At 41.8% G+C, this 115,849-nt stretch overlaps 3 protein-coding genes and 1 long non-coding RNA gene across 12 annotated transcripts in view; all 4 read left to right on the top strand.

Moving 5' to 3' along the window:
• The first annotated feature begins 2,171 nt into the window (after positions 1–2,171).
• On the top strand, positions 2,172–71,436 carry LOC115143209 (RNA-binding motif, single-stranded-interacting protein 1-like). 8 transcript variants are annotated; one of them, XM_029683845.2, is made up of 14 exons: positions 2,172–2,388; positions 23,387–23,565; positions 36,269–36,327; positions 40,465–40,562; positions 52,937–53,094; positions 54,098–54,177; positions 54,822–54,937; positions 55,230–55,279; positions 55,361–55,448; positions 56,160–56,210; positions 57,477–57,542; positions 57,836–57,913; positions 58,103–58,181; positions 68,576–71,436. In XM_029683845.2, the coding sequence occupies exons 1-13, from the start codon at positions 2,317–2,319 to the stop codon at positions 58,172–58,174; spliced, it is 1,167 nt and encodes a 388-aa protein (XP_029539705.1). In that variant the 5' UTR covers positions 2,172–2,316; the 3' UTR covers positions 58,175–58,181; positions 68,576–71,436. The 8 variants fall into 8 exon arrangements, with proteins under 8 accessions (XP_029539705.1, XP_029539789.1, XP_029539265.1 ...); XM_029683405.2 differs by having other exon boundaries at positions 2,174–2,388; positions 57,432–57,542; XM_029683493.2 differs by having other exon boundaries at positions 2,177–2,388; positions 40,465–40,556; positions 57,432–57,542.
• Positions 71,437–78,085: 6,649 nt separating this feature from the next.
• On the top strand, positions 78,086–83,891 carry LOC115143133 (CD302 antigen-like). The gene is made up of 6 exons (XM_029683282.2): positions 78,086–78,485; positions 80,672–80,797; positions 80,963–81,073; positions 81,648–81,830; positions 82,146–82,163; positions 82,320–83,891. The coding sequence occupies exons 1-6, from the start codon at positions 78,395–78,397 to the stop codon at positions 82,508–82,510; spliced, it is 720 nt and encodes a 239-aa protein (XP_029539142.1). The 5' UTR covers positions 78,086–78,394; the 3' UTR covers positions 82,511–83,891.
• A 740-nt stretch (positions 83,892–84,631) lies between these two features.
• LOC115143084 (uncharacterized) lies at positions 84,632–92,458 on the top strand. 2 transcript variants are annotated; one of them, XR_003865596.2, is made up of 3 exons: positions 84,632–88,596; positions 88,755–88,847; positions 89,980–92,458. It is a non-coding gene; the product is annotated as an uncharacterized LOC115143084 (long non-coding RNA). The 2 variants fall into 2 exon arrangements; XR_003865597.2 differs by having other exon boundaries at positions 89,977–92,458.
• A 404-nt stretch (positions 92,459–92,862) lies between these two features.
• The window catches only part of LOC115142258 (bromodomain adjacent to zinc finger domain protein 2B), an 88,876-nt gene continuing 65,889 nt past the window's right edge, over positions 92,863–115,849 (top strand). Inside the window, 2 exon segments of the mRNA XM_029682016.2 lie at positions 92,863–93,069; positions 107,708–107,751. The gene's annotated coding sequence lies outside the window, so the exon portion shown is untranslated.

The following is a 115,849-nucleotide window of genomic DNA, read 5'->3' as shown; positions in this document are numbered from 1 at the left end:
TTCTTAGTGTGTACTACCCAATAAGAAATGCACAATGTGTGGCTGTGTATGTGTCCTTACTATTTGAACAATTTGTTGATAACAAATTCATGCGATAGTACTTCAATAGGACTTTCATCATTCAAAGAACATCCCTGGAGCCAAATCTGGCGACCATTGTAGGCCTATTTCCTGTTGTGACCTTTCACAGAAATGTGTTTCATTGACAAAACCCCGACATAATATGCTCCCTTCCCTTGCAGTTTCCATGACTAATATGTGAGGATATGATGGTGATTTAAAGAAAAGCTATCGAAGTAGAATCTTGGTACTTGTTCTTGGCTTGGCAGATATTTGTTGGTATACAACTGTGATAGATTGGTTTGATTAAATGTGCACAATGTGATCTGTGCATTGTGATGATATCAGGCTTAGTTTTAAGTTAATGACTTTAAATTACCTTGTTTTGATGCCATGAAGGATAGTGTACTGTGTAGTGTACCATCACTCATTGAACCAATATGCCCCTCATTTTGAGTCTTTTTTAATGATTTTATGGGGGTGCAATTTTAGCCTATAGGCTATAGATTGCGTGACCCATCGGAGTATCAGAGATGAGGGGCGGCATCGGGCACACATCGATATATAGTCTAATAAGCAAATAATTATAAAACACTGAGAAATATTGAAATTGCATCAATAACAATTACATGACCCTCCCCTGGACTTGACTTTAAAAATATAATACAATGGGATCTATTCCTGGATGCTGATTGGTTAAAACCGCATTCCAGCCGGCTATTATAAACTGTTTACCAACTTAAATAGAGCAGTAAAAATAACCGTTTTGTCATACCCGAGGTATAAGGTCTGAAATACCCCAGCTGTCAGCCAATCAGTATTCAGGGCTTGAACCATACAGTTTAAAATCCTAAAATTAAATCTATGACGTTGAAATGCCTATTTACTCTGTTCTATATCACTCTGGCATCATTTGTATGGATATATACAAAGAAATGTCAACAGAAAACTGGTAAAACAAAATTAAATGCGGACAGTTTGCAGTCTTTCCAGCTTCAGTTTGAAGTGATTGTGTTAGTTGTGTTGTTGGCTAACTCCTCTGAACAACAGTGTCGTGATGAGCACATGTTCTATGCTGTGAAATGCGAAATAGCGCATCATTAGCTCATTGTTAAAATCAAAACAAATGTCATTGATCACATACACACACGGTTAACAGATGTTATTGCGAGTGTAGCAAAATGCTTATGGGTGTATCCAAATAAATGTCACTAGAAAACAGCTCAAACATACGCAAATGCAGCTACTTTGCTGTTATTCTGGCTGCACGTTTGACGTGACTGTACATTTGCAGCAGTTGGCTGGCTAGCAACCAGGGGATAAGGACGTTGCCAGCCAGTATGGCCATGGTACATTTAGTAGGAACAACTGGGTCGCATACATAGATACAGAACAAGAAGACTTAATGACTGGGTAGTGTCTCTGGCAACCTAAACGACAGAACAAACGACCAGTCGGCTTGGGTAGCAACGTTAGATGTCTGCCGGGACTATATCTTGTGGAAGAATAAAATAGTATGAATAAATTAATCTAAATATATATTTGCATTAAAATTTGTCAATCATTATTTGAATATGTTGGTAACTCGTTGTATAAAAGTGATAATGCCCTCGAAGCTGGTGTTTGGAGGATATATTGGCACGGTTTGCCGGCCCGAGGAACACCGGTGCCAATATATCCCCAAAACACCGGCTTCTCTGGCATTATCACTTAACTAAACCCTCCCCTTGACTGAAATTGAAAAAGCATTTCAATTTCCTCAAAGTAACCATTCTGTAAATGTCGATCCTTCACTTATTGATGTCACATGGCAATGTTTGGATTGCTGTTGAAAAGGTGAGTACTTGTCCAACATCGGAGACTGATGTCTGGAGAGTAACTATAGGCCTATGGAATTCCAATTCATCATTGACTGAAACTTCGTTATTGTATCTTCAACTACAAATTGTATTATCTAAATGCATAAAACGGTTGTCTTTAAACTATTCTGAATGAGGTTTCATGCATAGCCAACTGGTCAGCATTAGCTCTAGTCAGAATGTACACACACCAGAGAAAGCCCATTGCCCGAATCAGGTCCAACTCCCACGCAGAAACGCAGTTCATTTGCACTGAGGCTGGCTGACATTGGGACATTCCACTGTTTCGCTGTTTGGTTCCAGGGTGAGGTCTCCCGCCCCAACGAGAGAATTGACTTTGGAAAAACGGAATAGGCGGAAATACTGAAGTAACCGACTGGTTCATATTTCTATATTCATGGGAAAAGCGTGGCAACAACAGATGTACCCCCAGTACTCGTATTACTACCCCCAATACCTGCAAGCGAAGGTAAAGTAAAACAGTGTTCTATGTACTTGAAAAGTAGCTACATTGTAAAATGATCAATGCGCGGTTAGATTCGACAATTGATAAGAAAATGTTCTTCATCATCTGCCCCGATTATTGTACTCTAGTTTGTCTGTAAGATTTCTTGTTCGTTAGGGTTATGTTTATGTAATTTGAAACGCATATTCAGGAAAATATGTTGAGATGACTATGACTTGAAGCACAAATGAATGCTGTAGGCTATTTAGTGCATCTCAACACCTGTCAAACTCTTCTGACATACATATTTGTTGTTACTATTTATTACTATTGACTTGGATCATTTAGATTCACATTGGCCAGATTGTGGCTCTCCAGGGTTAGCTAATAGAAAGGACATTCAATTTATAGGATTACTGTTATTACCAAATCCCTTCAACACTGCCATGTATAATTAAAGGTGCAGTGCAGTCAACAACGTGAATTTCTTGTGTTTTATCTATATTTCCACACTATGAGGTTGGAATAATACTGTGAAACTGTGAAAATTGTGATAATGCCCTTTTAGTTTAAGAGACCGTTTTTGTTAGATGGTTTTGGTGACATCACCAGGCAGTAAATTAGTTAATAGACCAATAAGAAAGCGAGTTCCAAACCTCACTGCCAATAACATCTAGTTTTCAGTATTCCCCTCCCCACTCCAAGACAGTCCTAGCAAAATCCTTGCTTAAGAAATGGGTCTTTGCTAAGAAGCTATTTTTGGTTTCTTTTTGACCATTTTAATTGAAAACAATCACAGTAAGGTACTTAATTGTTACCCAGAAATGATTGGATATTGAGATTTTAAAAAATGGCTGCATTGGACCTTTAAGTATTAGATCAAGATACACCCAATTTATTCAACTATTATGAATTGTTTATGTAGTATTTGATATTCTATTTTGTATTTATTCATGGTCATAAGAGCGCAAGTCAGGTTTCATAGAATTCTTCATAGCATCATTAATACATTTTGTGTTGAAAGTCAGAGGGCATATGGGGTCAACTGACAGTCCTCAGTTGACTTACAGGCATCTCGTATGATCATCAAGAGGCTCCTACAGAATACTTTGCATCACTTAGTCTCCATACATGTTTAATCAGCTTGGCTGCCTATTAAATGACAAGGTCCCAGAGCTCCAGCCCTGTAGGCTACTTAGTATGCAACTGTAAAATGAGGATATGTTTTCAAACAGGGATAGACATCTGAGTGTGTCGATCCAATGAAAAGGACATTAAACAGGATTTTAGAATTACATTGTGTTAGCAACACAGCCTATTATAGCTGTGTTATGAATGCATGGGCTGTTTATTTACCACTTGGATATAATTTGAAGTAAAAATAAGTGATACTAGCAAGAGCAGGTTACGGGTTTCTCTTTTATTTGAAGATATCATCTGAAGAGAAAGTATTAGCTTATTTGCCAAAGTTAGTCAACATATCACCTGCATTCACAGCTGCTGGTCATTTAGTCATAAAATGCTTCCTTAACTCATCTTCCTACTGATGTGCAATATTCCTCAGTGTTTGTTCCTTCTAATCCCATTCTTCCATTGATTAAAGACTCATTCTTTGAATTTGATTCAAGAATAGGGCCATTCATTTGATTTCCGCATGGAAAGGGATGTGGCCCCATTCACTTTGTTTTATGACACACCAGATATGTGTGGGGTGGCCTTAATACAGAAATGGCTTGTCCACTTCAAACAGGGCCCTGCTTTGTGGATAACTGACATGGTGGTTTACATTATCACTGTCCTGCTGTGTCCTGCTGGCCTCTTTGCTGGGATCCAAATGAAATGACTCTGTTATTGTCTTATTGCGGGGGCCTGGCACAGATTTCTCTCCATGGCTGTAAACACGCCGTCTATTTAGGTGTGTATCTGATGTTTGAAGCATTTAACACTTAGTGACATTCTATGGTCTTTTTTTGTGATATTAATTTTGTATAGAAGAGCTGTAATCACATTCAGTCAGTGCATAAATATTGCATTATTCATTGTTCGGGTTCTTGTTTACTGTCAATTTGTTATGAGATACTGTCACAGGAATGAAAAGCATTGACAAAGCACAGAAAATTGGAGCATGTTTTTGATGCAACTTTCTGTCTCGGCAGGAGACCAGCTACCGTACTGTGATTGAGGAATTCAAGTGGTGCAGAACAGGCTGCTTTTAAGTTAATAACCGAGTACTTGAACACTGGTGTCAGTGCAAGTGACATCTATCTATGTGAGTGATCCAGTATTGGATTGAACAGCTAGACTAGGGGGTCACAGATTTGCAGTTGAAACAACCGATGGTCCTGACTGCTGAAAAAGTGTTTACATTGACGTAAATAAGCTTTTACAAGTTTAATCCTCACAGCTCCCAGTCCTGAAATAAATAAAAATCAATCTTATTTGTTGTCAACACAAGCCTTTAATCAAGGAAAAGTGAACACATTAACTGCCATCGGACATTACATACAGAGACTGTGAACAATGGCATTATGCTGAGCCTGAAAAAGCCCTATAGAATGTTTACAATAAAGTTTGGAGAGTTGCCTGGCAGCGGAATGTATACAATTGAACAGCACAGAGGTGCTGCTCTTTATGTTGGCGCAGGGCTGAAAGAGCACCCATTGTGCTCCTATGATTCTCATTCTTGGCGACTTTTGACATGAGCAAAATGATGGCCTACCCAGTGCACAGTAAAACCCACCCTGCTGTTGAGTCTCTCTCTGCCAAGAGGCTCTCATACAAAGAGAGAATACATTGACAAGTCCCATCAGGGTTAGAAAGGTTTCAATGGTGACACGTGGGCAATAAAGGTAATCATGTCTTATTCATTGATTCTCGTGTAAATAATGTAAATGAGTATGCAACTAAATAAAGCAACAACGGTTATAATATCAATCGTAATGTAGCAGGAATATTGCAATCTATGTTGTTGATTTTTACTTTTTAAAGACAATTATTATGGAGGCAGAGCGTAGTCGGGGTTGAACAATCTTACATTTTCACTTCTCATCAAGGCCCTTATTATCTTTTTTCATGAGAACATGTCTTATTTATGAGGAAAACCAATAAACATCTCGTATCAGGCTATTTCATCGATAAATAATTCATGAAAGGGGAAATTGATTATGAAAAACGGGGAATAGGAAAGATTATTGAAAATGAGTGCATGTCAATCATGTATTTTCTAGCAATACAGATATGAATAATTTCTGCTTATAATCAACTGAATATCAGATAATGAATGTGGGTTAGTCAATGTTCACTATTTGCTTTCAAAGTAAAACAATAAATAACAAAGGTCTATTTTGTGGCCACGATAGTATGAAAGGAAAATATATATTTTTTCCCATTTGGAATAAATTGCATGCTCTACATTAAGTCATTAAGTCAAGTTTTGGGCACTAGATGAAACGTCCTTAGAATTCTTACAAACATTCTTCAAATATGAATGTCTCTTTAACCATTAACGCATAGAAAAAACGTGACAAGTGAGTTTGCAATGTTCTATTACAACCCCTCTCAACTGACCAACAATTAAGCCAAAGCTCTCTGATTGAGCAATGTGCTGTTGACAGCAAAACATCAGTGTTTGATATTCTATCCCCCTGTGCTGGAAGTCAAACATAGATCACTTGCCACATGATCACATCCCTTTGGTGCTGACATCACATGACCAGTGAGTGCTGGAGACAGATGGGCAGAGTGCTGTCTGTCATGGGGATCTACAGTGCAGCATGTTAACTCTGTCCTGTCCAAGCACCTCTCTGTTTATTGTTGAAAAACTGTCTGCAAAGCAGACTTCTGGCAAAACTAAGACTGATTTACATTTTTATTATGAGGAATTTGTGTAGTTTTAGTGCTGTTTTTCTAAAGTAAAAGTTTGTGTTACAAGACGAACATTATCATGAGTGTAGCATCCACTCTAAAAAGCTTTTATTGAATTGTCTCTGCAATTTGATACACCTGATGGCCTGCAGAGTCTCCTTTAAGACTAATCGAATGTAATACTTTGATCATGTTTTGTGTGAGATTTCCTAACTGACTTATCATATTATTATTTTAATTTTATGAATTTGTAAGTATGGAAAGGCTTTCCATTCATCTACTCTCAATCTTGGATAATGAGAACTTTAGGTTGAGCTTTCCTACCCCACCCCCATGCCTTTATCGTTTGTCTTCCTGTGTGTGACACACACACACACACACACACACACACACGTTTGTCTTTGTGGTTTACTTGTTTCCACCCTAACGCTCTGGGAGTCGTCGAAAATGATTCTGTCGCTGCCTCAGTGGGGCTTTGGCCCCCAAACTCACCCCTTCCATCCAGGCAGGAAGGTAAATATACAGAGCTGTTTGTAAAGACTTCCTGGTACTGCTGGGACTCTCTTTCCTCCACTTGAATTTCAGGGTTCCGTGGTATTGCTGGATCTCATTCTGAGCGAGCTAACGGAGAGGAAGGAAATGGATGGGAGAGAGATGTGAGCCTTTCAGAGGAAGTATTGTTGTGTTAAACCTTATAGCTGCTCTTAGGCTCGAGAAAAACGGAGGGCAGTCTTACGGTTCTATGTGCTGTGAGTGCCTGATTCCTTTTAACTGACGAAGTAGCTGATTTCCTTACCATCAAAGGGTGTTGCAGGCTAATGTATACCGTTCCCATAAATGTGCATGTACACTGTAATGGTGTGTATAGTTGTCATCTATTAGTCAAGCTGCTAGATTCTGTGTAAGAGCCCTGGTGTCTGTAGGGTTTGATCTGGCATAGAGCCAGAACGAAATTGAAAGGTATGCACTGCGTGGGAGGGGCCTGCTTCCTGATCATTTGTTTGTTCTGCCGATTCAGCAGAGACAGCTGTATCATGTCAAAACAGCATGCTTAAAAGAACTGATTTGTGGCCGTGTGAGATCGGATCTCACCGCAGGCTTTTCTGTGATTGTAGGTTCACTCATAGGTGAGATGTTTGTCATACCTCATGAAAACAGAAAGACGTGCTTTGAGTCCGTAGAGCAGCAGCTCAAATCTTTAGTTTTATTTCATTGTCAGTATCAATTCCTAAAGAAAATAATAAATTAAGTTTCAGGTAAATAAATGCATTCACAAGAAATAACAATTACAGTTGGCTATATGTTTTATGTAATAACTTTGAAAGCTGTAGACCAGTGGAGGCTCCTCAGAGGAGGAAGGGGAGGACCATCCTCCTCAGTGAATTTCATAAAAATAAAAAGTTAAACATTTCAACAGTTTTCCTTTTTAGATAAACTATACAAAATATATTCAGCTCACCAAATAATGTATTGAAACACACTGCTTTGCAATTAAGGTCTACAGTAGCCTCAACAGCGCTCTGTAGCGTAGCACCATGGTGTAGCCAGAGGACAGCTAGCTTCCGTCCTCTTCTGGGTACATTGACTTCAATACAAAACCGAGGAGGGTCATGGTTCTCACCCCCTTCCGTAGACTTACACAGTAATTATGACAACTTCTGAAAGACATCATCCAACCTATCAGAGCTCTTGCAGCATGAACTAACATGTTGTCCACCCAATCAAAGGATCAGAGGATGAATCTACTACTGAAAGCATAAGCTACAGTTAGCTAGCACTGCAGTGCATGAAATGTGGAGAATAGTAGACTCAAAGATAGAGAAAGACAATAGTCTTGAACAAATTAATTTCTTCAAAAATAAAGGAGAAGCAAGCACTTTCACTTACTTAGCTAGGTAGCAAATGCAGCTAGCTAGTTTAGCCTTCTCAAACACCTGGCTCAAACAGAGGGATGTTAGCTAGCTGGATATCCAACACTGGAACTCTTCCAAGTCAAAGTAAGCTTTTGGTTATACAAATTTATTGCCACAGGGGCCCACCGGTGTAACTGCTAACCCGTGTACTACACTGTACTGCATGATTGTAGCGGGTTTACTAACACGTTAGTTATATTAGCTATGTTGACTATGATGTTACTTTAGCTAATATGGTGAGCTAGCTGCGGTTATGATACACTATACAGTATATACAAAACAGTGTGGACACCACTTCAAATTTTTGAATTCGGCTATTTAAGCCACACCCGTTGCTGACAGGTGTATAAAATCAAGCACAAAGTCATACAATCTCCATAGAGAAACATTGGCAGTAGAATGGCCTTACTGAAGAGCTCAGTGACTTTCAACATGGCACCTTCATAGGAGTCCACCTTTCCAACAAGTCAGTTCGTTGAATTTCTTCCCTGCTAGAGCTTCCCCGGTCAACAGCAAGTGCTGTTATTGTAAAGTGGAAAAGTCTAGGTTGCAACACTCACTACCGAGTTCCAAACTGCCTGTTGAAGCAACATCAGCACAAGAACTGTTTGTCGGGAGCTTCATGAAATGGGTTTCCATGGCCGAGCAGCCGCACACAAGCCTAAGCGCAATGCCAAGCGTCGGGTGGAGTGGTGTCGGGTGGACTCAGGAGCACTGGAAACGCGTTCTCTGGAGTGATGAATCACGCTTCACCATCTGGCAGTCTGATGAATGAATCTGGGTTTGATGGATGCCAGGTGAATGCTACAGTTGAAGTCGGAAGTTTGCATACACCTTGGCAAAATACATTTAAACTCTGTTTTTCACAATTCCTGACATTTAATCTTAGTAAAAATTCCCTGTCTTGGGCCAGTTAGTATCACCACTTTATTTTAAGAATGTGAAATGTCAGAATGATAGTAGAGAGAATTATTTATTTCAGCTTTTATTTCTTTCATCACATTCCGAGTGGGTCAGAAGTTTACATACACTCACTTAGTATTTGGTAGCATTGCCTTTAAATTGTTTAACTTGGGTCAAACATTTTGGGTAGCCTTCCACAAGCTTCCCACAATAAGTTGGGTGAATTTTGGCCCATTCCTCCTGACAGAGCTGGTGTTACCTAGTCAGGTTTGTAGGCCTCCTTGCTTGCACACACTTTTTCAGTTCTGCCCACATGTTGTCTATTTAAATTGAGGTCAGGGCTTTGTGATGGCCACTCCAATACCTTGACTTTGTTGTCCTTAAGCCATTTTGACACAACTTTGGAAGTATGGTTGGGGTCATTGTCCATTTGGAAGACCCATTTGCAACCAAGCTTTAACTTCCTGACTGATGTCTTGAGATGTTGCTTCAATATATCCACATAATTTTCCTCCTCATGATGCCATCAATTTTGTAAAGTGCATCAGTCCCTCCTGCAGCAAAGCACCCCCACATGATGCTGCCACCCCAGTGCTTCACGGTTGGGATGGTTAACTTCGGCTTGCAAGGCTCTCCCCTTTTCCTCCAAACATAACAATGGTCATTATGGCCAAACAGTTCTATTTTTGTTTCATCAGACCAGAGGACATTTCTACAAAAAGTAGGATCTTTGTCCCCATGTGCAGTTGTAAACCGTAGTCTGGCTTTTTTATGGTGGTTTTGGAGCAGTGGCTTCTTCCTTGCTGAGCGGTCTTGCAGGTTATGTCGATATAGGACTCATTTTACTGTGGATATAGATACTTTTGTGCCTGTTTCCTCCAGCATCTTCACAAGGTCCTTTGCTGTTGTTCTGGGATTGATTTGCACTTTTCACACCAAAGTACGTTCATCTCTAGGAGACAGAACGTGTCTCCTTCCTGAGCGGGATGACAGCTGCGTGGTCCCATGGTGTTTATACTTGCGTACTATTGTTTGTACAGATGAACGTGGTACTTTCAGGCATTTGGAAATTGCTCCCAAGGATGAACCAGACTTGTGGAGGTCTACAAATTTTTTTCTGAGGTCTTGGCTGATTTCTTTTGATTTTCCCATGATGTCAAGCAAAGAGGCACTGAGTTTGAAGGTAGGCCTTGAAATACACCCACAGGTACACCTCAATTTGACTCAAACGATATCAATTAGCCTATCAGAAGCTTCTAAAGCCATGACATCATTTTCTGGAATCTTCCAAGCTGTTTAAAGGTACAGTCAACTCCGTGTATGTAAACTTCTGACCCACTGGAATTGTGATACAATGAATTATAAGCTAAATAATCTGTCTGTAAACAATTGTTGGAAAGATTACTTGTGTCATGCACAAGTAGATGCCGTAACCAACTTGCCAAAACTATAGTTTGTTAACAAGAAATTTGTGGAGTGGTTGAAAAACAAGTTTTAATGAATCCAACCTAAGTGTATGTAAACTTCCGACTTCAACTGTACCTGACTCAATGCATAGTGCCAACTGTAAAGTTTGGCGGAGGATAAAAAATGGTCTGGGTCTGTTTTTCATGGTTCGAGCTAGGCCCCTTAGTTTCAGTGAAGGGAAATCTTAACTCTAAAGCATACAATGACATTCTAGATTATTCTGTGCTTCCAACTTTGTGGCAACAGTTTGGGGAAGGCCCTTTCCTGTTTCAGCATGACAATGCCCCGGGGCACAAAGTGAGGTCTATACAGAAATGGTTTGTCGAGTTCGGTGTGGAAGAACTTGACTGGCCTGCACAGAGCCCTGACCTCAATCCCATCGAACACCTTTGGGATGAATTTCAACCTCATATATAGAGAACATTTTAGTATCATGTAGTAGCCTAAACCTGTCAATGTTAAACTTGGTGAATGGATTATGAATGACAGTCATCCAATATGCTGTAATAGAAATAAGGCATTGCTCATAAAAGAAATGTGTCCTCAATAATCTTAAAACGTCAGCGACCGCTACTGCAGTAGACATACAGTACCAGTCAAAAGTTTGGACACACCTACTCATGCCAGGGTTTTTATAGATTTTTTACTCTTTTCTACATTGTAGAATCATAGTGAAGACATCACAACTATGAAATAACACATATGGAATCATGTAGTAACCAAAAAAGTGTTAAACAAATCCAAATATATTTTATATTTGAGATTCTTCAAAGTAGCCACCTTTTGCCTTGATGACAGCTTTGCACACTCGTGGCATTCTATCAACCAGCTTCATGAGGTAGTCACCTGTAATGCATTTCAATTAACAGGTGTGCCTTGTTAAAATTTAATTTGTGGAATTTCCTTCCTTCTTAATGTGTTTGAGCCAATCAGTTGTGTTGTGACAAAGATAGCCATATTTGATAAAAGACCAAGTCCATATTATGGCAAGAACAGCTCAAATAAGCAAAGAGAAACGACAGTCCATCATTACTTTAAGACATGAAGGTCAGTCAATCTGGAAAATTTCAAGGACTTTTAAAGTTTCTTCAAGCGCAGTTGCAAAAACCATGAAGCGCTATGATGAAACTGGCTCTCATGAGGACCGCCACAGGAATGGAAGACCCAGAGTTACCTCTGCTGCAGAGGAAAATAAATACTTCACAGAGTTCAAGTAACAGACACATATCAACATCAATTGTTCAGGCCTTCATTGTCGAATTGCTGCAAAGAAACCACTACTAAAAGACACCAATAAGAAGAACAGGCTTACCGGTGGAAATCTGTCGTTTAATCTGATGAGTCCAAATTTCAGATTTTTGGTTCCAACCGCCTTGTCTTTATGAGACGCAGAGTAGGTGAACAGATTAACTCGGCATGTGTGGTTCACACTGTGAAGCATGGAGGAGGAGGTGTGATGGTGTGGGGATACTTTGCTGGTGACATTGTCTGTGATTTATTTAGAATTCAAGGCACACTTAAACAGCATGGCTACCACAGCATTCTGCAGCGATACACCATCCCATCTGGTTTGCGCTTAGTGGGACTATCATTTGTCTTTCAACAGGACAATGACCCAACACACCTCAAGGATGTGTAAGAGCAATTTGACTAAGATGACTTGTCCCCCAATATCACCCGAACTCAACCAAATTGAGATGGTTTGGGATGAGTTGGACCGCAGAGTGAAGGAAAAGCAGCCAACAAGTGCTCAGCATATGTGGGAACTCCTTCAAGACTGTTGGAAAAGCATTCCTCATGAAGCTTGTAAAGAGAATGCCAAGAGTCTACAAAGCTGTCATCAAGGCAAAGGGTGATTTGTTTAACACCTTTTTGTTTACTACATGATTCCATATGTGTTATTTCATAGTTTTGATGTCTTCACTATTATCCTACAATGTAGAAAATAGTGTGTCCAAACTTTTGACAGGTTTACATAGGTACTTTTGACTCCTATATAAAGGGATAGTTCCACTGACTATCACGCTCCCCACCCTGGTCCCCTTTCACTCAGTGACCTCCACAGAGTGCTGATTCAGGTCTTTCTGTTCCCTTTAACTGTGACCTATTTGCATCTAATGGTGGCTGAAATGGCCTCCCAATAAGCTCTATATATATATGACTATATCTGTAGTGTCTTTTAGGAAAACATTTTAGGAAACCATTTGACAACCTCAAAAATGCAACTAGGAAAAAAAAGGAAGGAAAGATTCATTGGAGCTTTTAGTAAATCACCTCTATTGTTCAGGTTTAAAGTGAGCCCATGCTGAAACCAAAAGGAAACATTTTTACTGGGATTGGCTTTTCGTTTTTTTGGCTGATTTGGTTTTAGACCAATTCTGACATTGCTCTGTTTGCAGTGGTCAAAAGACCAGATGTTGCATAATCTTATTAGCAGTTGGTTCAAAGCCCCTGACAGAAAATGCATGATGAGGGTGAGCTCTGACACTGTGCCTAGTGGGTAAATAACTACCACTCTACCCCCCCCCCCCCCCCCCCATGGAATTACATTGAGAGTTGCTGATGCTATGATGACCAATATATTTACTTAAAGACAGGAAATACAGCTTGGAGAAGGAGAGTGAAATCTGTAAAGGAGGACAACACGCTAGGTGAAAAGAAAGAGCATGGCAGAACAAGAAATAGGTCAAAAATGTAACCACAAAGGCAACGACCACTGAAGGTCAGCAGGAATTCACATTCTGACTTCACCACCACTGTTGGTTTTCCAATCAGAGACTGAGACTGGCAGGTGAATGGGTTTCGATTTATAGCCTAGTGCTGCCTCTGAGTGTATGTTTTGCTATATTAAAAACCTGGGTCACCCTTTCACTTACAATTTCGGATCTCTGCTGAAGAGTGGCTCGATCCTTACTGTTGCGTTCAGTCTCTTTGCACATTTACTCCACATCCGTTGCATCCCTAGACTGTGTAACGATTACTGGATTAGAACTGTGAAAATTGAAAACATTTTCAATTGGTTATATATATTTTCAATTTCATTTTCCCAGGTGTATTTTTATCTGTTTGCTCTTTTTGTCTACTTTCATCAATCTGATTAATATTTATTTTGAGGCCATGTATTATTATTGTGTTATAAATGTCCTATGGATTTAACCCTCAATTGCCTTTTTGTTTCAGTGTTGTTTATCTACATATCAATTCAATAATTTTAGTTTAATGTACTATGGTGTGGCCTTCAAATTAAAATTGTAATAACATATGGGTCCTGCATCGGTCAAAATATCGTCCTGCTCCTTTAACTATCTAATGGCCGCACTGTGTGGTCCTTGCTATCAGGCATCCTTGGGACGTCCATACCCCATTGAAGTTGAAAATTGTTAGGGTTAAGGTTAGGTAATGGTTAAGGTTAGGATAAGGATACGGATACGGTTAATTTAAGGTTAGAGTTTAGGGTAGGGACGTCCCAATGAACTCCGATAGCTAACCCTGTGGAATGTTTGGTATGCATTCCAGACTAGACGAAGAGTAGCGAAAGGGGAAAAAAACATTGTAACATTGTCTCTTGTATAGACCTATTATTCAATTATACCAGCTAATGGTACTTACACCTTCCATAGGCTGTATTGAAGTAGATTATATTCTTGAAAATTGCAGAAAAATATATGATATAGTGTTGTTTTCATGTTATCCAGTGAAGTCATCATCCCTATACCGTATAGAGGAATGGTTTCTTCCACCAGGCAGGGTCTGTTCTGCGGGGTTTCCACTAGTTACCACAGCCACAAAGTATGGCTCTATCGTAAAGACAAGAAAACATGAAATAAAAAATGCGCTATTTGGTTTTAAGCATAAGCATTTTAGGCATGAGGTTAGCAGTGTGGTTAAGGTGTGGATTGAGGTTAGGTTTAAAATCACATTTTAAAAAGAGAAATTTTAGAAATAGGCGGGGTTTCAGACTTTGTGGCTGTGGTAACTAATGAGGAGCGTTATGCTCAATGCAAATCAATGAACTCCAGAAACTGGGTTGGGAAATCGAAGTTCGGACTAATTCGCGCATACGTTGACATCGCTATATTTTATGGTAGTATATGATACTATATGTCAAATACAGTATACCATATAGGCCTACAGTAGCCTATAGTATACAGTAGCCTATAGTAAGCCTAGTAGTCTTTGCTTTAGTATAGCAAAGAGACTATTTTTTTTTACAAACACATCTATGTAGCTAGTCAAATTTACAACTTCACCTAAACAGCCATTTGATACAAATAGTTTTAAATAAATTAGTAAAACAATCGATCTTGGGTCTTTGGAAACCGATAATGATTTTTGCGAATTCTTGCAACCCATTGAGGACTCCGTATCGTAAGCAGGTAAATAGCCTATTTGATTATACAAAATGTATGTAATAGGCATTCATCCTCATCATCAAGCTGACTCATTGAAGTCGGCAAACATGTATTTTTTGATCAGCCTATCTGGACAAATAGCCTATTCTCAGAGATAATTGAGGAACAGAAAGTTTAGTTTGAATTAGACAGAATTACACTAGGCATTTTAAAACATATTTCTACTCGTATGGTATTAGTGGGTTACTCTGAAACTGCTGTATCCTCGTGGTATTCTTTCAGTAAACTAGTAGGCTATTGCTGCTGTTTTTATGTCAATAATTTTGTTAGAATATCCATAGTTGGTCCTGATGTCGGTGTATTTAGCCCTTTAACAGTGCATTCAATCTAGCTACTCATCAACCTTTTCTTTGACCTGGATTTTAATCAACAATTAATTTAGTTTATGGTTTATATGTATAGTTTATGTTATCAAATTCATTTAATTTGATATGTTAGAGAAGTGAAGGCATTCTCAAGAGACTTTCTGAAATCTTTGGAGATTCAAGAGCTTGTCCTCACCACTGTGTGTTCCAATGTAGAACTAGTTCAGTAGAAGTGCCTTACCAATGTTGATATTCTGCCACTTTATATTTATATTTTAGCCATTTAGCAAACGCTCTTATCGAGAGCGACATACAGGAGCAATTAGGGTCAAGTGCCTTGCTCAAGGGCACACCGGCAGATGTTTCACTTAGTTCGCTCGGGATTTGAACCGGCAACCTTTCGGTTACTGGCCCAACACTCTGAACCGCTAGGCTGTAAGGATTCTATATAAACCACCCTATATCCCATATTTATTTAAACGATAACAATGTAATAAACCACCCAGATGACATTGAGGTCATGGAGAAATGTATTGGGTATGACCTTGTGATAATTGAATGAGAGCTTTGAACATATGATGTGCCTCAGTAGGTTGCTGTTGCACATGTAAAAGTGTATGCAAAGCGGCGGAATGTAATTCAATCATGCGTCCAATTCTCCCAATTTAGATATGGATGAACATTTTTGACATGAAACTGTTGATGGTGTTGAAGACTTATTCATATTCAGGATTATTCAAGTCTGCTGTCATAATAAGAGGCTAGTTTTAGCTGAGGGCTTGGATAGTTCTGTGAGGGCGAGGCCTGTGTTACTGGAAGCCTAGTGTATTTCCAGCTCGGATATGACGGGCTCTGCTGGTCTGGAGCATGCTGATAAGACACTGGGCTCTCCCCATCACACTCCCTCAGACTCCTGGTGCTCAATAGGCAGGCGGATGTATGAAAACAAACTGGCTTTCAGTCCTGCGGAAAAGGGAGTTTCTCTCCTTGGGTGTGTGGATTTAGCCGGAACTGAGAAACCAAGGGCACTGCTGGCATTCTCCTCAAAGATTGTCTTTGTTCACAAATAGCTTGAGCTGGTGGCACACTTCCTAGTTGGGAGCCTGATGATGATATCAGATGATTATTTCATGAGCTCCAGTATAACAGACAGTAAATGTTCTGTCTCTCTCTCTTCAATATTACAACAGAATGAAAGTCATGTATAGGAAGTTAAAACAGACCCTTGAAGACATTATATTGCTATAAATGACATACATGATAAATACGTGTTAGAAATGTTCATAAAGCACAAATATCCAACAACATCATCATTGACTATTATGAGAAATATCAATATGGCTCTCAACCTATACCCAACTGCTCTCAATGCTAAGGCTTTTCAGTACCACACGCCCTCTCTAGCAGATGCATCTGTTATGGGTTCAAAAGGTGACTGTGATTGAGGGACCTTCACAGTTGACAGAAAACACATGAAAGAGTTGACTGTTTTGTAAAGCGAAGTGACCTGTCTGGACATGACACTCTTTGACAGATAGCCTGGAGATTACATGTGATCCTTCCTCTTGCATGCTACCTGAACACATGGTATTTTTGGGACATGTTTAAAAAAAAAAAAAAAATCTGAGAATGATTCTCAATCAGGTTCTACTGTTAGTGTCATGTCTTTTAGGCTGACTGTCTGTTGAGTTATGATGCCAACTCAATAGGAGATTGGTCAATGTCACCTTCGTGTCCAGACTTTCAATGTAATCTTTTTTTTAACGCATTAGTATTGTAACATTGTCGTCCACAAAATGAGACGTGTTGCTGAATGATTAATCACATGGATGCATGGGTAGTGAAATGCTGTGAACGGAAGAATGTGATGTGAAATGAAAATTGCTGTTCCCTATAGATCCCAACATGAGATTTATGCCTGAAACCCAAACATCCAGAGAGTGCAGGATAAACATGGAATACATACTGGAGTGTTGGGTTTCACCATGAGAGAGCCATATTTCCAACTTATACAGGCCCAGTCAAATGTTTGGACACACCTAGTCATGCCAGGGTTTTTCTTTATTTTTTACTATTTTCTACATTGTAGAATAATAGTGAAGACATCACAACTATAAAATAACACGTATGGGATCATGTAGTAACCAAAAAAGTGTTCAACAAATCCAAATATATTTTATATTTGAGATTCTTCAAAGTAGCCACCCTTTGCCTTGACAGCTTTGCACACTCTTGGCATTCTCTCAACCAGCTTCACGAGGAAGTCACCTGGAATGTATTGCAATTAACAGGTGTGCCTTGTTAAAAGTTCATTTGTGGTATTTCTTTCCTTCTTAATGTGTTTGAGCCAATCAGTTGTGTTGTGACAATGTAGGGGTGGTATGCAGACGATAGCCCTATGTGGTAAAAGCCCAAGTCCATATTATGGCAAGAACAGCTCAATTAAGCAAAGAGAAACAACAGTCCATCATTACTTTAAGACATGAAGGTCAGTCAATCCGGAAAATTGTGCAGTCGCAGCAACCATCAAGCGCTATGATGAAACTTGCTCTCATGAGGACAGCCACAAGAATGGAAGACCCAGAGTTACCTTTGCTGCAGAGGATAAGTTCATTAGAGTTACCAGCCTCAGAAATTGCAGCCCAAATAAATGCTTCACAGAGTTCAAGTAACAGACACATCTCAACATCAACTGTTCAGAGGAGACTGCGTGAATCAGGCTTCATGGTAAATTGCTGCAAAGAAACCACTACTATAGGAAACCAATAAGAAGAAGTGACTTGCTTGGGCCAAGAAACACGAGCAATGGACATTAGACCGGTGGAAATCTGTCCTTTGGTCTGATGAGTCCAAATTTGAGATTTTTTGTTCCAACCACCGTGTCTTTGTGAAACGCAGAGTAGATGAACTGATGATCTCCGCATGTGTGGTTCCCACCCTGAAGCATGGAGGAGGAGGTGTGATGGGTTGGGGGTCCATTGCTGGTGACACTGTCAGTCATTTATTTAGAATTCAAGGCACACTTAACCAGCATGGCTACCACAGCATTCTGCAGCAATACGCCATCCCATCTGGTTTGTGCTTAGTGGGACTATCATTTGTTTTTCAAAAGGACAATGACTCAACACACCTCCAGGCTGTGTAAGGGCTATTTGACCAAGAAGGAGAGTGATGGAATGCTGCATCAGATGACCTGGCCTCCACAATCACCCAAGCTCAACCTAATTGAGATGGTTTGGGATGAGTTGGACCGCAGAGTAAAGGAAAAGCAGCCAACAACTGAATATGTGGGAACTCCTTCAATACTGTTGGAAAAGCATTCCAGGTGAAGCTTGTTGAGAGAACGCCAAGAGTGTGCAAAGCTGTCATCAAGGCAAAGGGTGGCTACTTTGAAGAATCTCAAATATATTTTGATTTGTTTAACACTGTTTTGGTTACTACATGATTCCATATGTGTTATTTCATAGTTGAATGTCTTCACTATTATTCTACAATGTAGAAAATAGTAAAAATCAAGAAAACCCTTGAATGAGTTGGTGTGTCCAAACTTTTGACTGGTATTGTACGTCTTATATATTTCCCTAGTAATTGCAAATATGCATTTTAACTCAGCAAAAAAAGAAACGTTCTCTCGCTGTCAACTGTGTTTATTTTCAGCAAACTTATCGTGTAAATATTTGTATGAAACTAACAAGATTCAACAACTGAGACATAAACTGAACAAGTTCCCCAGACATGTGACTAACAGAAATTGAATAATGTGTCCCTGAACAAAGGGGGGTCAAGATCAAAAGTAACAGTCAGTATCTGGTGTTGCCACCAGCTGCATTAAGTACTGCAGTGCATCTCCTCCTCATGGACTGCACCAGATTTGCCAGTTCTTGCTGTGAGATGTTTTACAACAGGCCTACAAGCCCTCAGTCCAGCCTCTCTCAGCCTATTCCAGACAGTCTGAGAACTGATGGAGGGATTGTGCGTTCCTGGTGTAACTCGGGCAGTTGTTGTTGCCATCCTGTACCTGTCCCGCAGGTGTGATGTTCGGATGTACCGATCCTGTACAGGTGTTGTTACACATGGTCTGCCACTGCGAGGACGATCAGCTGTCCATCCTGTCTCCCAGTAGCTCTGTCTTAGGCCTCACAGTACGGACATTGCAATTTATTGCCCTGGCCACATCTGCAGGTCTCATTCCTCCTTATAGCATGGCTAAGGCATGTTCACGCAGATGAGCAGGGACCCTGGGCATCTTTCTTTTGGTGTTTTTCAGAGTCAGTAGAAAGGCCTCTTTAGTGTCCTAAGTTTTCATAACTGTGACCTTATTTGCCTACCTTCAGTAAGCTGTTAGTGTCTTAGCAACCGTTCCACAGGTGCATGTTCATTGAACAAGCATGGACAACAGTGTTTAAACCCTTTACAATGTAGACCTGTGAAGTTACTGGATTTTTACAAATGATCTTTGAAAGAAAGGGTCCTGAAAAAGGGCAGTTTCTTTTTTTGCTGAGTTTATACATATATACTGAACAAAAATATAAACGCAACATGCAACAATTTCAACTATTTCAAGGATTTTACTGAAAATCTGTCATTTTAAATATATGAATTAGACCGTAATCTATGGATTTCACCTGACTGGACAGGGACGCAGCCAGCGGTTGGCCTGGGGGTGCATAGGCCCACCCACTTAGGAGCCAGGTACCCCCACTGGGGAGCCAGGCCCAGCTTATAAGAATTCATTTTTCCCCACAAAAAGGCTTTATTACAGACAGAAATACTCCTCAGTTCCATCAGCTGTCCGGATGGCTGGTCTCAGACAATCCCGCAGGTGAAGAAGCCGGATGTGGAGGTCCTGGTTTGGCGTGGTTACTCTTGCACTATGTTCACATTGACATCAGCAAAACGCTCACCCACACAACGCCATACACGTGACCTGCGGTTGTGAGGCCGGTTGGACGTACTGCCAAATTCTCTAAAACGTTGTCGGAGGTGGCTTATGGTAGAGAAATTAACATTAAATTATCTGGCAACATCTCTGGTGGACAATCATTCCTGCATTTAGCATGCCAATTGCATGCTCACTCAAAACTTGAGATATCTGTAGCATTGTGTTGTGTGACAAAAATGCACATTTTAGAGTGGCCTTTTATTGCCCCACAGCACAAGGTGCACCTGTGTAATGATCATGCAGTTTAATCAGATTCTTGATATGTCACACCTGTCAGGTGGATGGATTCTCTTGGCAAAGAAGAAACGCTCACAAACAGGGATGTTAACAAATTTGTGCACAACATTTTAGAGAAATAAGCTTTTTGTGCGTATGGAACATTTCTGGGATCATGAAACATGGGACCAACACTTTACATATTGTGTTTATATTATGTTTGTTTTTTACAGTGACAAAGGCCAGGGTTATTTGGGCAGATTGGGATAAGAAAGTTGCATTTATTTTAGTTGCATTCTTTGTCTCGATGTTGGAAACAGTGTCTAGCCCGTCTGTCAGATATGATGTTAGATAACATGAGAATGGTTCAGTAAGATACAATCTATCTTTCCTCAAAACCCCTAGCCAACATAGTATGACCTCAAGCATGCACTGCATGGTGATTAATGTCTTAATCTGTCCTCCCACCATATAGAGGGAAAACACAGGGGAAATCTCAAGGGATCCTTCAAACGCCAACAGTCCCGTTAGAGTGAATTTCTTGAGGACAGTCCTCAGAGATAACTGCAGAGTCATTGCAGAAGCCTTTGTGAAAAGGTCATTTCATTTGAGGAGTTACGTTCACAGCATACATACAAATTCCCTGGCAAAGAGCTGTTTGTGACAGGAAGGAAAATAATGAATGAATCCAACAGCAGGTCAAGTTGGTTTCCGTAGTAAAGGCATGTGGACCGGAGAAGAAGAAGATCTCTTGCTTGGGACGAGTCCAGGTTGACGATTGCTCAATTCTGTCACCACGTATTGCTTGGGATTCCATCAGCTTCCTCTCTTGTGATTCCTCGGAGGGGGAGGGGTGATAAACAGTGTCAGACTCACAGAACAGTCTTAGAAAGAGGGCAAGCTTTTCAGATCCAAACATCTGTGGCCCTATAAACAGGAAGCATGCTATACTGGCTTATTGCTCAATCACACGAGGGCTCTCCTCTGAGATGTGGAGGTACTCTTGATACGGCCCATATGATTTACAGATGTTCATTGAATGAGATCAGGGGTGTCAATTGGGTAGGGCAGTCACCATATCCTAGCGCAACACCACCAATTTAAAGTAGACTACTAAAATCATTCCAATCCTGATTAAATGTCAAATGAAGTTTAGCGGTAGTAGTCAGCTGACTTTAGGACCATGCGGACACCTAGGAAGGCTGTTTGTATGGTTGACTAGCTTTATGGAGAGTAGAGATCTGTATTTTTATTTAACTAGGCAAGTCAGTTAAGAACAAATTCTTATTTATAATGACCACCAAACCCAGACGACGCTGGGCCAATTGTTCGCCACCCAATGGGACTCCCAATCACTGCCGGATATGATTTAGTCTGGATTCAAACCAGGGACTGTAGTGACACCTCTTGCACAGAGATGCAGTGCCTTAGACCACTGCACTACTCGGGAGCCTGTATAATAATGACGAGGTGATCATGTCTTCGCCCTAACAATGGGAGTCGTTGTCCCAAAGGCAGGAAGACAGGCGACAAGTTTAGGTCCAAAATAAGCCCATAGAAACACATTGGGCTTATTTTCGACAGATTTTGTCTAGTTAAACCTCTCGCTTTGCCTCTTCCTTTCTGTGGAGAGTGCATTGACCCAGCTGCAGGGAACAGCAAGTCTTTTTCTCAACAGATTGCAGAGGTAAAGATAGCTGTAGTGGATGGCTTTGGCTAGGAAACTGCTGTTCGACTTGACATGGCAGCTAATTATTGTATGGCATGTGTTTGTAGAATGTAAATTCCCTTATTGCCTGATGTGAATGGCTGGAGTCAATGCTGTTCTCCAAATTGAGTTTTTTTTAGTTGTGTAGAAATGCAGTAAATGACCTTACCCATACCCTTGGTTTAGCTGGAATGAAGCCCCTGAATGAGACCAAATATATCTGAAATTCAATGCTTGAAGAACTGGTCGACACATTTTCCATGCACATTACAGAACTCATCTCTTTCCAATCGATTGAAAAGGGTATATCTTTTTTTCTATTCTGCAAGTTGCAGAAATCAGGTGGCATATCATTGTTCCAAACACGCTGATCCTCAGTGTTCAAAAGAACTGGTCCTTGAGGTTGAGTTACATTCTCCACCATGCCTCTCTAACTGGAACCTAATGCAATTAAGCCTGTGTGTAAGTGTAGGGGTGGCAGTGTGATGGTAAAGAAGGCTATGTTGGAAATGTAGTCGTTGGCGTGTCCAGTCGGGAAGTCAGCCAGTCACCAGGGGATTGGCGGGAAGGGCTCTCTAATTCACGCACAACCTTCCACTGTCACGTCAGTATCAGAGCAGACCTGCACGCCCCTCGGTACCCAGTTTGTGCTGACTTCCCGACTTCTGATGGAGATTGCTCAGCAGATATGTATCACTGCTCTGTTCAATATTAATCCTCACACGGGGCACCCATTCGATAGTGCTAAATTATGAAGTAGCAGGACAGTTCATTTGTAGCATGCACCAATGTAGAAGATTTAGCTGGGCCACAACGGTATGCTTGTAGTGAAGACCGATGGCTTTCTGGGCCAGCGCACTAAAATACTGTTATGGTTACAGCGGGAGTCAGATCAAGAATCTCTCTGAGTAACTCACGGAGGAGACAAGATTCGTAGACAAAGCTGCGCTAAGGGTTGGAGTAAAATCCAAGCACGTTTTTCTGAACCCACTAATGAAATGCAAACGTGTATCGTTTCATGATTACTCACTGGCATTCAGTAGCTCTGCTAGACGTCAATCAATATTGAACACGTATTTATTTGCGCACATTATAATGTCCACGTGACCGCGCGTCCATGTGGCAAGACAATGTAGTCCGTTTCATTCCGAGTAGTCTCTTTCTCTGTGTCTGTCTCTCTCTCTCTCGTTCTCCCTTTTGTTTAGCAGGGAACAAGCAGTATGTTTGCACTTCGCACCGACATGTCGTTTTGTCTTGGACTGACACCATTCTGTGTGTTTCCCCTTCGGCAGCCACCTGCAGCCCTTTCCTCACACCCCATGGCTCCACCCATCCCCAGCACCAACAGCAGCACCAACAACAGCAGTAGCTCCAGCACTGCAGGCTGGGAGCAGCTCAGTAAAACCAACCTGTACATCCGAGGCCTTCCCCCAGCCACGACCGACCACGATCTGGTCAAGCTCTGCCAGCCGTGAGTACACTTCCTTCCTCTTATGATTAGAACTATTGATTGTTTTTTGACTTGTCGGCTGTGGTCACCACCGCCATGACTGTGGTAGTTCAAAGCAACAGTTACTTATTTGACTTGAGATAGTAATAAGAACAGCCTGTTCAATGTAATTCCGAAGGCTTCATAATATGTTATTGTTTTGTCGGATCTCTGCCAGCCTCATTTATTTGAACTAATTTGTACTCAGAAACGTATATTGAGAATCTCCTGTAAAGGCATCCATATCGGGATATGTTTGGTGACGTCACATTACTAGATGACGAATATGACCTCAGTTACCAGTGGACCATCTCACTGTGCATTCAGTAGATACCAAAAAGGTTAGATGACGCACTGGTAATAAAGCTTATTTTCACTGCCTTGTTTTAATGTAGAACCATGGCTAACTGGGACAGGTCAGATCACTTGACCACAGAGAGAGATGGAGAGAGGGAGAGCTGTGAGTTAGGGGGAAGGGACAGGGATATTTGAGAGGATGATGGCCAACACTGCAGGGGGAGAGCTGACAGGGGCATTACATCTGAATTTAAAATGAAAAATTATATTGGAAGACTACAAGGGCAAACCCAGAGAGCTTTAGCAGCTGATAGCATCTGAAGCGATACAGTGGGTTGTTCATATAGTTAATGCAGGGGATAAAGGGGCAATCTCGGCCCGCTCTCGTCCACAACCACATTGTTATTGTGTACCTCACGTCTGTGGAAAAAGACCACCGAGGTGACTTTGAAATCTAATTTTCTTTTCCCAGACCCCCCCCGCTTTCCCCTCCCCCACCTCCACAATACGATGTTGACTTTGCGGCACATTCAACCCCTCGATCTCCTGAACGGCTGGCATAGATCCTCTATCCCGTGTTTAGGAAGAGAGATACAGAGCGATAGCTGCGATTTAGCTACCTCCAACACCATCTCTTTGTTAACTTTTCATGAAAACAAAAAAATAGACTAAATGGGGAAGAAGAGGGAATTGATTGAATGAATAAAGCAAACAGGTATTGTATGTTAGAGTCCTGCGCGGGTCTGTTTTTTTGGAGCCGCACCCACCCCGTGCCGGCCACATCAATTCCAAGCCCCACCCAACATCAAGACAGATTTTTCTCTGCAACACTACCCACCACATAGTTGTTCTGGAAGCCAATCCGTGACCTGACAAATAACATCTATTTATTGAACTGTTTTTATGACTCCAGAGTAGGCCCGACTAAGGCTATTAAGCTATACCCCTTCTCTGCATTCATTCATTTGTCTGCATATCTATTCAACATTTGGATGAAGGGAAACTATGGCATTCATTAATATCCTCTTATTTTCACAATGCAAAGCGGCACATTGACAATTCACATCGCTTTGAAGAAGAGCCTTCCACTTAGCCTTCTTGCATAATGAAAGTCTATAACCGACTTAACAAAACAAGACCTTTAATGTTCAATATTGTTTAGATAATCAAATAGTTTAATTGAAACAATTCCCAGAATCAAATAGGCTATAGGCTTCAGAAATAGCATGCATTTATTTAGTAGGCTATATTTAGTAGGCCTGCTCAAACTTTTACCAACTATATATGGCCTGCGTATGGTCTAAATGAACTAAAGCCTGAATTAACATAATAATTAACTGATAATTAACTGAATTACCTTAAACAAATGCACGCTTGCACTTTCTGCAGGCTCTGTATCCATCAACCGGGTTGTTGACTCCAAAATACTTCCAAATCTGGGATTTCACTCGCGCAGCACCTGTTTCACGATGGTGTGTTCCACCACTATAACTTTACTTTTTATTTCCACAGTTAATCTATGTTAGCCATTTTTGCATGAACTAGGCTAACCAGGGAAAGTAATGTAGTCACGCGTGGGGGGGGGGATATTAGCTCTGCACATAAACAAATTAGGAATGTTTCAGCACCATGCAAATAATGGACAGTTCACTGTTCCACTGTGTGCATGGCTGGCTGGAATCCTAGGCCTATAGCCTGGCCTATAGCCTGGCCTATAGCCTGGCCTATTATGTCTGTTTTTATGTTTTATCTTGATTTAAAACGTTTCCGACCTGCAAAATATAATTGTTCTGAACCGCGAGCCAACCCTCTGGTTGAAATAATGTTTTCATTCCACCCGCCAGCTGTTTGTTTTTTTCGTGTCACCCGCAGGGAATCGTGGGTATTCGACCCGATGCAGGTCTTTATTGTGTGCACAGTGAAAGGCAGTTAGATTCATACTGATAACATCATGTACATAAAATAAGTCAACAGCCGCTGGCTGTTGCCATTTAAGATTTGGGATTAGAGCTCAGCTTAGAGATTCAGAGTCAAGGGTTCGCGCTCTTTTACCTTCAGTTGTGTTTAGCTTAATCCTTCCCCTGACTGAAATGTTCTCAGCATATCAACTCACTCTAATCAACATTATATCAACGCTGCTTTTCATTGAATAGCAGACTAAATACTGGCAACAGTTCAGCCACGCTCTCCCAAAATCAATTCTTAAGAAAGTCACATGAAGAACGCTGTGTTCAACAACCAGTCAGCAACCCAACACTTGAAATGGGAACGCATGTTAACGTTGAGATTGCTGAGGCCAATCTGTTTGGCATTACCATGAATGGACACAAACAGAAGTTGGCTAACGCACAGACTGGACCACCAGGCTACTAAGTCAGTAGGTCAGGGGTAATGCAAGCTAGATAGTTGTTGGACAATCTAAAGAGGTTGGAATGGGTCCTTGTGTTTTTCTGACGATTCCCATCTTCCTCTCATAATTGTGTCTCTGACCTGAGCTGATCCACCACACAATCCCAAAATATACCGAAATGAAATCCCAATTAAACCTCTGTTTAAAATGCTGAGGCAACGTTTGAGGACTCAAGAAGGACAGGGGGTATAATCAGTTCTTGTAGGTAGCAAGACGAGGCTGTTCCTTCAGGCTGTTCTTTCAGGCCATAACTCAATCTTGCTATTTTCAGAGCAGACAGAAAAGTATCCCTTAGCGGTGTCCCCAGGAATCAATAAGCATGCAGTAACCAGAGACTTTTTAACCAACGTAAATGGATAAAAAGGCAGGAGATGAAAGGCAGGTGGAATGGGAGTGCATTGTTCTCCTAGCTGCTGCTGCCTCTCTCTCAGAGACGGCTTTCTACCTGATTCAAGCAGCTCTCTCTGTCTGACAGCACCAAGCAGCACTGTGATAGATGGTTAGTGAAAGCTAATGGAACGGGGGGAGTCTAATGGCTAAGGTTAAAAAACACATTTTCCTGGAAGCTGTGTTTTACAGTGCCTTCGGAAAGTATTCATACCACTTTACTTATTCCACATTTTGTTGTGTTACAGACTGAATTCAAAATGGATTAAATATATTATTTTTCTCACCCATCTACACACAATACACTAGAGGTCGACCGATTAATCGGAATTGCCAATTAATTAGGGCCGATTTCAAGTTTTCATAACAACCGGTAATCGGCATGTTTGGACACCGATTATGGCCGATTACATTGCACTCCACGAGGAGACTGCGTGGCAGGCTGACTACCTGTTATGCAAGTGCAGCAAGGAGCCAAGGTAAGTTGCTAGCTAGCATTAAACTTATCTTATTAAAAACAATCAATCTTAACATAATCACTAGTTAACTACACATGGTTGATGATATTACTAGTTTATCTAGCTTGTCCTGCGTTGCATGTAATCGATGCGGTGCCTGTTAATGTAGCATTGAATCACAGCCTACTTCGCCAAAAGGGTGATTTGGATTGTGGAACATTTGCCCATTATTCTTTTCAAAATACTTTAAGCTCTGTCAAATTGGTTATTGATCATTGCTAGACAACCATTTTCAGGGCTTGCTATATACAGTATTTTCAAGTAGATTTAAGTCAAAATTGTAACTAGTCCACTCAGGAATTGGAAAACCTCCCTGGTCTTTGTGGTTGAAATGTACTGCTCGACTGAGGGACCTTACAGATAATTTGTATGTGTGGGGTACAGAGATGAGGCAGTCATTCAAAAATCATGTTAAACACTATTATTGCGCACAGAGTGAGTCCGTGCAACTTATTATGTGACTTATTAAGCACATTTCTACCCCTGAACTTATTTAGGCTTGCCATAACAAAGGGGTTGAATACTTATTGACTCAAGACATTTCAGCTTTTCATTTGTTAACATTTTGAAAAAAACATCATTCCACTTTGACACTATGGCTTATTGTATGTAGGCCAGTGACAAAAGAAATCTAAATTGAATCCATTTTAAATTCAGGCTGTAACACAACAACATTTTGGAAAAACCCAGCGATGTGAATACTTTCTGAGCTCACTGTAACGCAGGCACGCACACACATATACACACGCACGCGCACACATACACGCAGCTTCAGCAGTTATCTTACCCTTAACGACTGTGCTGGTTTCATATACTTTCGATGCTAATCCATTGTTTTTTTTTGTGGAGAGTTAAACTGTGTCCTCTCAGTCACCCCACGGTGGGCCAGACCATTTTTAAACCTCTTTCTTTCAAGCTTTCAATTTTTGTGTCCCTTCATCGTGAGCTGCTCTAGGGTGAGGGGGTTTGCCGTTGACGCTGTGGTGATTCCTGTAATTGATTAGTTTGGAGTCAATTAGTGGAAACCCTTCATCCTCGGGGCTCTTTACCCAGTAGAACACAGGGTAAGGTCACTCCGGCCCGCAGAGACTAACAAAGCACTAGTGCTGAGCGATTAAAGCTTTTTGAGGTCAGTTCGGTTTCGGTTAGATTATTATAAAAGAATCACGTTTTTTTATTTCAATATATATATATTTTTTACATGAAGTGCACCTATGCATAATGTGGGTTGAATACTCTTAACACGGAATAAAACAATTAATACAATGATGGCAGTGACTGCCCATCACTTTAATAAAATATTTCAGTTGTTGTGTATATTACATTGGTTTTAATTGCTGACTTTATTATTTAATTCCAAGTCATCATTTAATCTCTGTAGAGCTGACTGATAAAATCACTGTTTTAGTAGTTCTTCAAAGTAAATAAGGCATACTTTTATGACGGCTGAATACCAACTATAAATTACTTAGATCCTGTATTTTCAGTGGTGTAAAGTACTTAAGTAAAAATACTTTAAAGTACTACTTAAGTAGTTTTTTGGGCTATCTGTACTTTACTATTTATATTTTTGACTACTTTTACTTTACTACATTGCTAAAGAAAATGATGTACTTTTTACTCCATACATTTTTCCTGGCACCCAAAAGTACTCGTTACATTTTGACAGGAAATGGTACATTTCACACACTTATCAAGAGAACATCCATGGTCATCCCTACTACCTCTGATCTGGCAGACTCACTAAACACAAATGCTTTATTTGTAAATTATGTCTGAGTGTTAGTTAGTGTGCCCCTGGCTATCCTCCAAAATACATTTAAAAAGTAAAGTTGTGCCATCTGGTTTGCTTAATACAGTATAAGGATTTAAAAAAAATGGTTTATACTTTTACTTTAACTTTTGATACTTAAGTACATTTGAGCTATTCCATTTACTTTTGATATTTAAGTATATTTTAAACCAAATACTTTTAGACTTTTACTCAAGTAGTATTTTACTAGGTGACTTTCACTTTTACTTGAGTCATTTTCTATTAAGGTATCTTTACTTTTACTCAAGTATGACAATTGAGTACTTTTTCCATCACTGTGTATTTTCAGGTAGAGATACCTTGCGAAGCAACTGCTCTCTATCCCTCTCGATTTCACATTCTTCTCTCTTTTCTCTCTCGGTGTCTGTCCCACACTAACCTCATGTAGCATATGTAAAAAAGAAACACAGACCGGCGAGTAGGCACGCAATGGATTATGGTCATTGTAGTTAATTACCACGTTTTCTGTGTTAAACTATGTAGAATATTGGCCTGTTGGAAACTACAACTCCCTATTATATTGCACAGTTCAGGCTTGATGTGATTAATCTATAGAAAAACCGTGCAATGTGCAAAAAAAATTCAAATAATTGAACCAACATTCTGTCAGTTAGTTGTTTAAAAATGTAAAAATAACCGCCATTGCGGTTAATTGCTCAGTCAGGCTCTGCAATTGGATAAAAAAATAATGGACTTATTTGCTTATTATTAAGCCACTGCTGATCAGCGATTATTATGTCGAAGGCACTACAGCAGTGTTTTCCATTAGCACCGGCTGTTGGCTAATCAGCCAGTTACAAACTGATTTTCAGCAGGTTAAATTTCATTTATAAGTTTCAATTCGTTAGACCATCGAGCCCTATCCCGCTAGAATGAACGATATGCATCTTCTAGCGAGCTATTGATAGCACTTCCTCCCAGCTGCCCACTGCACTGAGGCTAGGGAAACACTGTCACCACTGATAAATTAACTATAATTGGCTGGTCATGCTTTCCACCTGGCTACCCCCACCCCGATCAACAGCCCTGCACCCCCCACAGCAACTCGCCCAAGCCTCCCCCATTTCTCCTTCATCCAAATCCATATAGCTGATGTTCTGAAAGAGCTGCAAAATCTGGACCCCTACAAATCAGCCGGGCTAGACAATCTGGACCCTCTCTTTCTAAAATTATCTGCCGAAATTGTTGCAACCCCTATTACTAGCCTGTTTAACCTCTTTTTTATATCGGCTAAGATTCCCAAAGATTGGAAAGCTGCCACGGTCATCCCCCTCTTCAATGGGGAGACACTCTAGACCCAAACTGCTACAGACCTATATCTATCCTACCCTGCCTTTCTAAGGTCTTCGAAAGCCAAGTTAACAAGCAGATTACCGACCATTTCGAATCCCACCGTACCTTCTCCGCTATGCAATCTGGTTTCAGAGCTGGTCATGGGTGCACCTCAGCCACGCTCAAGGTCCTAAACGATATCATAACCGCCATCGATAAGAGACATTACTGTGCAGCCATATTTATCGACCTGGCCAAGGCTTTTGACTCTGTCAATCACCACATTCTTATCGGCAGACTCGACAGCCTTGGTTTCTCAAATGATTGCCTCGCCTGATTCACCAGCTACTTCTCTGATAGAGTTCAGTGTGTCAAATGGGAGGGCCTGTTGTCCGGACCTCTGGCAGTCTCTATGGGGGTGCCACAGGGTTCAATTCTCAGGCCGACTCTTCCTTCTTTGGACACTGTGTTAACTAACCTCCAGACAAGCTTCAATGCCATACAACTCTCTTTCCGTGGCCTCCAACTGCTCTTAAATGCAAGTAAAACTAACTAAATGCATGCTCTTCAACCGATCGCTGCCCGCACTTGCCCGCCTGTCCAGCATCACTACTCTGGACAACTACAAATACCTAGGTGTCTGGTTCGACTGTGAACTCTCCTTCCAGACTCACATTAAGCATCTCCAATCCAAAATAATATCTAGAATCGGCTTCCTATTTCGCAACAGAGCCTCCTTCACTCATGCTGCCAAACATACCCTCGTAAAACTGACCATCCTACCAATCCTCGACTTCGGCGACGTCATTTACAAAATAGCCTCCAACATTCTACTAAACAAATTGGATGCAGACTATCACAGTGCCATCCGTTTTGTCACCAAAGACCCATATACTACCCACCACTGCGACCTGTACGCTCTCGTTGGCTGGCCCTCGCTTCATACTCGTCGCCAAACCCACTGGCTCCAGGTCATCTACATGTCTCTGCTAGGTAAAGCCCTGCCTTATCTCAGCTCACTGGTCACCATAGAAGCACCCACCCGTAGCATGCGCTCCAGCAGGTATATCTCACTGGTCACCCCCAAAGCCAATTCTTCCTTTGGCTGCCTTTCCTTCCAGTTCTCTGCTGCCAATGACTGGAATGAACTGCAAAAATCACTGAAGCTGGAGACTCATATCTCCCTCACTAGCTTTAAGCACCAGCTGTCAGAGCAGCTCACAGATCCCTGCACCTGTACATAGCCCATCTGTAAATAGCCCATCTAACTACCTCATCCCCATAACTGTATTTATTTATTTATCTTGCTCCTTTGCACCCCAGTAGCTTTACTTGCACATTCATCTTCTGCACATCTACCATTCACACCAGTTTAATTGCTATATTGTAATTACTTTGCCACCATGGCCTATTTTTTGCCTTACCTACCTTATCCTACCTCATTTGCACACACTGTATATAGACTTTTTCTACTTTATCATTGACTGTATGTTTGTTTATTCCATGTGTAACTAACTCTGTGTTGTTGTATGTGTCGAACTGCTTTGCTTTATCTTGGCCAGGTCGCAGTTGTAAATGAGAACTTGTTCTCAACTAGGTTACTTGGTTAAATAAAAGGTGAAAATAAAAAATAGGTGTCACGGCCGTTGAAAGAAGAGGACCAAGGCGCAGCGTGGTTAGCGTACATTCTCTTTTTATTAGAAAAGACGCTGAACAAAACAATAAACACTACCGAACAAAACAATAAACACTACCGAACAAACCGTGAAGCTAAAGGCTATGTGCCATAAACAAAGTCAACTTCCCACAAGGACAGGTGGGGAAAAAGGGCTACCTAAGTGTGGTTCTCAATCAGAGACAACGATAGACAGCTGTCCCTGATTGAGAACCCTACCCGGCCAAACATAGAAATACAAATAATAGAACATAGAATACCCACCCCAAATCACACCCTGACCAAACCAAATAGAGACATAAAAAGGATCTCTAAGGTCAGGGCGTGACAATAGGACAGGCACCTGTCAGTCACAAAGCGAGCAATGACGATAATGCAGCAGAGAGGAAGAGGCGAAGTGAGAGGTTTCACTCTCACCAAAATCTGTCCAAAATAAGCCCAATGCCTTTGGGACAACGACATCTTGTCATTCTATACAGATCTCTGGTTGCAGCCAAACGTATTTACACGGAGGAGGAATAGAGCATGATGCTTGTGAATTTGCACGTCCCATGTAATGTACTGTATGTGGTAGCGACGAGTCGAAATCCACAACTAAGCCAAATTATTGTTTTCTGACACGTTCATTTATTTTATTTTGTGTGTTTCACATAGCCAGCCATGCGGAGTTGTGGCGCATAGTAGACAATTTACTGCGCATTGATTGACAACTGAACAGCAAGTTTTGACTAGTTTATAAAGGGTGTTGAACTGACTGAATAAAGTTTATCTATATCTCTTTGCCATTCATAAATCATGCAACGTGGTTAGGCTATACACTGAGTGTCCAAAATATTAGGAACACCTGCTCTTTCGATGATGGACTGACCAGGTGAATCCAGGTGAAAGCGATGATCCCTTATTGATGTCACTTGTCAAATCCTCTTCAGTCAGTGTGTCACGTTCTGACCTTAGTTCCTTTGTTTTGTCTTTGTTGTAGTATGGTCAGGGCGTGAGTTGGGGTGGGCAGTCTATATTTGTTTTTCTATGTTGTATTTTGCGTTTGGCCTGGTATGGTTCTCAATCAGAGGCAGATGTTGCTCTCTAATTTTGTGATGAAACAAACGTGTGGTTGATTTTATTCTGCCACTGTGTCTTCTTATTGTCCAAAGGTGCGGACAGACGCCCACCCAGACCCTCCCCTATAGGTTCAGGTTTTGCGGCCGGAGTCCGCACCTTTGGACAATAAGAAGACACAGTGGCAGAATAAATTCAACCACATGTTTGTTTCATCACAAAATTGGAGAGCAACATCTGTCTGGTGAAGTCCACAAAACATATTTCATGTAACAACCTACAGCATGGTCAAGCAAGTTAACGTTTCCGACATTTTCAGACTACTAAACAGCTATTGAGTTAGAGTTACGGCAAGTCGTAAAGAAAACAGGAGCTGCCTCCACTACTCCAGCACCATTTTAACTTCAACATTTCAACATCTAATCACCTCTGCTTTAGTCTAGGACAGTGACAACTAAAAGATACCAAAAACTATTCAGTCCAATCAACGTAAGCTAAATATGATTTGTGTGTGTGTGTGTGTGTGTGTGTGTGTGTGTGTGTGTGTGTGTGTGTGTGTGCGTGTGTGCGTGTACTCGTTCGTACAAGTAGAAAAACATGTTGATTCACCCTTCTTGTAGAGAAATGCCAATGCCATCCTCCTCTCTTTCTTGTTGACAAAACGGTCTATCACTCTGTCATACAGTACACACTTTGTACTGTATGACACTTTTTTATCCTAGGCTACCTGGCTAAAATGCCTACTCGCTAGCGTAACTTCCTTTCATGGGCAACGTTAGCTAGTTAACATTAGCCTTCTACATCTTGCTACATATTGGACTTCCATCCTCTCAGGCCAGGGGCACAACAATGTATAAATGAATGGTTAGATCAGAAACGCCCTTATAATCATTGGCCAGTACGGAGAATTAATAAAAATCACAAGTCCAAATCTCATCTCCTTCCATGGCTAATTTAGTAAACGGACAATTTTCGCTTTCTAGCTAGCCACCGGAGGACAACAACACAACGAGATGCAACAATTAAAGTTGTTTCTGTCAATGATGTACAGTATGCTCTTGATGCGATTTGATAGGAGTGACGCCAAATCCAAACTGCCTTCCCTTGACAGGTTTTTTTTTGAGCCCCAGGACCATTCACAGTTGATCTCACTCAGTTTAGCTCTGATTGGATATTATTTTATATATTTTTATCAAGGGAGGCCAAATGCTCGCTGGCTTCCTTTGCATTCAATGCTACGGGCGGCAACAATGTCATACTCTTTTGGACTAGACAGCAGAGGGGTGTTGTTTCACTCGCTCGAATGCTTTCTCCGGTGAGATACATTCAGCCTCTTGCAAATTGAAGGAACATTCTGAAACACAGAGAGACAAAATAAATGTTGGTAAATGTCACACCTTGTATAGTCCATGCCTTGACTAATTGAAGCTGTTCTGAGGGCAAAAGGGGGTGTAACGCAATAGTAGGAAGGTGTTCTTAATGTTTTGTACACTCAATGTATGTCCAGTGTATGTCCAAAGGATTTCCTACGTTTCCTTTCCTAGGATGTCGGGGCTTGCCAAACAGTGATGCTAAAGTGAGCTACTCTCATCTTGTCAGTCAGTGTTATCTACTGAATTGCATCGGTGAGAGAGCTGTTTACTTGGCTCCATAATTTACGTATGCTACTGGTATGCCTAAGCTTTTTGGCTATTATCTGCAAATAAATTACTAAAAGCTGTCAAGACAAAGGGTGGCTACTTTGAAGAATCTCAAATATAAATATATTTTGATTTGTCTAACACTTTTTTGGTTACTACATGATTCCATATGTGTCATTTCATAGTTTTGATGTTTTCACTATTATTCTACAATGTAGAAAATAGTAAAACATTAAGAAAAACCCTTGAATGAGTAGGTGTGTCCATACTTTTGACTGATGCTGTATATTGCAGTAAAACTGTAAATAATCTCAAGAAAAGACAGGTTAAATGTTAAAAGGCTGAATGTCATTTTAAAGTTCTGAGCATATGTACTAGGCTTAGACCTAGACGATATCCAAAACAACCCGACAAATACATTTAATTAATACCTTTTCAGTCATTTAAATAGTAAAGTCATGTCTTGCTACACAATACCACAACAAGTATTAAATCATTTCGCGGTGTATTTCATATGGAATAAAAGGCAATAGAATGTACCAGAGGCCACCAAAATTGAGCTAATTTCTCAGCAGTGTGCACCTGGCTGCCTACCTTTTCTATTTGGCTGGCTACTCTATGTACTTGTGGAAAACACTGCTATAGGTGACCTTTACCTTTGTGGCAAACTTAAAACCATGCCACACAACCAGATCTGTCACAATCTGTTCTATCTACGACTTGGGGTCGAGATGGAGGACTCATTTTCATAAAGCCACCACCTGCCCACCTCCCAGCTCAGGTCAAAGCTCACACTTCCTCCTCCATCTAGAGAGCCAATCCCCTCATCAATCATTTGTCTGCCACGCTGATTACTACCAGGGAGGTTCATTTACGACGGTCTGATGTCTGTGTGTTCCTATTTGTTGCATTCATCATTGTACAGAGAGAAAGTCGTCATATGTAATTGTTGTGTTCTTTGCATTGATTTTCTATTCATTCTGAATAGAGTGCACTGGCTTAGAGCTGAAAAGAAATGCAGTGAAGCCGGGGTTTAGGGGTCACCGCAAAGTTCATCTGTCAGAGCTGGCAGCAGCAGCAGTAACACAGTGCACCAAATAACTGTAAAAGCACAGGATGTAGCTGTGGAATGCCACTCGGTCCGCTCTGTCCCTACGTTGTCAAGAGGTCGTAAATCCACAGTGTGTTATGCACATTTTATATTTTTATATTTATATATATATATATATTTTTTAATATTTTTATTTATTTTTATTTTAGTTTTTCCACTGAAGACTTACACAAAATGTTTTTAGATGTTGTGTATGTTTATATGTTCTGTATGTTCTGTATGTCATTTTCACTTGTTTTGAAATCCCTTTGGATAGAGGATAGTTAATCCTGCATAATATCGTTGCATGGTAAAGAATCAAGGCAACCTTTGCTCGAGCGCCGAGATTCTTAAATCCACACGGAAAAGACGTCCTGTTTCTCGTGCTTTTTTTTTTGTGATGTCATAAATTCTTGTGCAAGCCAGGCCTCACTCTTTGTGGGTTTTTTTTATTTTATGAGAGGCTGTCTGTCTGGTACGGTAACACAGCACAACTAACAATAGCGTTCTTTCTCTTCCTCTCGTAGGTATGGCAAAATTGTGTCAACAAAGGCCATCCTGGATAAGACGACAAACAAATGTAAAGGTGTGTATGGCTTCAACAAGTCGTGACGTAGTGGAGACATTCTGTAAAAAGATCTAGACCCCCCCACCCCACCCCACACACACACACACACACACAAATATGCACACAAATCAAGAAGTCATGCTCATGCAACAACCGTCAGGCTTAAAGCAAATAAAAACTCATCACATGCATCATTGAGAGGATACTGGATGTATGTATCACAATGACTCATTGTAATCCAGAATAGCAGTGCAAAGGCTTTGGAGCTTCCAGTCTGTGATATGATGACACATAGGACTTTTACCATAATCCTCCCAATGCTATTATACTAAAGACAATGGCCATGCTAAGGAATGGATGAAGAGCCTTGCTTAAGGCCCTCTTTGACTCGTGCAGTGGGTTTGGCGGCCCAGTACTGTCAGAGTGCACTGGCCCGGCCTCGTTGAAGTCATTCAGTCATTCAACAGCTATGTGGCTCATGGGGGGCTGGGCTAGTCAGGAAACAGACAGGCAAAAGGCTGCCACCACTTTGTGTTATTTTAGTCCTGGCCCTTTACTGATGGTCTGTCTGTTACCATGCGTTGTGCTAGCGGCGGATCCCCACACGAAGTGACAGCTCGTGCCCCTCCCTCTGGAGCGTGACACAAAGTCTTGGCTCCGGCTGCAGCCCTTGGCCCAACACCCTGTCCTGACTACCGAGGAGCACACTGACACGCAGCCCAGCCCAGCCAGCACGCACCACAGATGGGCCCAGAAGAAAAGAGCTTGGTCACTGTCCTGCTGGGGATTACGATACGCTAACTAATCACAGGTGGCGGCTGAGAAACATCCTGTCGTCTTCCATTCCGATGTTTACGTCAACTCGCAGCTTGCTCGAAGATACCTATTCAAAAAAACTCCCAAAATTACAACTTGAAAGGAAAATAAACATTTGCCATCTATCTGAATGTCCTTAATAAAAACAAATATCTGAATGTTCAGATTCATGATGTACTTTGGGCTGTTTATCTTCAAGATCAAACTAGGATCTGTAATTAGATTCCACAGTGAGCAGCGGAGAGGTTGCTGTTGGCCTGCGAGGTTGTTTGATGGTTAAATATAGCAACACGGAGTAGGGAGTAGGGAGGAACTGGACTGCAGGTCTGACTCTAGACTGGCCTGGCCTGCATGTAGCCCCAGGGGTCAATGAGCTGACCCGAGCCCTGGGCGTCATCATTGCAATCTGCAGCCTCAGCACTGTTCTCTGCTCCCCCGTGCCTACTACACTGTCTCACCACCAGTCATTGACTGACCACCGTTATGGGCCACAGATACAGTAGGTGGGGGTCAACCACACGACAGAACATGATGGCCTCTGGCCTGGCCTCGCTGTGGTGGGTGTCAAACACAGCCTGCCACTTACTGCCGTAGATGGCAAGTTAGACCTGAGATTTAGTCTCCCTCCCAAATGGCACCCGATTCCCTATATTCTCATAGTGCTCTGGTACAAAGTAGTGCACTATGTAGGGAATACGGTGCCATTTGGGAGGCAGACTAAGTCAAGATTTCACCATACCCATTATTGTTTTACTGTTAAAGACTTCCTCCAGCTATTTCAGAACTCTTACAGTTGAAAAGCGATATCCCAAATATAAACACAGTAAAGTACACACACTAAAGTTTTTTATATATTTTTTAAACTTCTGAGCAAAACATGTCTTTTGTTTTTTCACGACTGCAAACTTCAAGGAGTAGGAGTTCTTATGGGAATCCATCGTGATGTCATCGGCCTCCCCCTTTGCTTGAGGAACAATAGAGGAGCAGTAGAGAACAGAAGGGGAAAGGCCCACCCCATACATGTACCATGTCATGACTTACCTGGACCACCTATTGAGATGTTCCTTTTGTTAAGTAAATCAGGTGTTACATGGTGTGAAAAGAAGAATGGGGTGGCACTGTAGGGATATTCCCTGGTACTTTTGTATACTTTTTAGCCAGTGGTTCTGAAAGTAGGGCTGACAAACCAAACGTGGTCCCCAAATATGTCGTAGTAAGTCACATATGTGCAGATACAGTGGGGAGAACAAGTATTTGATACACTGCCGATTTTGCAGGTTTTCCTACTTACAAAGCATGTAGTGGTCTGTAATTTTTATCATAGGTACACTTCAACTGTGGGAGATGGAATCTAAAACAAAAATCCAGAAAATCACATTGTATGATTTTTAAGTAATTAATTTGCATTTTATTGCATGACATAAGCATTTGATCACCTACCAAACAATAAGAATTCCGGCTCTCACAGACCTGTTAGTTTTTCTTTAAGAAGCCCTCCTGTTCTCCACTCATTACCTGTATTAACTGCACCGGTTTGAACTCGTTACCTGTATAAAAGACACCTGTCACACACTCAATTAAACAGACTCCAACGTCTCCACAATGGCCAAGACCAGACAGCTGTGTAAGGACATCAGGGATAAAATTGTAGACCTGCACAAGGCTGGGATGGGCTACAAGACAATAGGCAAGCAGCTTGGTGAGAAGGCAACAACTGTTGGCGCAATTATTAGAAAATGGAAGAAGTTCAAGATGATGGTCAATCACCCTCGGTCTGGGGCTCCATGCAAGATCTCACCTCGTGGGGCATCAATGATCATGAGGAAGGTGAGGGATCAGCCCAGAACTACACGTCAGGACCTGGTCAATGACCTAAAGAGAGCTGGGACCACAGTCTCAAAGAAAACCATTAGTAACACACTACGCCGTCATGGATTAAAATCCTGCAGCGCACGCAAGGTCCCCCTGCTCAAGCCAGCGCATGTCCAAGCCCGTCTGATGTTTGCCAATGACCATCTGGATGATCCAGAGGAGGAATGGGAGAAGGTCATGTGGTCTGATGAGACAAAAATAGAACTTTTTGGTCTAAACTCCACTTGCCGTGTTTGGAGGAAGAAGAAGGATGAGTACAACCCCAAGAACATCATCCTAACCGTGAAGCATGGAGGTGGAAACATCATTCTTTGGGGATGCTTTTCTGCAAAGGGGACAGGACGACTGCACCGTATTGAGGGGAGGATGGATGGGGCCATGTATCGTGAGATCTTGGCCAACAACCTCCTTCTCTCAGTAAGAGCATTGAAGATGGGTCGTGGCTGGGTCTTCCAGCATGACAACGACCCGAAACACACAGCCAGGGCAACTAAGGAGTGGCTCCGTAAGAAGCATGTCAAGGTACTGGAGTGGCCTAGCCAGTCTCCAGACCTGAACCCAATAGAAAATCTTTGGAGGGAGCTGAAAGTCCATATTGCCCAGCGACAGCCCCGAAACCTGAAGGATCTTGAGAAGGTCTGTATGGAGGAGTGGGCCACAAACCCGGCTGCAGTGTGTGCAAACCTGGTCAAGAACTACAGGAAATGTATGATCTCAGTAATTGCAAACAAAGGTTTCTGTGCCAAATATTAAGTTCTGCTTTTCTGATGTATCAAATACTTATGTCATGCAATAAAATGCAAATGAATTACTTAAAAATCATACAATGTGATTTTCGGGATTTTTGTTTTAGATTCCGTCTCTCACAGTTGAAGTGTACCTACGATAAAAATTACAGACCTCTACATGCTTTGTAAGTAGGAAAACCTGCAAAATCGGCAGTGTATCAAATACTTGTTCTCCCCACTGTATGTACACCACGTCATTGCTCTCCCTCTCTCTGCTGAGTCCAGAGAGTCGTTGGGCCCGCCCTGCAACCTCATTGGATAACGCTGGGCATGCCTCTTGTTAGCTGTCACTCAAATGGCAAGGGCTTGAACCTCACTGGCTAGAACTCGAATTGCTAGGGGGCTGACCCACGTGGTCCAAGCTTGCAGTACTCTAAATGGTTCACATAGCTTCCAGAAAACAGTCGCTTTCAAACTAGGGATTTCGTAGCTAATTGAGGTAAGACAGTAATTCTGCTCATAGATTATGCATGTATGAACTACACATAGAAACATCCAGCCCAAAGAAGTTTATTAAATACTTATTGAGTCGCCAAAGTACCGGAGCACGTTTTTAACAGTGTTAACAACAGAAAATACCTATGATATAGCTGAATGATGAATTAGGATAGTTGTGCATGGTGGTCTTTCCAGGTAGACTGTGTAACAGTCTTGACTGGTGTGGTGTTCTGTCCCTCAGGTTACGGCTTTGTGGACTTTGACAGCCCTGCTGCAGCTCAGAAAGCCGTCACTGCCCTGAAGACCAGTGGGGTCCAAGCCCAGATGGCTAAGGTGAGGGTATGCTTCCAGTCTATTTGTATTCTCACACACAAACACCTGACAATACAGCCTTCAATGGATTTAGGTTGTCCATTTATAGGCAGCAACAACCTGACCCACCCAGCATTACGTAGAGGGATAGGAATCTCCATGCCAGGGGTGCATGTGTACCACTCGAGTTGGTTTGCAGCCCCCCCTTGACTCTGTGGACACTGTGAAGTAACATTAGCCCATAGGCTGTGTGTGTGTGTGTGTGTGTGTGTGTGTGTGTGTGTGTGTGTGTGTGTGTGTGTGTGTGTGTACATATGCGTGTGTTTGTTTGTACATATGCGTGTGTTTGTTTGTGCATGCGCGCGTGTGTGTGCTCTTACGTTCGCGTGTACTTGCATATACACTATACAGTGTATTCAGAACCCCTTCACCTTTTACACATTTTGTTTTGTTACAACCTTATTCTAAAATGAATTACATGTCATTTTTTTCTCATCAATCTACACACAATACCCCATAATGATGAAGCAAAAACTGTTTTTATATATTTCTGCACACAGAAATAAAACAACGGAAATATGACATTCACATACGTATTCAAACCATTTACTCTGTACTTTGTTGAAGCACCTTTGGTGGCGATTACAACCTTGAGTCTTCTTGGGTATGACGCTACAAGCTTGGCACACCAGTATTTGGGGAGTTTTTCCCATTCTTATCTGCAGATCCTCTCAAGCTCTGTCAGGTTGGATGGGGAGCGTCGCTGCACAGCTATTTTCAGGTCTCTCGGGTTCAAGTCCAGGCTCCAGCTGGGCCACTCAAGGACATTCCAAGACTTGTCCCGAAGCCACTCCTGCGTTGTGTTGGCTGTGTTCTTAGGGTCGTTGTCCTGTTGGAAGGTGAAACTTCACCCCAGTCTGAGGCCCTGAGCAATCTGGAACAAGTTTTCATCAAGGATCTCTCTGTACTTTGCTCCATTCATTTTTCCCTTGATCCTGACTAGTCTCCCAGTCCCTGCCAATGAAAAACATCCCCACAGCATGATGCTGCCACCACCATTCTTCACCGTAGAGATGGTGCCAGCTTTCCTCCAGATGTTTTCTCAGACCAGAGAATCTTGTTTCTCCTGGTCTGAGAGTCCTTTAGGTGCCTTTTGGCAAACTCCAGCAGGCTATCATGTGCCTTTTACTGAGGAGTGGCTTCCGTCTGGCCACTCAACCATAAAGGCCGGATTGGTGGAGTGCTGCAGAGATGGTTGACCTTCTGGAAGGTTCTCCCATCTCCACAGAGGAACTCACCTCCCTGACCAATGCCCTTCTCCCCTGATTTCTCAGTTTGGCCGGGCGGCCAGCTTTAGAAGGAGTCTTGGTGGTTCCAAACTTCTTCCATTTAAGAATGATGGAGGCCACTGTATTCTTGGGGACGTTCAATGCTGCAGAAATGTTTTGACAACCTTTCCCAGATCTGTGCCCCGGAGCTCTACTGACAATTCCACACCGTTGCTGACAAGGGGCTAAAAGTCAAGGACACAGCCATTCAACCTTCATAGACAAACATTGGCAGTACAATTGCCTTACTGTTCTGTGACTTTCAATGTGGCACCGTCATAGGATGCTACCTTTCCAACAACTCAGTTCGTCAAATTTCTGCCCTGCTATAGCTGCCCCAGTCAACTGTAAGTGCTGTTATTGTGAAATGAAAACGTCTAGATGCAACAATGGCTCAGCCCTAAGTGATAGGCCATACAAGCTCACAGAACGGGACTGTTGAGTGCTGAAGCATGTAGTGCATAAACATCGTCTGTCCTCAGTTGCAACAATCACTACCGAGTTCCAAACTACCAATGGAAGCAATGTCAGAACAATAACTGTTTGTTCAATGGCCGAGGAGCCGCACATAAGCCTAAGATCACCATGCGCAATGCCAAGCGTCGGCTGGAGTGGTGTAAAGCTTGTCACCATTGGACTCTAGAGTGATGAATCACGCTTCACCATCTGCCAGTCTGAAGGACAAATCTGGGTTTACCGGTTGCCAGGAGAACGCTACCTTTCCAAATGCATAGTGCCAACTGGAAAGTGTTGTGGAGAAGGAATAATGGTCTTGGGCTGTTTTTCATAGTTGGGGCTAGACCCCTTAGTTCCAGTGAAAATACATCTTAATGCTACGCATGACATTCTAGACGATTCTGTGCTTCCAACTTTGTGGCAACAGTTTGGGAAAGGCCCTTTCCTGTTTCAGCATGAAAATGCCCCCGTGCACAAAGTGAGGTCCATACAGAAATGGTTTGTCGAGATCGGTGTGTAAGAACTAGCCTGCACAGATCACAGACCTCAACTAGACCGATTAATCGGAATGGCCCATTAATTAGGGCCGGGTTCAAGTTGTCATAACAATCGGAAATCGGTATTTTTGGGCGCCGATTTGATGATTTAAAAAAAATATATATATTTTAAATACCTTTTAGTTAACTAGGCAAGTCAGTTAAGAACACATTCTTATTTTCAATGACGGCCTAGGAACGGTGGGTTAACTGCCTTGTTCAGGGGCAGAACGACAGATTTTCTTGCAACCTTACGGTTAACTGGTCCAACAAAATAATGACCTGCCTCTCTCTCGTTGCACTCCACAAGGAGACTGCCTGTTACGCAAATGCAGTAAGCCAAGGTAAGTTGCTAGCTAGCATTAAACTTATCTTATAAAAAACAATCAATCATAACCACTAGTTAACTACACATGGTTGATGATATTACTAGATATTATCTAGTGTGTCCTATAATCTGACTGAACATACAAGTATCTAAGTACTGACTGAGCGGTGGTAGGCAGAAGCAGGCGCGTAAACATTCATTCAAACAGCACATTCGTGCGTTGTGCCAGCAGCTCTTTGTTGTGCGTCAAGCATTGCGCTGTTTATGACTTCAAGCCTATCAACTCCCGAGATGAGGCTGGTGTAACTGAAGTGAAATGGCTAGCTAGTTAGCGCGCGCTAATAGCGTTTTAAACGTCATTCGCGCTGAGCCTTCTAGTAGTTGTTCCCCTTCCTCTGCATGGGTAACGCTGCTTCGATGGTGGCTGTTGTCGTTGTGTTGCTGGTTCGAGCCCAGGGAGAAGCGAGGAGAGGGACGGAAGCTATACTGTTACACTGGCAATACTAAAGTGCCTATAAGAACATCCAATAGTCAAAGGTTAATGAAATACAAATGGTATAGAGGGAAATAGTCCTATAATTCCTATAATAACTACAACCTAAAACTTCTTACCTGGGAATATTGAAGACTCATGTTAAAAGGAACCACCAGCTTTCATATGTTCTCATGTTCTGAGCAAGGAACTTAAACGTTAGCTTTCTTACATAGCACATATTGCACTTTTACTTTCTTCTCCAACACTTTGTTTTTGCATTATTTAAACCAAATTGAACATGTTTCATTATTTACTTGAGGCTAAATTGATTTTATTGATGTATTATATTAAGTTAAAATAAGTGTTCATTCAGTATTGTTGTAATTGTTATTATTACAAAAATATATATATATATATCGTCCGATTAATCGATATCTGCTTTTTTTTCGACCTCTAACCTCAACCCTATCGAACACCTTTTGGGATGAATTGTGAGCCGACTGCGAGTCAGGCCTAAATGCCCAACATCAGTGCCCGACCTCACTTAGGCTCTTGTGACTGAATGGAAGCAAGTCCCCTCAGCAATGTTCCAACATCTAGTGGAAAGCCTTCCCAGGAGAGTGGAGGCTATTATACCAGCAAAGGGGGGGACCAACTCCATATTAATGCCCATGATTTTGGAATGAGATGTTTGACGAGCAGGTGTCCACATTCTTTTGGTCATGTAATGTGTGTGTGTGTGTGTGTGTGTGTGTATGCCTAATGTCATCCTGTCAGCTGAGTGCTCACCCACTTTGGAGGGGCTCCAGGAGTGAGTGGCGCCGAACTGTGAGGTGGAGAGGACAGGCTGATGATACGCTGCGATGACAACAGGGTGACGTGCTGAAGAAGGAATCCTCTCTGGGGGCGTGTGTCTAAGCCTCAGTAGGAGCAGAGAGGCCTCAGTGTCCCCTTTCCAAAGGAGGCGCATAGGGCAGTCAGTGTCTGCGTCCCAAAATGGATTCCTATTCCCTATTTAGTGTAGCGCACAAGATAGGGAATAGGGTGCCATTTGAGACTCAAGCAGTGTGTATTTTATAAAGGAGGCTCATCTCGTCTGCTCAGAGGGCTTATTTACGCTAGCCTTTCCAAAGCCGCCTCCGGCCAACCGCACTTTCAGGCAAAACCAACCACGGCACAAATTGTTGGGAAATATACTTTCCCGTGTCCTCTCTCTACATCCAAAGATGATAGATGTAAATGTAAATCAACGGGGTTCCAGGTTTAGAAAGTCTTAAATGGGTTAAAGTACAGCCTGGCACTGAGACAAGTTTGATCGCCTTGGCTTTAGGCAAGACAGGTGAAGGCCGGGCTGCTTTTTGACACAGTGCCGAATATTCATGTCTCACAGACTTTTCCGTAATTACTGGAAAATCATGTGCTTGCATAAACATATTTTCCAGTTTATAGTGTGAAGAAGTAAAGTGTATATATTAAATGAGCCATTAGTTTCTGTTTCAAGCTTCTGGAAGTATTGCTGTGGAAATTTGGAAGGAAAAAAGGGTAAAAGTAACGTGAAACTATGAATAAGACAAGGTGGTGAAGATGGATCTTAGTTTGAGAAGCATGAGTCATGAGCCTTGCATTTTGTGTGTAACCGATCTAGCTTGGTGCAGCAGTACTCCCTGAAGTCGCACCAGTTTGTGCCACTTTAAAAAGGCCTGACTAACTAGACTGCCTGTAATGAAAGGGCTATGATCAGGGTACGTGTAGCCAGTTTGCCCTGTTATAGAATGTCCTTTGAAAGTCTTATGTGTCCGGTTGGACTGAGCTCAGTAAGGCTGCCACAGTTTTGAGGCCAGTTTCTGGTGGGAGTCAATTGGGCAGAGATTTCACATTGTTGGTCTTCAAAGGGGCAGCAGGCCCTGTAATAACTTTGAACAATGTAGTTTACATTCTTGGACAGAAGAAAGGGAAGTAAATAATTGGAGGTTGTCGTGGCAACTCCGCCAGTTAAATGTGTTGGGGGGGAATCAGGCCTGAAAAGTCTGAACAAGAATCCTAGAAAAGATATTCCCCCGTGAATCTCTGCGGCTTCTTGACATCCCTCCGTGCACCTATTTAACTTTTAATTCAAATAAATCTGTTTTGTAGGGCATCCCTAAGTTTAATATAGGCATTGTTCAAGGTAAAGGCCATTAAAAAGTCAGAGCCTTTTCAGTTAAATGTTTTCTCATTATTACAAGGGCTTGCTTGGGCTTAATGGACACTCCAAACAAACGGCAATTTTTCCTGAAAGTGTTTTTTTCTCTGCCTGGGCACCATTCAAAAGGCATTCACTCATTATAATTTCAAAGGCAGGTGGGTGGAAAGTCAGCATAAGGGTTTCCTGTTGAAAATGTTCTCCTAATGTTATGCCCATGGATGAATCACGCTTAGATTGGTTCCTTTTCCTCGATGCATGCATACTTATATTCTCACATGGCGTCGGAGAAGAAGGCAGACGTTTTACGTGTCCCCAACCGATTGTGTTTTTTGGTTTGTTTATTTGGGTTGTTTGTAACTTATCTTTTTACTTATTTTGTACATAATGTTGCCGCTACCGTCTCTTATGACCGAAAATAACTTCTGGACATCAGGACTGCGATTACTCACCATGGACTGGCAGTATCCTTTTTTCCTTTAACGAGTCTGACGAGGCGAACGATATACTGCTTTCTCGGGAACAGGCCCAGATCCCTGTGATTTACGTGAAGAGGAAAAGGGGCCAGAGGGCGGGCCTTCTGAGAATTCATATGCGATCAAATAAACCCCCACTTCCTTCCATTCTGCTAGCAAACGTGCAATCTTTGGAGAATAAAATCGATGACCGACGCGGAAGATTAAACTACCAACAGGACATTCAAACTGTAATATCTTATGCTTCACGGAGTCGTGGCTGAACGACGACACTATCAACATACAGCTGGCTGGTTATAGGCAGTACCGGCAGGATAGAACAGCGGCGTCTGGTAAGACAATAGGCGACGGACTATTGTAAATAACAGCTGTTGCACGATATCTAAGGAAGAGTATTTCATGATCAGCTGTAGACCAATTATCTACCTAGAAAGTTTATCTGTATTTTTCCTAGCTGTTTACATACCACCAGCATTGACTGAGGTGTTTTCCGCCATAAGCAAACAAGAAAATGCTCACCCAGAGGTAGCGCTCATAGTAGCCAGGGACTTTAATTCAGGGAAACTGAAATCCGTTTTACCAAAATTTCTATCAGTATGTTAAAATGTGCAACCAGAGGGGGAAAAACTCTGGACCACCTTTACTCCACACACAGAGATGCATACAAAGCTCTCCCTCGCCCTCCTTTTTTCTAATCTGACCATAATTCTATCCTCCTGATTCCTGCTTACAAGCAAAAATTAAAGCAGGAAGCACCAGTGACTAGATCAATAAAAAAGTGCTCAGATGATGCAGATGCTAAACTACAGGACTGTTTTAATAGCACAGACTAGAATATGTTCCGGGATTCCTCCGATGGCATTGAGGAGGACACCACATCAGTCATTGGCTTCATCAATAAGTGCATCGATGATGTCATCCCCACAGTGACTGTACATACATACCCCAACCAGAAGCCATGGATTACAGGCAACATTCGCACTGAGCTAAAGGGTAGAGCTGCCGCTTTCAAAGAGCGGGACTCTAACCCGGAAGCTTATAAGAAGTCTCGCTATGCCCTCTGACGACCATCAAACAGGCAAAGTGTCAATACAGGACGAAGATCGAATCGTACTACACCGGCTCTGACACTCGTCGGATGTGGCAGGGCTTGCAAACTATTACAGACTACAAAGGGAAGCACAGCAGAGAGCTGCCCAGTGACACAAGCCTACCAGATGAGCTAAACTACTTCTATGCTCGCTTCGAGGAAAATAACACTGAAACATGCATGAGAGCAACAGCTGTTCCGGAAGACTGTGATCACGCTTTCTGCAGCCAATGTGAATAAGACCTTTAAATAGGTGTCTTCACTGAAATGTTCAACCTCTACCTGTCCGAGTCTGTAATATCAGCATGTTTTAAGCAGACCACCATAGTGCCTGTGCCCAAGAACACTAAGGTAACCTACCTAAATGACTACCGACCCGTAGCACTCACGTCTGTAGCCATGAACTGCTTTAAAGGCGGGTCATGGCTCACATCAACACCATTATCCCAGAAACCCTAGAACCACTGCAATTTGCATACCACCCCAACAGATCCACAGATGATGCAATCTCTATTGCACTCCACACTGCCCTTTCCCACCTGGACAAAAGGAACACCTATGTGAGAATGCTATTAATTGACTACAGCTCAGCGTTTAATACCATAGTGCCCTGAAAGATCATCAATAAACTAAGGACACTGGGACTAAACACCTCCCTCTGCAACTGGATCCTGGACTTCCTGATGGGCCACCCCCAGGTGGTAAGGGTAGGTAACAACACATCCCCCACACTGATCCTCAACACAAGGGCCCCTCAGGGGTGCGTGCTCAGTCCCTTCCTGTACTCACTGTACCACTCATGACTGCACGGTCAGGCACGACTCCAACACCATCATTACGTTTTCCGATTACACAACAGTGGTGGGCCTGATCACTGACAATGACGAGACAGCCTATAGGGAGGTCAGAGACCTGGCCGTGTGGTGCCAGGACAACAACCACTCCCTCAACGTGATCAAGACAAGGGAGATGATTGTGGACTACAGGAAAAAGAGGACCAAGCACGCCCCCATTCTCATCTACGGGGCTGCAGTGGAGCAGGTTGAGAGCTTCAAGTTCCTTGGTGTCTACATCATCAACAAAGGAACATGGTCCTAGTACACCAAGACAATTGTGAACAGGGCATACAAAACCTATTCCCCCTCAGGAGACTTAAAATATTTGGCATGGGTCCTCAGATCCTCAAAAGGTTCTACAGCTGCACCATCGAGAGCATCCTGACTGGTTGCATCACTGCCCCCCTCTTTTACAGCGCTGCTACTCTCTGTTGATATCATCTATGCATAGTCACTTTAATAACTCTACCTACATGTACATGTTACCTCAACTAACCAGTGCCGCTGCACATTGACTCTATACCGGTACCCCCCTGTATATAGTCTCGCTATTGTTATTTTACTGCTGCTCTTGAATTACTTGTTACTTTTATTTCTTATTCTTATCCATATTTTTTTTTAAACTGCATTGTTGGTTAGGGGCTTGTAAGTAAGCATTTCACTGTAAGGTCTACACCTGTTGTAGTCGGCGCATGTGACGAATACAATTTGATTTGACATTCTAACATGTTGCAGAAGGGTATATCTGTCACGATCGTCGTATGTAGCGGACCAAAATGCAGCGTGGTATGTGTTCATGATGATTTTTTAATAAAAGAAAGCACTGAACACTGAATACAAACTATACAAAACAATAAACGAAATAACGACCTTGAAGCTATAATGAGAACTGTGCTGACACAAGCAACTAACATAGACAATCACCCACAAACAAACAGTGAACCCCAGGCTACCTAAGTATGATTCTCAATCAGAGACAACTAATGACACCTGCCTCTGATTGAGAACCATACTAGGCTGAAACATAGAAATCGCAAAATCATAGAAAAACAAACATAGACTGCCCACCCCAACTCACGCCCTGACCATAGTAAATAACGTCAAAACAAAGGAAATAAAGGTCAGAACGTGACAATATCATATATCAATAGCATTGGCGGATACAAATAACATCCTTAATAATATGTGCATAAACTTGTTTTGGCTTGACTAGTAAACATCCTCTTGTGTTGATGGATGAGGAAGATCTACTTCACTACTTATTTTGGACATAAACAGATGACCGTAGTAATAACCCTGTGCCCTAAACACACCATTTGGAGGGACTCCCTCTCAGGCTAGACAAGCAAACACTCCCCTCCACCCCACCCCCCATACCCTCCCATCAGCCCGCCACTGGCCCTCGGTGAGCACGCCTCGGTCACATGACTGCTAATGACTGTTTTGCTGTTGACCCCATTCACTGCTGCACAAACAGATGTCTTATCTCGCTGCCAAATTTTGGTTCCTGCGTTTTAAGAGCCGCTCCACACGCACAGGAAGGCTTTCTTCTCTCTAATTTCTCTCAGATGATGACGGAATTAGGAGTTAGTCGGGGTTTATACTAAGAGAACTCCTATTCGGGATGACTCACGGGTAAACCATGTGGAAATTATCCGACACTCAACCCCTTCCTTTGATCCATTGACTATATTACTAGTCAAATTCCCTGTGGAATACAGGTTGCGTGTTGACTATTCCCTAATTCCTATGTTTTAACACATAATGTAGGCAGCCTGCTATCTGAATGGATCTACGTGGCCTATTCGATATTACATACAATACAAGCCCATTTAATTGGATGAACGCTTCACCATTACCCTTTCGATAAGGAAGTATTTTTGAGCTTGAATATAACGTATGTGTGTGTGTGTGTGTGTGTTGTTTGGTTTTGATTATCCTTGTGGGGACCAGAAGTCCTCAGAAGGATAGCAAAACAAGGAAAATTCGGACAAGTGGGGAAATTTCGCCGGGTCCCCACAAGGAACAAGTTTTTTTTTTAGGCTTAGGGGTTAGGTTTAGCGTTAGAATCAGGGTTAGGGGATATGTTTAGTTTTAGGATTAGGTTTTTAGGCGTAAGGTTAGGTTTAGGGTTAAGGGTTAGGGAATTAGGATTTTGAATGGGACATTTTTTGGGGTTCCCCACAAGGATAGTAAAACAAAGGTGTGTTTGTGTGGTGAACAGGGAGGAGTGTTGCTGACCCCTCTTTCCATTCCAGAGAGCTCTTTAGAGTTATTAGAGCAGCACACACACACACACACACACACACACTGAGCCCTGGTGCTGCTGAGTGCTGAAACACACTCCTCCCTTCGCCTAGCCATCGATCTCACCCTTACCTTCTCACCAACCCCTCTTGATTCAACACATGTTCTGGGTGCGGCTTTGCTCTGCTGTTCTTTTCTGTGTGGGGCCAAATTCATTGTTCTTAAATAGTTGGATATGGTTTTTTTCTGTCGGCGTATTACTTTAGTGTTAGGCTGGGCTCTGAATACAGCAGGACGCTGATGAATATTAATGGAGAGCGGCTGCTCCCCGGGTACCCGTAACTGTGTCTTATGTTTCTGCTGATGCTATTGAAATACAGGAAGAAATCAGCTGATGTGGGTCTCAACCAGCCGTGGGCTGCATGCAAATCACTCCTCATCACTATTCATGGTGACCCTTTATTAGCGAAAAACACAGGCAGACAAAGACGGCAAAGCGGGAGAAAGACATCATGGCCAGGGTTAACCCAATCACGGTAGTCAGATGGGTCTCAGAGTGTGCATTCAAAATGGCACCCTATTCCCCATCTTCTTTTAGCAACGCTGGTGTATTTAAAACGGAACAGTCCACGGGAAGCCAGAAGTGAAATCAAATTGAATTTCAACTTACTGTGCCAGTGGGCTGGACTGTTGGTCCTTAAAACAGGGGGAATTTAAGACAAACTATCTCAAGGAGTGGTCACCAATGCAATCTCCAAGACATTCCTCATCGAACACCAAACATTTTTGTGAAGAACTCAACGATAAAGCCTTTCGCGCTGTCGGAGGTAGGTGCACTTGATTCAGCAGCCATAGCGCGGGGAAGGCAAAAGTGTTCCCATTTCATATGTCTGAAGGTAGAACTCCACCTACAAGGCAGGCCCAGAGAGCAAATCACGTGCAACTATAAGGCCTGCCGCTGGCCAATCAGATGGCTCAGATCACTGTGCCTGCACAGTTTCCTCGAGCCATAGACTCTGTAAAAAGAAATCTTGAACGCACAACAAAGTTGATGCTGTAAGACTTTCAAACTTGTATAACCCCGACTACAGAGAGACAGCTAATACAGAAAAGAGCTGCCGTTTTTTTTAATGAGTAAGCGTACGTTTAAATTGTTATTCAGCACTGCCCAAACGTTGTTCAACATTTTTATAAGCCATAAAATGCCTTCTCCCTACTTCCATTTACGCTATAACCAGCACTGCAGCTGCAATGAATAAGCACAGCAAAGTGTTCCGATAAGCTTGCATTGTTATTATTAGCGGTTTGTGTCTTTTTTTAATATTGAGGGATATTTTACTTTCTTTGCTCATAGGAGTAACAACATGAATTGGTGCATGAGGCAAAGATAATGCCGTTCGACTTGAGTTTCACCATCACCTGGAAGACTGTGTCCTCCGTTTCTCAGCGGATGAGAGACAGCCTCGCCGCAGTTCCCTCCCTCCCCTCAGACTGACCATCAGATGCAGGCCATCAGCCCAGTAAAAAAAATCAAAAATCAAATTACTATGCTCAGTCAGCTATGCTTCACAAGTAATACAACAAATGATCAATTACCAGTGATTATATACAACTTTTTTTTTTTTTTGAATTTCAGGGCAATTCAAGCGTAGCCAATATGCAGTGATAATGTATTGGACCTATAAATTACTGCACAAACCTCATTGCTACAGTACTGTTTTTAATTGGTTAATGTTGCTTAGGCTTACGTTTTTTTTTCATGTTTAAAAAAATTAAAAAATCTGAGCGGTAGATCTCAGCATGCACTTTGAGTCCGAAAGTGACCTTGACTCACCAAAAGGTTGGTGTGACCACCGCTCTAAAGGAAAGTATTATTCAACAGACCTTCCGAACGTGGGTCTGTTGTCGACCCATTTACTCTCTGCTTACCATGTCAAAAATAAGTCACCCACAAGTTATTCCTTGTTTGTGCACATACAGTATGGCACACCTACAGGATTGAGGTAAGCAGAGAGAAATGGAATGTCTGCTTATGAATAATATTAATAATAACTTCTGGCTTCCCACAATTGCGTGCAAGGCTAGTGTAAATACACCAGCGTTGCTAAAAGCAGCTACCTATTTCCTCTACAGCGCACTACTTTTTGAGCCCTATGGGCCCTGGTCAAAAGTAGTGCGCTAAAAGCAATAGGGTGCAATTTGGGACTCAGACAGGGACAAGGAATTATTCATGGGATGTGACTGTGTAAGCAGTTCTGGTGACCTCTGGATAAACTACGTTGAAACAGAATCCAAAATCCTCCCTCACACCTGCCGTGCCTGAAACTGAAATGAATGCCAATAAAGAGATTTGAGTTGGAAAGTTTGAGTTGTTGGTGTTTTTCCAGGTGTGTCATGGTGGTCATTAACACCTTTGAATGTTTCCCTATCTTTTTATCACCACTCAGCAACAAGAACAAGACCCCACCAACCTGTATATCTCCAACCTGCCACTGTCGATGGACGAGCAGGAGCTGGAAAACATGCTGAAACCATTTGGCCAAGTCATCTCTACCCGGATACTGAGGGACTCCAATGGAGCCAGTAGAGGAGTGGGCTTTGCAAGGTCAGCCTCTGGCATACTGTGCTCAAAATGAACTTATTCTATTTGATTCTATTCTAAATGACCACGTACTATAGTTGTAGAATGAACAGGAGTCACAACCTCTTTTTTTTCCCCCCACATGACAGAAATTGATAGCGTGAGTTTGTGCTATTATGCCAACTCCTTGTCACTCCTTGTTATGCAAATGTATGTTGGGCTTGGCAAGGCCAGCAATGGAGTTTACAAGTGCACAAACAGATCTGAGATCAGGCTTAACATTTATATCACATAATCAAAATACCCAACAATACATGGCTTCTCACTGGGCATAGACGTCAATTCAATTTATATTCTACGTTGGTTCGTTGTAATTTCATTGAAATGACGTGGAAACACATTGATTCAACCAGTGTGTGCCATTGGGTTGACTATAGCGGCAGCCCATTCGTTTGCAATAAAGTGTTATTGTATTTCCACTTATTTTAATTCAGTTTTTCACAAGAGAGGTTGAGTGAACACAGTGTGGTTAGTTGTTGATCCTAGGGGACGACAAAGGCTTAATGCAAGGGCTCTGGTGGCGCGCGAGAGAGGGAGAGAGAGAGAACGTGAGAGAAAGAAAGGGAACAAAGGGAGAGAGCATGCATTCTGTTGAAAAGGGCGTAATTATAGTGTTAATCGGGGCCTCCTCCTTTCAAGCTCGCATAACAGGACACCAGGCCAATCTAAAAGGGTTTGATTAACAAATTAGCAACATAGGATCATAGGAATGTCTGTCTATGAGAGGGTGTGCTGTCAAGTCCCTTTACTACATCAAATATATGAATATATACTAACCTCAAGTGCACTCTAAGACCTGTCAACCAAGATAAAAGTCCAGTATATTGATATTTAAAATAAACTACATTTTATGGAAAGCCTGCATTTGTGTTCACTCTTAAACATAAAGCACTGTAGGTTGCCACCATGTGATTCTGCAGTATATATCGTGGATTTGATTTAACTTCATTTAACCTGCATATTTCAGGATGGAGTCGACAGATAAATGTGATGCCGTTATCTCTCACTTCAACGGGAAGTTTATTAAGACACCACCTGGAGTTCCTGGTAAGAGACCGATTTCTACAAATCAGTTGTTTTCGCTCTTTTGAGCAGCAGCACTGCTCTCAAGGGTTCGCTCTTTTATTAAATAGCTTCAAATTACAGTAAATGGTCGATTGCCTGTCGGTTCATTGGGATGAGAACCAAGACATTGAGTCGTCAGGCAGCGAGGGGTCAAGCATGGTAATACAGCGAGGGGTCAAACTGATAATACTGGGTATGTGTGTGGTGATGGCCCCCATAGGGCCCCATAGACCCAACGTTATAAGGCCCCCATAGACCCAGCACTAAGAGGCAGAGTGCAGAGCTGCCTTGTGTGGCCAGAGAGCTGCCTGCCTTCTTTCCCACTCTAAGCTATTTAATTGGATTATTTGACTCAAATCGTGTCCTCTGGCCCTGCTGCCTTTAGGAGAGGACGGGGATTACAGGGCCGCAGCTGTCCAAATGTGATGTCTGTGTTTCCCAGCCGGGCGTCTTAAAGCCCACTCCCAAGCTCAGCAAGAGCTGGCCGCCTGATTGACAGTACAGTAAGCAATGCAGACAGCACCGTGCATACTATGGTAGCGTTTGTGAAGCCCCTCTCTCTCTCTCTGCCTTTGTTCCCTTTCGCTCTCTCTCTCTCTCTCTCTCGCTCTCCTCTCTCTCTCCAGCGCCACCGGAGCCCTTGCTGTGCAAGTTTGCTGACGGCGGGCAGAAAAAGAGGCAAAGCCAGAATAAATTTGTGCAAAACAGCCGCGCGTGGGCTAGAGACGGCGATGCTAGACTGGTGAGTGCTGCTGCCCTTTCGTTTCAGCATGCATTTTGGATGGAGTGTGAATTACTGTACATGGAGGGGCACATCTATCGCGGGCATTCTGGATCCAGTTTTAATGAACATGCGTCAAGGTTAAATCTTATACCAAAAACGGACAGATTTACGAAATGTAAATACAGTAGTTACTCCACAGGTGTCAAGGGGAGATGTGTTTGTGTGTGTAGGTTGCCTCAGGGTATGGGTTAGCTCCTCTCATTAGGTTAGCTCGTCTCATTTTAGCTCCTGTTATTTTGTATGTCCCCAGGCTGGAATGACCCTCACGTACGACCCCACCACAGCTGCTATGCAAAATGGGTAAGAAGAGCCACTGCAACAAATCCATAGTGTTCCTATTATCTTGTAGGACTTCATAAGCAGTTGAACTTCCTTCTACAGATTTTATGTGTCGCCGTACAGCATCGGAAACAGGATGATCTCTCAAACGTCCATGTCTCCATATATCTCCCCTCTCTCCACGTACCAGGTTGGCATCTACCTCATTCAATTTCAATGGATAGATGGGTTTGTATGACTTTGAATAGCGTTACTATTATATACACCCATAATACACATTTTCTGTAACTGACCAGGTATTTATGAACCTTTTATGACACTTGGGAGTGTTCTCCTTGGAGGATTGTAGTTCGGGATGTGAGAGGTCACTATGGCCTTTCTCAGAGCTGTGTGTGTGTGTGTGTGTGTGTGTGTGTGTGTGTGTGTGTGTGTGTGTGTGTGTGTGTGTGTGTGTGTGTGTGTGTGTATAAAATCAGTGCAAGAGAGTCAGTGCAAATAGTCCGGGTAGCCATTTGATTAACTGTTCAGCAGTCTTATGGCTTGGGGGTAGAAGCTGTTCAGGAGCCTTTTGGTCCCAGACTTGGCACTCCGGGCACTGCTTGCCGTGCTGTAGCAGAGAGAAAGGTAGCTGGGGTCTTTAGACAATTTTCCGGGCCTTTCTCTGACACGACCTAGTATAGAGGTGTGCGTCCCAAATGGCACCCTGTGCTCCATATAGTGCACTATTTTTGACCCAGGGCTCCGGTCAAACTTAGCGCGCCACATAGGGAATAGGGTGCCATTTGGGATGCAGGCCTGTAGTGCTGAGCCAAACACAGAGGCGTGTGAGCTCCTGAAATAGCTCCCTCCCAGTGCCTGCCCTGTGCTCGTATATTTACAGAGTGTATGTGTGATGTTCCAGGTACAGAATCCCTCCTGGGTTACTCACCAGCCCTACATCATGCAGCACCCAGTAAGACCAAATATACTACCTTTCTCTCTCCATCCTTTACTCTACTGCCTCTTTCCTCACATCTCCTGTCCTTTTCTTTCCTCCCTCACTTTGTCATGTTTCTCCTCTCCTTTTTTCCCTTTCCATCTTATCTCTTCTGTTCTTTCTTACTCTGGTCAGATGCATAAATCAGCTGTTCCCTTCGCTTTGTGTTATTTCGAAAAAGAGGAGAAACGGGGATGTGGAAAGGGACATGAAGGGTGATGATGCCACACTTACAGTACAGTGTGTGACTGGGCTCTCTGCGATTTACTGGCACTATGGTGTTGACAAAAATACTAGCACCAGGATGCCTGGCTCCCTTGGTGTTGCTCACCACACGACAAGTTGGAAACACTTCAAACATCTTGTGTTTGATGACTGATTCCATTTGTATTTCCTAACAGATGGTTGGGATCTGAGTAAGTATTGCTCTGTAATAAAGTATTTCTCATTTTCACAAGGAAATAGCGGTTCCCAATGGATGTTTTTACAAATAATCCTCCCCATGTGCCTCTAGCCTTTTCAGTGTTAATCAGCCAGGATTGTCAGTGTCTGTGTTCCAGTTGGGGCCCAATTCCTTATAAAGTGGCACTACGTTTGACCAGAGGAATATAGGCCCTGGTCAAATGTAGTCCTATGTACATGGAATAGGGTGCCATTTGAGAGGCATCCAGTGACTTCTAAAGCCAGAATGGCCAGCTACCTTGTAATGTGGATACAGGATATGAAGTCCGACACACTGAGCTCAGTTGATCTCCCTCTTGGTTTGAAACCCAACACAGGGCAAGCCCTGGTGGAACGATAAATGATTCACGAAGGAAAAGGATTTCATCTAGGTATTACTGTAACCCTCTCCAGCCTCCTGTCTGCCCTGACTAGTGCCAAGAGACTGAACAGGATCCCAAATGGCACACTGTTCCCTTTATAGTGTACTACTGTTGACCAGGTTCCCTTCAGGCTCTCGTCAAAAAGTAGTGCACTTACCTAGGACATGGGGTGCCATTTAGGACACAATCAGTCTGTCCTTCTTTCTCTCTTCCCCTTTCTCCTGTTTCTGTCATTTAGATATTTGGGGTAGTAACCGTGGGTTTGTATTGCATTTACTTGTTTTAAGTGCAAATAAATAGAGGATCTATGGATGTCTGTATGCCTCTGCTACCCTCTGCTGCTCTGCTCTCATCCTCACACTCTCCGTCCCAGGGAGCGGTGATATCGCCCTCTATGGACCATACTATGTCACTACAGCCTACATCCATGATGAGCCCTCTCACTCAGCAGATGAGTCACCTCTCCATGGGCAGCACAGGAACGGTAAGAGGGGAATGGGTAAACTAGGTCCACAGTGGGTTCATGTGTTACATAATTAGAGCAAGGGCCATACCGTATGTATCTCAGAGTAGGAGTGCTGATTTAGGATCAGTTTGGGCTAATAGATCAGGAATAAGAATACATGCACCTGATCCTAGACCAGTGCTCCTATTCTCAGACACTTGATAGATACGGCCCCAGAAGTACATTTGATGTTGGGATCTGTATTGTTTATCGTCTTGAAGTAGAATTTTAGATGGATTTATACTTACACAGTTCTTTCCTTCTTTGTGCAGTATATGGCTGCAAACTCTATGCAAGGAGCCTATATTCCCCAGTATGCACACATGCAGACGGCAAATGTTCCAGTGGAGGTTTGTGATTAACTTACTATTTATAAAGTACCAGAGGTATAAGATTATAGCTATAAGATTTTAGCTCTACGTACTACTCGGGTGTTTATAGACACTAGGTAAGAGAGGTCATTCACATAGATAACTATTGATGTATTTATAGATGATAAACTGCTGTTGAGCTTTATCCAGTCTTCATTTTCCTTCCAGGACAACAGTCAGCAACAACAGATGGAGTCATCTGGTGATCATTCTCCTTACACCTACCAACAAACCAAGTAACTCGGAGGTACAGTCAGTGTCTTATATTGTGAATGGGGTACACCTTATTCGCTATATATAGTGCCCTAGTGCACATAGTCCTCTGGTCACAATTTTACAGAAGTGGTGCAAATTGCAGTTCCACCCACAAAAAAAAACGATTTAAAAAAACAAAACAGTTAAGTCTGCAAACTTGGGACATCATGATATGTTCTAATTCAATCCAAGGCAACAACAAACATATTTGTTAAATGAATGTAGTACAAAGTCATTGTTTATACCACTATTTATATTAAGAGGTGGCTGTCCCAAACCCTGACCTATAAAGTCATTTGTGATTTTTCACACTATTATTTGAATATAACATATTGAGTTGTTCTATTATTGCATTGAAAGATGCTGATCTAATTAGTCGTTTTGTTTCTTTTTAAACATATATGTCCCACCTTTTCATGTCACTACCAAAACACACACATTCAAATACTGTGGAATGAATGTGCCTTAAGCCACACCCCTACAAATATCAACAAGTGATGGGATGGCACATCATGGCCACATGATGAATAGTCTGTCGGCAAAGATTAGGGAGAAAATGTGTGAGCATGTTGGTAAATCTTTCATGTATTTTTAAGAAGTGTCACTACCAAATATCTAATATATCAAGTATGGTTTTGGTTTGCTGGGATGTACACCTGTCCAAATGAAAGATAGCCAGCCATATATTACCTATGGGGATTCTTTAAAGTCCAAAGTCAGCCAAACCAAAATGGTCACAACCGAAACAATTGACACTATAGCGATATATAGAGGTCTCATCTTTGTATCTGTGCCATTTATGTGACGGGCAGTGCCATTGAGGTTATCTCCATGTACAGTTGCATGTGCCATGCCCTACCAACTGAGCTGAGGACTACCATGTGGGTAGTGGACAAGTGAACACTTCAGGAAAAAGTATAGAGTGTTGAGAGGCATAGTCAGCAGGGGACTCCAACTCTCCAAGAGCCCAAACATTGACATCTATTTGGCCAAGACATAGACTTCTCTAATGTGCTATACTGTACAGTACAGTGTTCCCCTAGGATTTTTTTCAGCCGCAGTGGCAAAGTGAGCGTAGGGATAGGGGGGACCCTCATAGAGCAGTTTTAAAGTAACTACCCATTGTTTCCAGATATCTATCAAGTACAACCTATAATATCAAGTATGACCTATAACTAGTTTTCCTTACAGAAAAGTGTAATTACGCTTATTAAAAAGCCTAGTCTTGTCACGATACCAGAATTTTGACTCTGGTACCGATACCAGGCTTAGTATCACGATACTCGATACCATCACAATACATCTTTTGAGTTCAACTCATGACATATGGAATTTCTTACATCAACATTTTTTAGAGACATCCATGTTTGTATTTAATGAATCAGTTATACAATCATTTTGTCAATTTGACTTTGTTTTTACCAATCTAACTACACAACAACATAATGGTAATCGTTTATTTGGATGGTAAATCTCTATTGATAAACTGGGTAAATCAAGATGTAGCTTAGGCCTGTTCACAATACAGATGAATGCAGATTCAATAGGAGTGTGTGCATGCGTTGAGTTATTGAGTCTGTTTGCATGGGGCTACAGATTAAAAACAATCTGTTTCCCTTCCATGTGGGATTTATTGTATTGTACTGATCAACAACATTGGCATAAAAGTAGTAGGTTTTTTAAAATTATTATAATTTATTTTATTAAAGTGTGCACTGTTTCTTTAACCACTAATGACATCATACACGAGGCAAGAGGGTGGGAGGTCCGTCGATTCGATGAGGCAATAGATCATCTTTGGGAGACGTGAGGGTCAGACTGATGAAGTGAATTAATAAAGTTTTGGTGGCAGTCAGCTTTGACATCCACATATTTTGCGTTATGGTTTGCATTTTATCACAAACAAAGTAAGTTACTAGGGTAGTGAATTGATGTTAGCTTCAGCTGTAAGCTTGCGATGAAAGTTAGCCTAGAGAGCCCAACGATCGATCCCCCGCCCACTTCACTTCCCTCCATTTGAAAATAAATGGAGCTCCGTTGTTTCATCGCCTCCAACGTGTAATGTGGACTGCACTGTAAGTGGACCAGGCAAGATGCGGTATAAGGGGAACATCAGCTGCGCTGATAGGTAGACTTGACCCGTGAGACACTGACAGAAGTACCGAAAGTAACAACAATTCTAATAACGGACCGTTTTTCATGTTCTAGTATTGAAAACATTCCCATGGTTTCGGTATACCCTGCAACACTAATAGGCATACCCCATCAACAGAGTGGTGTTGGCATATATATGCGATCAATATCACGCCAAATGTTTTTACAAATGTAAATCCCTTTCCACAAATGTATATCGCTATCCAAAAAATGCAATTCACTATCCACAAACAAACACCTTTTGATTTGTATTTGTAAATCGATATATTGCATTATAATTGTTTTATAACTGCAGATTTGCAGGTCATTTCTAAGGGTCTTAAGTAAAATGACTGCCATAAAGATTTGCGGATAGGAGAGATATGAGCAAACATGACAGATATGGCAAACCTGCAACTCCATATTTTGGAAGCGCTTAGGTCACCTGATTTATGGCAGGGATTTGACAACAATAAAAAGACAAAGTTATCACGTGTATAAAAAAAGTTCTCACGCTAGAAAGAAATTTCTCACTCGTAGAAAGCGATTTATATTCATAGAAAAAAGGTTTGTACCCATAGAAAGCGATTTCTATAAATCGCTGGCAGCCTTTAGTTCGGCCATGTTGATGCCTGCCTTTCAAGGCTGCAGAAATTATAGTATGGTCACCATAATATGTTAACCATGTGTAACCATAGTATGTCCAAAGTAAATAATTGAAACCCTAGCCCTACATTACTCAACCCGGATCATCACCCAAATAGTTGAATTAGCTGGCCAGTGTGATGGCACCACTAAATGTGAAGGATATGTCATACATTGTAAGTGATTATAATCCATCCGCTGTCTCATGTTGCACGGACGATGAGCATTAAAGGAAACACAAGTATCCCTGAGGCCTCTAACCGTTTCCCCAGGAGAGGCATGTAGAAGGGAGGTGTAGGATATGGGATCAGACTTAGTAACATAATTGCTTCTGTCCCTCTCCTCGCCCCAACCTGGGCTTGAGGGACCCTCTGCACTCATCGACAACAGTCACCCTCGAAGCATCGTTACCCGTCGCTCCACAAAAGCCACTGCCCTTGCAGAGCAAGGAAAACAACTACTTCAAGTTCTCAGAGCGAGTGACCTCACCGATTGAAACGCTATTAGCGTGCACCGTTAACTAGCTAGCCATTTCACACCGATTACTCTCACCCTCTTTGACCTCCTTTTTTTCCGCAGCAACCGGTGATCCGGGTCAACAGCATCAATGGGATCAACTTTTTTTCTACGACTACAAATCGCTTTCTACGCGTGATAACTTTTTGTCTTTATGGCAGTCATTTTACTTAAGGCCCTTGGAAATGACCAGCATATATGCAGTTATTAAAAAATATATAATGCAATATATTGATTTACAAATACAAATCAAAAGGTGTATGTTTGTGGATAGAGATTTACATTTGTGGATTGGTGATTTACATTTGTGGATTGGTGATTTACATTTGTGGAAAGTGACATTTGTGAATTGGTGATTTACATTTGTGGAAAGTGACATTTGTGGATTGGTGATTTACATTTGTGGATTGGTGATTTACATTTGTGGAAAGTGACATTTGTGAATTGGTGATTTACATTTGTGAATACATTTGGCATGATATTGATCCCATACATATACCAGTCATTAAAAATATCAGCTCATCCTCCTCCAGATCGCTGATTGGCCAGCTCATCCTTCCGAGGAGTATCACATCATACTCTGAGGAAATAGCAAGCAATTTTTTAAGTTTGAGGTTGGGTTTTTGAAGTGTTTTTTTCTTTCTACAATTTATGATTTGGCCTCAAATACAAGTATAGGACAACAACATTGTTTTGGGTATAAGTTGACACAATATAAACTTTTAAAAGTGACATTTTCACTGGGCAGTTACATTAAAGCTAATTTCCTGCAATTCAACACATTTATAGAGTTAAAAAAGTACTCATACTCAAAACCATGAAAAGGAATAACCCAAGGAGGCCAAGATGCAAAAACTAGTACAATTAATTTAATCCATGCTCAAAAGAATACAACAAGTGAAAGTGCAGGATGCTAATAAAACATTGTAATTCACAGTTTTAAAGCTCATTTCCTGCAATTCTACACATTTTGTTGTGTTCTTATGCTATCAAACATTAGAACAAAATCAGTGTGGGCCCCATGCCATGACATTTCTGGAATTAAATAGATGTTTTTCTCTCACCCATCTACACACAATACAATAATGACAAAGTGAAAATGTGTTAGCCTTAGCCAAATACATTTAAACTCTTTAAAAAAAATTTTTTTTTTTTTTACAATTCCTGACATTTAATCCTAGTAAATATTCCCAGTCTTAGGTCAGTTAGGATCACCACTTTATTTTAAGAATGTGACATGTCAGAATAATAGTAGAGAGAATTATTTATTTAACATTTTATTTCTTTCATCACATTCCCAGTGGGTCAGAAGTTTACATACACTCAATTAGTATTTGATAGCATTGCCTTTAAATTGTTTAACTTGGTAAAATATCTCGGGAAGCCTTCCACAAGCTTCCCACAAAAAGTTGGGTGAATTTTGGCCCATTCCTTCTGACAGAGCAGGTTTGTAGGCCTCCTTGCTCGCATACACTTTTTCAGTTCTGCCCACAAATTTTCAATGGGATTGAGGTCAGGGCTTTGTGATGGCCACTCCAATACCTTGACTTTGTTGTCCTTAAGCCATTTTGCCACAACTTTGGAAGTATGCTTGGGGTCATTGTCCATTTGGAAACCCATTTGCGACCAAGCTTTAACTTCCTGACTGATGTCTTGAGATGTTGCTTCAATATATCCACAGAATTTTCCTCCTCATGATGCCATCAATTTTGTTAAGTGCACCAGTCCCTCCTCCAGCAAAGCACCCCCACAACATGGTGCTGCCACCCCCGTGCTTCACGGTTGGGATGGTGTTCTTCGGCTTGCAAGCCTTCCCCCTTTTCCTCCAAACATAACGATGGTTATTATGGCCAAACAGGTCTATTTTTGTTTCATCAGACCAGAGGACATTTCTCTAAAAAGTACAAAATGTGTCCCCCATGTGCAGTTGTATGGCGGTTTTGGAGCAGTGGCTTCCTCCCTTGCTGAGCGGCCTTTCAGGTTATGTCTATATAGGACTTGTTTTATTGTGGATATAGATACTTTTGTACCTCTTTCTTCCAGCATCTTCACAAGGTCCTTTGCTGTTGTTCTGGGATTGATTTGTACTTTTCTCACGAAAGTGCGTTCATCTCTAGGAGACAGAACGCATCTCCTTCCTGAGCGGTATGACAGCTGCCTTGAATTGAACCACAATTTTTTTTCTGAGGTCTTGGCTAAGTTGTTTGGATTTTCCCATGATGTCAAGCAAAGAGGCACTGAGTTTGAAGGTAGGCCTTGAAATACATCCAGGGGTACACCTCCAATTGACTCAAATGATGTCAATCAGTAGCTTCTAAAGCCATGACATCGTTTTCTGGAATTTTCCAAGCTGTTAAACGGCACAGTCAACTTAGTGTATGCAAACTTCTGACCCACTGGAATTGTGATACAGTGAATTATAAGTGAAATAATCTGCCTGTAAACAATTGTTGGACAAATTACTTGTGTCATGCACAAAGTAGATGTCCTAACCGACTTGTCAAAACTGTAGTTTGTTAACAAGAAATTTGTGGAGTTATAATGACGCCGACCTAAGTGTATGTAAACTTCTGACTTCAACTGTACATAAGTATTCACACCTCTGAGTCAATACATGTTAGAATCACCTTTGGCAGTGATTACAGCTGTGAGCCTTACAGCTGTGAGCCTCTAAGAGCTTTTACACACCTGGTTTGTACAATATTTGCACACTATTCTTTTTAAATTTCTTTAAGCTTTGTCAAGTTGGTTGTTGATCTTTGCCAGACAGCCATTTTCAAGTCTTGCAATAGATTTTCAAGCTGATTTAAGTAAACTGTAACTACTGTAGTCCACTTGGGAACATTCAATGTCGTCTTGGTAAGTAAATCCAGCGTATATTTGGCCTTGTGTTTTAGGTTATTGTCCTGCTGAAAGGTGAATTTGTCTTCCAGTGTCTGGTGGAAAGCAGACTAAACCAGGATTTCCTCTAGGATTTTGCCTGTGCTTAGCTCTATTCCGTTTCTTTTTATCCTAAAAAGAAATCCCTAGTTGTTGCTGTTGACAAGCATACCGATAACATGATGCAGCCACCACCATGCTTGAAAATATGAAGAGTGGTACTCAGTGATATGTTGTGTTAGATTTGCCCCAAACATTACGCTTTGTAATTAGTACACAATGTAAATTGCTTTCACACATTTGTTGTAGTTTTACTTTACTGCCTTATTGCAAACAGGATGCATGTTTTGGATTTTTTTCCCCTTCTATACAGGCTTCCTTTTATTCACTCCATCATTTAGGTTAGTATTGTGGAGTAACTAAAATGTTGTTGAGGCATCCTCAGTTTTCTCCTATCACAGCCATTAAACTCTGTAACTTTTGTAAAGTCACATTTGGCCTCATGGTGAAATCCCTGAGCAGTTTCCTTCTACTCCAGCAACTGAGTAGGAAGGACACCTGTATCTTTGTAGTGATTGGGGGTATTGTTCCACCGTCCAAAGTGTAATTAATAACTTCTCCATGCTCAAAGGGATATTCAATGTCTGCTTTTTTATTTGTACCCATTTACCAATAGATGTCGTCCTTTGTGAGGCATTGGAAAACCTCCCTGGTCTTGTGGGTGAATTTGTGTTTAAAATTCACTGCTCAACTAAGGGAACTTACAGATAAGTGTATGTGTAGGGTACAGAGGCGAGGTAGTCATTCAAAAAGCATGTTAAACACTATCATTGCAAACAGAGTCCAAGCAACTTATTATGTGACTTGTTAAGCAAATACATGTTTACTCCTGAACTTATTTAGGCTTGCCATAACAAATGGGTTGAATCATTATTGACTCAAGACATTTCAGCTTTTCATTTTTAATGAATTTGTAACCATTTCTCAAAACATCATTCTAATTTGGCATCACGGGGTATTGTGTGTAGGCCAGTGACACAACATCTCAATTGAATCCATTTTAAATTCGGGCTGTAACACAACAAAAAGTGGAAAAAGTCAAGGGGTGCGAATACTTTCTGAATGCACTTTACTGACACAATAGACATAATAGTAATAATAGTAGAGGGTGTTTCTGTAAATAAACACTTGCACTTACGTTTTTTTTTCTTCAAACAAAGTCATTCCGTCTGTCCTTCCGGGTAAAGACATCAGTGACTGAGCTGTAAAACATTTCCCTGTTGGCCATCAGTTTTAAAACTCTAAATGGAGATGATGGCAAGGGTTGACAGTTGTCCTGGATCGGTCCGGTTTCCACTGTATGTCTTTATCCGTTTCAGCGCAGAAAATGACTTTTGTGGCTGGTATAGTGAGAACCAGTTGCAGTAACTTTGTCGCCTCTGTCCAGGTGATTTGTCTACCATTTGTGAACTGTACAATCCAACAAAATCAGCCTTAAATCTAACAAAATTAAGTTCACCAAAGTGGTCAAACCTGGCTCACATCTGAACATTGATATTGTCCCGTATGTTGTAGTAGATTCGCCCCCTCTCTACTCTGATTGGCTGTTTGCTATGAGTTTTGCTTTTTGCCAGGCCCAGTTCATTGCATTTCTGTTTGACTCTCTCATAGAAACGATCAAAGTCTTGTCGCTGGCGTTCCAGTGCTTTCATTGTGTCGCTGAAGGTACGGCAGACACCCATATCCATCACTTTGTTCTGCAGAACATGGAAAAGCGCGTCAGTTTCATTGAAAATTCCATCATAGGCCATGAGCAGAAAGAAAAGCTGTGGCTCCTGAGTGGTGTAGCGGTCTAAGGCACTGCATGTCAGTGCTAAAGGGGTCACTACAGACCTTGGTTTGATTCCAGGCTGTATCACAACCGGCTGTTTTTGGGAGTCCCATAGGGCGGAGCACAATTGGCCCAACGTCGTCTGGTTTAGAATTTGGCCGGAGTAGGCCGTCATTGTAAATACAAATTTGTTCTTAACTGGCTTGCCTGGTTAAATAAAATAAAAATGGGTTGCTAACTGTTCAATGGGTTAAGGCATGTAATATTTCCACATAGTTGCCCCTGGTCCTGTTTGATGAGCTGGCATTCTCATCATTACCACAAAATATCAACTCGGCAGCATGCAGCATTAATTAGCTAGATCTTTCAAAATCTCCTTTAGCTTTGCATTGTGCATGCTGATGTTCAATCTCTGTTGTTCGTTGCCAGATCTATCCGTGAGCTGCCAAATGTTTTAAAAGCTATCTGCCTTTGGATATGAGTCACAGATTTCTCGTGCTTGTTGAGTGCTGTAGACAAGTTGTTCTAGTCGCAGTATCCGGCTCTTGTCCACACGCTGTCACTGGTGGAGAACAGCAAGCGGGGGAAGCGGAGTCCACTGCTAGCAGCGCAGCCACAGAGCCAGTCTTTCTGGGCGTTGATACCACTCAGATTGAAATAACTGTGTTCGTTTCTGTCCCTTCCTTTGATGTAGGTCCCTAAACCCAGGTGTTGTTCTTCCCTCCCTTATCACACCCTGTTTTGCTAGAGAACTGTTTCAGATGCAATATGTTAGCCATCCTGATCAACTTACTTTAACTAGCAGTAAAATGAACGTAACCGCCAAAAAGGTGGCAGATGACATGTGACGTCCATAGGCAGGAGCGAGCTCTTCCTATCCTCCTGCCTATCCTCCTGCCTATCCTCCAGCCTATCCTCCAGCCTATCCCATTACATTTTTCACTCCAGTACACATGCGCATTTATTATTTGAATGCATTGAAAATGAATGGGAGATATTGACACGTGGAAGGCAGCGAAGCTCTCTGCATTGAGTTTGGAGTTTGAAGGGCGGGAGAAAGGCACAAGGCAAGGCTGCTTTTCCTCTAGCCACCTTGCACATTTTGCAGTAGACCACCGCAAATTTGGGAGGTACTAGAAATCCATTTTATCGTGAAGAAAAAACATGAAAATAACAAAATTATTATTGATAATATTTATATTTATTCATTTTCCATGACAGTTGTTTTTTAATTCATTTTCACAGGGTAGGCACTGTCTACCCTCCCAACCCTGACCACACATCACTACTCTACTATACTGTACCCTACTCTACTGTACCGTACTGTACTCGAGTTTACTCTACTTGAATCTCTTACAATTAAAGAAAGGGCCCATGGACTCTCAGATCTAGTGGTCTTGAGACCACATAAATTCGGTCTTTAACTTGTCATGGACTCAGCTCACTAGGTCTGGGTCTGGACCTTGGGACCGATGTCCTGTTATAAATCTTGGTCGTGGCTCCTGGATATTACCTTAGTCTTTGGTTTACAAACCATAGGCAACCCAATTTGAGGAAGACAGTGCTATCTGATCATTGGTTGATCGCTTCCAACACATAGGAATCCACACCCAGTTGACTACTTTTAAATGGTGGAAACAGTCAATGGCAATGTCTACACTAAAACGAGTATTCCATTTATCTTTATGATTGAAACTTGACACTGAAATGCCTGTTATCTTGCCAAAATAAAGATCGGTAAAGTGATCATTTAAACATCTAACAATATGATTAGATATACAAGTAATAAAGTCATTCAATTAATCAGAAAGTTTCAGATTCATACCATCAACATTGAACATTTTACAGAGAATAATAGAGATGATATTTCTGTAAATTCAATTTAAAGGTTTAGAAAATCAGGTTTTAAAAATTCTGTTTTTTACTATTTTGTTAATTTGGTATGCAAGTTCAATCTCTAAAATGTGTCTGTAATTGAAGGTTAATCAAAATGATCACTACTGTGCATGGTTTTCCCTTTATTGCAACTTTTTCACTATGGTTCGGTAGTGACAAATTTAATGGGGAGGTAAGGAACTCGGGTAAAATATTATATATTATTGTTTAATTGTGTGAGTATGTCTACCTGGCATATGTTGTAAGACATCTGTGCTGAAAGTTTGGGGAAAAATAGGATACAAACGTGATTTTTTTTCTTCTCCAAACCCCAATTTGCACCACTTCTATAGAATGACCCATGTATATGGTTCCATTGGGGACAGAGCCATGGAAGGAGCCAATGCCCCCCAGCCTGTATGGTTGTGGGTAGATGTTTCATATGATAGAAAGACACTTAGTACCAGAGTTTAACTCATCTGATTGTCTTGGTTGTGTCCTCTCAGGTGTGGTAGGAGCACAGAAGAATGAGTTGTATGACAGCTGAAACAATCATGGCTTCCTCTGGTGATGGATTGTGCATTAAGGATTTATCCCAGTTTTGCACAGGTTCCGCAATGATTTCCTTTTGTTTGTGATAAGAAAAACAAGTGAGACTGTTTTGTTATAAGTTCCATGAGGTGCAAATAAGTGATTCATTTCATCAAAGGATACTATAATTCTCAAAAAAAGAATAAAAAAAATAGTTGTATTTTAATAAAGAAAGAATGTTTATTTTTTACCGAGGATTGTCACATGGATGCAAGAACCTAGAGCGGATCATGTGACTTGTTGTTTAAGGTGCATGATAGTAAAGATGTCTTTTGTTAATATTGTTTATGATTTCAATTTTGTTTTTCTCTTATTTTGTACTGAAATAGATTTTTCTGAAGATTTATTAGCCAGACATCTTGAAAATGATGTTTTGTGCTTGCTGTGTGAGTGTTGCTATGGTGACGTGTTCAATGTTTTTTCTTGTAAAGTGATTTATCTTAGTGATCTAGATTGATCTTTCTGTCTCATACAATTTGCCTTAAAAAAAATCCGTACAGTAGCTGTATAGGCAACCTCCGAGGCTAGAAATGAGCAAGAAATGTTAAGAGCTATTGCCTTTTAAATCAGCTAAATAGGGCTTTTTCTTTGAGTATAGCTTATAAAATCTGCTGTGTTTAGAGATGTAGGATCTTCATTTGATCACCCTGCTGCCAGAGAACTTTCCTGCAATGCAGGACATTTTAAACTTGTGGTGTATTTGAGGTTTCAAAAGGCTTCTGAAGTGTGTAATTTCCATTTTGTAATTTCCCTTTTGAAAATTATATTAACCACTACAAAAATGTCCATTCATTATAATCCACATAACAATTCACATTTACTATTGCTGCTGGATTATTTTCCTGCTGTAGCAAACTGGCTCAAATAAAGATCCTACATCTGTATGTGTTTTGCTTTTCCCCTCTAAAAATGAATCTAAAGTAGAAGTATTTGAAAAAAATGTTTCAAGTGAAACGACCCTCTGAATCTGATGATGATTTTGAATAGGATGTCATGTTTGTATTATCTGAGGGCCTTAAAGGTCTTTGGTTGTTGAATGTGGTAGATATCCTGCTGAATGATCACATTTAGAATTTTGCCTTTCAATTACTTGGTGTTGTAGATTAGCCTAAAATGAACTTCTTGGGGTGGGGATGGAATAAGGGAGGGCGTGGTTGTCTTTTTTGGGAGATGTTGTCGTTCTCTGTCAGCTTGGCAGGATGTTTCTTTTTCACTTTCAGTTGAAATGCAAACAGGCAAACTTGGATATATTATTGTGCAAAAAAAACTATCAAAGCCTTCACGTACAACATGGAGTTTGAGTTGGGGAAAAACTGAGATTAAAATGTCGATTTTATTGCACCTAGCTCTTTGATAGGAAACAAACAAGCTCGGCACTTCCAATTATAGTTTACTTCACCAAAGAACTGAGCTAGTAAATTGAGGAAAGTGTCATTTCTCTCTCACAGGGATGTGATTGACTTTTTGCCAGACTAGATTGCAGTTTGGAAAATGTGCCTTTTTTTGTACATTTACTTTCAGTTTTCATACGTTTTATGAAAGTGTGGACACAAACAAGCTTGAAGGACGATTTGGATCCAACAAATGCCACACGCTGATTTCATCACTACAGAAAAATGGAAAATGCAGTGTTAGAAATACAAAGAAGGCAGTTTGAAACTATGAAATTACAAAAAAAATCTTATAATAATCTGTTTGACATTGTGCAACAGATAATGTTATTGCTAAAAGTTTGATTATTTTTTATCATAGTAGATTTGAACAGGCTTTATGATTTAGTTGTCTTCCAGAAGCCCGTGTTCTGGCCTGATGGTCGGACAGACTGACCAGTTATCTACCTCAGAGTTTCGTTTCTCCTCTGTATTGGGCCGGGTTAGCAGGTCCAGCCTGCCCTTCCAGACCAAACGCCATGCTCAGGAGCTGGCAATATACACTTGTTTTCTTTCAGGTTGTTTTTAATACTTTTTGATTTTCTTCACAAATTGTATTTTTATTTTTAATTATGATATATTATTAGAATAATTTTGAGGACAATTGTGCGTTGAGCGTTTTTTAGTTGTGTTCAGACATTAAGTTTCATAGTTTCAAAAGTAGAACTGCTGCTTTCATCACAAGACATACCAGAGGTTAATAAAAGTGGTTGAAGACAAACAAAAGCTAAAGCTGAAAGTGGTATTTTCTGGATCTGTGACATCTCCTGAGAACACCATTGTTGCTTTGTCAGTCCAGACAGACTTGCAGCAGCATTTCCTCTGCAGTCAGCTTGAGTTGAGTTACCAAAGTAAAGGGCCATTGTGACTATACTTGAGATTTCTGTGTAAGGCCTGAGAGTGATAACTAATTCTGTCGAGTGCTTGTGAGGGTTATGCTGCTAGTAATGTCTGAACCAAGTGCCATACTGCGTCTGGATCAAGGGTTTGGAAAGGTTCATAAAGAAAGAAAAATGCTCATTTAATCAACCATCGTGTTAAAAAGTCATTAAGTTATATTGAAAAGTAATAATTTATGAAGAAAGACGTTTTGTACAGATCGTTTTGAAGAAATAAAAGATTTTCATAGAGATATCTATATGAGAGTTAATTTTTTATTTTGTTTTACATGTGCCACACATTTCCCAGTGGTAACATATGTCCAGTTTAAAGAAACCATCCTCTGTGTTTTTGTTTTATAGTGTTTGTTAAAGCCAAAAATATTTTCAGTAGATTGTTACATAAGCTTTATTTCTATTCATTTCATTTCTTTGATTTTTTTTTTTTAAATAAAAACTTAAATTGGACTTGTTCTGTGTTCTGTTGGTGTGGGAGTGAAGATATCTCATTATATTGATATCTGGCTGTAAACAAACCCTCAGAGCTGAGCCAGTTGCAGATGAAGAGCTTGTTCATTTCCATCCTAGCAACATGACAAAAAAGAGTCGTAGTTACAAGTTAGCATTATCTAAGTTATAGGATCTCTACGCCTAAAACTATACAGGCCGAATCCCCCAAAGTAAATGGGCGCGTTTGACATTGCAGCCGACTTGAAAGGCGAGTTGAGACTGACCGATCTACAAATCACCTTCCATCATAAATAACTACTCAATGTGATTTGTAGATCGGCCAGTCACAATTTACCCACGATACAAACCGGCTTTGATGATCTCAAACACGGCCAATGGGGGAGTTTGATTAGACTGAACCTGGGTAAACCGGGCTACGGCCCATTACGTCACCGGGAAAAAGTGGTGAAGGAGGAGTGCCCACCTCAAGTCGAGCATGCCCTGGCCATAATGTCCACAAAACAGCACAATGAATCGTTCAGAAACATAAAACATGTATTTTCTATAAAATATATAGTTGTTTTCCTTTGGGAATGCAGGTAAAGCGATATGAGTTTTCTATAAAGAGCAAACACTTTTGCATGTGGAAACACTGAATCCTAACTCATTACTCTACGTGCTTGACATACATCACTTTTGTTTTCGGGCGTCTTTGCCGTCTAATTTGACCGACGCACCCGGCTCATCCCCCGGATGGCAGCCGGTTTTAAAACGAGTGCAATCAATGCTAACCCGGTTCGCCCGGGGTATTAATGAAATCCCCTCAATGTTTTTAGCTATAAAGTTTTGTTTCACAGTCTTTGCCTCCTCCCTCCTTATTGCTGATCATTACCCCATCAATCCACTGTCTCTATTGGATGTACTTAATTTAACCAATGGCAGCTGCTCCTGCTCTACATAAACATACATTTCTGAGTAAAAATGTTCAGGAACAATCAAGAGTAACAAGTGGAAGACAAATTACTTTGAAGATTAAAAAAATATATGAGTAGCTTATTATTTTACATTTCCATACTGTGAAATGTGTCAAGACCAGAAAAATTGGAAGCATATCAGAAATTCAGCATATCTTTGAAAGTGTATTATATTTGAACCTTTCTTTGAGTCTCCCTTTGTACGTAAATGATACCGATAACCTCTGTTTCCACAGATAAGGTGCTGAATGAAAACAATTTCAGCAGTTACCGCTGACATAGCCTTTGCAGTGATTTTCTTATGGATCTTCCTCACAAAACCAAAAGCTTTCAGGAATGATTGGAGCGACAGCACAGCATGGCCTATGAAGGCCTATCTCCTTACCAGAGACTGGCTCACCAAGGCTCGGAAGTTAGATTATTCCCACACTACCAATTTCCTCATAGTACATGAGAATTCCAGTCATTTGCCTCAACAAACTGACACTGACCTTACCTCACACAGAGTTGAGATTGACACCGCTGCCGCATACAACGAAGACGTGACACACGTCCTCTTGCGACAGAGGGGAAACTTATCTATGTGGTCCGTTACGGCAGCAAATGACATGTACAGAAGCCTCAGGAAAAGGAAATTGGATATATGGGGTAGAATCATGGCAATCCAGCCGAGTAATATAACTCTGACAATGCAACTTATCATTAACCTTTCGTCTGTTTCATGTCTCATCTTGTGCACTGTTTTGTAAATCAGCTATGGAGGCAATCTGATCAACATACCAGGCCTCACTTCACTAGTCTGTCCTTAGAATGCCTGAACAGGCCTCGCTGTTGATGAGACATTCTGTTGAGTTGAACTTACAGTGTGTTTGGCATTAGCACATTCACAGCCCTGAGGGTGAGGGCAGTGTAGAGATTATCAACACCATGTCCTGGCCATGTTAACATGCATGTCCCAATCTCAGCCAGTGTGAGTGGTGACAGGAGGGAGGCTACAGGGATGGGGGCTTGGAGAGGGCTGTGACCAGGCCTTGGTGGGTAGTGGATGGGAGGGAGGATAAATGGATGGGGGCTTAGAGAGGGCTGTGACCAGGCCTGAGTGGGTAGTGGATGGGAGGGAGGCTACAGAGATGGGGGCTTGGAGAGGGCTGTGACCAGGCCTGGGTGGGTAGTGGATGGGAGGGAGGGTAAATGGATGGGGGCTTGGAGAGGGCTGTGACCAGGCCTGGGTGGGTAGTGGATGGGAGGGAGGATAAATAGATGGGGGCTTGGATAGGGCTGTGACCAGGCCTGGGTGGGTAGTGGATGGGAGGGAGGATAAATGGACGGGTGCTTGGAGAGGGCCTTTGTGGCCAAGCCCTGGACTGGCAGATGGGTCTTCCTGGTCTCCTGCAGGGTGTGGTGCCACCCAACGGGGAACCGTGAGCAGACAGACGAGGAGCCAGATCCATGCTGCAGCTGTCTGTGGCCTGCAGCCACCTGCGTCTAGCTAATACAAGTCGGACACGCCTCTTCATCTACTACAGCTATGGCATACTACCCATTCTGTCCCTTTGTCTGTCTGCAGGTAATATGAGCGATCTCAACAAAGGTGTAATGATTGTGTGGTGATGTGTCGTCTTTGAAATAACCATGTCTTCGGTTCCATCGAAAAACGTGGCCTTTACACAGGGAGAGTACAAAGGGCTTTTTTTATTTTTTGGGATCTGGCAAGGTCTATCTCAGTGGAGAGTGAAATTACGAGTGTTCTCTTTCTATGTGACCATTATTTATGATTTATTACATTCAACAGTCTGATGATTTTGAATGGATGGGTGTCTATGATTGCTCGTTCTGTCTTCGCTCACACAGGGTTCGATCTAAAATGGCTGCCTGGTCTCAGGTCCTGGAGGGCTCCTGAGGATAATAACAGGATATTCATGTTTATTGTTCTTTTTTAGATGAGATGTCTACTGGACATATTTGCTAAGTGGGTTCATGTGAGTTACCAATCAGTCTTGTCCATTGCTACAGTAACTTGTGTTCACTTTAATAAAAACAAATGGTACAAGTTTAAACCATTCAGGCATTGCTGAAGAATTTCTGCAGTGGATGTGCAGCAGACATCGTGTCTATGTTCCCTGTTGATGTTGTCTTCTTTATTAATGTTGTGTCTCTAGTCTTCTTTTGTCTAGAGCTGTGGCTTTCGTATACACCACTGAGCTCTCTGCCATTCCAGCTCTCACCAACATTTTTCTCACTTCTTAATGTCTTGCGCCTTGTTTATTTTTCACTGGGAGCTTTGGATGAATTAATGAGACACTAATTGTATTCATCATTTGAGTCGTGGTAGGCCGCCTACAAGTAAGGATCTGGCTATACAACCTAAGAATGGGTGGAGTTGACTGTGCTTCTTATTTACATCCAGTCAGTAATTTCAGTTGAATATATACGTAAAATATGTTCCTGTGTGACTATGACATATTTATACTGTAATTTATCAAATATAAAGAGGCCCTCTGCAAGCTTTCAGGCAGCATGTTATCCTACTGGGTTGCAATCACTGAAATCTGTACAATTGATGTACTTATGGCACCATCTAGGGGACTTAATGGGTTATTCTGTAAATCAATGTCCTCCTGGGGCCCAACTCCTTTATCAAAACAAAACATAACAATAAAACCACTTCTCCCTTAATTAACATGTTGTTGTTTCCTTCTCCACAATCTATAATACAATTATATAGAATGAAATGCAGGTACAATGATATTCTTCAACTTCCCAATCATTTTAGGTGGTGCATTAAAAATGTAAAAGGGAGTTGCTGCATAATCATTTGCTTTGACAAGCTTCAAACATACACTGAACTTTGCAAGCCTACTTTTTAGAGGGAACATGTCAATTCAGGCACTGGCAGTGGTGGATTTACCATTAGGCAACTAAGGAAATTGCCTGAGGCCTCACGTCATCAGTGTGCCTCGTGAACTTGGCATACTTACACTAGTTTAATAATACATTATTTATCTTATCTTCCTCCTCTGCTTGAGGCCATCTTCTGCTTGTGAGTAATCTCCAATGTGCACTCTTAAGCAAATAGATCGTTTTTGTTCCCCCCGAATTTGGCTGTAGCTTTTGTACGGTTGGTGATATTAGCTTTTACGACCCCATAACTGAAAGCTAATAACTGGAGTGAATATGCAGAAGACATCAAGTCTATGTTCCCTGTTGTTTTTGTCTTGTTATTTCCCTCTACGATGCTCACAAGCAGTGCAAGACACGTTAGAAGACAAAATCGCATCTTTCGGAGACGCATAAAGATGGCAGCCCCCATGCACTTTCCACAATCGCCGTATTGTACATTGCTCTCTGTTACTCTATTTTTGTATTGTCATTAGCAGGGTATACATCAGGGTCGGCTCAAGACATAAGCGACATAAACTGAACTCAGTTGGGGTCTCAACTTACTGTTGAGGGTTATAAGAGTAGAATACACAAAGTGCAAGTTTGAAATTTGGCTGTGGATCAGCAGTTTTTCTCTTGTTTTGTCAGTCACTGAGAGTCACTCAATTAGCATTTTCAGCCAAATTTAGCTGACAGATATCATTAACATGGCATAAGGCATGCAAAATGTGTAGTTTTACAGGAAATTAGCTTTAGATTTGCACAAATGCATCTCTGCCCCATGGCAAAATGAGTAGAATTGCATGAAAAAATTGCAACATTTTCTCTCCACCGCATGGTCAATGTGTAGAACTGCAGAAAACTTGCTTTAAAACGGCAACATTTTCTCTACGCCCCATGTGTAGAATTGCAGGAAATGTACTTTCAAACGTACATTTTTCTCTCCAACGTCAAGAGGGAAGCCCCCCAACCAAATCTTGCTTAGGGCCACCAAAAGGCTTGGGCCGGCCTTCGTATACATGATCACAATTTTAGCTCCAAGACCCCAGCCATTTGAAATAAACAAAAAAGTAGGTTGTGCTGATTTATTGGCGCATTGAACCATGTTGCGCGCCTTACTTTAAAAACTCTATGAATAATGCTAAAACAATGACGTCATATCTGAATTCTGACATATTTATACATGTTTACCACTGAAAATAATGCAGATATTTTTTTCTACACACATAATTATTACCTAATACCTGATCTTTTCTGATGGTTTCCCGAACTTTCCAATACCTCTTTGATGCATTTCACTCACTTTGTGATGCAAATAAGAAATGTTCCACCTTTCCCATATTCAAGTCAATTGACATATTTTCTTATTAGCCTTATGAACATAAAAACTTGGTTGCAGTTTGTATCTGTGCTAGAATAGTTTAAAAGTCCATCAAATGAACTAATATATAGGTATTGGTCTATATTGCAAAGAAAATATCAGATATAGGTATTGGCCCAGAATTTACACATCATGAATCCCTAAATTGAAAGTGTTAAAACAGAATAATTAAAAAAAAATATTCAACCAACTTTGCACAACTCTTAGGGCAACAGATATCCATGATCTTTGTCAAAATTGCTCATGCTCAGTAAATTTGGTTGGGAATCATTGATGGACAGCAATATTCAAACCTTGTCTCTGATTTGTCAAGCTAATCTAAGTCAGGACTGACACTGGACCACTCAGGAACACTCAACACCTTTTGGAAAGCCCTTCTGGTGTGTCTTAAAATGTTTGTAATTGTCCCGCTGATAAATAAAACTCTATCCCTGTGTTAGATTTTCAGAAGACTGAGGTTTTCTCTAACTTTTTACCTGGGCTTTGCTCCTTTCATTGTTTTTATTTTTTATCCTGACAAATTCCCCAGTCCATTCCAGTGACAAGCATACCCATAACACTGCAATAGTAGATATAATTTTAAGGCAGCAAAATTTGAAGACTGTGCAAGGGGTGTGTAGACTTTCAGAAGCGACTGCCCTTCTTTAGGCCCGCAAATTGCTTTTGACAAACAAATCGGTCTGGAAAAAAATCTGTGCTGTCTGTTGATTTTTTTTTTTATCCCTGTGTGGCCCTCAAACCAAAATGATTGCCAACCCCTATTCTATGTGGTGATTCAAAGACATTTAGTAATGGAGGGCATTTCAAGTCTTTCCAGTTAGCATTTTCATTCTGCTTCGTTCACCTGAAATAGCTGGCTCCGAATAGCTCTTTGTTCAGCAGCCCTAGGCCTCTCCAAATCTGCCCCTGGGCACTGGGGCGAGTATTTACCACTATTTAAAGTTAGTGGGGTTGGATTTAATTTCAACGTGAGATGCTGCAACGTGGTCTCAGGGCAATTTGTATTATTTGTACGTGAAGCTCCATTTAGTATGATATGTTACACTATTAGGTTACATTATGATTGACACAGCGGTCGTATCCCCCATGCGACTCAAACATGCAACCTTTGCATTGCTAGACGGTCGTGGATTACGCCTGTCCATATAGTTAAGGGATTAAAAAAAATGTATTAACAAATATCTACAAACAAAAGAGGAATAGTCACATCCAAATACGCATACAAACAAACTATTTACATTGCCAGGAGCCTGCCCATATAGTCACATGCTCTATCTCAAGACAGCACTGACACGTTTTTGACCAAATTTGGGTGAATGATGCGTCTTGCCACCGGAATTAAATTGATTGGCCCAAGGTGGGAGAGCTGTAGTAATTCACTGATATGTGTTAGTCACATGTGATATCTCAATTAGCCCAAGAGGGTGGCGCGCTGCATCATTCGTGGGGGACGGCATGTTTTTGTTGCCTTGCTTTTTGTTTAGTTTTCTATGTTGTTTCCGGAAGTTAGAGGGTGTTAAAAGTTTTGGGATTTCCACCTTTTGTTTTCTGAGTACAGTAGTGGGCGGCAACAGAGATACTTTTGAGGAGATAGGAAACTCCTTGGAATCATATTTACGTCCGCTGTGTACGTTTCCCGTTCGTAATATCTCTGGCGGCAACACAACTTTTCAGGAAGTAGTCCGTCCTAATACCACACCGAAGAAGAACATTTTGGAGCCATGATTTGGAGCTTGCGAACATGGAGTCACTGAAGGAATGTCGTCTTTGCCCCATATATTTATGCAATTTCCTTTTTGTTGTTGCTTGTTGGCAATCTACTCTAGCTGGTGGTAAGTCGAACTAGTATATTTATTTTAATCGGAATTGTATTGTTTAAAACCGGATGCGAAATGTTCTTTACTCATCGGTATTGTTCGAGAAAACAACTAGAAGTTGTTTCATTTTAAACTTGGACGAAAACCTGTCCACACGGTTTCCTGCTGAACAAATGTGTAACATTTTACTGTTGCGTTGCGCACGATAATAATTCCTGTTTTATAGGGTTTCATTTTTTTGTCTGATTACATGCCAGATTTGCTAGTTTTTATTAGAGGGTGACTTGGCTTGTAACCAAGTTCGGACATCACGAGGTATAAGGTTTAAACAAACAGTAATGTGACCCTAATTTCCAAAGGAAGCAGGAAGTGTGTAGTCTAAAAACCACACTCAGTAAAATGTGCTTAGACTGTTCTCAAAGTGGGTCCACATACAAAATGTAAACAATCAATTAATTACATGGGATTAGTGCCAGTGCCAAATTGACAATTGCAGGGATATTGGAGTATTTGAAGTAGAAATGTACATTTAGGCAGGGATTAGGAGAAAGTGACTAGCAGGATAAATAATAAATAGTAAACCGTTTGGAAGCAGCATAAGTGGTGGTGAGTGTGAGCTCAAGAATGTCAGCATAGGTGTGATAGGTGAATGGATATGTATGTAAACAGGGCTGAAAAGTGACTAGTTGCAGGAATATATAAATAATTATGGTAATATACTAATGTATATATATAAACATGTAATAGTGATAATATTGCACTTGATTGCTATATGACAATTTAATACGTGTGCCTGTTGATTTTCCTGACACTATATTAACCTGTTGAGAACAGGTTGAAACCCACATGAAACATTTATGGACATTTTGCTAGCTAGCTCATTTGTCCTGGGAGATTAACATTGGGTTGTTGTTTTACCTGAAATGCACTTTAAAATTATTTTTGTTGCTGGATCTTTGTAGAATTGAGTCACACAAAATTGTGTGTTCTCTACTCCGACAGTTAATCAAAGAAAACTGAGTTTCCCTTTTTTATCTGTAGATTAATCTCTCGTTTTTCATTCTTCTGAGGATTTTATATGACGTTTGGCAACGAACTTTAAGATGCATTACCGCCACCAACTGGATCATATTTTATCGCCTGGCTACACAGACGCCTGCCAGCAGTTTGGATTAAACGATTGAATAGCATGTATGTGTACATTTTATTTTGCAGCGCACGCAACACGGGCGGTTTAGTCAGTATGTAACCCTGCATCTCAGTGATAGAGATGTCACTACAGACACCCTGGTTCGAATCCAGGTTGTATCACAACCGGCCGTGATTGGGAGTCCCGTAAGTCGGCACACAATTGGCCCAGCGTCGTCCAGGGGTTGGCCGGTGTAGGCCGTCGTTGTAAATAAGAATTGGTTCTTAACTGTCTTGCTTAGTTAAATCAAATAAAAATGAATTGCATTACATTGAGCCATTGGACGTCCCATTTAGCCTTGTTTGGCAAATGCCCTGCCGCTGTCCAAAAGCTCCGTCTAGACGCAAATACGCCTCGCGGTTTTGGAAATGTAACTTTTATGTAAGTGAGAAATAATACATTTTTAAGTACAAAAGACACACTTAATGTACACAGTTTAGGAAAGTTTCCCCCAGCTGTATTTTGAGAAATGCATGCGATCCGGTCAAATGGAAACGCGAGCACAAGGCGAGAGGATGTGTCAAAGCTGAGGCAGTGTGCGAAAAAACAACCAGGTGCAACTTTGCTGAACTGCGAACGGTTGGTGTATCTTTTGCATTTGAAAGGTTCTTTCTTGCTTATATGAAAGTTAAGTTCCAAGGGTTTGAAAAACCGTACCACTAGCAAGGATTAATCCAGTTTCTAGACGTTAAAACCGAGCGCCGGTATTGTAGTTCACATGGAGCCACCTGTCCTCCATACCATCAGGTGAGAACCCCAAGATGGGCACCTGCTATAAGCCACCTTGGGTTCTCGAGATGTATTGGATGTTGCACTAAAGTCTCTCTCGCTTAACAAAGTCAAACATACATCCTTGTTCGTCATTCACGTCCCTACTGATAAAACGGTCACTTGCTTGACTAGTTTGTGCAGGTTGTTGGAAATGTAAGTTGAACCAGGGACGCCTAACTTTGTTTGAAAGTGGATGTAGAAAACTATAGTGGTTTTGTCTCATAATTAACTCTCTGCACAGACTGTCCTGCAGATGGGCGCACCTGGGTGCCTTTCAGACAAAGATGCTACCACTTCGTCCATGGAGAAGAAGACGTGGCAAAAAGCTATACGATTGACGCTGCGAAAAACCTCTGCTCGGGATATGGTACTCCGACGCCCCCGATATGAAGTTGTCTTTTTATTCCATAATGTTACACCTTTCTTATTGTTATGTATTAGATGAAAGGCTATAATTGAATTGAACTATTTCAAACTACTCTCAATGTTAGTTTTCAATTGCCACAGATTGTCCTATGTTGTCTCTCTTTAGAACTGTTGAGTGTCCAAAGTGCAGAGGAGAATAATTTCATCACCAAGTACAGTCCGCAGGTGTGGAAAGGCAACATACACGTGTGGTTGGGCATGTATTATGACAGTGATGGTAAGTACTTTTAGATGTAGGAGAAAATATGACACCTCCGTATTATGAATTTTACTTTGCCATATCACTTAGTTGTACAGTATAATGCGCTCACTTGACCCACTGCCACAATTCATATTAAACTAGGCCTTGGGATCAGTGTTTATAATATTTGTAACATAATGAGTATTGTGAGTACATTTCTTTGCTAATAAGGTCCATCAGGTCTTGTACACTTTGACAGTAGTGCCAAAACTGCCTGGAAAGAGTTTTGGTTTTGTCAAGCATGACTAATGCAGCTGTCCCATTTTTGAACTGCACAATGTCAGGAAATCCAGTTTTTTTTTTTATGAAGTTGTAGGAGGATGAAAAAAAGAAGCTCAAATAAACTGTGATCCACACCCAGATATTAACGGCTTTCATGTGGAAAAAACGCAGACACCGATGATTTTATTTGAACAAGGTTGTTTTGACTGTGTATATCTTCTCTGTGACGATATCTTTTTGGGGTTATGAAAGGTGAAATTAAGAGAGAGAATAAATGGTCATTGCTATTTTTCTAAAATTTGATGTCTTGGTTTATTTGTCTGATAAGATGATGACTTTAAGTGGCAAGATGAAACTGGTCTGAGCTTTAATAACTGGGGGAATAACTCCAGTGAGTCTGAATTGATTCCCATGGACACCTGTGTGGCCATGCACAGCAGCACAGGGGAGTGGATGAAAGTCAGCTGTGTCGAAAACCCAGAGAATGGCGTGGTCTGTGAAACTGCTGAAAGTAAGACCCTATTTTTATCAGCATTTGTGAACCATAACCTTTCTACTCTTAAGAGACGGGACACACCATAACGAATGTCGCCCGTGCGCAGTGGCGGCCGCCATGTTCTTTTAATTTCCCAACAATTACACATTTTGAATCGCAGGTGATCTTCGTTATGGTGTGTCCTGCTTCTAATAGCTCTGTTGACATAAATCCACTGCAGCAATATGTTGTGTCAGTTTGATTAACAAGTGGTTGCAGATTTATTTTCATTTCTGAATAATTTTTTGTCATGTTTCACTGATATGATGTTCCTTTCTTCTTCAAACGCAGAGAAGGACAGCAAACTTGGTAAGTGAAGTGAGGCCATTTTCCTTTCATTTGTTCTTAGATAGTCATAGAAAGACTGAATAGAACATGTGTCCCAGCCTGTTCTATTCATTATATTTCTATAAATACAGTAAGCTCAATGGTGACTTATCCCTGCATTGTTTTTTGTGCGCTCAGCTCCCAGTCCACTGCTTTCAGCTCTGGTAATTCTCAGTGTGATCGGAATCATGGGGATCTCTGCAGTCTTTTGGTTCCTGCACCAGAAGCACCAACACGGTACCGTCCTCACGTCATTCGAGTACCACCCCCCGTTCAGGTCTCCCACCTCTGACGAGGCCTGCCTAGTGGAGACTGATGACATGGCTTAGTGGGAAGTCCTCTTAGATTATGCTGTGTGCAGTCACTCTTGGAGGAGAGGACTCTGAGAGAAAAAGATGACCTTAATTGAGGCAGGTTCCATTGTCCAGGAGAGATGATTTGACAGCTAAAATAACATGCCACGTGTCATTCCATCGCAGTACCTTTTACCACCAACTAGAGCCACCGTCTGGTCCTTTACACCATTGCCTGGGCTCCTTTATGGATATTGGGTCCGGCTGCTTAGGTCCTTTACACCATTGACTGTCTGAATGGGCTCTCTTATGGATATTGGGTCCGGCTGCTTAGGTCCTTTACACCATTGACTGTCTGAATGGGCTCTCTTATGGATATTGGGTCAGTCTGCTTTTTTGAAGATGTATTATTTTAATTATGGATGTTTGTGTTTGCCGAACAGGATCCTAATGAAAGTGTGTTTTCAGAAAACTTTCCTTCAGAAAATCTGGTTTCATAGTTCAGGGTGCCCTAAAGTCCATTACTGTGAATGTAGACTATCATTTGCTTGCAGTTAGAATTAATTCAATATTGAATTGTGAGAATCGCTGTTTTCAATCTTCAAAGACATTCGGTCTCCTGTTGTTTTTTGTTGTCTGCATCTGCATACAATTTGTGATCTTTGTACCGCATGGCGAGTCCGATTTGAAAAGTTATCATTATCTTATCATTAACATCTTCATGTTCTATTGCCCTTGTAAGTGTTCATACTTTTCAATGATTTTATCTCTTCCCCTAGTGTCCAGGCTTCAAATGTCTTAGTGTTCGATTTAAGAGATAAATACAAGTAATTGAAATTACAGAGGGATAATCCATCATTTATATCTCAAACAAACAGATTAAGGCTTGTCAAAGAGCCAGATTCAACCAGTGTGCATTTTCTCAACAAAAAAAGGGGGATCTCTGTGTCCCATTGTTTGCATGCTGCTGTAACTTAGTTCAAAGCATTCTTTGTGGCGATTGTCAATGTACTGACAAGCTTTTACAGATTACATTTATAATAGATATTATTTTTTTGTGCATTAGTCTGTAGTGACATGCATGATGGGAGAAAACAACATTTTAGTGAGGATCGTTTGACCTGAACCATCTCCTTGTTCCGACTTCCTAAATAATCATAAAAATTTTTACAAAGCTATTAATCCAAATTCTAATGGACTAATTTTGGTATGGTCAGTGCCTTTGCTAATGCATTAGTGATCCAGTATGTTACAGTTTGTGGAGTGGGCCTAAAATTGTGTATTGACAGAACTACACCCTCATAAGGTCTTTTGAATGTCTGAAAGCTTTTTGCTAATTACTGTGCAATATTCATTTAATTTGGCTTTAGCTAAGCCCTATTTGTTACTCAAAATAAAGTTTGGAAATCACCTGTGAGTTATGGACCCGCTTGTTTTTTTTTGATTGACTTGTGTGAGTGTCTCATCTTGTGGGCAAACATGGTTGGTTACCTTGGGCTTGTTTTGAGATTTCATAATGGATGAAATTGCAGTCAAAGTAGTTGTGCGCATGTTGCTTCTTTGACAAGTCTGACAATTTGCAGTTGTCATACTGACAATGAACAAGTCGACATGGTTAACAATGTTACATTAATGGAATCTTAAAGTAATCCCTCATCTAGCTGTGTTTACACAAGCAGCCCAATTCTGATTTTCTTCTCACGAATTGGTATTTTGATCAATCAGATTGGCTGTGAAAAGATCTGTGTTAGGTCAAAAGACCAATTAGTGGAAGAAAATATCAGAATTGGTTATATTGGTCCCCCCCAGATTTTACAACCCTAACTGATCCCACAGTGCAACACTTGCAAACAATTGATGCCAACCATATCCATATCAGCACTATTCTGTCCATTTCTGTGATCGTTATAGAACATTACAGCTAAATATACATCTGTCAATGCATAATTAAAAAGGACCTGATGAATTAGGACACTGGATTGAGGACAGTCTAATTACTCCTTAAAGGCATATAGATAAGTCACTGTCATCTGTCAAGCATGAGATGGGGTCACACCCACCCTCCCACTGACTACATGTCCTGGCTCTGCTATAGCACTAGAGGGTTGTATTCAGTAGGCACCAAACGGGGGGGGGGGGGACTAGAAAACAGGGGAGCTCTCTCAATTTGTCCAATAAGAAACTTTTCCTTTTCTGTTGCAAAGTGTTTTGGCATGTTTTGATACGGTGTGCACTAATCAATGATAGTTTTCCCTGTTCCTTAGGGTTAGGCTATATTTTTCTCTCAGAAAATACAACTTCCATCTGGAAAATATGTAAATGTTGGTCATTCAGCCCTCCAGTAATGATACATTAGTGATGTACACAGTTATATATTCATAACATCTGATATCTAACAGGGTGAAATCATCTTTCTGTTTAGGAAATTATTTTGGTCATGTAGTGTATGCTCGTCGAACATCTCATTCCTAAATCATGGGCATTAATATGGAGTTGGTTGGTACCCCTTTGCTGCTATAACACTCTTCTGGGAAGGCTTTCCACTAGATGTTGGAGCGTTGCTGCGGGGACTTGCTTCCATTCAGTCATGAGCATTAGTGAGGTCAGGAACTGACGTTGGGTGATTAGGTCTGCTCGCAGTCGGCGTTCCAATTCATTCCAAAGGTGTTTGATGGAGTTGAGGTCAGGGCTCTGTGCAGGCCAGTCAAGTTATTCCACATCGATCTCGACAAACCATTTCTGTATGGACCTCACTTTTGTGCACTGATTCAGCATTGCAATGCTGAAACAGGAAAGGGCCTTCCCCAAATTGTTGCCACAAAGTTGGAAGCACAGAATCATCTAGAATGTCATTGTATTATTCCTCCTCCACCAAACTTTTGCAGTTGACACTATGCATTCGGGCAGGTAGCGCTCTCCTGGTATCCGCCAAACACAGATTTGTCCATCAGACTGCCAAATGGTGAAGCGTGATTAATTACTCCAGAGAGCGCATTTCCCCTGCTCCAGAGTCCAATAGCGGCAAGCTTTACACCACTCCAGCCGACGCTGGCGTTGCGCATGGTGATCTTAGGCTTGTGTGCGGCTGCTCGGCCATGGAAACCCATTTCAGGAAGCTGCCGACAAACCGTTCTTGTGCTGATGTTGCTTCCAGAGGCAGTTTGGAAATCGGTAATGAGTGTTACAAATGAGGACAGAAGATTTTTACGCATTGTGTTCTTCAGCACTCGGCGGTCCCATTCTGTAAGCTTGTGTGGCCTACTTGCAGTTGACCGTGGCAGCTCTAGCAGGGCATAGATTTTACAAACTGACTTGTTGGAAAGGTGGCATCCTATGACGGTGCCACATTGAAAGTCACAGCTCTTCAGTAAGACCATTCTGCTGACAATGTTTGTCTATGGAGATTGCATGGCGGCGTGCTAGATTGTATATACCTGTCAGCAACAGGTGTGGCTGAAATAGCCTAATCCATTCATTTGAAGGAGTGTCCACATACTTTTGGCCATGTAGTGAATGTAACTCCTAATATGAAAGGAGACATCCCCCCGTGATGTAGGAGCTTGGCCACTAGGCGGGACAGTAGATCACAATTCCAGCCTGTACTTTCCAGGAACAGCAACAGAAACGGATTGCATGAACTCCTTCAGGTAAACATGCATTGTGTATGTTTTTTTTTATGTAAACAAAATCTTGATAATTGTCTAATCTAGTGGAAGAATAATTTGATTAATTGAAGTTTACATCATGATAACAATCAAGTGTTAATATATCACATGGAACTTGATTAAGATAAATATTCCTGGCTGCTATCTATTCAGTTTGATTGATGGCACGTTTGCGCCTGTTGTGAGCAAAACTGTAACAGGATTGGTTTTAAAGTCTGACAAAACCCAAAAGTCAACCCATTTCAGCATAAATGGTCAACAGAGTGAACACATTCAAACGCTTCATTTTTCAACTGCACCATGGAGACTGTGTTTGAAGAAGTGGAAACATGACTGAGTAGGGTATAGTATAGCCATAGTGTAGATTAAACATAGATATCTCATTCTGTTTGAAAGTTCAGTTTTGTGGGAAGACATCCATTAAACTATTCACACAGATGGAATGGCAACAAAGAACAACAAATGATGAGGTCAGGTGAAACACAAGGCACAGTGAAGGTCAGGACTCCCACTATACACCTCTTAGGAAAAGGTAGATTTCAGTCCTTTAGTTTAATGGGCATTTTCCTCTGCGCTCTCGTGCCTATTCGCTTGGAAATGTAAACAAATAACTATACTTCTTGGTCTGGAGGCACTGTGGATATGTTTCAATGTTATGAACACATATCCTTCAGACAAAATGCATTTAAACAGAATATTATGTTTACAAAATCCTCTGTATATCTTGCTCTAAACATGACTCATTGTGTCTTGTAGATGAGTCAAATTGAAACGGTCAGTCTGTTCTTTTTTTTTGCCACGGGGTTTTACATACAACAATAACACAACCTAGAAACAGTGTCCAGGCGGAGCTTAGAAATGAGCTTCTGTCTGGATGGGATTTCAGCAGATGTGTTGTAATCACAGAGGAATGCTTTGTGACATATCTACTTGTTCAGCCCAATTTTCCCAGGACCCAAGAGTCTGTCTCACCCTCCTCACTCTGGACAAGGCAGCCATGAATATGCAACAAAGCATAATTTAGTAGATAGGAATACAATAGCAGCTTGCTGTGAATGCAGTTGTCCATGAAAGGAACCTTGAACGACGCTTTTAGAATGGGTTTGAGTGTGTTTGGAAGAAAATGAGTTTGGAGCTGAGAGAACATTCAAATGTTTATACAAACCCATTGCAGCGAGTGTATAAATATGACAAGACATTTGACTCAATTTGCTTTGTCTTTCTTTGGTGGCAATAATAATAATACCAGATCAATTCAAACATTTATTATAGAAGTGGTCACAAAATTAAACACAGTTCTCACAGTTTTGTATATTCAAGTTCAACAATAAAATATAAAATAAATATTTATCTCCAGGATGTAGTGACAGGCCAGGTTTTCTAAAGTAGATGTTTGTTTTCATGCCCAGAAGTGATTATCATAATTAATTGTAGTGTTAATGTGGACAGGAAAAAGCCTCGCTTGAGGTTTTTTGAAAATGATGGGACTTGCTTACATTATAATTACCTTGTCTAGCATGGGTCCTTTAATATTTACAAACAGATCTGTGCTTTTGTGTTTCTTCATGGTTTTCTGCTTCTTCACCAATATAAGTGTTGCTGTTTCACCCCAAGATGGATTGTTTCTGGAGAGCAAACATTACAGAGAGGCTGTTGCCATTATGATTATGGCTGTAATGGCCTATTTTTGATCAAATTACACTGAAGGCATTTCATTCACACGTCTGCCTTGCCACAGCCTGGAGGAGGATGGGTTTTGCACTGACCTGAAATAGCTCATTAAAAGGGACAGTGGTGTGCATACGTAAATACGATATGACACAGAGTGACAGTTGGCATGAAAATGGGATGCACAGAGCCACTGCTGTTCACCAGGGGTTGTCATTAATTATCAAGTAATATGTGTATTGCTGCATTCCTTTGTGAACAAAAGATGCTAAACTCACCACAAATATTCCAACAATTACTCTGAAATGTTCAATAGTTTATGCATCGCTAATAACAATGCATCTATTTAGAATTTCTAAAATGTTTGATGTAATTGTATAGGCTCCAACAACTGGTAAAACACTCCTGAAATACTTCTCAGAATCTCATGTGTTCAGAGTTTAATCTACTCTGAAATACGTGACAGTTATCTAACCGAAAAGCAATGCTGTCACCCAAACCATTATTTTCCTCCGAGTTTCAGGTTTTACCCCAGGCAAATCCAGCTTTCTTTTAAGACTCATTATTTCATTAGATTTCAACTCTCTCTTCTTTATTATTCTCTTTTCATCCCCCTCTCTTGCCTTTTCATCCCGAGGTGCCTGTAGACAGAAGTGGGGAGCATCTGTTTCCCATGTTATGGAAGGCTCATGTTTCTCCTCCACTGTCTTCCTTGAACATGCTCCAATTAACAGAGGGAAAACAAAGGCCAATATTTACATGGCCGTCCACTGCAGAGGCATTTTATAAGTAAGTCTATTCTGAGCCACAATTAGTCTGTGTAAATAAGTCTTGTGATCTGATATTTAATAAGTGCTCGTTATCAATGTACAGATTAATTTTGCTTCCTTGAATAGCACATTCCATGCCAGATCTTTATGTCCTGATAATTTCTCTCTTCCTTCTAGGTCAATAATTTGCTGGGAATGCTTGTTGTTATGTGAATGACATGGGAAATGAGTACGTTTTCATGGTGGAATTTTACAATGTCAAGATGACAGGTTAGTCAATGATCTTGTATGTTGTATGAATCTATCAATATTCCACCAATGCATTCCTTTATTAATCCCGATGATGTTTGTGTCATACTGGGTGATGTTTCCCTTGATTAATCATGTCCTTTTTAATGCCGGGCGAAGGGCTATTTGAAATCCCCACACAAATGTTAAAGCCTTGCCTATCTGTGCTACATGCATTTCAGAAATATTTTCGAGGAGTGCAGGACTTAGGACATTTTGAATGCAATTTTTTATCATCCCAGTCCTGCCGCTATAGCGACATAACACTTCATGCTGTAAGCAGAGACAGTGGCGTGGTGTTTAAAATCTGATGAAGTCATTTCACTCAATAAATATTCTATTTATACATATGTAGTTAACAGGAATAGCACATCTATCTTAAATTAGAGATTGATCTACTTCCCTTGGTACAAATGTCTGACATTGTAACGCTTGTCGTCTGGAGAGGAGGACCAAGGTGCAGCGTGTTAAGTGTCCATATTTTAAATATGGAAAACAAAACAATAAACAACCAATGAACAGTCCTGTAAGGTGCAACACAACACTAAACAGAAAATAACCACCCACAAAACACAATGGAAAACAGGCTACCAAAATATGGTTCTCAATCAGGGACAATGATGACAGCTGCCTCTGATTGAGAACCATACCAGGCCAAACACAGAAATAGAAAATCATAGACAAACTAACATAGACAACCCACCCAACTCACGCCCTGACCATACTAAAACAAAAGACAAAACAAAGGAACTAAGGTCAGAACCTGACAGATATCCCCTGAAATTAACTTCCAACACCGTGTGGGTTGATAAGCACACCTGAGGTACCACTGGCATTGCACCAGACCAGTTGTTATATTAATATCTTCACAAATCTTTTGGGATCTGACACAGGCAGTACCTCACACAGAGTACCAATAACACTGAGTTTTTGTAGCATATATCTGGTGTCTTTGCAGATTGACTGACAGGTTAACACTTTTTTTTGGCTTGGCTAGCTAGCTACATAGCTGGCTAATGGTTTTATTTGAAGAATGTATCTGGACACAGTACCAGCTTTGTTTTGCTTCACCTGGCTGCCAATTCCTAATCTTCTGCTAACATCATTTGAGGAGTTGCCTGAAGCGTAAGAGGAATGGGAGACGGAGGAATACAGCAGTGCTGAGTCAGAGGACTGGTAGTGGATGACTGGCTACTATTCTGAACTTTGTGTGGTGAGCTTTCTGGCACCCAGCGCTACCGAGGCATCACCCAAGTTGGTGTTACACAGAGTGGAAGAGGAGAAGTCCAGCGGCTATAAGAGACAGGCTGGTTTCCTGACTTGCCCTCTACAAGATCATCAGCGGGCTCCATCACCATCATCTGCCATCCTCTGACCAGATCCCTACACTTGAGCCATGAACTGACCCTCTCAATCTTCAGAGGATGCAGCGTACAAAGACTTGGCTTCTATTGAGTGACCTGTCATGTGACATATTGCTTGTTTTTTTGCTCTTAAAGCGCTTTGAGATTCTCAGATAAGCGCTATAGAAATGTAATAAATTATTATTATTATTATCATCATCATTAGTATTGGTCCAAGACAGAAGCATGTCATCACTAACCTACATGACCTATCTGGAGAGGAATGTTTTGTGCTGAAAACAAAGGGCAATATATACCTTATTGTCGTGTAATTCTCCTGAGGCTCATGTCATCAAATAGCTAATAAGTAGCACAAAACCAGTGATACTTAAAATATCTATGGATAAAAGAAGTTAACACCATTGCTGCATGAAAAACAGACCATGCTTTTGAAAATGTGAAAACACTGATTTGCAGGGCAATATTTCCATAATATGTAAAGCACTAAATGTTTTAATTCACTGTAGATTAGTTGGTCCACAGTAGAAAACTGTTCTGTATTTATTGTACTATTAAGCTTTTAAAGAGGCCTAGCGGATTAACCCTGAGCGTAATTATGTACAAAAACCTTGGACTGCATTTACCCTGTTTGTAGCTCAGAGATGAATTTGTGTCATTTAAATTAAATGTATGTGTGGTGCTGGAAGGCTCTTGTTTTTTTATTGGAATTATAAGGTGTTGTGTACTGAAATGATTAAAATCTGTATTCTTTGAATGTGTCAGGCAAAAATCAATAACGGCAAGCACAGCCCCAGCCACACTGGCTGGTGGGTTTCCTGGGCTTGCCATGGACTGATAATAATTCAAACTAAATCACCACATTCATTTGTCTTCCATCAGCCTCTGGAGACATCTTTACTATGTCTTTTGGTATCTCATTATACTTTCTAATCAAGACTGTTTAAAAATGTTGTCCCAAATAAGGGGGCAGACTGTTTGTCCCCCCCCCCCCCCATGTGCTTGCATTGCAGTCATTGGACTTACACTTATTATGTTACAAATGACCTAGGTAATGCTAGACATTTTCATTGCATGCAAAAAGGCCTGGCCAGTGAAGCCTCTTATAATGATGCAGCTCTGAGCTCTTTCATCACTCGGTATCCCTAATGATGATTCTCCAATACAATTAAAATCCCAGCATCCCGCTGTTACAGTGACAAAATCATCAAATTATTTTTCTCTCCCACCATCTCTGTCGATTCAGGCAAGCTTGATTCATCCGTTTCAGGCTGTCTGAATGCAGTGTCGAAATTGACTCAGAGGAAGGGGAAGAAAATCAATGAGCACAAGGGATGGTGAACAAGCAAATAAACCTGTTTTAAATTCACAATGCTGAATAAGGATCCCCCCCCCCCCACACACACACATCTTTAAGTACTTTGTTTCTTAATTACTGTCTCCAATTACCTCCAGTGGATGTACAATTTGCTTAAGAAAAAGCCACAGTTCCCTTAATTCAGAAGCATTTTGCTCCCTTGAACATTCAAACACAAAGCATTCGCTGATCATTTCTGCTTTCTCTGAGCAATTTGTTGCCATCTGTGTAAAAGCCACATATCAACAATTGAATTAAAGGTTTGGGTGATTATATGTAGCCTATATGTCTCATAACAGCGTTAAAATATATATATAAAAAAAAATCTAAAATCTAGAATATTTCCTGATAAGCACTAAATTGAGTCACAAACATAATATAATTTTTTTGTTCTACCTTTCCACCTGTCAATTGATTGATTGATTGCACAGTAGGCCTATCGACATAAACTATCCACATTCCCCCCGTTTCTGGGAGAGAATTTGCAGCATATTGCTCTTCAGTTGTTTGTTGAATGTAATCATTTGCACCCCCTGTCTAACCCAGACTAGGTCACAAGGTCTCTGCTCAGCCTGTTGCTGATTGTCTGACCAAAGAAAGGAAAAACACAATTAGGCACAGATGGCACAGTCTTTGCTCAACTGTAGGAGATGTGTTAATACATAAAGATTTCTTTGAGTTGTTGTATTACTGCAAGTCACTTACTCAAAGGACCAAAAGCACAGTATATTCAAAGAATTCACTGGGATCTGTGAGTATGTAATGTTTCAAGATGTACCTTTTCATTTATCTCCTATTTTATGATCCTAAGACAAAAACAGATATTGTAAGAGTCACTTGTTCCCCACAGATGAAAATAAAGTGTATATGTGTAATCTCCCCACTTATTATTTGATTAATTATGCCTTTTGTTACATAATTGCAGTGACTTATTGTACAAATAAATAATCACAGTGTATACACTGCCAGATCTTTCCCAGTTCTTTCCCCCACACCTGCATCCCTCATTCATCCTATTCGTTTACCACAATAAACGTTATTTGCTTTTACAGAGTCCATTTAACTTTTTATCTTGTTAAAATGCTATATCAATCATAGATCGCTTCCAGGATTAAAAACAAACAAACGAGTAATACCTACCAGATGCCTGGTATCTGCTTACAGTCATTTATAGCACTGAATTGTTAATTAATCAGACAAAAGTTAGCATTGTTGGAGCTTTTTAACTGACGTCACTTGTCGTTCCTTGAAGTGAAGCTGAACAAACCTTGAGAAGTCTGGAGTCTCCCTCAATCTGCCGTTGGTAACTAACGCACTCACACATAGCTACCCACTCTCACCACGACTCAATTAATGCCCAATTCTCGTCTTTATCATCTCCTGCCACTGACTTCAACAAGACGCAACGCAAATCGCGAAGGAGAGGAACATAAAGGCTCGTTTAAATAGTAACTGACGGAGTATACATAAAGTGACGAACATTAAGGTGAGTTTCATTATGTTTTGCAGTGTGGAAGTTAGCTTGCGTTATCATTCACGGCGACGTTCAGTTTTGTCATTTTGATAGGGATGCATGCTAGCTAGCTAGCACCTCGTTCTATCAGTGCTGTCCAGCGGCTTGCTCTTTTTCTTCATGTAACCTAACCTGAGTGGTGCAGCTTGATACAAACTTGTCAAGAATGAGAGCACTTGTAAATGTAGCAATAATAGCAAAACTCTGGTGTTGTGACTTTGCAACTATTTACAGTACAGCTAGTTGGTAGGCAACTTAATGACGAGACAGTCGATTTCCATCACTTTTTACGGTGTGGACCCGAGTCGGTTGCTGTCAGCTTGCTGTTCAGCTAGCGAACCTTGTCTTTTGTGATGTAGCTGGTGCGGTTTAACTGCCCTTTTCTTACGCTATCTATTTGGCAGAGAAATACATTTGTGTTAACTAGGTTTATAATCACTTGAAGTGTTAAGTTTTGAAATGTTTTAAAACATTGTTGCAGGTCATGTGGATAGTGTCAACCCGATGTCGGCGTCTCTTTACCGATAATTGCCAGCGTCTGCTCGTCAATCTATGAAACCTAATTAAACCACAAATTAAACATTGGTTCGTTATTGCTTATTTGTGGTGTAGCATCATTTTTTTATATATATGTTTGGAGGTGTCAGTGGAAATCAGCAGTTTCAGCCAGTCGACTGCTTGAGTCTGTCCGAAGTTCCTTTCCTCTTGTCTTTTGTGTTGCTTCCTATAAAGAAAAGCAGCTGCAGCCCGGCTGAGTGGATGAAATGTATCCCTTTGTGTAATATTACAATATCCACCATTTTTCTGCGATCTAAACAACAAGCCACTCGCCATTTGGGCAATTTTAACCCACCCACTCTTTTCGCTTCAAAGATCCAGAATGCTTACGACCGAAAAGTTGTCAAACGTTTCAAGATATGACGTCATCTGAAGTTCTGGTAACATCTGATTCTTTGTAACATTTGGACTGAATGAGGCTAAAACACCTTTTTCATGGAGTGAAGGTTTTAACAATGCAAAGGCACACATTTGCCTAATAGGGCTAGTCATTTTGAGTGGTGGCAGGATGATTGAGTCAAGTGTTCTCAACATTTTACTTATTAGACTGATTTTCACTTTCAATAGCCTTCAGTATTTGGTTAATTAGTTAGGGCAAGGAATCCGTTTTATATGACATTACATTTGATTGAATAGACCCCGTTTTGGCTAAGCAGGCTAATGCTCTACAAAGTTACAGTCCATACTGACATCTTATGTATGGTGTTGTCATGTCGACCAGGCTATGTCTAGGTCCTATGTACTTAACGTGTCCTGTTTTTCACTCTAACCTTGTGTCTTATTCACTTCAGTGTCCAAAATGTAACCTGATATTTTACCAACAATGCTTACCTACTTGTCTTTGGCTTTGCCAATCTGTGGTTCATTCAGGGGATTCTTTTAAAACTGCCCACCCCCCAAAAAAATAATATTCTGAGAGCAGAATACCTCTGCTCTAAATGCTAATTGCTCCACCTCCCATTTCTTTGTTTGAATATTCACAGCATAACTCAAATGTAAAGGAGCAGATGTTTAGCCAAACAGCTTTCTCTTATGGGAATGCCTTCCACTTCCCTCGGATGAATCGACTTGACATCTGCTTCATTACAAGTTTCAAGTTTTATTTGTCACTTGCACAAGTACAGTGAAATGCTTAACTTGTGATCCTTCGTTGAGATGTTAGGAAACCATCGGTGGCACTGGCAATGAATTTAACCCCCAGCACACACACTCAAATGCACATGCATGCACTTACGCATTTACACATGCAGTGACGTGCAGGACACTCATGTGCCCACAGTTTAAACTCTGATTGCAAATGCCTATTGTTGCCTTGTTGATGGAACTGAAGGTATAATAGCTTAAGTTATTAATAGGCCTTTAGGCTCTTTGTTATTTGACCTCTGCACAAGTGATAGAACATATCTGTCATGGCTTGTTCAGATCCAATACTATAGGGCTGTTAGACTATAAGGTAAATCTAGCTAGCCTATAATGTCTACAGGTTGTGTCCGGCCTTTCTCCATTAGGATGTCAAATTTAAAATGGATTTGGCCAGTAACTTAGTAACAGGCCTAGATCCAATTTTGACCAAAGCGTATTTTAAGAAAAATAAAGACTATTGCAAAACGTGTATATAGTGAGGTAATAACCTGGGAATCAAGCTTTAAACACAAGTTTCTGAGTAAAAAAAAAAGTTTATCACTTACACCACACTCACTGAATGGAGAACATGATTGTTTGTTTGGGGCCATTGATTTCACATGTCACATTTGTGAACTTCCTTTGGCACTGCTTTGCTTTTGCCACTTGTGCTACAGAGGGATTGATTGGTCTTTTGTAAATAGTTCATTGATTAACTATTGCATACCGTCTAAGTGAAATGGCAATAGACATTATTCCCCATAAAGTCGATTCATTTAAATGGCTCAAGCAGCCATTCCAGCCAAGGATGCAAGATAAATCAGATTACAGCCTTGATATGTTATGCATGCATCCAGTAACTGCCAATGAATCAACCAATAACCAGATACAATGCTGGAAGGTCACTGAATTTGCCTCATATTTATTCAGAGCTCGTGTCCTTGAAAACAGTCACAGAATGAGGAAACAATAATGCACCACAACAAGTCACCAGCTCCGGATGTGAGCTTTAGCATTAATAAAAATAGCAGTGGCGCATTTGAATGTTTGGAATATCGCAGGGTATTGTTCTTCAAGGATGGAAAATCTTAGCATTATCTCTCAACGTTGCTGAATTGCTTGAAGCGGCACGTTTAAATGCTACCAGCCCCAGTGGTGTCATTTTAATAAAATGTATTTTTAGCTCTATTTTCACCCATTCAACCACTTGGTTAATTACAGCCTATTCCTTGCATGTGGTGTAATAATTTGCTTCTTATTGTTAAGGTAGGCTATTGGGCACACAACAAAAGTAAATTCATTATAATTGACCAACAACCTGTTAGTTTAACTGGTAGGCTAATTAGCAGATATGAGGTGTTTTATTTCCCCCTTAGTCTGCTTAAGAACATGTAGCCTAGCCTAAGTAGCACAATATAGCCTGTACCAGAATGTAAAACATTGATATTTGTTTCGGGTAGATGTCCTGCTTCTGATGACAACATTAAGTTAGCCTAATTGACAATCCAAAATATGTCACTGTACTAGGCCTAGTCTAAGTGAAACAGCGATACACATTATTGCTGTTTCTCATTCAAGGTGAATTTCAAGATAAAACTGATTTTTTTTTCTTCTTTTCTGGTTGGTGTTCCAAACAGGCGAGATGGAAAAAGTTTGTCACCAACGTGGGTTATCTGGATTTAACAAGAGTTTTTTTTTTTGTCATTTAGCGTCTCTGAATAGTCACCATTGCCATCTCGAAGTCGAGTGTGAGGATTTTAACAAGACTGGGGGGGGGGTCAGCCTCTTTTCAATCTTTTGGTGGGGGTTGTGAAAGGGGTCCAAGTGTGTTTGGCTCTTCTAAAAGGAGGAACTAGACCCATCAGTAATTATGGCAGCCATCCTATTAAAGGACTGGCAATTGTGCATTTTCACACCATTTCTTTCTCCTGTCCCTCCTGTTCGTACCCTCTTCCACAAGCTTGCACTCATTAATCAAAGACGCTGAACTCCTGCTGAGGGCTGAGAGGTCCATCAAATTGGCAGCCGGTTCACTGTAAAGAACAGCGCGGCGAGGCCCTTAACACACAGGCATCAATAAATCTAAGGTATTTGTATGCAAACCCTAGAGGTTAATACTGTATAATTCAACGTCCTCTCTTGTTTTCATGATTGATGTTTTTAAACATTTTTAAGGTTTGACGTGATCCTTTTGTAGGTCAGGGTTGACACTTTCTGATTGGCCGAGCTGGAGAACTATTAAGGAGGGTTGTTTATTAGGAACATGTCAGGGAGTGGGAGATTACATTATTTTATTTTTTTCCCTTTTGTGTTTGTTTCCTCCTGGTTTATTTTTCTGCTCCTGGAGATGCTTTTCATAATGTCTTAGCTGAAGAACGGATGCTCCAATGATTGAAGTCTCCTGCTGTGATAAGTACTCCATGTTTGAAATGCTAATAGTTTGGACTATTTGTTTAGCTGCTTACTGCTATTTGTATCCTTAGGTGAAATTGCATGTAGTACATGTTTAAACTGCTGGAATTGTGGAGGCAGAGGACACTGGGATTTGGTGAATAGACTCCATGTAGACTATTCATAATTCAGATGGTTGCAGGATGAGCGCAGACTCTCACTGGCTATTATAGGCCTAACCCATTCCACTCACACACCAAGATTGTGCTTCAGCACAGCAGGGCTCCTTTTAATTTATTGATCTTCCTGCATTTAAAATCTGGTCACTGCTGCCACAAAGGCTTGCCATTTAAGCTGTGCTAGCAAGCTTGCTGCAGCCACGATTTTAAATATTTAATTTTCACCGAACACTGCATGAAATTACAAGGAAAGGGGTGGGGGGTAGTGAATGTTTTGAATCTGTCCTTACCGAGTGTGTCTGGGTCAGTAGAGACCAACCTCGGATACATTCTGCTTTGTTGATTCAAGCTCTGCTTAATGTGTCTCCTAAGATAGAGGAGGGGGAAGGAGTCAAAGGGACCCTGCCACTCCACATGATTGTAGGGAAGACGGATGACATTTGTGCATTTAGAACGATGCGACTCCCTTTTTAGCTAACATTACAAAAATCCCTTCCCGACGCTTTTCCATGTTAAGACGACACTTGTTCAAGTTATTTAGTTAATAGCCTACACTGCTTATTTGAGGTAAGATTGAAAGGAGACATCGCCCACTGTAAATAAACCTATTTTTATTCAATTATGGCACCAAGTGTAGGACCCTGTTTTAGCTGAGTGGTTTAAAAGGATCCCCAGCTTGGAAGGAGTGGATTATCAGGAATAATCTGTATGAGCACAGAGCTGTCTCACGTGGACCTACACTACAGTAAGCGTGATTATTAGGATCTTCCTCATTTTTCCTATTGCTGCTTAATTTCCACCACAATGCCGAAAACAAATTAATATCACCTTCAAAGCATTTCAAAAACCACAAACAAATGTAGGAACCTATCATGAATGAAAGTGTTTGAAATAGGCCATAGTGGGTGCTGAAAAAGGGTTTAGATGTTTTGAGGTTGGTAAATGACCCGAACACGTTAAGACACTGTTAGTTTGACAGACAAAACGGTCTTCCCCACTGAACTCCGTATTAAATGGTGAAACTCTGTAATCCATCACAGCTTTGCAGAGCTAGGATGGAAAAGCAAACCTCTTGGAAAATAACTGTTATTTATTACTCAACATTGCTGTTGTTGAGCTTTCTCTCAAGGCAGTCTCATGCTCTTGTCTCTATTCTTTAAATTATGGCATGGAAAGACAGCTAGCCGTAACATGAGAAGGTTCAGCCCAAGCAGCAGTTCAAAGGAGCTACTGGGAAATACTTTTTATTTGAGGCCAGGGAGTGACATTTTGTGCTTCCAGTGCTGGATAAAACATCAGAGAAGAGAAAAGAAATATAATATCTGCTTATCTCCCCTCATCCTCTACTGATGTTCCAACCACAAAATGAAACAGATGTAGTTGCAGGAAGAGCCTGTCTGTTTTATGTGAGGTATAAACGGAGTATTCATTGCATTTTGCTGAGGTTGTTATTGACATGCGAGTTGTGTGGAGATGGATGGAAACCGCTTCTCCATGCTATGGCAAATCCTGTGTGAGAACTCCCTGGTGTAATCCAAGTATTTAGAGTTAATTTAAGCATACAGACAGGAACACCGGCATCTTTTAGGAAACGTATTTCTCTCTGAATACCGTTTTTTGGCACTCGGGGATGCAACTGAACTCATCACTCTCTTGTCAGAACATCACTACATTCCTCAAGTGGATTTGAATACTTTTGGACTACTGTTGCTGATTGAGATGTGAGATTGTGTTCTGGGAACTCCACACAACCAGGGATCTAAAATGTTTATTGTTTAAGGCCTATTTCCTCCAATGATGTCTCAAAGGACATATAAAATAGGATGTTTTCAAGAACCTCTCATGTTCTTTTTCTGGTCATGTTGTATGCCAGCGTGGCAGGGAATGGTTTGTCCTGGTGGAAATGTGAGAAATTACTTTGGTAGGTTTTTCTGCATGTGGAGAACATTACAGCTGTGCAGGACTGTTGGTTTTATCATCCTACACAGTAGGATTATAGGGGCTCCTAACCAACTGTGCTATTTTGTTTGTTTTTTCGCATTGTTTAACTCATGTTGTACAGTGTGGCTGCTACCGTCTCTTAAAAGAGCTTCTGGACATCAGAACAGATTACTCACCTTGAACTTGACGAAGATTTTTTTAATTTAATGAGTCCGAAGCAAAGGATATACTGCTTTGTCGAATAAGGCCCAACTCCCTGTCATCCACGTGAAGAAAAGGGGGAGGAGGGCAGAGTGCCTCCATGAATTCTCAGACGAGTAGGTAAACCACCTATACCCTCTGTATTAGTGGCCAAAGTGCAATAATCTGAAAACAAACTGGACGATCTACGATTAAGACTATCTTACCATCTTACCACGGCTGAAACTATTACGGACTACTAAGGGAAACCCAACCATGAGCTGCCCAGTGACGCAAGCCTACTAGGCGAGCTAAATGCGTTTTATGTTCGCCTCGAGGCAAGCAACACTGAAGAAAGCATGAGAGCACCATATGACTGTGTTCACACACTCGTTAGCCTACATGAGCAAGACCTTTTTAAACGGGTCAACATTCAAAAAGCTGTGGGGTCAGACGGATTACCAGGACGCTTACTCAAAGCATGCGCGGACCAACTGGGAAGTGTCTTCACTGACATTTTCAACCTCTCTCTGACCGAGCCTGTAATACCTACATGTTTCAAACAGACCACCATAGTCCCTGTGCCCAAGAAAGGTAACCTGCTTTGAAAGGATGGTCATGGCTGACATCAACGCCATCATGCCGGAAACCCTAGACCCACTCCAATTTGCATACAGCCCCAACAGATCCACAGATGACACAATCTCAATCGCACTCCACACTGCCCTTCCCTACCTGGACAAAAGGAATACCTACGTGAGAATGCTGTTCATTGACTATAGCTCCGCGTTCAACACAATGTACCCACAAAGCTCATTAATAAGCTAAAGACCCTGAGACTAAACACCTCTCTCTGCAACTCGATCCTGGACTTCCTGACGGGCTGCCCTCAGGTGGTAAGGGTAGGCAACAACACATCTGCCACACAGATCCCCAACACTGGGGCCCCTCAAGGGTACGTGCTTAGTCCCCTCCTGTACACCCTGTTCACCCACAACTGCGTGGCCAAGCGCGACTCCAACTCTATCATCAAGTTTGCTGATGACAACGATGAGACCACCTATAGGGAGGAGGTCCGACACTGCCAGGACAAAAACCTCTCCCTCAATGTGAGGAAACCAAATGAGCTGATTGTGGACTATAAGGAAAGGAGGGCCGAACAGGTCCCCATTAACTTTAACGGGGCTGAAGTGGAGCAGGTCGTGAGTTTCAAGTTCCTTGGTGTCCACATCACCAACGAACTATCATCCAAACACCCCAAGGCAGTCATTAATAGGGCACAACACCTTTTTCCCCCCCAGGAGACTGAAAAGATGGGCATGGGTCCACAGATCCTCAAAGTTCTACAGCTGCATCATCGAGAGCATCCTGATTGGCTGCATCACGGCCTGCTATGGCAACTGCTCAGCAACTAACCGTAAGGCGCTACAAAAAATTAAGTTGAACATGTACTCTTTATGATAGAATGTCTAAAAGTAGGTGAAATCGACGAACAATATACAGATCAAAAGGCACCGAATTGGTGCGTACATCCCAGTACATCACTGGGGCCAAGCTTCCTGGCATCCAGATCTCCTTGCGGTGTCAGAGGAAGGCCCAAAAAATTGTCAGACTCCAGTCACCCAATTCATAGACTTATCTCTGCTACTGCACGGCAAGCGGTACCAGAGCGCCAAGTCTATGGCCAAAAGGCTCCTAAATATATAGTGAAAACAATAGTGGTCCTAAAACGGAACCTTGAGGAACACTGAAATTTACAGTGATTTGTCAGAGGACAAACCATTCACAGAGACAAACTGATATCTTTCCGACAGATAAGATCTAAACCAGGCCAGAACATGTCCGTGTAGACCAATTTGGGTTTCCAATCTCTCCAAAAGAATGTGGTGATCGATGGTATCAAAAGCAGCACTAAGGTCTAGGAGCACGAGGACAGATGCAGAGCCTCGGTCCGATGCCATAAAATGTCATTTACCACTTTCACAAGTGCCGTCTCAGTGCTATGATGGAGTCTAAAACCAGACTGAAGCATTTCGTATACATTGTTTGTCTTCAGGAAGGCAGTGAGTTGCTGCGCAACAGCCTTCTCTAAAATTTTTGAGAGGAATGGAAGATTCGATATAGGCCGATAGTTTTTATATTTTCTGGGTCAAGGTTTGGCTTTTTCAAGAGAGGCTTTATTACTGCCACTTTTAGTGAGTTTGGTACACATCCAGTGGATAGAGAGCCGTTTATTATGTTCAACATAGGAGGACCAAGCACAGGAAGCAGCTCTTTCAGTAGTTTAGTTGGAATAGGGTCCAGTATGCAGCTTGAAGGTTTAGAGGCCATGATTTTTTTCATCATTGTGTCAAGAGATCTAGTACTAAAACACTTGAGCGTCTCTCTTGATCCTTGGTCCTGGCAGAGTTGTGCAGACTCAGGACAACTGAGGTTTGGAGGAATACGCAGGTTTAAAGAGGAGTCCGTAATTTGCTTTCTAATAATCATAATCTTTTCCTCAAAGAAGTTCATGAATTTATCACTGCTAAAGTGAAAGTCATCCTCTCTTGGGGAATGCTGCTTTTTAGTTAGCTTTGCGACAGTATCAAAAAGGAATTTCGGATTGTTCTTATTTTCCTCAATTAAGTTAGAAAAATAGGATGATCGAGCAGCAGTAAGGGCTCTTCAGTACTGCACGGTACCGTCCTTCCAAGCAAGTCGGAAGACTTCCAGTTTGGTGTGGCGCCATTTCCGTTCCAATTTTCTGGAAGCTTGCTTCAGAACTCGGGTATTTTCTGTGTACCAGGGAGCTAGTTTCTTATGAGAATTTGTTTTAGTTTTTAGGGGTGCAACTGCATCTAGGGTATTGCGCAAGGTTAAATTGAGATCCTCAGTTAGGTGGTTAACTGATTTTTGTCCTTTGGTAGGCAGAGGGAGTCTGGAAGGGCATCAAGGAATCTTTGTGTTGTCTGTGAATTTATAGCACGACTTTTGATGGCTCCGAAAGCCTTTTGGAGTGGGTCTGTGGACTTTTCCATGTGAATATTAAAGTCACCAAAGATAATATTCTTATCTGCTATGACTACAAGGTCCGATAGGAATTCAGGGAACTCAGTGAGAAACGCTGTATATGGCCCAGGAGGCCTGTAAACAGTAGCTATAAAAAGTGACCTATTTCATTGTGGAGCTAGAGGAGTTAGAGCCCTGTCTATGTTGGTAGATAAGATGAGAGCACTCCTCTAGCTAGGATGGAGTCCGTCACTCCTCAGCAGGTCAGGCTTGGTTCTGTTTGTGGGTGAGTCCCAGAAAGAGGGCCAATTATCTACAAATTATATCTTTTGGGAGGGGCAGAAAACAGTTTTCAACCAGCGATTGAGTTGTGAGACACTGCTGTAGAGCTCATCACTGGCCCCCTCCCTGTTAGGGGGAGAGACAATTACTCGATGCTGACACATCTTTCTAGCTGATATGCACGCAGAAGCTATGTTGCGCTTGGTGATCTCTGACTGTTTCATCCTAACATCGTTGGTGCCGACGTGGATAACAATATCTCTATACTCTCTACACTCGCCAGTTTTAGCTTTAGCCAGCACCATCTTCAGATTAGCCTTAACGTCGGTAGCCCTGCCCCCGGGTAAACAGTGTATGATCGCTGGATGATTCGCTTTAAGTCTAATACTGCGGGTAATGGAGTCGCCAATGACTAGAGTTTTCAATTTGTCAGAGCTAATGGTGGGAAGCTTCGGCGTCTCAGACCCCGTAACGGGAGGAGTAGAGACCAGAGAAGACTCGGCCTCTGACACCGACCCGCTGCTTAATGGGGAAAACCGGTTGAAAGTTTCTGTCGGCTGAATGAGCGACACCGGTTGAGCGTTCCTACAGCATTTCCTTCCAGAAACCGTGAGAAAGTTGTCCGGCTGCGGGGACTGTGCCAGGGAATTTATACTACTATCTGTACTTACTGGTGGCACAGACGCTGTTTCATCCTTTCCTACACTGAAATTACCCGTGCCTAACGATTGCGTCTGAAGCTGGGCTTGCAGTACAGCTATCCATTTACATTTACATTTAAGTAATTTAGCAGACGCTCTTATCCAGAGCGACTTACAAATTGGTGCGTTCACCTTAAGACATCCAGTGGAACAGCCACTTTACAATAGTGCATCTAAATCTTTTAAGGGGGGAGGGGGTGAGAAGGATTACTTTATCCTATCCTAGGTATTCCTGAAAGAGGTGGGGTTTCAGGTGTCTCCGGAAGGTGGTGATTGACTCCGCTGTCCTGGCGTCGTGAGGGAGTTTGTTCCACCATTGGGGGGCCAGAGCAGCGAACATACATCGCCGTAAGGCGAGTACAGCGGCTGCAATTAGAAGGCATCATGTTAATGTTACTACTTAGCTTCGGCTGTTGGAGGTCCTGACGAATCGTGTCCAGATAAAGCGTCCGGAGTGAAAAAGTTGAGGAAAAAATAAATAAATATATGAACGGTAATTAAAAAGTGAAAACCGTAAAGTTGTCAGGTAGCAAAATAGGTTGGCAACAAAACGCACAGCAACTCGAAAACAAGCCTGCAAGTTGTGACCCATGGAGGTCTGGATTTGAGGTGACACTCAAAATTAAAGTGGAAAACTACACTACAGGCTGATCCAACTTTGATGTAATGTCCTTAAAACAAGTCAAAATAAGGCTCAGTAGTGTGTGTGTGTGTGGCCACGTGCCTGTATGACCTCCCTACAACGCCTGGGCATGCTCCTGATGAGGTGGCGGATGGTCTCCTGAGGGATCTCTTCCCAGACCTGGACTAAAGCATCCGCCAACTCCTGGACAGTCTGTGGTGCAACGTGGCATGGCATGGTGGATGGAGCAAGACATGATGTCCCAGATGTGCTCAATTGGATTCAGGTCTGGGGAACGGGCGGGCCAGTCCATAGCATCAATGCCTTCCTCTTGCAGGAACTGCTGACACACTCCAGCCACATGAGGTCTAGCATTGTCTTGCATTAGGAGGAACCCAGGGCCAACCGCACCAGCATATGGTCTCACAAGGGGTCTGAGGATCTCATCTCGGTACCTAATGGCTGTCAGGCTACCTCTGGCGAGCACACGGAGGGCTGTGCGGCCCCCCAAAGAAATGCCACCCCCACATCATGACTGACCCACCGCCAAACCTGTCATGCTGGAGGATGTTGCAGGCAGCAGAACGTTCTCCACGGCGTCTCCAGACTCTGTCACGTGGTAAGTGTGAACCTGCTTTCATCTGTGAAGAGCACAGGGCGCCAGTGGCGAATTTGCCAATCTTGGTGTTAGCTGGCAAATGCCAAACGTCCTGCGCTGTAAGCGCAACCCCCACCAGTGGACGTCGGGCCCTCATACCACCCTCATGGAGTCTGTTTCTGACCGTTTGAGCAGACACATGTACATTTGTGGCCTGCTGGAGGTCATTTTGCAGGGCTCTGGCAGTGCTCCTCCTTGCACAAAGGCGGAGGTAGCGGTCCTGCTGCTGGGTTGTTGCCCTCCTACGGCCTCCTCCACGTCTCCTGATGTACTGGCCTGTCTCCTGGTAGCGCCTCCATGCTCTGGACACTACGCTGACAGACACAGCAAGCCTTCTTGCCACAGCTCGCATTGATGTTCCATCCTGGATGAGCTGCACTACCTGAGCCACTTCTGTGGGTTGTAGACTCCGTCTCATGCTACCACTAGAGTGAAAGCACCGCCAGCATTCAAAAGTGACCAAAACATCAGCCAGGAAGCATAAGGAACTGAGAAGTGGTCTGTGGTCCCCACCTGCAGAACCACTCCTTTATTGGGGGTGTCTTGCTAAATGCCTATAATTTCCACCTGCTGTCTATTCCATTTGCACAACAGCATGTGAAATGTATCGTCAATCAGTGTTGCTTCCTAAGTGGACAGTTTGATTTCACAGAAGTGTGATTGACTTTGAGTTACATTGGGTTGTTTAAGTGTTCCCTTTATTTTTTTGAGCAGTGTATATATTTTCCATGTCAGATATATATATTTTCCATGATAGATATATTTTCAATTTTTTTATTCAAATGGAATGGAGTAGAACAGCAAACACACACATGGCCACTGCGCCTGCTACTCCTCTCCATTTCCATATGAAATAGCCTAGTACCATAGTGCTGTTCAGGGGAGGGGCAGGCCCACCACAATGGCCGGAGTTGTATGGAACAGCACTTCACCTTAGTGACTGTTCCCTCTGCTCTATACAGTACATATCTGTTTATTTTATGTGATGATAAAAGGCTCATACAATACAAATATTTTTAATGTTTTCTTTCACAGTAATAGCGACTCCGACTGGGAGCCCCCGGTGGCAAGCTGTCCACTCTACCTCTACACCCAGTGGTGTTCATATGCCACAGTTCATTACTGCAGGCATGACTTTTCATTGTTACAAAGAATGATGGTCAAAATTGGATGTTATGTACTATATTTATTGAAGATTATATGAGTCCTATAAATGAAGATGGCTATTTTGGGTGCAATCAATTAGCTTAATTTCTTAGATCAAATGTATATTTTAACAAAATGTTTCAGGAATGCTAATCTTATCTGTTTCTAACTACAGAAAGGATTTCAGAACAATCTGACATGGTGGGTGTCATGGCTTGCTGAAATGACATGCAATGTCCCACTTACTCTGTGAATAAGCTCATACTTTGTTTAAACCTTTTGCAAGGGCCTCAGTTTTGGCCTGTAGCCCATTTATTCAAGATTTGTCTGGTTTTATTAACCAGCACCGTAGCCCATCCAATGCCTATGCATTCCTTAGTCCCGTCGGTCAATGTCCACAAAGTATGATTCAAGACCACTTAAGCCTAGGACGTGATACATGTCATTAGCCTATGTTTTTCTCATAGGCTACGGGTCAACATGACTTTTCTTCTATGTTTTTGAGCTCTTCTTCCCATCTGCTTTTAATCTCCATAAACCTCACTGTAGATGGACGACTAATGGGATGACTTGGTTTGGCGCAATGACTATTCTCTTCGCTGAGTTTATAGGCAGTCAAACCTTACTACTAGCCTTGGCTCTATGGTGTGTAACCTGATATGCTGTTAGGTACTGGTAGGTTATGCTAAACAGGAAGCAAAAAGAGGACATCGTCATCCTCCGAATGTGTCCTCCATCGACAAAGGGTGAATCCGGATGGATTTGTTACCAAGCCGTAGCAGGAGGGGGCATGTTTCTCTAATTAGTGTGTGAATGATACCCATCCTTTGAGTGAATGAAGGTAGAGGCACACTCCTAAGATACCCATAATTAGCTTGAAGCCATTTTGAGTGAAGCATCTGCTAGGATAGGGAAATAAGGAAATGGCATAGCATCCACAGCAGCAGCAGTCAGAGCAAATTGCCTCCTGAGCTGAAAAGGCACAAGTGCAGTTTTAACAGCATCCTGTTTACCTCGCTCTGTGCTCACTGAGAGGATTGTCCAGAAAGCAACAGTTGGCCCTGATCAAGTGCACCGAGAGGTGAATGACATGTTTGAGGTAATATGGCACAGGCCTAGGTTCAGATGAATCCTAGCTAGTCCAGGACCAGGAATCTGTGTCCATACTTGCCAATTTAAAGTAGTTTGTCGTGATTTGTAGGCTACTCCTGGAGCACTGAAAGATTAGTATAGAAAGCCTTTGTTGTTCATCACCTCTTCATTTTTATGTTGAAAATAAATTAGTCTAATATAAAGAAACAGACTGAGTCTTTTTAAATGATGATAATCATTGTCGTAACATTGATGTGATCGCTAACATTGATGTTGGGCCTTTTGCTGTCATTCATTGTTTGTGCTGCTTTTCCCTTGGCTCCGTGTGATCCTGCAGTTGTCCTGTAGACAGGTTGCATTGTGGACTAGGGGAATTTGAGTGATGCGTCAAGGCTGTAAATCATTGGCGCTTAAGTCTGCTGCTAACAGTGGGTGTTAAACTGACGCAGTCTTCGTTTACTTCACGTTCAAATTGAGACAAACACCGATGGAAACGTTAAATGAAAATAAGACATTTGCTGTCTTTTTGTTTTGTTTGCTCTGTTATATGACCATGTTGCAGCAGCAGGGCTTTGATTCCCAGCCGACGTTTGAATGCATAAGGTGTACCCCCCCCCCCCCAGGCCATAAGCCTGTCCAAATTAGCATTTTTATTTTATTTTAATGGAGTTTCAGGCAGGAATTGTGGTGAATGAATAAATCAATAAAATAAAGCAATTAAGCTGACTGTTGTCTTCTTCTTTTTCAGTTTGCAGAGCCGTGATGTCACAGAGCTGAGGATCCTCTGGAACAGTAAGTGTTTGGTCACGTTGGCTGCGTTCTAATCACCCATCGCAGCTGTAAACAATATGGTCCTACTGTTTGTGTCTTGAAGTCCCCGTTGTAATTATTGTGTCCAGAAATCAGTTTATGAAAGGATAGGCTAACTGGATAAGCACAACTCTTCAATTTAAAGCATTATTTAGGTATAGGATTAGAGATTTTTCCAATTAGGCCTAGATTTAACGAGGTCCTCTTTAATGGAATTAGTTTGTGCTACATTACACTTTGCTTTCAGTTTGCGAATTTCTAATTAGTTTGCCGTCTTGCATAGAATTAGCATGTCGACGTTTCATAACATGTATGAAAAGAAGCATTCTTTTACTTTTGGCTATTTCTAAAATAAATTACTGTCAACCAAATTGGGGTAATTGGTAGAGTTTGAGCTGTCCTTTTGACTTTGTTTTGAATTTGAAAGTGAGTCACTTTGCATACAGAAGCTTTGAACAGTGGTTGCATGGCTGCCTCTGTAAATTGTGTAGTGTTGCACCCCAGACGATGTCAGGAGGGATCTGAAAGCTTCAGCTTCACTCCTATCAGACAGTCTGACTTTTCTCTCCTGAGTAACGTCTCGAAGCCCTTCGATGTCGGAATCACGCAAACCTCTGTGGTGTTATTGTAAATACATCAGCATTTTGGAAGTCATTGGTTTCTGAACTGGTTTTTCAACCGTCAGAGAAAGATCAGGTGGTATCAGGTATCTAGTGTGTCACTGATAGCAGGACAGTGTTATCGCTGGACTTCTCCTTTCCACTTGGCTGCCCGTCGTACCTCGGGGCTACTAGCGAAGGCTTGTTGTTCTATCTGGAACATTCACTGTTCCAGTCTTCAATGAGAAACTTTCATCCAAAACAGTTCGTCACAGACCTGTTTTTCTTTCTCTGCAGTATTTCAAATGTGCAGTGTGGAGGGTTGAAAGTAAAAGGGCAATGCAAAGTATCTATAGGCAACATGTTATTTTCTACTGGAGTCGATATGCTGAAAACTAAGTGTGGTGACATGCATCGGGCCACTTTGTGATCATGAGGAAAAAGCCTGTTAGAATCTTTGTGCGACCTGCCAGGAGACGGGTCACCCACAGCGTTCTGGACAAACAGAGTTGGAATGGCAACGGGAAATGAGGAGAGGAATCCCATCAACCCCGGATTCTGATCCTACCCAGGTTGTGTGTAATGGAAACCTCCCAGGATTTATTTAAAGTCATCAGTAACCTGTAGTTTAACTAGAAGCCTGACTCTCTTCCTGCTGAGGAGACTGGAGGGGGAAGTGGGTAGATCAGGAGAGGCGAAGAGGGGGTGGTGCCCTATCGACTGGTGTTTTACAGCCCCCCGTTGGTGTGTTAGATGGGGGAGGGAGATTTTCTATCCCTCCTTTTTAAAATTTTTATATTGATGTCCTCCTACGGTTAACAGTGTGGCTTGAAAAAGGTGTATTCTGTGACGGGCCTGAGTGGCTAACAGATTGCTGGGGCTGTGTAATATGATGTGGTAGTAAATACTGGCACCTCAGCCCCGCTCCTCCTCCTCCCTTCCCTTGGCCACGGGATGGGGAGGATGAGGCGAGAGATGGTGATGAAAGAATTCCTGTCAAAGTTGAATCATAACGCTGCACGGGATACTGTTAGGTGGTATCAATCTACTACAACACCAGTTATTAACCTACGTAGATCTCAAGACATCCTGGACAGAACAGAGCTGTCGTGAGGTAGGACTCATGGCGATCAGGAAGTGTAGTCAAGGCGAGGTGTATTCCAAGGAGTCCTCTTAAGCAGGGAGCCCACCTCCATTCCATTGGGACCGCGTGGTGTTTGAATGACTGAGGGTATGTCCCAAATGGCACCCTATTCCTTGTGTAAGGACCAGAGCCCTATTGGCCCTTGTCAAAACAGTAGTGCACTGTGAAGGGAAGAGGATGCCATTCGGGACACAGACAGATAGTCAATAGCAGGCGAAGTCCATGGAGAGGAGACCAAACCCTAAAGGTCACGAGCAGTGGGCAGCCGGGCTGCGAGATGCAGGGACTTCAAAATGGATTGCATCAGCCCAGGAAGCCACCCCAGACGCCCTGCCTGTGTCTCCTGTCCTACAGACAGAATGTTAATGGGTTACAGATCTGTTATTATACTGCTGGGATCCTCCAACCAAACTTTGTCGTGTCCCCCCCCTTTTTGATTTTAGTGCTGTTTGCTCACATGCCAGTTAGGTTACGCACTGTGGCTTATGCTAACATTTTAACCTAGGCCATTCATTCAGTTAAACCTTCATATTAAGAATAAACCCATAGATTCATTGTGATCTTTGAGCGAGTGAGCTGTAAGGGGAAAGTCTGTTAGGTTTGTGAGCACTCTCGACCTCTCAGCATATCAAGAGGTTTGAAAAAGGATGCTAGCGTGAGAAGCGTTTCGCTACATCCCGCAATAACATCTGTGCAAAACATGAATGTAACCAATAAAATGTGATTTAAATGTTTTGTTTAATTGAAATGATTTTGCCGTTAGTAGACGAGGCTCTTGGCAATCCCTGACGCAGCACGCCAGATGCTGTGCTACAAATGTGAGCTGGTGCCGACCGTTCTCTCTAAGGCGACGTCTATGGGACATCAGTGGCGCTTTAGACTCTTGTGAATTATGCATGCAACACGCCTGGTAACCTCATACGGCACTGAACGCCTCTGTTTTACGCTACCTTGTAACTTGCTAATTGTCAACAAACGTGCTGTGGTGTGGTGGACCAATATCCCCAGCAGCTTTAATGCACTTGGAGATTGGGAGAAGTCCAACTTGCATTGTTTGTTCAATGCGTTCCCGGAATGAATTCATCCTGCGATCTTCCGCAGAGACGTTAGATATCGCGTGTCCATTTAAAAGGGTGTCAACCTCTCAATTCATCTCCCCTGTGTGAATGTGGCGCATGCAAGCCTCGCTGCTAATGTTTGCGCAAACGGAGCTGAATATTTGTGTCTCCTGAAGGGCAAATACAGCAGAAAAATATGTACCTTTTTTAATGAAGCGCACTGCCGTTCAATTTGCCAAGTGATTGTAGATAATCCTCAGCGAGCCATCCATCTGCAGATGGACAGGAGCCATTTGGAGGCCATCGGGCCTAGGTGGATGAGTGGGCTTTAAAAGCAGCCAGGCTGAGGATGACTGCAGGAGGGCCAGGGTGGAGATGGAGGGAGGCAGGGGATTTGTGTCTCTGCTGGCTGGGGTCAGGAGGGGGGCTGTGCTCCACAGGGATCAGGTTGGAGGGAGGGGGTCACTTACAGCCTGCTTTAAGTGCTGTCAGATAGGATAGATCCCACTGACCCCCCCCGTTCGGTGTTCAAGCCCTCTGCTGCGTACACAGCCGCACCATTCCCGGGGTGTTTCGCGTCCCCCTCCCCTCTTCATCCTCACCCCTCCATCCCCCCTGTTGTTCAGCACAGACACCCGGCCTGATTTCAGGAGCCCCCCAGGCGACGCTATTGCCGACTTGAAACAAAGCCAGTAGAAACATTTAGTTTGACTAACGTGTGCTTGGTACAGGGCCCAGTGTGTTTTTTCCCTTCTCTGAGTCATGTTGAGACGGGCTTGGAGACCGTGAGGAGTAGACATGAGAAACAGCCCCATTGAGGCAATTGGGCATCAGGGAATTTCCATGCCTCATTCTGGCCATGATTGGATTTGTGTGCAGTTCCCCTTTGTTAAAAGCAGTGGTATAAGATATAACTGAGAACGTGAGGGAAGTAATTACAGAATCGGTATTTGAAGCTGAGGGATGAGCTCCGGTCCAGCTGCGCCCACCACAGAGGCTAATTTGTTGTCAATAAACTATAACTAATCACAATGTTTCCCCTCTGGGTGAGAGGTCAGGGAAGACAGGGTCTTGGAACGGCTCTGGCGTGGTCTACACTGGGAGGTATAGAAGCAGAGGAGGGTCATAAGTGCCTCTCTGTGGTTTGGTGTGCAGATGGTGAAGGGGAAAATTGAATTTTCTTTAGTATCATTGGGTTGTTAGGGCCAGCTGCCTGCCTTCCTCTTAATGCTGGCACTGGTACTTCAGCAGAGACCAGGGGATCCCCCCCCCCCTTCTCTCTCCCTCTTTACTGCCTCAGAGGGCTGGTAAAATGCACACCACACACTTTGCACTGCAAAATGAAAATCCTTTCACACAGACTGTGTTCCCTGAAATCACTGTAAATTGCAGGTAAAGCATTCCACTCTCTCGTTACGTTGGCATGATTTAAATCCTCCCGACCCCAATCCCCTCTTATTACTATTTGAGTGTGAATTCAGATGCGTTGGAAATCTCGCAGGGCCCGGAACACCAATCTAGAAAGGCTCCAACGATATCGATGCTAATAAAATGCTCTCCTACCAGGAGCTGCATAAATGCCACTTAGCTGGATGAAGGCTGTGCTCTGCTCTGCGCCGTGCTGGGCTGGCTGCCTGCAGTGCATTGCTGCCTACAGAGTGGAGATCTGTAACGTCAGCGCCTCAGACGTGCGTAGAGGTGATACCAAGGTGAATGCTAGACTTGCAGAATGGTTGGGAATCATTGATATTCTGACTCTGAGGCTGCGAATGGCTCAGTGGCAGATGGAGTCTTTGTCAGGGAGGAGGAATGGCAGCACTGGAGTACGGTGGCTGTTTTCCCTATCAGCTCTTTCAGCTGGCTGGTGGGGGCTGACCTTCCACCACTGCCTCGCACTTTGATCAGTTAACCCCTCCCTTTGTTTACTAGGAATGTGCCATTTTTAAGGGAAATATCTGTATATGAAGTCAGAACGGGCATTGTTGTGGGTGCTGTGTAAGGATGAGGCCCTGAGAGGGACCTGTATTTAATGACTTACTACTAGGCTACCTGTTTTGTCTAAAATGTAGCCTAGTGTTCAGCTATTTTAGTCAGGCCTTCTCAACCAACCAGTCTAGCAAAATGCTAGATGCAGTAGGAAAAATCTGTTGAGCGCTTTGGTTCTCTCACTCCCATTGGTCCCGTCCTCGACTAAATACACGTGTGAATGCAAGTGTTTACACGGACATCAAAATGTCAACACCGGCATCTTTTTCTTGCCAAAGCGTAGGAGAAACACTGTTCGTAATTAGGTTCCTTGTATTTGTTTGAACAATTATGATAAACTCTCTGTATTTAAAAAAAAAAAAAAAATTGCAATGGATTAGCCTTCTTTAATTGACCTAAACACTCTGTTATAAATGAAGTAAATTGCATAAGTAAGCTTACACTCTTTTAGCACAAACGGATGTTTAGTAGAATGGCAACCACAGTCAATTTATGATATTTAAAGTAATGGATTTTCTTGTCTAACCTTTTATTTTTATGCATTGTTTGTGAAAACAACCTTAATACTGTCAGAAAATGCAAGCTTTCTCAGACGCATTCAGAGATTATGTGTACATGCCCAGAATAAAACCGTCATTAAAATGCAATAATCACTCTTGGCTGAGAGCAAATTCAAGGAAAGACAAAAATATTGAAAGGTCAGGGAAAGAAATGAGGAAAAAGAACAAACCATGGAGGGGAAAAAAAGCGAGTGACACTGAGACCCTGGTTTAATATGTATGTATTTCAGCTTGATGGTTGATTTCATTAGCCGGTCTCATTGTTATGCATCAACTGTTCTCCTGCAGCAAAATGAATATTGTATTCACTTGGCCTGAATATTCAGGAGGAAATGTTTGGATTTAGATGGCATCCTTCAGACAAATAAGAAGAAGCGTTGTTTCCCCTTTCCTGCCTGCCCTCATGGTCACAATTAATACGATTCGAGGGATTTTTGTCATTCACTCCAGATGTCGGCTAATTTGCAGTGTTGTTAAGTTGCTCTCGCTAATTTGGCCTTGTTTTCCCAGGCAAGGATATTATGGTTTTCGTGTAGTCCACCAAATATGTATGTGTTGTACAAATGAATGGTTGACCGATGCTGTCATTGTACAGTGCCTTCAGAATGTATTCACCCCCTTGACATTTTCCACATTTTGTTGTTACTTGCTTGAATTTAAAATAGATTAAATTGAGATTTTGTGTCACTGACCTACACACAATACCCATAGTGTAATTATGTTTTTTGAAAGCCTAAATAAGTTCAGGAGTAATCATTTGCTTAAATCAAATCAAATGTATTTATATAGCCCTTAACAAGTCACATAAGTTGCATGAACTTGCTCTGTGTGCAATAATAGTGTTTAGCATGATTTCTTTTGAATGACCATCTCATCTCAGTTCCCCATACATACAATTATCTGTAAGGTCCCTCAGTCGAGCAGGGAATTTCAACCACAAAGACCAGGGAGGTTTTCCTAATGCCTCGCAAAGAAGGGAACCTATTGGTAGATGGGTTAAAAAAAAAAGCAGACATTGAACATATTAATTCCACTTTGGATGGTGTATCAATACACCCAGTCACGACAAAGATACAGGCGTCCTTCCTAACCCAGGAAGGAAACGCTAAAGCAGTTAGTGTAATGGCTGCGATAGGAGAACATGTATTAACAACATTGTAGTTACTAACCTCAATGACAGAGTGAAACTAAAATATTCAAAAACATCAGTGGGGAACCCTGAGGGCCCTTTTAGGCTTTCAGAGAAGGCCTAGACATGTTGCTACTGACTCCTTGAGCAATAGCCTAGTTTCCCCATGCTTTTGTTTTGTGTGTGTGTGTGACACACACACACACAATGCCAGTGGCTGTAGCAGGTGTTATCGAGGAGGATGTGGTGGCAAATTTGTTAGCGTTACCCTTTTCAAGACTAACTTTCAACAAGAAGTTTAAATGTTGTGCAGTGGCCAACACCAGCACTGCCAGGATTGGTGCAATGAAGAAAGGGCTAACGATTATGAGCACTATCCATGGATAACTGGGTGTGAGTAAACCAAGAAGCTGTACTGCTGAGATTGCATCATCTTCAGCTCCGACAAGATGTCACCTGGGCCAGTACTGCTTTCAAAGAGACATATTCAGTGTTACGAAGTCAGCTCTGCGCCACCAAGACTCAACTTTACAGCTGCGAGCTACGGCGAGTTCAAAAATGTTTTTATTTTTATTTAACCTTTTATTTAACTAGGCAAGTCAGTTAAGAACAAATTCTTATTTACAATGACTGCCTATCCTGGCCAAAACCTAATCCGGACAACGCTGGGCCAATTGTGCGCCACCCTATTGGACTCCAAATCATGGCCGGTTGTGATACGGCCTGGAATCGAACCAGGGTCTGTAGTGACGCCCCTAGCGCTGAGATGCAATACCTTAAACCGCTGCGCCACTTGCCACCCTAACATGGAGGACACGAGTAGACCTTCAGCTTAACAAGCAGCAGTGCAGAGAGACAATATCGCACAATGATAAAATTATGCGTTCTCAAGTTTAAAGGAAAGCTATGGGTCCATCTTTGAAACTGAACTCAGTGTTGTACTCCATGTCTGACTTTGAGGGTTGGAGCCCGGCCGACGACCTCCACTTTCTCCGGCAGAAGAGGCAGAATGAGAGGTACAGTGGGGCAAAAAAGTATTTAGTCAGCCACCAGTTGTGCAAGTTCTCCCACTTAAAAAGAAGAGGCCTGTAATTTTCATCATAGGTACACTTCAACTATGACAGACAGAATGAGAAAAAAAAAAATCCAGAATCACATTGTGGGATTTTTAATGAATTTATTTGCAAATTATGGTGGAAAAAAAGTATTTGGTCAATAACAAAATATCTCAATAATTTGTTATATACCTTTTGTTGGCATTGACAGAGATCAAACGTTTTCTGTAATTCTTCACAAGGTTTCCACACACTGTTGCTGTAATTCTTCACAAGGTTTCCACACACTGTTGCTGGTATTTTGGTCCATTCCTCCATGCAGATCTCCTTGCTGGTCAACACGGACTTTCAACTCCCTCCAAAGATTTTCTATGGGGTTGAGATCTGGAGACTGGCTAGGCCACTCCAGGACCTTGAAATGCTTCTTACGAAGCCACTCCTTCGTTGCCCGGGCGGTGTGTTTGGGATCATTGTCATGCTGAAAGACCCAGCCACGTTTCATCTTCAATGCCCTTGCTGATGGAAGGAGGTTTTCACTCAAAATCTCAC

This window comes from Oncorhynchus nerka, linkage group LG1 (genome assembly GCF_034236695.1).
Source record: "Oncorhynchus nerka isolate Pitt River linkage group LG1, Oner_Uvic_2.0, whole genome shotgun sequence".
In the NCBI taxonomy this organism is placed as follows: Eukaryota; Metazoa; Chordata; class Actinopteri; order Salmoniformes; family Salmonidae; genus Oncorhynchus; species Oncorhynchus nerka.
This window is presented reverse-complemented; position numbering and strand designations above follow the sequence as displayed.

What these genes read in the sequence shown, in the direction of transcription:
- LOC115143209 (XM_029683405.2), top strand. Translation starts at nt 2,317, where the DNA reads ATGGGAAAAGCGTGGCAACAACAGATGTACCCCCAGTACTCGTATTAC. An exon ending in GACGACAAACAAATGTAAAG is followed by an intron (nt 36,328 to 40,464) that starts GTGTGTATGGCT and finishes TCTGTCCCTCAG; the next exon opens with GTTACGGCTTTGTGGACTTT. An exon ending in GAGACGGCGATGCTAGACTG is followed by an intron (nt 54,938 to 55,229) that starts GTGAGTGCTGCT and finishes GTATGTCCCCAG; the next exon opens with GCTGGAATGACCCTCACGTA.
- LOC115143133 (XM_029683282.2), top strand. Translation starts at nt 78,395, where the DNA reads ATGGAGTCACTGAAGGAATGTCGTCTTTGCCCCATATATTTATGCAAT. An exon ending in AAACCTCTGCTCGGGATATG is followed by an intron (nt 80,798 to 80,962) that starts GTACTCCGACGC and finishes GTCTCTCTTTAG; the next exon opens with AACTGTTGAGTGTCCAAAGT. An exon ending in CATGTATTATGACAGTGATG is followed by an intron (nt 81,074 to 81,647) that starts GTAAGTACTTTT and finishes TTGTCTGATAAG; the next exon opens with ATGATGACTTTAAGTGGCAA.